General features: G+C 44.1%; 8 protein-coding genes, 2 long non-coding RNA genes, 1 other non-coding gene and 1 pseudogene across 30 annotated transcripts; 6 read left to right on the top strand and 6 right to left on the bottom strand.

The window, feature by feature from the left end:
• The first annotated feature begins 5,080 nt into the window (after positions 1-5,080).
• On the top strand, positions 5,081-14,550 carry SFTPB (surfactant protein B). Of its 5 annotated transcripts, none has more exons than XM_039852536.1 (11): positions 5,081-5,227; positions 5,569-5,696; positions 5,946-6,017; positions 6,412-6,537; positions 7,098-7,250; positions 7,481-7,570; positions 10,963-11,146; positions 11,298-11,458; positions 12,288-12,368; positions 12,899-12,984; positions 14,117-14,550. In XM_039852536.1, the coding sequence occupies exons 1-10, from the start codon at positions 5,164-5,166 to the stop codon at positions 12,959-12,961; spliced, it is 1,122 nt and encodes a 373-aa protein (XP_039708470.1). In that variant the 5' UTR covers positions 5,081-5,163; the 3' UTR covers positions 12,962-12,984; positions 14,117-14,550. The 5 variants fall into 5 exon arrangements, with proteins under 5 accessions (XP_039708470.1, XP_039708471.1, XP_039708466.1 ...); XM_039852537.1 differs by having other exon boundaries at positions 5,095-5,227; positions 5,566-5,696; positions 11,044-11,146; XM_039852532.1 differs by having other exon boundaries at positions 5,095-5,227; positions 5,566-5,696.
• Positions 14,551-24,155: 9,605 nt separating this feature from the next.
• On the bottom strand, positions 24,156-57,805 carry USP39 (ubiquitin specific peptidase 39). 2 transcript variants are annotated; one of them, XM_039852745.1, is made up of 13 exons: positions 57,475-57,805; positions 54,705-54,829; positions 53,495-53,589; positions 52,242-52,378; positions 50,948-51,100; positions 47,972-48,197; positions 46,852-46,929; positions 45,299-45,366; positions 44,035-44,223; positions 31,861-32,003; positions 27,311-27,446; positions 25,517-25,603; positions 24,156-24,676 (listed from the first exon to the last, which is right to left on the bottom strand). In XM_039852745.1, the coding sequence occupies exons 1-13, from the start codon at positions 57,733-57,735 to the stop codon at positions 24,629-24,631; spliced, it is 1,746 nt and encodes a 581-aa protein (XP_039708679.1). In that variant the 5' UTR covers positions 57,736-57,805; the 3' UTR covers positions 24,156-24,628. The 2 variants fall into 2 exon arrangements, with proteins under 2 accessions (XP_039708679.1, XP_039708680.1); XM_039852746.1 differs by having other exon boundaries at positions 54,705-54,774; positions 57,468-57,803.
• Positions 57,806-57,873: 68 nt separating this feature from the next.
• CUNH2orf68 (chromosome unknown C2orf68 homolog) lies at positions 57,874-67,112 on the top strand. 7 transcript variants are annotated; one of them, XR_005650636.1, is made up of 7 exons: positions 57,874-58,035; positions 58,221-58,476; positions 58,685-58,877; positions 59,485-59,603; positions 60,505-60,656; positions 65,421-66,513; positions 67,098-67,112. XR_005650636.1 is itself a non-coding variant. In XM_039852758.1 (7 exons), exons 2-7 carry the CDS (start codon positions 58,431-58,433, stop codon positions 66,099-66,101), a joined length of 711 nt encoding a protein of 236 aa, XP_039708692.1. In that variant the 5' UTR covers positions 57,874-58,035; positions 58,221-58,430; the 3' UTR covers positions 66,102-67,006. The 7 variants fall into 7 exon arrangements, 6 of the variants coding, with proteins under 6 accessions (XP_039708692.1, XP_039708694.1, XP_039708691.1 ...); XM_039852758.1 differs by lacking the exon at positions 67,098-67,112 and having other exon boundaries at positions 65,421-65,501; positions 65,982-67,006; XM_039852760.1 differs by lacking the exon at positions 67,098-67,112 and having other exon boundaries at positions 65,421-65,501; positions 65,751-67,006.
• TMEM150A (transmembrane protein 150A) lies at positions 67,098-70,774 on the top strand. 5 transcript variants are annotated; one of them, XM_039852751.1, is made up of 7 exons: positions 67,098-67,271; positions 67,730-67,777; positions 68,119-68,205; positions 68,856-68,923; positions 69,239-69,366; positions 69,581-69,758; positions 69,999-70,774. In XM_039852751.1, exons 1-7 carry the CDS (start codon positions 67,207-67,209, stop codon positions 70,238-70,240), a joined length of 816 nt encoding a protein of 271 aa, XP_039708685.1. In that variant the 5' UTR covers positions 67,098-67,206; the 3' UTR covers positions 70,241-70,774. The 5 variants fall into 5 exon arrangements, with proteins under 5 accessions (XP_039708685.1, XP_039708683.1, XP_039708684.1 ...); XM_039852749.1 differs by having other exon boundaries at positions 67,127-67,271; positions 69,140-69,366; XM_039852750.1 differs by having other exon boundaries at positions 67,127-67,271; positions 68,095-68,205.
• Positions 70,775-71,401: 627 nt separating this feature from the next.
• RNF181 (ring finger protein 181) lies at positions 71,402-75,298 on the bottom strand. 4 transcript variants are annotated; one of them, XM_039852753.1, is made up of 5 exons: positions 73,055-75,298; positions 72,332-72,462; positions 72,044-72,153; positions 71,797-71,904; positions 71,402-71,570 (listed from the first exon to the last, which is right to left on the bottom strand). In XM_039852753.1, the coding sequence occupies exons 1-5, from the start codon at positions 73,312-73,314 to the stop codon at positions 71,418-71,420; spliced, it is 762 nt and encodes a 253-aa protein (XP_039708687.1). In that variant the 5' UTR covers positions 73,315-75,298; the 3' UTR covers positions 71,402-71,417. The 4 variants fall into 4 exon arrangements, with proteins under 4 accessions (XP_039708687.1, XP_039708689.1, XP_039708688.1 ...); XM_039852755.1 differs by having other exon boundaries at positions 71,402-71,538; XM_039852754.1 differs by having other exon boundaries at positions 71,797-71,871.
• Positions 75,299-75,506: 208 nt separating this feature from the next.
• LOC120594598 (uncharacterized) lies at positions 75,507-81,765 on the bottom strand. Of its 2 annotated transcripts, none has more exons than XR_005650640.1 (4): positions 81,615-81,741; positions 79,258-79,409; positions 76,039-76,176; positions 75,507-75,569 (listed from the first exon to the last, which is right to left on the bottom strand). It is a non-coding gene; the product is annotated as an uncharacterized LOC120594598 (long non-coding RNA). The 2 variants fall into 2 exon arrangements; XR_005650639.1 differs by lacking the exon at positions 75,507-75,569 and adding an exon at positions 75,947-75,958 and having other exon boundaries at positions 79,258-79,386; positions 81,615-81,765.
• Positions 81,766-83,614: 1,849 nt separating this feature from the next.
• VAMP8 (vesicle associated membrane protein 8) lies at positions 83,615-86,963 on the bottom strand. Its single transcript, XM_039852764.1, has 3 exons — positions 86,816-86,963; positions 85,326-85,484; positions 83,615-84,064 (listed from the first exon to the last, which is right to left on the bottom strand). The coding sequence occupies exons 1-3, from the start codon at positions 86,816-86,818 to the stop codon at positions 83,924-83,926; spliced, it is 303 nt and encodes a 100-aa protein (XP_039708698.1). The 5' UTR covers positions 86,819-86,963; the 3' UTR covers positions 83,615-83,923.
• Positions 86,964-95,035: 8,072 nt separating this feature from the next.
• On the top strand, positions 95,036-106,010 carry GGCX (gamma-glutamyl carboxylase). Its single transcript, XM_039852744.1, has 15 exons — positions 95,036-95,194; positions 95,586-95,756; positions 96,875-97,033; positions 97,346-97,511; positions 99,343-99,421; positions 99,890-99,996; positions 100,868-101,031; positions 101,373-101,638; positions 101,786-101,917; positions 102,286-102,437; positions 102,855-103,024; positions 103,236-103,366; positions 103,647-103,794; positions 103,967-104,162; positions 104,584-106,010. Exons 1-15 carry the CDS (start codon positions 95,152-95,154, stop codon positions 104,774-104,776), a joined length of 2,277 nt encoding a protein of 758 aa, XP_039708678.1. The 5' UTR covers positions 95,036-95,151; the 3' UTR covers positions 104,777-106,010.
• On the top strand, positions 98,758-98,876 carry LOC120594682 (5S ribosomal RNA). The gene has a single exon (XR_005650661.1). It is a non-coding gene; the product is annotated as a 5S ribosomal RNA (ribosomal RNA).
• A 638-nt stretch (positions 106,011-106,648) lies between the features above and the next one.
• MAT2A (methionine adenosyltransferase 2A) lies at positions 106,649-113,719 on the bottom strand. The gene is made up of 9 exons (XM_039852747.1): positions 113,499-113,719; positions 111,261-111,338; positions 111,040-111,162; positions 110,297-110,409; positions 110,069-110,212; positions 109,664-109,882; positions 109,254-109,436; positions 108,938-109,071; positions 106,649-108,260 (listed from the first exon to the last, which is right to left on the bottom strand). Exons 1-9 carry the CDS (start codon positions 113,587-113,589, stop codon positions 108,158-108,160), a joined length of 1,188 nt encoding a protein of 395 aa, XP_039708681.1. The 5' UTR covers positions 113,590-113,719; the 3' UTR covers positions 106,649-108,157.
• Positions 113,720-113,855: 136 nt separating this feature from the next.
• On the top strand, positions 113,856-120,619 carry LOC120594599 (uncharacterized). The gene is made up of 3 exons (XR_005650641.1): positions 113,856-113,939; positions 117,849-118,031; positions 119,987-120,619. It is a non-coding gene; the product is annotated as an uncharacterized LOC120594599 (long non-coding RNA).
• Positions 120,620-130,064: 9,445 nt separating this feature from the next.
• On the bottom strand, positions 130,065-130,184 carry LOC120594654 (uncharacterized; annotated as a pseudogene).
• Between the last annotated feature and the right edge of the window lie 9,762 nt (positions 130,185-139,946).

The following is a 139,946-nucleotide window of genomic DNA, read 5'->3' as shown; positions in this document are numbered from 1 at the left end:
TGGGTTCTATTAGTGAAAAAAAAAAAGAGGAAATGGTAATCAGTTAGTTAGGCGACCACCATGCCCCAGCTCCATGCTGGGTCCTGAGAATCAACAATGAACAAATACAGTCACGTTTCTTCCCTGCAAAAGTGTCCAGTTAGAGGAAAGGGCACTCCTGGCAGGGAATAAGCAAAGAGGCTTTAGTCAGAGCCCTGAGGGAAGTGACACCTGACAGATGTTGAGAGAGAACATCCCTGATGTTCTGAAGCCAAATGCCACCAACTGTGGACACTTTGGGAGCCAACTCTGCACTGAGATGTGAAAACCAGATCTTCCCTGGGGCCTTTGCTGTAGTCATTTGTTTTGGTCACAGAACACACACACAACAGCACCAACCAGCACTGTGCTTGCCATGTACGTGACAACTGTTAATTCAGGTTCAGAAACTATGAGCTCAGGCTCCTGGTGTGGAGAAGGGGAAACAGGGTGGGCAGCCGTGTGAGTTTCCCAGGCCTGCCATAACAAATTACCAAAGCGAATGGCCTAAAACCAAAGTTATCTATCCTCTCACAGTTCTGGAGGCTAGAAATCTGAAACCACGGTGGCCTGTAAAGGAGGATTCTTCCTTACCTCAGTCAGCTCTGGGTGGCCACTGCAATGCTCGCTGCTCCTTGGCTTATGGCTGCATCACTTCAATCTCTGCCTCTATCCTCATGTGATGTTCTTTCTGTGTCCACATTTTCCTCATCTTATAAGGACACCAGTCATTGGGTTAGGGCCCATCCTAATCCAGGATGACCTCATCTTAATGTTCCAGTCCAAAGTCCTTGCAACCACCACTTCGAAAGGCCAAAACTCAAAATGTCGGAGTTTGGAGTGAGGAAAGGTTTACTGATGGAAAAGATACCGACCAAGAAGACAGGAGCCCCAGTGGTTCCTCAAATCCATCTTAAGACTGCACGAAGTCCAGGTTTCTTTTATGTCAAAGGAAAAGAAGGTGGGAAGAGCAAAAGGAGATTGACGTCCACAGACATCTGGATGCCAGCAATGATCCGAGGAAGACTGTGTTAATTGCTGTGAGTCCAGTCACAAGGTTCCCACAAATCTTAAATAAACAATAGAAACTTCCCTTATCTCTTCACTCTGCAAGTAGAATTTTTCTAATGATTTGCGTGTCTATATGCAAGACTAAGCAGAAGCTATCAGCCTGAAGGCCATGAGAACAAAGCAGGCTTGAACAAGATGGAATCAGAGAGATCAAGCATTTCACTCTGTTACATTAACTTGATTACACCTGCAAAGACCCTGTTTCGAATATGGTCATATTCATAGAAGCCGGGGATTGGGACTTCAGCATCTCTTTGGGCAGGGTGCAGAGGGGTGCATAATTCAACCCATAACATCAGGATAAAGAAAAAGGGGAAAGGGAATGTGAGGAAGGTCAAAGTCAACATTGCCTTCTCCTCCCATTGGCTGTTTAGTGTCAGAATCTCAGGGAGCTTTGGAGGGGACAGTGGAAAGAAAAGAGAAGGATCCTGGTGCCCACTGATGACCAGGGTGCAGGGCCATGTGGGCTACTCAGGAACAGACCAGGGAGCTGGGGTTTGGGTCTGGCCGGTACTCCCCACTAAGCTCGCCTCCATTCCGAACTGTTTGTGAAGCTGGGCTTCAGTTGCTTCCTCCATCAAACTAGGACAAAATAATCCCTGTCCCAGCCCCTGTCCCATCCTTCTTCCACACCCCCCACCTGGAGCCCTTTCCCAATCCTCTCCCTTTATTTTATGAGGCCAACTTCTACGCTTCCTCCAGTCTCTGTTCAGCCGTCCCACACTCCCTCGAGTCTCCTCTCTCCCACTAGGCTGAGCAGTGCCCCTGCTCTGACTGCTGTGGCCACCAAGAGACTGCAAGTCCAAGAGGACAGTGACCTCTGTGGTCCCATCTCCCAGATCATTATTATTTAGTCAGATGAATGAATGAATGAATGAATGCTCTTTATAAACTAAGTTTCATTGCCCTTCCTCCCCCACCCTCCTAGGGAAAATTCCTTCTTTTGAAAGAAAGAACTGTGCAAGAAAGGCTATCATGAGGCCTCCCAAGGTGGCATTTGCCTTTTATTCCCATGAGTTCTACCCAAAATCCAGAAACCACACTCAAATTCAAATGAAACAGAGGGGTGCAAAATAAAACAGAAACGAACCCATAGACATAGAGAACAAGTTGATGGTTACCGAAGAGGAAGGAGGTGGGAGGGGTAGATGAAAAAAATGATAAAGCAGCCATTTATATATTGATATGGAAAAAAATTACACTATATTAATAAGCTATATGGACAAAAAGGAATGCTATAATAAATCATAAATTTCTAACTGGACAGGTAATGGTTAGTCACACCTCAGGCCTATAGCTTCTTTAGTGTGAAAGATTTTTAAGCCAGCCCTGTCTATTGTTCTTGTGTACCTAGGTTAACACACCTCTGAAATAGCAGAAGCAATACCCCTTGAAGACATAACCACCCTCAAGAGAGCGCATAATCTTGTTAACTAGCCTATAATTCCATCCCCGCCTTGCTTTCTCCCAGCTTCATGTAATCTGCATTAAGTTCCCTCTTTAATGACAAATGCACAAAAGAAACTGCAAAATTGTTATTCTCCAGATTATTTGAGATGTTTCTCCCCAGCATATGCTGTCAGTTTGGGCTCAAATAAACTCATAAAAATTCTCTACAGGTTTGGAAGCTCTTATAGTGACAGATACATGGTAACAAAACAGTACATTTTAATAAAAACACTATTAGGATGTGTGTAGATACACATATGTTTACATTTATACATGGGGCCCCTTTATCACACCCATTAGCACCTCAGCCTAGGAATGCTGAGCAGATGGATAGATGATAGACGATAGATAAATAGATAGATGATAGATGATAGATAGATAGATAGATAGATAGATAGATAGATGATAGATAGATAGATAGATAGATAGATAGATAGATAGATAGATTATAGATAAGTGGGATAGTAGGTAGGTAGGTAGGTAGGTAGGTAGGTAGGTAGATAGATGATAGATGATAGATAGATAGATAAATAGATAGATAGATAGATAGATAGATAGATAGATAGATAGATAGATAGATGATAGATAAATAGACAGAAAGAGTGGGGGTAGGAGAGGGGAAGAGTCATAGGCCCTGATGATTCAGTCCCAGAGCAACATCACAAAAGCCAGATTTGAATCAGAGATTGTGATGAGGATGGCATCAGAGCAAGGGGAAGTGGGGACCCAGCCCAGGGACCATGAGGTGGGATACATTCCCCCGGCCCAGGGCCAGGGCAGCTTGGCCAATGTCTGGCTTTTTGTGTTTCCCTCATTTTATGCACTTGCATGGCAGTTCTCAACAGATACTGATCCTTCCTTGAGTCCTGGAACCACTATCCAGAGAACTCTACATAAACATATAGTCTGTCTTCAGTTTGGAGGATTTGAGACAATGCTCTGTGTCCAAGTCCACTTCCCTTTTCCCCTGAGCACACAGGACATTACATCTGCCAGCATTTCCCATGGTTAAGTGGGAACATGCGACTGAATTCTGGCCAATGAACTGATGGCAGAAATGAAAGACACCACTCCCAGGTCTGGCACTCACAACCCCCCTCACTGTTTTCCACTCTTCTCTCTATGTCCCACCAGCCAGATGCACCGGATCCCGGGGAGGATGCCAGGCCCTGGAGGACAGCACGACAAGCAGCAGGGAGGTGCCTGAGACACTGAATGACTTTGCTGACCAGAGCCGCCCCACCCGAGACCAATCTGCTCTGTACTGTGACATGGGTGACAAATGAATATGTACTGTGGGAAGCCTGTGGACTCCAGGGCTCTTGGTTACAGTAGTTAGGCTACCCTGACCAATACAGTCCTGCAGGCAAGCATCTACCAATCCCCACTCTTCTACTCAGCCTGGCCTGGTTGTATCCAATGTGGATACAGCTTGGCTCACTTGTTTAAACCACAAGCACATTCCAGTCCCACCTTCACAAGCTTGTATGCAACTCAGTGTTCCCAATCTTTGGTCACACATTTACACACACTCTTGGTCAACTCCCGTGATGGCAACTGTATTTGTCATGTTGACAAGGGCTTGAGGCCAACAGAAACTACACAAATCCCTGTGTGGCCTCAAGGGTATCACCTAACCACACTATGTCCAACTATTTTCATCATAGTACTAATTCCTGCCCTGCCTGCACCATGAGTATTGAAGCACTTCCCAGAGTCTAAAGGGCTCCTCGGTAATCAGACAAACTGACCACCTAGGTGGTGGCAATGAGCTGATGCTCTCCTCCTTCCACTGACAATAGCGTCTGCCCCAATGTCAGATGGTACACTTTTCCTGGGTGTGCCCTGCCCAGTGGGGCCTGATCTGAGAGCCTCTACAGCTGCAGAGGACAGTTTCTTTCTCCTAAACCATTAGCTAAACAGAATATGGCAGCATGGCAGCATCCCCTGGGTAGGGCTGTCCAAGAGCCACTCTGGAAATCTCAGCTCCCACATCCCTGTCTCAGACGCTCTAGCATTTTGTTTTCTCTTTGTTTCATGTAAACACTCTTCTGGCTAAGGCCAACCATGTGTCCATAGAAACAGAGGCGTTTTCTAAGGAAAAACATAAGGACAGGGTGGCCTAGGAAGGTCCCTGGTTGGCACCTCCAGTGCTTGCCCTCAGTCAAGAGCCAGGCAGGAAGCTCTTAAGAGCATTGCTCAAGAGCAGAGGAAGCCCAAGAGGCCTTGGGTGAAGTAGGGAGGGAGTCACTCTGACTTCCCTGGCCTTGCCTCAGTTTCCTTCCCATAACCCACAGAAGTGGGCCCGATGTGGAGGCTCAAAATCCCCCTGATTGGCAGGAGCCAGGAGTCCAGTCTAGGCCCATTAGAGTTAGCGCAAGGGGCAAAGAGAGCAGGAACAGGCATCAGGCAGGGAAGTGGGGCAGGTGGCGGCAGGGCCGGGGGCGGGGGGTGAGGGGACGGCTAGGAGTGTCACTGCTGGGAAAAGGTAGGATCAAAGCACCTGGAGGGCTCTCCAGGACAAAGGCAAACACTAAGGTCACTGCTGCTCCCACATGGACCCTCCTCCATACCCCTGCCCGCAGCTATAAGGGCCCCAAACAGCATCCGGGCTGTGGAGGCGTCATGGCCAAGTCGCACCTGCTGCTCTGGCTGCTGCTGCTGTCCACGCTCTGTGGCCCAGGTGCTGGTGAGTCTTCCAACCTCTTCCCACCTCCCTCCCACCTGAGGCTGGTGTGGAGGGGCATCGGGGCCATCTCCACCGTTTACTGAGCTCTGGCTCTATGCCAGGCATTTCCCTAGTCTGTATAGTAGCCTCATTTTAGAGATGAGGAAGGTGAGGTTTAGAGAGGCTCCAGGGCTTGTGCAAGGTCACACAGCTGGTGGCACTAGAGCAGGTGACCCAGAGCTGTCTGACTGTAGTATATTTAACGGCCATGCATTACCAATAAAACTGGGTTTGGCAGTGGGGTAAGGTCAGGGTGCCAGGTGTGGCCTGGATCCCAAGACGGTTCTGGCCCCAAACAGCAGCTGTCGGGACTACCCTGCCCCTGGCCTGTGCCCAGGGCCCTGTGTTTTGGTGCCAAAGCCTGGAGCAAGCACTGCAGTGCAGAAAACTAGGGCACTGCCTGCAGGAGGTCTGGGGACATGCGGGAGCCGTGAGTACCACCCAAAGATGCATTGGCTTGAAGGTCTGGGGTAGAGGGTGCTGGGTAGGCTCTGGGTGGGCCTGAGGGATTGGAGCCCCCATAGAGGAGGGAATGGGGTGGGATGGGATTGGATAGAATGTGATGGTGTGCAGTTACCTGTGCCTTGGAGTGCCCTATCGTCCTCCACACATCTAGAGCCTCACTACCTGAGCTGGGAGCATGCCCCCCTCACATCCCCACACTGTGCCCCCTCCCCAGGATGACCTGTGCCAGGAATGCGAGGACATCACCCAAATCCTCACCAAGATGACCAAGGAGGCCATTTTCCAGGTGACGAGGCCCAGACCCTGGATGGAGCTGGGAGGACAGAGATGGGGGACAGAGCAGGAAGAAGAGGTTAACCCCTTAAAGGGGCCATTTCCAGGATGCGGGTGAGCCCTGGGATTGCTGGGGGACTCCAGGTGCCTCCTGGCTAGGAGAGAGCTCTAGGAAGAAGCTCAGCAGCACAGCTGGAGATGGTTATTCTGGAGGGGGAAGAGGCCCTACTTGTGCCCAGCCACTTAAGTCCTTGGCGCTCACTGAACTCCAGTGCCCCGGGGAAAAGGTGGCTGGTCTGTCAGGTGGTGGCCCGGCATGCAGGGACTTGGGCAGAGGCAGACCTCAGGAAGGCTGTGCTGACTGTCTGTCCCCTGTCCATCCTTGTCAACTCCCACCTGCCTCCCAGAACATGACGCAGAAGTTCCTGGAGCATGAATGTGACCTCCTCCCCTTGAAGCTGCTGGTGCCCCAGTGCCGCCATGTACTCGACCTCTACTTCCCGCTGGTCATCGACTACTTCCAGAGCCAGATCGTGAGGGCCCACCGACCTGCTGCCCACACAACTCCCATGCCCACCCACACCCACAGCACCTGGCCCACCACATGCACACAGACCCTGCCCACAACCAGTCCAGGAAACACAGTGCCCATCAACCAGGGGCCCAGCTCTCAGCCCATCTGCTCAGCTATACACAGCGGGCCTGCACACTCACCAACACCACACACACCCTCACACCCTTCACATGAGCATACACTGTCACACACTCATTCACACTCGATTCCACTGTAACTCACCTGTTACACACTCACACATACATGCATGCACTCTTTCATTCTCACAAATATACATGCTCGCACTCATTCATGCACATTCCCAGACACCTGCCCCAAAATCCTTACACGACCCCATCTCTGCCTTTTTGTCTCCCTCATGTCCACTACAGAGTTCTAAACCACAGCCCCTCCCAGCCTTCTCCCCTATTCCACGCTCAAAGACAGTGGGCCTGGTCCTTGAGTCCTTGAGCCAGCCTAAGCAGAAATGCAGTTCCCTCCCCCACCCTCAGCACCCCCTCACTTTGCATTGTTCCCTAGAACCCCAGGGCTATCTGCAAGTACCTCGGCCTCTGCAGAGCTGGGCATCCTGAGCCAGGGCAGGAGCCAGAGCTGCCGGACCCTCTGCTGGACAAGCTGGTCCTCCCTGTGCTGCCTGAGGCTCTCCAGGCAAGGCCCAGGCCTCAGACACAGGTGAGGGAGGCCCCACGCTGGTGATCCCTCAAACCAGATAGGTGAGGATCCAGAGAGCTAGGACATAGCCGAGGCGCATGAGCACTTGGGCCCTGGGAGGGGCAGAACCAGAAGGGAGAGCAGTAGTTCTAGGCAGGGCCTGAGGCAGGAGGGGAAGAAGGGAAGGCAGAGCCTGGAGGAGGCTTCAGTCAGTGCCCGGCCCAGCTTGCCCTGGTCATTCTCTCCCCCAGGCTCTATCCAAGCAGCAGTTCCCCATCCCTCTCCCCTTCTGCTGGCTCTGCAGGACTTTGATCAAGCGGATCCAAGCCATGATTCCCAAGGTGAGGTTCCCCTCAGCTCCACCTTCCCCCTCCTCCTCACACCCCTGTCAGGGGCCAGCTGGCTGCCAGAAGTTAGAAGGAGAGCCATTTGTGCATTGTCCCCATCCTGAGGACCCTGGAGCTCAGGGTCAGGCCCGGTAGGTGCCAGGTCTAGAGTTCACTCCGCAAACATTAGGCGCCCATTCTATGCCAGGCAGGCACTATGCCAGGTGTCAAAGCACAAAAAGAATGAGACCCAGTCTTGTCCTCCAGCAGCCCAGCACCTGGTGGAGAAGAATCCCCAGTGGTCTCTATAGAAAGGGTGCTTTAATTTTTCAAAAGGAGAACTTCCACAGATGGACTCCCTTCCCTACCTGTACGGAAGTTGGAAACTTCCAGACATGTAGTGACCATCGCCCAGTGCTGCCCTGCTCTGAAACAGGGCCCAAGTGAGCAGAGGCTCTGCCCCATCGGCCCCTCTCAGATGGGCACCCACAGGCCATCTGGTCACTGAGGACTCACAGCAGCAGACGAGGTCCCTGCTTTCCCGAGTTTGCATTGTGGTGGAGAGATTTTTTTCAGATAGTGATAGGTTCAGAGCAGAGAATTAAAACAGAGAGGTGAGCAGTCCTCCACTCTTTGGGCAAGTCCCTGAGCAGATCCAAGCTATATCCCTGGCCACGATGCTCCAAAAATACTCTCACCCTAATCCCAAACAGGCTGCTTACATTTCAGCATCTCTGCTCCAAGGCTCCATAAAGAGTGAGCAACTATGGACAGGCATCCAGGCAGGGGTTGGAGCCAGCTTGAAGGTTTAGGATGTAGGCTGGTGAGAGAGGAGGTGGCAAGTGTCAGGTGCTGGGTGGAAGACTCTGGGACCCAGGCTCTGGGCTGAGGAAGTACCTGCTGGGGCCAACACCCCAATCTACATTAGCAGCTATGGTCAGTCCTTCCAGGAGGGGCTGGGCCCACTGCTGTCCATTGCCACCCTCCTTCAGTCCTCCATAGCTAGGAGCTGTGACAGTGGGTCCACGCTAAGAAAGGAGCCTGTGGAAAGCGACTCCCTGGTCACCACTGAGCTTGTCTTTCCTTATTGCTACATAAGGAGTGCCAGGCCACCTTCTTAAAGACCCACAGTCAGGGCTTGGTGACCTCTCACAGCTGCAGGACTCCAGGACCAAGGAGATCCCTTAGGGAAACCCAGGTCTTCTGGATGACAGCTGGGTCACTCCGGCTGTGGGTGGATAGCTGGGTGAGTGGGTGAAGGCACAGAGAGGGGCACTGGGGACAAAGGAAGGGCAGCTCAGATTGCCCAGTCTAGTCACAAATAAAATCAAAATGAGGTGACGGACGGTGACAGGAGAGTGGGGGTTAGGCTGGTTGGTCAGGGAGAGTCTCTGAGGAAGTGACAATTAAGCTGAGACCTAGAGGTCAACAAAGCCCTGATGGATAAAGATTCTCCATCAAGAACGAGCTTGGCAAGCTTGAGAAACAGAGAGCCAGTGTGGCTCCAGCAGGCAGGCCAGGGGGAGAGTGGTCAGAGAAGAAAGCAGAGAGGTAGTCACAGCGAAGCCATACAGAAAGGTCTAAGCTGAGTTAAGAAACACTGGATTTTATTCTGAAAGTAATTTACAGTTAGTGAAGGGTTTCAAGCAGGGGACACCATGATCTGATTTACACTTTAGAAAGATCGCTCTCCTGCTGTTTAAAGAATGCATCAGGCCGCTGGGAAACAAGATGAAAGCAAGAAAAATAATTAGGAGATTCTGAAGAAATTGAAATGAGAGAGGATAGAGGAGGGAATGGAAACGAGAAGATAGACTGGGGTATGTTTGTGAGGCTGGCAACGGGACTTGGTGATGAATGGGACTTGGGGAGTGAGCACAAGAGAGGAACCAGTGATGACTCTATGGACTTTGGCTCGAGGAACCCCCAGCTGGGGTGGATAAACTTGAGAGGAAACCGGCTTGAGCAGAAAAACAAAGAGTTCTTTCTTACGCGTGTTGTTCGAAATGCCTGTACGATACACAAGAGGGTATGTCAAGCAGACAGCCGAACACCCAGACTTAGGGGACAGGTCAGGTCACAGCAGTAATCTGAGAGTCGCTGGCTACGGAAAAATCCAAATCCAAGGGAATGGGCGGGATCACCCTGGGACATGGTGGGGAAGGCCTGGTCAAGCAAAGGCATGGGCCAGATAAAGAGCCTGAGGAGGAACGGCCAGTGAAATGGGGACAGGGCTGGGGGATGGAGACCCTGGCTTGATGTCACAGAAGCTAAAAGAAGAGAGTATTTAGGGAAGGAGGGAGTGGTGAACTGGGCTGAAGGCTGCTGGAGGATCAAGACAGGACATGACCAGAGGTTGTTGTGACCTTGAGAGCTGTTTGGGTGGAGACAGAAGCCCAAATGGAGCGGGCTCTAAGGAGAAGGGAAGGGAAGAAGTGGAGCAGCAAGTATGGACAAGTCTTTCAAGAAGTCTTTCTGGGAAGGAGAGTAGAGATGGGTGAGGCTTTTTAATGCTGGAATCCATGTTAGCATGTTCATAGGCCAATGAGACTGATCACTGCGCAGAATGAGACTCACTCCCCGAGTCCCATTCATCACTGGGGGAAGTAACTAGGCAAGACCAAGAGGATGATGCAGGGAGAAGCATTTGTGAAGGTGGGGACAGGTTGACCCAGTGCACAAGTGGATGGGCTGGCCTTTGACAGAGCAAGGATCACCTACCTGTCATTGCAGGAGGGGAAGATAAGTGTGGGTTCCCATGGAAGCAGGTGGGTACATTTGGTAAAATGTACTCATTGGAAGGTGTCACATCCCAGAGAATACACTTTCCTGTGCCTACTCCCCACAGGGCCAAGGCCAGCCTGTTGCATGCAGGTCTTTTACATGTATTAGTTGAGTGAATGAAGGGGTGAAGGCATGAGCCAGTATGCTTGCCGCCTCCCTCCCTGCCCTTCAGCTCAGACCTTGTGTTTGGAATTGGGGTGAGTGGGAAACACCTGGCTTCCCCCAGAGCCCCCGAAACCAGGGACATGCTGGGTGCTGGCTCCGGGAGCCACAGACTAATCCTGTGGGTCAGGAGGGAGAAGACACAGATATGGTTCCACCTCCCCCTAGGCTGTCGTGTGACCTTGGCGATGCTCACATCTCTGGGCTAGCTGTGACCCTTTTGGCAATTTCAGTGTTTAGAGTCAGAGCTGGGTCCACAGCCTGGCTCCTGAGCTCCCTTATTGACTCTGAGCAAGTTCCCTGGACTCTATGATGCTCCATGTCCTTATCTGTAAATAGCATAATAATTCTCAGAAGGAAACAAGGGAACGTCTACCAAGTGCCTATCTGATGCCAGCACGGGGTAGACCTTGCAAGGGAAGGTTCCATCCCGCCTTCTCTCGCCGCCCCCCCCACCCCAGGGTGTGCTGGCCGGGGCTGTGGCCCAGGTGTGCCACGTGGTACCCCTGGTGGCGGGCGGCATCTGTCAATGTCTGGCCCAGCGCTACACTGTCATCCTGTTGGACAGTCTGATGGACCACATGCTGCCCCAGCTGGTCTGTGGCCTTGTCCTCCGGTGCTCCAGCGAGAATGGCAATAACCCAGGTGAGCCTGCTGCCCCAGCCCTGACATTGCCCACTCTCATCCCCTCTCCCCCAGCCCTGCAGGACCCCTCCCTCTATGGTCCCCCTGCATGCAGCAGGGAGGACAGGAACTGAGCACCTCGGTAGGGCAACCTTGACTGTTTCCTGTCTAGGCCTCACCGCTCTGGGGTCCCTGCCAGGAGAATGGCTACCGCAAGACTCCCAGTGCCACCTCTGCATGTTCGTGACCACCCAGGCAGGGAACAGCAGTGAGCAGACTGCACCAGAGGCAATGCGCCAGGCCTGCCTCGGCTCTTGGATGGACAGGCAAAAGGTGGGGGCAGGCGATGGGGACTCGGGACCCAGGGTCTGCCCGCTTTGGAGGGTTGAGCCAGGAAAGGCTTCCCAGCCAGAGACACAAAAAGTGGGCCGGAACCCTGCCCTTGAGGAGCTCAGACAGGACATGGGCCAAATAACGGTGAGACCATAATAGGGCAAAACCTACCGCAGTCAGGAGCGGCCCCTGGACGAAGGGCGTGGGCAGTCCTTCCTCATGGATGAAGTGCGAGGCCCGTTATCTGTCAGGAGATAACCGGGGCCAAGTGGAGCAGGAGGAGGCTTGGCCTCTTCTCTGTGGTGCTGGGCCTGTCTCCATCCTGTCCCAGCCCTACCCCTCTTCCCAGTGTGACTCACTAGGGACAAACCCACCTGCAAAAGGAGAGGTCCTAGAGTCACAGTACTAAGAATCGATGACAGTAAACTCCCTTCATAAATAAGATAGATCCCAGGAGGCAGCTTTCTGAACTGGTGCTCCTGGTCAGTAACTTCCAGGGCTCTTCACTGCCCAGCACATCAGGTCTCAAGGACCAGATGAGCTCTAAGATTTCTTCTAGAACTGAAATTTGGGTGGAGGCATGCTGGCAGTTAAGATTCTGGCCCTCTGCCTGGATTTCGGGACCCTCGGTCCAATGTCTCTAGCTAACTCCACAGATACCTATATTTCAGCCCATGGCAGCTGCTCAGGGGGCTGATGCCTGGACCTGCGTGGGGTCAGAGGGAGCCCTGAAATGATCCAAATACATAGAGAGGCCAGGACAGCACAAGGCAGAACAGTCCTGCAACGGGCCTGGGTCCACCCACACCCTGTCTGTCTCCTTCCTCAGTGTGAGCAGTTTGTAGAGCAGCACTTACTGCAGCTGCAGAGCCTGGTGTCCAGGGGCTGGGATGCCCGCACCACCTGCCAGGTAAGCCCTCCTCTATCAGATGGTCCTAGGACTTTCCCCAGCTCCCAGAGACCCCCACCCTCTTTGGCCCATGATCCGCAGAGGCCCCCTCCCTGGGTCCAGGGCAGCTCCCTCCCCCCATTGTTTTAATATAGAAAAGGCAGACTTAGAGGGGTCAAGAAAAAGCCACAAAAGAATGAAAAAGGAAGAATCTGGAAAGGGAAAGGGCAGCTGTAAGGAGTGGGGTTTGATGTGCATTGTGGAACAGGATTGTTCAGAGGTGTGTGTGTGTGTGTGTGTGTGTGTGTGTGCGCGCGCGCGCGCGCGCACGCATGCATCCTGGGCTAAGCAGAGCATCCCACCGCCTCCGGCTGTAAATCCAGAAGGCTGAAAGTCCATGGTTTAGGGCATGGCCTGAGAGGGTCAAGGAAGTCACGTCAACCGGGGGGCAGGTGGAGGGAGAGCTGCCCCTTCTAGGAGGATCCTCCGGTCCCCCTCTGAACAGGGAATAGGGAATGGGGTGCAAAGTCTTAATGCTGTCCCTGTGGCAGGCCCTGGGGGTGTGCGCAACCACGATCAGTCCTCTCCAGTGTGTCCACAGCCCCCACTTCTAATGAGGACTCAAAGCTGCAGCCAGGTGAGTCCAGGCCCCCAACTGGGGGGAAGAGAGGGGACAGGTCCTGCATCCATCGGGAGGGGGCTCCTCTGCTTCCCAAGCAGGGAGAGGCAGCCATGCCGCTGGCTGCCCCATCATCCCCCTCACAGGCCCCAGCTCAAGGATCCTGAGGCTTCCCCACAGCTCGTGCTCTGGATTTCCTGATCTTCACTATTTGATGTGTTCAGACCAAAGCCAACCTTTCCTATAACTCAGGGGAAATCAGACTTTGCTGCCCAAAAATGTCATCCCCTAAGGTGCCAGGAACTGCACCATCATCTGATGCCGCCTTTCCCTCCCTATCATTGTATAAGTTAGAGGTAGCACCTTAGGATGGAGGGTTGGGCCCCCACAGCCTCTGCGATCAGGTGCCTCAGGGCAGGGCAGTGACCCTGAGAGGGACAGATATAACAACAGTGCATCTAAAGTCCCTGGTAAACCAACTTGGTCCAATTTACAATCCTGCTTGGAGCCAGCCCCTAACACGATGGCCATTTATTCATTCTTTCACTCACTTTTTTAAAATGTAGTGAGTGCCTGTGGCCAGGCCACCTTCTAAGGGCAAGGGCTAGAATTCTTAATAAAGCAGTGAGCTCCCTGCCCTCTTGGAGCTCACACCCCAGGGTCCACCTCTTCCATCTGAGAGGGAGCCCAGCCCTGCTCCTCATAACCTCCAGAATCACAAGCCCCTATGGGAGGTGGTGGGGAGGAAATGGAAAGGAAATGTCTGCCCCAATCCAGGCCTGTCCCACAGGGACCAGTTTGATATTATCGCTCCCCCACTGATGACAGCTAGTATGGGGTCCAGGAGCTGCCCAGGAGACTGCAGCAGCCACCTTTCCCCAGCACCAGGAAGAGCTGGGCCTTCTATCCCTGTTGAAACAGAAAGAAGAGTGGGTTGGGACAGGAGGCCTGAGCTCTTGTCCCAACTCTGCCATCAACTGGCCCTTATTCTCCTCGGCTGCGCAGGGGGAGCTGAGTGAGGCCCAGTGAGGCCGTCTCCAGAACTCCAGAGATCTCCCTCATGACAAGCCTCCTCTTCAAGCTCTCTGCCCCCACTGAAGAGAAGCCTTCACACCCATGCTCGCTTTCTCCCTTCTTCTTTCCTCTAAAGGACCTTAAGCTGGTGGACCACGAACCCGCAACTTGTGCCCTGTGTTGTCTTGTCCAGCCTATCTGTAACCACAGTCCCAAACCAGAGCCACTTCTGTCCTCTCTGGGTGTGAGGCGCAGTTGTGTCAGTGTCTTCTGGAGGATGTCTGTGAGAAGGGGCTCCAGCTCGGGACCAGCCTTCTCACCCTACCGGAGCCAGCCCAATTCTCATAGACCCCCCCGGGCTGGGCCAAGGCAAACACATCAGCCGCAGACTCCGTCCCCAGCTCCAAGAGGATGGCGGGGTAAAAGCTGGGCTGCCTTACTCAATCTTATGCAAGACACTAACTTTTGCAATTATTTTGCTAATGCTTTCACAAAATTCAGAATTCAGAAGAATAAAAGATGAGAACATAAAGTACCATAAAAGACAGACGTGAAATCTTTAAGCTTTTTTAAAAAATTCAGGAAATCCCTGGCATGGTTGGAGACTCAAGTGTGGCGGGAAGGTGCAAACTCCCATATTTGAAATGCTCTGCTGCTTAAGAGCTGTTGCTTTGTTAGGAGGTAAAAAGGAATTTTCTTTTTATCTTTTTTGTCAAGTGAACTTCCAACCTTTGTGTGAAATTCCAGGTTGATTCTAGTTCTGCTCTGATTTATCTTCTCAAAGCTGTGTGGAGTTGTGCATGATAAAGATCAGTTCCTATGTGATATAATGCCAGTAACGATGCTAACAAAGTCCAATTCCTTGTGTTAAAGAGAAAAAGACACCGTCCTTTAAGGTGATGCAGAAGCCACAGCCTCACCCCGAGGGTAGCCAAGTGGGGGTCTACCTCACTCCCCTCCTTGACGGAGAAGTAGATGTCCATATTGCCTCTCCCTCTTAAAATTGCTTCCAGGCCGGCCCCCACCTCTTACCCTCCCCTCTCCCAGAGTCCACTCACCATGATGAGGTGGGGTTGTGAGGGTGCTAAGGAATCAAAATATGCAGAAAAGTGAATAAATAAACCTTTAACATTACAGGTGTAAATGCCTGGAAGTGTCCTTTTATTTATAAAATAACTTTTGTCATTATATTTCCCATTATAAAAGAAATTATTGTAAAAAATTCATAAACTGCAAACCAAACAAGAGTGGGTATCACCCACAATCCCACCAATCCCAGGAGAGCCCTATAGCAGGATGGATACTTTGACACGGAGTTACCGACTTTTCGATCGGTTTTCTGCACCCCTCCACCATTCAAGCACAAGGGAGAGCTTACTAGAAACCTGCTCTTGAGGTAGGGACAATGCACACAAATCCTTGGCCTCTGCATTTAAACTTTTCAGTAGATTTTTATACATCTGTAGCAGATTATTGTCTTGAAAACCATTATTTCAATTGCACGACCAAGGTCTCTGAGAGAAGAGTGTTTTAAATTTTTTAAAAAGCTTGGTTGGGAAGATGAAGATCCAAAGTGTGAAGAAGAGGAGGCATTAATAGTCCATCCCACAGGCAAACATGGGGAAGAGCTCCTATTCATGGAAAAGGAAGTTTCACTCAAAAGTACAGGAGCTGACTAGTTGGTAGGAGAGTATTAGCAAGAAGTGGCTACAGCTGAGAGTCAGAGATTCTCTGAGGTGTACCCAGCACCCTGCACCCCAAAGGAAGACAGGGAAGAAGCCCCAGGAGGCATTAGGGCCCAAGAGCAAAAGAGACTTGTTCTTCATTTTCAAGGATGTGGCATGAGGAGAACATGAGTTCCTCAGAGAAGGCTGCCTCCAGCACAACATCAAAGAGTGAAGAGGACGGCCTAAAAGAGGGGCCTAGACAGGCCAGAGGACTTTCTCAGAGGTGCCTCCTGCATGATGCAGGAGAGGCAAACACACCCCACAGCCCAAGAGGCTGTCAGAATTCACTCTGGACAAAATGGTGGGCCCACAAAAAGCCATGATTGAAGACCAAGTGCTGACTGATTTCAAGGACCTTGAGAGGAGCAAAAGTCAGACATGTGTAGCCAATGTGAGCACAAGAAGGTGGAAATCAGGAAAGATGAGTGATTCCTTGGTGGAGGACCAGAGAGAGCATGTCACGGACATCTCTTCTCATGACAGGGCAATCTGTAAGTCATTCCCAGGGAAACGAAAGGAGGACTCAATGGGTAGTTATCTAAAAGGGACTGAGCATTAAACAATATGAAACTGAGTTAGTTTCAAATGGAAATAAGAAGTTTGGGGGCTTCTAAATAAGAGCCAAATAAGAGCCAAAATGAGCTCAGTTATAGAGAAAGAAAGACATTGACATTTATATCTGCCTGTTTAATAACTGAGGTTTAAAATCCACAGAAAAATCATTGTAACATTATACATAATTCTAAACTTTTCTCTGCACATATACAAAAACAGATATAAATTTTTTAAAAAATGGGAACATCCTAGACATGCTGCTTTATAAAATGCTTTGTTCATTTAAAAATAACCTTTCCAATGGAAGAAGATACTTGAAAACAATGCCTTCAATAAGGGGTTAATATCCAAAATATATAAAGAACTCACACAATTGAACAACAACAAAAAACAAACAATTCAATTAAAAAATGGGCAGAGGACCTGAACAGACACTACTCCCAAGAGAACCACAAATAGCCAAGAGACATATGAAAAGATGCTCAACTATTAGGGAAATGCAAGTCAAAACCACAATGAGACACCACCTCACACCTGTCAGAATGGCTGTCATCAACAGGACAAGTGATAACAAGTGTTGGAGAGTTATGGGGGAAAAGGAATCCTCATACACTGCTGGTGGGAATATAAACTGGTACAGCCACTGTAGAAAACAGTATGGAGGTTCCTCAAAAAATTAAGAATAGAATTACTATATGACCCAGCAATCTCTCTTTTGGTTCTCTACTCAAAAAATTTGAAAATTTTTATCCATAAAGGTATATGCACCCCGATGTTCATAGCAGCATTATTCACAGTGGCCAAGACATGGAAATAACTGAAGTGCCCTTCAGTAGATAATTGGATAAAGAAGATGTGGTACATATGTACAAGGGAATATTACTCAGCCATAAGAAAAGATGAAATACTGCCATTTGTGACCATGCTAAGCGAAATAAGTCAGAAAAATCTGAGAACCGTGTGATTTACTTATATGTGGGATATGAAACTGAAAGCAACAAACGAATAAGACAAACAAAAAACTCATACACAGACAACAGTTTAGTTGCTACCTGAGGGAAAGTGGGAAGGAGGAGGTAGATTAGGGTAAAGGGAGTCACATAAATGGTGAAGAAAGGAGATTTGACTTTGGGTGGTGAACACGATACAATATACAGATGATGTATTATCAAATTGTGCACTTGAAACCTATATAATTTTATTAACCAATGTCACCCCGATACATTTAGATACATATACATACATACATAACATACATACATACATATATACATACATACATACATACATACATACATACAAATAATCTTTCCAGGTCAATAAATATAGATACCTGTCATCACTGCTAATTGTCACATAAGATTTTTTTCTTGATACAAACTCATTTTTAAACAACTATTATCAACAAGTTTATGAAGAATAAAATTCCTGGCACATACATCTTTGTTTACTAGTCTGATTGTTTCCTTAGAATCATTTCCAAGATGTGAAGTTTGGGGATGAAAACTGTGAACCTCTTTACTTTTCATATGGGCTGTCACATCAAACTGCCCCTCTGTGTGTATAGTACCAACTTCTTGCCCAATAGTAAATAAGTGCCTCTTTTCCACTCTCACCAACCTGGGTATTAGCAGGCTTTCGAATCTTTGCTAAACGAACTTGCAGGCTGTTCTAATTTTTCATTTCTTTGGTTACCAAGTAAATATTTTGTACATATTTATTGGCCATTTATATTTTATCTTTTGTGAAATGTGGGTGTTTTACCTGATTTGCCATTGGAATGTTCTTTTTATTGTCTTCTCAGTAAAAATATATAAGTATGTTCATTTATTTACTGTCCTATAGGCTGCAAATTTCCCCCTATCTATCATACGTCTTTTAAATTTATGTATCTTTTCCTTTGTGACTTCTGGCTTAGGAAGCATGAATTTCATTTCTTTCTCATTTGTGGTTCAAACTGGCCAGAGCCTGAGGTCTCCAAAAGAAGAAGCGTATGCTGGGATCACAGCTGTTAAGACATGCATGCCAGGCCCCTGGCTCAGACAGTAGTGGTAGAAGCAAGCCATATGTCACCCACAAAGGACCTTAAGCTACTGCACACAGGACATGATAGTCAGCTCTGAGCAGTTGTCCCTAACCTTTCAGACAATAGCATCGACTGTCAACATCTTGAGAGAATATAAAGACCATTTGTGCAAAAGACGGATACAGAGAACACAGGTTTAGCATGATGCCATTTGCTCGATGAACATTAATGATTGACTCCTAAGTGCCAAGCATTTCCTTGGGGCTGGGTACAAAAGAAACAGTTCCTGTCTATCTTTTTGGAACTTAGAGTCTAATTAGAAAGACAGACATTAATCATAGAATCACAGAAAAAAATGGAATATTTTAGTGTGATAAGTGCTTTCAATTACAGATATACATGGTACTGAGTAGGTATGCGAGGTCAGAGAGGTAAAGAGCAAGAATTAAAAGGGAAAGAGAAAGCATCCCTAGCAGAAGCAGCAGATGGCACAAAAGCCTTGTGTCGTCCTGTGGTACATCTGAACAAGGTCATTGAGCCTGGGATCAAGGACAAGAAGAAACTTTCTGAGAGATGAGGCTAGAGAGGCTCAGGATTCCAGTCTTTATCCTAAGAGCCGAAGTAGTGTCTTCAGCAGGGGATCACAGTGTGGGGGAGAAGTGTTTTTGTTAGATTTGTGTTTTAAAAGATTATTCTGGCTAAAGTGTGAATGAATTAAAGGGAGGGGACAAGGGACTATGGAGATAACTTGTTAGGAGACCACTGTAATAAGAAACTGACAATAGCTTAGACCAGAATGATAGTGGCAGAGGGCCTGTGTAGAAGTCACATTGATCTTGGAGAATGACGTCAGACAACCATAAACTTAATCAGATGGTGATTCTAGTTGAAGCTGTTTTCCCAGATGTAGTGCAGTAGAGCCCCTGGCACTCGGCATGCAGCTAAAGCCTTTTTTTCCAGACCAATTTATAAAGATCACTGGAAGTAGTTTGCTTCTACCTGGCATGGCCAGCAGTATATCTTCACAGTGTTGCTTCAGAACAATGTCAGTTCTCCCATTCTCTACCATAATATACAGTTCAAGGGTCCCCAACTCCCAGGCCACGTACCAGTACCGGTCCGTCACCTGTTAGGAACTGGGCTGCACAGCAGGAGGTGAGCAGTGGGCCAGCGAGCGAAGCTTCATCACTATTTGCAGACGCTCCCCAACAATAGCATCCCCACCTCAGCTCCAACTCAGATCAATTAGATTCTCATAGGAGCACCAGTCCCTGGTGCCAAAAAGGTTGGGGACCGCTACTATAGTCCACAGACATCTTGATCATCTTGACAGTCCACAAAACATCAGTCTACCACACTGATGACATTGTGATTGGATCCAATGAGCCGAAAGTACCAAGTACTTTAGATGCCTTAGTAAGACAAGCAAACAAGAGGGTAGAATTTAACCCCCTTCCCCCCAAAATTCAGGGATTTGCCACCTCAGAGAAGTTTTGGTGTTAGGGCGGGGGGTCAATGGTCTAGAGTATGTCAAAATATCCCCTCCACGTTGAAAGACAAGTAACTGTACCTAACACTCCACCACCACCACCACCCCACTACCATCTGCTCAGGCAGGTTTAAAAAATTAAAAAGGCACAATGTTTGGTAGGCTTTTTTGGTTTTTGAAGACAACATATACCACATTTGAGTGTGCTGCTTTGACCGAACTACAGACTCATAGCTGTAAAGCTGCTAGATTCAAGGTGAGACCAGGGCAAGAGTATGTTCAGCAGTACCTTCAAGCTATACGGTAGGCTGCTCTACTACTTAGGCCTTATACTCCAGGACATCCAATTATATTTTGAAGTGTCCATGTCCAACAGGAATGCTGTATAGAGTCCATGGCCAGGACCAACAGGAGAATCATATTGCAGGATTTTGGAGCAAGTCTACACCCTCTTCTTCTGCAGATACCTATTCTCCTTTTGAGAAACAGCTTCTGGCTAGCTACTGGGCCACAGTAGGGATGGAACACCTAACCATGGGACATCAGGTGACCATGCAGCCTGAACCTCCCCTCATAAACTAGCAGTTTCTGACTCAAATAGCCATAATGTTGGGCATATGCAGCTACAATCTACAAAGTGGAACTAGTACATGAGACTAAGCTCAGGCAGGTCCAAAAGGCACAAGTTACATGAGCAGGTGGCTCACGTTCGTTCGACACCAGCTCCTGTTGCATTGTCTCCTGGGGGGTTCCGTAAGACCAGTGTACCAAGGAAGACGAAACACAAGCCTGCTTTATAGATGGATTTGTACGATATGCTGGTACAACCTGCAAGTGGACAGTCGCAGCTCTTCATCCCTACTCAAACTGATGTTGAAGGACAGTTAGTGAAGGAAAATCCTCTAGTGGGCATAACTTCAAGCAGTGTATTTGGTTGTTCGCTATATTGGAGTGTGAGGTGGCCAGAAGTACAAATCTAGACTAATTCATGGGCAGTTGCCAATGGTTCGACTGACGGTCAGGGATTCAGAAGAAACAGGATTACAAGGCCAGTGAAAAGGAAGTCTAGGAAAGAGGTGTATGGATGGACTCCTTGAATGAGTACATACTATGAATTATTTGTATTCCATATGAATGCCCACCAAAAGGCGTCCACCGCGGAGGACTCTTAATAATTAGGAATACACCAGTGACATGCACTGTGGATGTCAGCCAGCAGCCTTTCTCCAGCCACCTCAAGTGCTTGCTCAGTGAGTTTGTGAGCCATGGTTGCAGGGATGGAGGCTATGCATGGGCTCAACAGCATGGACTTCCATTTTCCCTGCCCTCAGTAGTACTTCTGCTGGCATCTATCTAATGTGCCAACAGCAGGGATTAACACCAAGTCCCCAATATGGCACTATTCCTTGTGGGGATTGGCCACCTACCTGGTGACAGGCTGATTACCATCTTCTATTATGGAGGGGGCAGAGAACTGTCCTCAGAGGAATAGACATATATTCTGGATATGGATTTGCCTTCCCTGCCCATAATCTTCCCTGACCAACACCAGCATCTATGGACTCTGAATGCCTTATCACCACCATGGCATTACACACAGTATTGCATCTGATCAAGGAACTCTTTTCACAGTAAAGTAAGTACAGCAATGGGCTCAGGTCCATAGATTTAACCGGTCTTACCACATATACCAACATCTGAAAGCAGCTAGCCTAATTGAATGGTGGAATGACCTACTGAAAACTCAGCTACAGTACCATTTGATATCATTTTACAGAATACAGTTTATACTTTGAATAACAGACCATTGTATGGGTACTCTTGCCTCCACAGCCTAAGTACGTGGGTCTAGAAAATGGGTAGATGTTGGAGTGACTGCTCTATCACACCTCATAACCTTGGAGAATCTTTGCTTCCTGTCCCAGCAACTTAAGGCTCTGCTAGTGTATAGATCTTAGTTCCCACCCAAGGGAAAAATGCTTCCACCAGAAGACACAATGGTTCCATTGAGTTGGAAGATGAGACTACCACCTGGACATTTTGGGCTCTTCATATTACTGACCCAACAAGCAAAAAAAAAAAAAAAAAAAAAAAGGAGGGTGGGAAAGTGTAATCTACTTGCGTGACTCCTCCTGATTACCAAGGGGAAATTGAGTACTCCTACACAATGCAGGCAAGATGGCGTACATCCAATAGTAAAGATTAATGGAAAACTACAGCAACAACAAAAAAGAGGTGGGAGCAGGATAATTAAGGAGTCAGGCCCTTAGAGACTGAAGATTTGGGGCCCTTTACCAGGTAAAGAACCCCAAGCTGATGTTCGAGCTTCAGGCAGAGTAAATATGGAAGGGGCAGTGAAAGAATACATATGTTATAGTGTTGTGACCAATTACAGAAATGAGGGCTGTAACTTTTCCATTTGCTTGTGGTATCTACATGATAATTTATGTATGCTAACCATTTTTTCTCTTCCTGTTTTTATGTAAAATTGTTAGAAATTAACTTTGCAACTTAGTCTTTAGGTAACAGAACATTCAATGGGGCTGTGGCTGGATTTGAGGTGTAACCAAAAGAGCCATCAGCAGATAAATGTTTCTTGGAATTGCACATCTCGTTTTGGACGCTTGAAAACTGGTTCACTTATAAAAAGGGTAGCTGTTTTTGTTAGGCAGAAATAGTTTTGTTTTTATATGGGAGTTCAGTGTGTATAAATGAGTGTCTATGGAAGCTGAGTCATCAAAGGGTGGACTGTCCCAATTACCAATTTAGTGCCTCTCAGCTCCAAATCCACCCCTTTTTGCCTGCTCTGTGAAGGTGGATTTGAGCCCTTTAGGTTTTTCCTTGCCAGCTGCCATTCAAGCTTTGTCAGAGGATGCTGGAGACAAGGTGCAGAAAGAAAGGGCTCTGTCTTCCAGTTCAAGTGTGCTCACTTGAAAGTAACATGTGCAGCTTTCTCCCGCATCATGCTCCCATAATGTTCGCAGATTCCCGTGCCCAGCTCCTGCAGTGCACAGCAGGCGGCAGCACCCAGTACCCAGCAGCTTCACTGGGCACTCCCCTCCTCTCCAGGCAGTTTGGTAGCAAAGTGAGATGCTATCCCGTAAACAGCTTTTCCTAACACACTAGAGAGCATATCTCTGACAGGTTCCAGGGGGAGGATTTTCAGCAAGGCCTTAATCTCAGCCTTGGACACTATGTCAGCCCTAGGGGTAGTAGCTGTACCTTTTATCTGCTATTCCTACATTCTTTAAAATTTTCTTATTACTAGTCAATCTCTGGTTACGCCAATCCCATTATAGTTAATTCCTGAAGTGATATTTTTCCTAATTATTGTATGGTTTCTCTCTCCTGATTAGACCTGGATTAAGCTGACACTAGCTTAGACGAGACAGTTGCAGAGAATGAAAAGTGGGAAAATTCAAAAAACAGAAAATAAAATTGATAGGACTTGGTAACAGATTAGACAAGGGAAGTGAGAGGGAGGGAAAGATAAATGTTCAGTTTATATAACTGGATGAATGGTGGAACCTACACAGAAACCACTGGAAAGGGGCCATGAGTGAGGGGAAAACTCAAGCTCGGTTTTGAACAACGTTGAATCTGAGTTGACTTTGAAGACACCCAAAATATATCACGTAGGCAGTTGGCTCTAAATTCTCAAATTCAGAGAAGTCTGGGATTAAGAATGGAGCCACCTCCCTTAAAGTGATAAGTGAAGCTACAGGCATAGTTGAAATGGCCCAGGGAAAAAGTAAACGGTGAGAAAAGAGGGCCCAGCTTGAGGAATGCCAACTTTTAATAGCTGGATAGAGGAAGATGAGCCTGCAAAGGAAATATTGAAACTGTCAGAGAAGTAGAAGGAAATAAGGACAGTATTGTGTCCCAGAAGTAAAGGGTGGCAGCCAGAGGTGCACGGCTCCCACCCCTCTTTAAGAGAATTTGCTGTAGTTGACTGCCTGCCATGAGCTGTCGTGTCTTCAGCTCTCCCACATCTTCAGATCAACCACAGTGCTCAGGCCAAGGTCACACTTCTCCACGCTGCTCCTAATCAATGACTGAGCTTGACGAAAGCCATTTTGTTTGATTCTTCTGACAGGCAATCTTTGCTCTGGGCTCCCAGTCTCAGCCTGGCTGAGACTCTCAGAATTGCATGCAGTCAGATGCTCTTCCTACCATCCTTCCCTCCCCGCTCACACGGCCCTGCACTACAGGCTGAAACCACATACCTCCAGATTTCTTATTAAGTATCACTGTAATTTATTACCTTTAATCAGATTATTTTGTTAGAGACAAATGCATCCTAACTGACACACCAAGCAGACAGGAAGACACAAGCATGATGTCCACCAGATGACAGATTGTAAACAGTTTGTGAGGCTGGTTTAAAAACAGAAAAATATTTAATTCAATTCCAAGAAAACATCAGGAAGTGAAGAGAACCCAGGAAAACTATCTATCTATGATGGAAGAAGGATATTACTGGTTTCATATTCTTATTCCTGAGGCTCTGATGCTTACAAGAAATTATCTTGTCCTTTGGATACTCCCAGCTGCTCAGAAATGAATTACACATATTTGTAAAAGAGTTCTGGGCCTCTGCTAAAGCTAAAGGGGAGCTAGACAGAAAGGAAAAAGGAACATCGATTTACAATAAACTGATCAAAGAACAGCTGAGTGACAGCACAGAGCCATCCTAGGGTGGGCCCTCTTATGCTCTGCTGTGAACTAAAACCCATAAAAACTAGGCTGGTCCAAGGGATGTGCTAGTCAGCCTATGTTAAGTTATAGCTTCAGTATTCTTATTTATATCTTCAGCCAAAGCCTTGCCAAGCAAAGCCCTAGACTCCTCCTTCAAGCCCCCTGCTGGTTGGTTTCATCATTATCTCGCCTCTTCCAAATCTGTAAGAAATTAATACAATAGATATTTAGGAGACGGCAATCTACAAATATTTATCAAATACCTATTCTAACCTAGGTAATGGACAGCATGTTGCTCTACTTACATATTTACTAAGTCCTCTGAAACTAATAATCTTTCAGAAAATTCCCTTTCATTCAGTTTTCACTTTTCCACCCATCCCCATCTTTCTTACTTCCCATTCCAAACTCCCTTTCTAAAAAGACCTTATTGTCAAGCCTATGACCTTAGACAAAGTTGCTAAGAGTTATCTCCAAGATGAGAAGGGTCTCCCTTTTTTTTTCACAAAGCTATGGCTGTTTCTTAGTCTCCTTCTTTGCCAGGTACAAGGGTAGCTATAAAGAGAACACAGAGACACTTTGGTCCACCAGCTCTCAACCAAATAAAGAAGACACTTAAAATAACACCATTACTGGCGCTCCAATAAAGACATGTAGAAAATGCTGCAGGATCACAAAGAGTGCTAACTTTGCGTAGAAAACTGAGATAAGTTTCAGAGCCAACTCCTAGCTGGTGTCCTGATAATTCCAGGTTCTTCCTCTTTGAAACGAGATCACACGCCTCTGCAAAACTGACCTGGTCATACACATAACCTCTTTGCTCACTCATAAATCGTCCATACTTCCCTACTCTTCTCTTCTCTGAAAATCACTCCTGCACTTTCAAGGCCATAAAATCTCACTCCTCAGTGTATCTCAACAGGCACCCAGCCTAACCAAGGCTCTGACTCAATCCCACTTCCTGCCTCCACACACACCATTCCTCTCACTGACCCCAAAACCCATCTACTCAGTACTGACCCAAGTCTGTGGCCAACCCACCTGAATGTACGCTTCCGACAGCGTGATCATCTGGGGAAGGATGTCAGTCACCTGGAGGTCTTGTAATTCATACCACTTGCCTGTCCCCTGAAAAAAGTATTAAGGGCTGGGTTAGTCTGCTCCCTAAAACCAAAAGGGTAATACAAGGAAGGGATTACAGTCAGAAGTAAGGAAATCAGAAGAGCCACTAGACTATCACCCAACAAGAGTCATAAGTAAGAGGGTGCATGACCTCTGCTAGGCATCACTCAATTCCAAGAGTTTTTAGGGTGTTGATATTGGCAAACACAATTCCTTCTGAGGATTCCTGTAAGTAAAATGGAGTCCAATCACTGCATACCTTTTAAAATTTAGGTAGACAATAAAGAGAAAAAATAAAAAGTCCTCTCTTCACCTAAGATATCTCTTTGCTGCTCAGAACTGACAGACTGTACACAGTCACCTTGGAGGTGCAGTGTTAACTATTAGACTAAAAGTGGACATTCCTACTCCCCCACCCTAGAGAACACAGCGACATTCAGTCAAGAAAAAGTGTCCTTGGTGGACACTGTCCATCGTACTATTCACTCTATTTGGCCTACAAAACCAGTCCAGCAAAATCTACCTCACTTCATGTTTCCATAAACAAGGGGAAAAGAGGTTTCTGGATTACAGTAGAGGCACTTCCAGAACCTCACCTGCCTTACCCATCCAAACTTCTAAGGAATGCCAAAGACAGACACTACAGAATATACATAGTCCAGATACTCCAATAGTTCAGAATATAGGAAACATAATAAAAGCTCAAGATCACATAATCAAGTCCCTGTTCCCAGTTCAAGGTCTGATTAAGAACATGGTGAAACCAAATCTCTGGGTTCAAATCCCAATTCTACTGACTTCAGTAGATAAATTACTCAAATTCAGCCTAAGTTTCTTTATTTGTAAAATGATGGTACTAACACCTGTATTGAAGTTGTGTTTTAAGGATATGGATGAGATGAACACACATTAAACACTTGGCATACTTTCCAGTGCACAGTACAGCGCTGGGTAAACAGAAGCTAGTTATTAAACCCAAAGTCCCAGACGACTAATCAATTAGAATAATCTGTGCTAATAATCTGTGCAATACCAAATATACCTTAAGTACATGTGTCATCCATTTCTAGCTTGAGACAAATTCACAAATTTTTTAGCTAAAAGGGAACTTCCAGACCAATACTCTGTAAACTTTAACTTCATATCAGAGGGTCTGTTAAAATGCAGCTTCCGATTCAGAGATCTGGGTGGAACATTTCTAATAATGTTCTCATGATGTCAGTGCTGCTGGTCTGAGGATCCCACTTTCAGTGTAAGGCTCCAGTCTAGGACAGTGGAATCTCCTGGGGAACTTTAAAACATCAGTGATACCTCAGTCCCATCTCCAGATAATCTAATGCGGTCTCTTAACCCTGACTGATGTTTTAGGCCAGATGATTCTGTTATGCGGGCTGTCTATGCATTATTGTAGGATTTTTAGCAGCATCCCTGGCCTCTACCACAGTTGAAAACCAACAGGCACAAATTACATGGTTCTAATGTAACCAGCCTGGGGTGGTGCCCAGATATCAAGATTTTAAAATCTCCCCAGGCTCCAATGTGCAGCCAAAATTGAGAACCACTACCTTAAAATAACTACTTGACAGCTCTATTACTTGCAGAATCCCAGTCAAGGTAAAGAAAGAGCAAACTGAAGAGAACTGCTCTCTGAAATGCCAAAACAACAACACTTGTTTTGGCTAGTCTGTGCCACGGGACGTCAGCACTACTCACATGATGAAGCACATGGATCCGGTAAGAGCCCTCGGAGGGCTTGCCATCATGTACGATGTTGGCAATCAGGTCGTAGGTGGTGTGCTTATGTACCGCTTGTACTTCCTCAGACAAGTACTCTCTCAGATCCACATTTCTGGTGATGATGAAAATAAAGCCAGAAGATCACACAAAGGCTACCAACTTAGGGAAACTGTCCTACACAAATGGATCACAAAGCTGTTGTACCCTATTTTAAGACTTTGGATCAAGGTAGGCCTGCGGACCCAAGGAAGCCTATATTTGTGTAATCTGACATAAAAATGAGTCAAACTAGAAAGACTGGATCTATGGGGAAAGCACATTTTAAAAGCATGTCTAGCAGTCAAAAGTGCAGGGCCTCGTCATTTGAACTTGAACTAGAATCAGGGCTCGACCACTTCGGAGCTGTGTTTGTTTAAGCAGGTTACTCAGCCTAAGGCTCTTCTATGCTATGAGAGTAAGAGTGATCGTCTCTAAGATGGTGAGGACTGAGACAACAGGTGGAACTGCCACATCCTCTGCCAGGCCTGGGAATCAGCCACAGCAGTGGTGCTCAGGAAACACCTGGTCTCCGGCCTCAGGCTGTGTAAGGCCTGACCACGTGACTGCGTACGCTGCCACTGTGTGTAATCACAGTAACAACTTCAATATAGCGAACCAGGCAGGTCATTCCAATTTATTTTTTTCTTCAATTTTCTAGGGCCTTGCTTCTTTTTTTGATTATCTTTCTTTTAGCCAAGTAGAATAGTTACAAGTAACAGAAACCAACCCAAGGTAGCTTAAGCACAAAAGAGGAATTTATTCAAGGTTTTCAGACTAGGTAATGCAGCTGGAACTAGGCACAGGAAAAGAAACAGGACCTAAGAGAGCTACTTGCCCTCTTCCTTGCTTTTGACATCAGCTTTATTCTTCTCCCTCCTTTTGTAGACCGGCTTTTTCTTTTTTATATGACCCACCTTGGCTACCCCACAGCTTCCAAATTTCTCAGTTCTAGTTGCCAAAAGAAATTACTGACTAGGCTCCTTCAATTGGGACTTAGAAACATCAAATTTATTTTAAATATCTGAACATTCACTTCCAAACACAGAAAAGCATTCTTGCTATACCTGGAATAAAAGCTCTTTTTGTGTTTTATTTATTAAACTCTATCCATCAGTTGAAGTATTAAATGTATACTGGTCATTGCAGAAGAAAGTGCTATAATAAATGCTGTGAAGATCATGCAAAGACGGTTATTAAGAACTTTCAAATAGTTTAAGAGGAAAATAGGCTGACAATTACTATGACTATTAAGAGAATACGTTAACTACATAATGTTAGGAAAAATATATCCTTTTGTAGCCTACAAATATTTATAAAAATTTAAATAACATAAGGTGGAATAAGAGACTATCATACTTCTAATTTCTGTAAACTGTCTGGTGTGCTACCACTCATAACATGACACACAATAATGTTATCCCTGGAAGGATTCACAAGAAATGCTAACAGAGGATACATCCACTGGTCACTTCTAGATATTTATCTCCCTTTGAATATTAGACTGAATATATCACCTGTCTAAAAATACAAATGTTTTCAATGTAAACCTTGTAACAAACAATCCAATTATAAAATGGGATAAGTCATGAACAGTCGTTTCACCAAAGAGGACAAAAATATGCCAAAAAGCACATAAAAAGATGTTCAATATCTTTAGCCATATGAGAAATATAAACAAATATGCAACTTTGTTCTAATTATATTACGTAGCTTTCTATGTGTTATGATAGCTATTTATTTCTATAAAATGACAGTGTCCCATATAGACTGCAGTACATATTCACTGTTAAAGATGGTTGAGATGTGAGTCTTAAGAAATCTATGTGAGCTCTAAATAACCAAACTGCCTGCCGGCTGCTAAGAGCTGGCTTTCCACGTTCTCGTCTCCTTTGCTTCAACAACAGCTGTCGGGACTTGTTTAAATGAGTTCCTTGAGAAATCTTCAGGAGTCTTTACACTCAAGTTTTTGTTGCTGAACCAAAACTGTTTAAGTGGCAAAAGGGAATGAATATACATTACATCATTATGTTTTAGATAACAGCCAAGGGAGCAAATCATACTCATCTCCCAATCAGAACAGTCCAATTTAGAGAATAATTAGCTGGAACTGAAACTTTAAACCTGTGCTCCAAAAACCCTATCTCTAAATGAACAAAGGGCATCTAATTATTGCAAGTCTGATAAATCTCTGGTAAAAACAAGATGTGTTATGAATAAAACACAGGAGAAGAATTAGGTATGAAGAGGGTCCTTTTCAAAAAGTGAGGACTTTGCTAATCTAAAATCAATTTTTCTAAAAGTAATTACAGTACATACAGTAAAGTACAGGTTTCCAGAATTAGTCACACAATTTGATGTTCTCTAAAAGGCTGACTAGTCATGAAGCACAGACAATGTGGAGGTTAGGCATGCTGATCCCCTGCACAACTGAAAATCCACGTATAATTTTTTGACTCCCCAAAAACTTAAATATAATCATCCCTTGGTATCTGCAGGGGACTGGTTCCCTCCTGCAGATACCAAAATCCGGGGATGCTCAAGTCCCTTATATAAAATGGCCTGGAACAATGCATGCGGTAGGCCCTCCGCATTCTTGGATTTCCAACCATAGATTGAAAATACTGTTTTCAATCCAAGGTTCATTAACTCCCAGATGTAAAACTCTGGGATACAAAGAGCAGATTGTATATTTGTTGGAAAAAAAAAAAAAATGCAAGCGTAAGTAGACCTACGCAGTTCAAATCCATGTTGTTTAAAGAGCACCTGTAATCTTTTTCTCAGCTTCTCCAAGGTAAGCCTTCTGAACATTGTCCAGGCCCAATATAAAAGAAACTAATGGGGTAAGTAAATTTCTGTGGTGACTGAGCAGGAACTACTACCCATACACAGTCCTCCTTCCTCTGTTGCTGCCCTGGAGACCAGAGTACCCCTTCCTACCAGGAACAGACTGGAGACTGTGGCAATTCACAACAGTCCAGATCTAAAATAAAACTCTGATATGCAGATTTTCAAAGAAATCTCCTCTGTGGTCCCACTAAAGGTAACAGAAAGCTGGCCTCCACATCCCCAATTTAATTCTACTTGTCACACAAACAAGATGGTAGTGAAGAATAGGAAGAAAAGTGTGGGGAAAGAGAAAGAGAAATTCTTTATTTCTAACTACAAAAGTTTTATATTCTTACCCCTCGCTGTTCTCAGATTCTTGGTAATCATGAAATCAGAAATAACAAAATGTTATACCTGGAAGGACCCCTAGGGCTCATCTAGCTCAAGCCTCTCATTTTATCCATGAGACAATACATCCAGAAAGTATGCAAATAACTTGGCCAACGTCACACAGCCAGGACAGCCCAAAACCCATCTCTTTAAGTTTAGATACTACCCTCTTAAATACCACACAGAGTTAAGAACTGCAACTGTTTCCAAAGGAGAAAATTGGCCGTCCTGGTATAGTTTGGGCAACCAGGTAATGGAAGAGGATAGAGGGAGAAAGAAAAGAGATCAGCATTTGTCCACTACGACTTCCAAACTACTTTGTGAAGTTTTTAAAAAAAATACTATTGAGCTAAGCATCATGTTAATCCTATCATATATCCATCCAAATCCTAAGAAACTGTCTTAGGGCTCTGCTCTTACATTAGCTAAAGGCCAGCAAACAGAGACCTATACTTCTTCCTGCCAACTGTGCCACCAGGTTTCTCCATGTTCTGAGATGTCTTCTTCAGAATGTGAAAAAGATACTCTAAAGAGTGTCTCTTTAGAACTTAAAGCCAACTGCCTACCCCGAAAAGGGTCTTGCAGGAACTTTCTGAATTAGAAGGTGGCAAAGTAAAAGCACCTGGTACAACACCTCCCACTTTCCTTTAAAATACTGATAAATGTTCATTAAAGAAAAACAACGGTATGGTAAACATAAAATAAGACTATACATCAAAATTTATAACTTCCTCATTATTAGGAAGAAATTGGACATATTCCAGACTTCACCCTCTGGAGAAAAAATAAGACAGAAGGACTCCAAGACGAGAAAACAAATCAGTGGTGTCATCCCCACTGTCCATTCCTAACTACAGTGTGCAAGAAGATGCGAGGACCAGCAAATAGACAGACATACTCTAACTGCTCAGGATTATCTTCAAAGCCAGACAGAATCCTACCTGTCCTATCCTACTTTAATCAACCATTCTTCCCTACTACCTGTCCTACCCTACCTTCATCGACTGTTTTTCCCTACATTAAAGGACTACAATTCCCAACAAGCCACAAGAGAAAAGGTAAAAGGATGACTGCCTCCGGGTAAACATTTATCCTTGAGGCCCCTGATATATTTGTAGCCTTCCAATAAAAACCCTTATGTAGTATAGGTAGGCTCTGTTACTTGCAATCTCCAACTAAGTAGTCCAAAATTAATAGTGGTACAAAATACAAAAAGAAATTCAGGCTCACTCCCAAGAGGAAGATAGGGAGGAAGGCAGGGTAATACTCACGTAATAGGGAAGTTGACAATAGTTGGATTCTTCTCCACAAAAAAATTGTTCTTAGTGAATCTCTTAATACAGAAGATTAAATATGGAGGCAGCTTGGTAAGCTGGAAGCGCTTCAGAAAGTTCTCCTTATAAGTCTTATATTCCTAGAAATATAAAATTATCAAATTAGTGCTGGAGTATTGGAGCAAGGGCATGAGTTTTTGTTTTTGTTTTTTAATATAATTTTGCCTTACACTTAGAATTCACAAGACACCTAATCCCAGAAACCACATACAAGGCAGGAATAGCACTTTGGCTAAGGCTAAAATCCTCAACTGTGGGCTGTGTTTCAACCAGCACATGATCATACTATTGAACTCTAACCACAATAATGTGGTATCCATTCCTACAAAGAAAACGAAACTGTCAAATGAAAAAGAGGATTTGTTAAAAGCTGTAGAATTAAAACCAAGAAAGTCTCACTTAAATCAAAATAAGGAAGAACTTCTGACCATTAGATGTGTGCACCCATGGAACAGGTACTTTTGAAGCAGTGAGAAACCCTCATCATTGAGGGTATTTCAGCAGAGGTATCAACACACAGCTCACATTCCTTCCTCCTCAAAGGTCTCAAGAATTGTGGGTCAAGTGCAATATATCAAGCAACATTTACTGAGGACTCATTCAGCATGTTTGAGGAGATGGAGTGATGGAGGACCCAGGACAATCTCCTAAGCCCAAGAGGTTTAAAAGCTAGTGCATATAAATTTATTTTTCCTTAACACAACACAATTTAGTACAGCAAAAGCTAAGTGACAGGAGTAAAAAACTAATAACCAGAGAATAAACGCCAATGAGAACATCTCTCTCCGGAGTAGCTGAGTTCTGGAGGTAACAAGAGATCTCTTTAGGGACTCCCAAGTTTCCCAGGAAAACATTTTAATTTAAAACTAAGATACCAAAAAACTAATTTAGGATACATATACTCCAAAACCATCTGAATGATGACCTTCTAAAATATCAAGTAAGAGTTTCACTTCCAGGATTACAGCATGAGGAGCTCCAAAGAACTGCTCACCAATAAAACTAGTAAAAAGTATTTTAAAAAAAAACCACCACCACCACCACCACCACCATTTAAATTCTCTTGAAATGGTCCTAAGAGCATAAAGCAAATGAAGAAACATTTATTAAAGAAAATGTTTTTTAATTTTTTTCTAAAATGTTAGTAAATCTAATTCAGTAAGAAATATGAGAGTCTATGGTATCTGAACTAAGGCCTGTCTCTTCCTCTCTCTCCTAACTCAGTGAGAGGGAAATTCTCTCCAGACTGGTAAAGCTGACAACACAGGGCTCTCTCCCCTTAGCTCCCAGAGGACTACCTTCCCAAAAGAGGCAGGATGTCAGCATTTCTCATTCCGCCCCCGGCTACCTGTTGCTGAGACTAAGTTTCCAGCGTGTGCCCAAAATACATGAAGCAATGGGAGGTTCAAGATGGCGGCAGCATAGGAGGACACTGAACAAGCTTCCTTGCATCAGTGATTCAAATATACACGTATATTGAGAACAATTACTTTTGGAGACAACTAAGGGCTGAATGAACAGCTTCTGAACAAACTGAAGAGACCTAAGAGGGACAGCTAAGAAACCTTGGGAGTCCTTCAGAAACTGTGGGAACTCTCTAGGCTGGAGGAGCTGGTGAGCACCACTGTTTATGATCCCCTACACTGCGATGGGGTGGCTGAGAGCTCTTTGGGTGCTTTGACCAACCTGCAAGATTATGCAGTGTGTTCCCAACTATCCTGCCCAGGGCCTTTTGCCTCCAAACAAAGGGAGCAAGCAGGAATAACAAGGCCTTGTGGACCTGACATCCCTATTGGAAGCTGCTCCAGCCCAGCAGGCTAGTGCCCCAGGCACTATAAGTGCCTGCCCCAAATCTACCCAGCACATAAAGCCTACACAGAGGTCACTTCTTCACAATACCACTTTTGGTTCAACAAACAAGTCTGTGTACAGAAGGCTGGAATGCTGCAGGAACTCTCTAGGGACTGTGGAATTTTTCCAGGGTCGGAGGTCTGGTGAACGCCATTGCCTACATCCACCTCCACCTTGACACGGTAGACAGGAGCTCTATCCTGGTGCTGTAGCCTACCTGCAAGGTCACCACATTGCATTCCTGGACACATCTCCTAAGCCCACTTCGACCCCACACAAAGGGAGCAAGCAGGATCAACAGGGCATTACTACACACACCTGGCCTTCCTACCCAGACTCACTCCAGCTCAGTAGACCAGTGCCCTGGACACCTTAGGCATCCACTGGGTTCTTACTGGCCTGCCAAAAACACCCAGCACAAACAGCCTACCCACGGGCCATATCTACATAAGGACACTTTTTCAAGACTGGAAGAGATAGCTATTTTGTCTAATTCATATGAACAAATATAGATAGTCAAACAAAAGAATATCTCCAAATGAAGGAACAAGAAAAATCTTCTGAAAAAGACCCTAAGTAAACAAAAATAATTTGCCTCATAAAGAGTTCAAAGAAATGGGCATAAGATGCTCACCAAAGTTGAGAGTGAAACAGAGAAACTTAGGAAGAACTTCAACAAAGAGTTAGAAAGTATAATAGAACCAAGTAGACCTGAAGAACAACCGAAATGAAATTAAAAAAAAACACTTTAGAAGGAGTCAACAACAGATTAGGTAACACAGAAGAACAGATGAGCTACCTGGAAAACATGCTAGTGGAAATCAACCAAACAAGAACAGCAAAAAATAAGAATAATAATAATTTTTAAAAACACGATAATTTATAAGGGATCTCTAGGATAACACCAGCACTCGAACATTTGCATTGCAAGGAAGAAATAGGGAAAGGAAACAGACATCCAAGTCCAGGAAGCACAAAAAGTTCCAAATACAATGAATCCAAAGAGACCCACGCCAAGACGTACTATATTTAAAATGGCAAAAGTTAAAGATGAAAAGACAATCTTGAAGCAAGGAGAAAACAAAAAATAATAGACAAAAGAAACCCGATAAGGCTATCAGTTGATTTCTCAGCAGCAACTTTACAGGACAGAAGGGAGTATAGGACATCTTTAAGTGTTGAAAGGAAAGGAACCTAAAATAATTTACCCAGCAAGGTTATCATTCAGAATTGAAGGAGAGAGAGTCTCCCAGACAAGCAAAAACTATAGAAATTCATCACCACTAAACCAGTTTTACCAAAAAAAAAATGTTAAAAGGTTTCCTTTAAGCAGATAAAGAAAGCCCATTACCGGAAATAAAAAAATATGAGAAAGGAAAAAAACTTCACGCAAAGCCAAATATTTAATAAATACAGTGAATTGGACATTTAAAAAGCTATTGCAAAGGTCAAAAAAAAATATCAAACTCAAACTGTAAGTAGTTAAGAGATACACTATACAAAAAGGTCTAAAACATGACATCAATAACAAAGCATGGAGGGGGAAGTAAAAATGTAGTCTTTATAGAATATATTAGAACTCAAATGTCTGTCAGCTTAAAATAGACTGCTACAGATATAGGATGATATATATAAACCTCATGGTAACAACAAACCAAAAACCTCCAAAAGATATACAAAGAATAAAGAGAAAAGAACGAAGGGAAAATTCTAAAGAAAACCAGCAAACCACAAGAAGTCAAGAGAAGAAAGGAACAGAAGGGAACTAAAAAATAACAAAAAAAAATTAACAAAATGGTAATCAGTACATACTTAACATGTAAATGGGTTAAATGCTCCAATAAAAAGACACAGGCTGGCTGAATGTATTAAAAAACATGACCCATCTATATAGTGCTTACTAGAGACTCACCCTAAATCAAGACATAGAGATTGAAAGTAAAGTGATGGAAAAAGATAGTCCATGCAAATAGAAACAAAAAGAAAGCTGGGGTAGCAATACTCATATCAGACAAAATAAACTTTAAAAACAAAAAATGTAAAAAAAGACAAAAATATAACATAACTATAAAGGGCCAATCCAAGAGGATATATAAATTGTAAACATCTACATACCCAGCCATAGGAGCACCTAAATATTTAAAGCAATTATTAACGGATGTAAAGGAAGAAATGTACAGTAATACAATAATACTAAGGAAGTTTAATACCCCACTCACACCAATGGATAAATCATCCAGACAGAAAATTAATATGGAAATAATGGCCTTAAATGTCACATTAGACCAGATCGACTTAATAGACATTTATAGAACATTCATCCAAAAACTACAGAATACACGTTTTTTCCCCAAGTGCACATGGAACATTTTCCAGGACAGATCACATATTAGGCCACAAAACAAGCTTCAGTAAATTCAAGAAGATTGAAATCATATCAAGCATCCTTTCCGACCACAAGGGTATGAAGCTAGAAATCAACTACAGAAAGACAAATGGAAAAAATTTAAATACGTGGAGACTAAACAACATGCTACTAAACCACCAATGGCTCATAGAACTCAAACAGGAAATCAAAAACTATTTTGAAACAAATGAAAACGCAACTTTTCAAAATGTATGAGATATAGCAAAAACAGTTCTCAGAAGGAAACTCATAGCTATACAGATGTAGTTCAAGAAAAATCACAATCTAACTCTACATCTGAAGGAACTAGAAAAAGGACAAACCCAAAGTAAACAGAAGGAAGGAAATAAATTCAAGGCAGAAATAAACAAAACAGAACTTTAAAAAGCAGAAAAGATCAATGATACTAAGAGCTAGTTCTTTGAAAAGCAAACAAAAATTACAAACCTTTAGCCAAACTCAAGGAAAAAAAGAGAACCCAAATAAATAAAATCATAAATGAAAGAAAAGTTACAACCAACATCACGGAAATACAAAGAATCATTAAAGAATACTACAACTATTATACACCAACAAATTCAAGAATCTAGAAGAAACTAATTGAAGCAGTAATCAAAAGATTCCCAACAAATAACAGTCCAGGACCAGACTGCTTCACAGATGAATTCTACCAAACTTTCAAAGAATGCCTATCCTTACACTATTTCAAAAAAATTAGAGAAAGGAACACTTCCAAAAATCATTCTATAAAGCCAGCATTATCCTCATACCAAAACCAGACAAAAATATTACAAAAAAAGAAAATTCCAGGCCAATTTCCCTGATGAACGTAGACACAAAAATTCTCAACATAATATTAGCAAACTGAATTCAACAATACAGTAAAAGGATTACACACCATGACCAAGTGAGATTCATCCCAGAGGGGCAAAGACAGTCCAACATCCACAAATCAATCAACGATCCACATCACATTCACAAAATAAAAGATTAAAAAATCATATGGTCATCTCAACAGGTGCATAAAAGGCACAAAATGCAACATCTTTTTATGGTTAAAAACTCTCAACAAAGTGGGTATAGAAGGAATATCTCAATGTCATAAAGTATATGACAAACCCACCGCTAATATACTCAGTTAGTGAAAAGTTGAAAGCTTTTCCTTTAAGATCAGGAAAAAGATAAGATGACCATTATCACTTCTATTCAACATAATATTGGAAGTGCTAGCCACAGCAACCAGACAAGAAAAAGAAATAAAAAGCATCCAAATCAGAAAGAAAGAAGTAAAAGTGTCATTACTTGCAGGTGATATGATACTATATAAAACCCTAGAGACTCCATCAAAAAACTATCAGAAAACTATTAGAACTAATAAATGAATTCAGTAAAGTTGCAGGATATAGAATCAATGTACAAAAATCTGTTGAGTTTCTATACACCAACAGCGATCAGAAGGAGAAATTAAGAAAATAATCTATTTACAACAAAAAGCATAAACTAGAAAAAAACTTAACCAAAGAAGTGAAAGACTTATACTCTGAAAACTATAAGACACTGAAGAAAGAAAATGAAGAAGATACAAATAAATGCAAAGATATACCTTGGCTCACGTATTGGAAGGGTAAATCCTGTTAAAATGTCCTTATTACCTAAAAACAGTATATACAAATTCAATGCAATTCCCTATTAAAATACCAAAAGCATTCATCTCAGAATTAGAACTAATCCTAAAATTTATATAGAACCACAAGACCACGAAGAATGGAAGGAGTTTTTAAAAAGAACAAAGTAAGAGGTATCACACTCCCTGATAAACTATACTATCCTGATAAACTATACTATAAAGCTACAATGATCAAAAAAGGATGGTCCTGGCATAAAAAGTTATATAAATCAATGGAATAGAGCACCCAGAAATAAATCTTCGCTTCTATGGTCAATTAATCTATGACAAACGAGGCAAAGATATATAATGGGGTAAAGACAGTCTCTTCAGTAAGTACTGATGGCAAAAAAATGAAATTAGACAACTTTCTTACACCATACAAACAAACCAAAAACAACTCAAAATGGCTTAAACACTTAAATGTTAAGACCTGGAACCACAGGTGAATGTGTGTGTCTCTTTCTCACCCCTCTCTTATGTCACATTCGTGACTCCAGCAGCATGTGCCATGTGAGTCCTGCCTGTGTGTCACCGTGTTTGCACCTGCATGACTCCACAACTTCGTGCCCATGATTCCCCGCACAAGTCCGTCCCCCACATTTGTATGTGGGTGACTCCATCAGTTTGTGCCTTTGCTGGTGTGTAAACTGTGAATATAACTCAGTATATACCCACTGGACCCACTGAGGCACAGTGGCCAGAGCAGGGCCACAGCCTGAGGGACATGGACAGGACCTTATGCTCCTGAGACCACGAGATCCAGTACCAAGACATGAAATCTTGGTAAGTAGCTCAGGAGCTGGGATGGCAGGACTCCTGGCCATCGCTGCCGCCCAGAGCTCAGAGCTGAGTGAAGCTTGGACACCTGAGGATCAGTTCAAGGACCAGCAGTTATGGCTGGAGGCCCGCGGGAAAGAGCTGCCAAAGACAGTGCCAGGGAGTGTAGTGACCTCGGCGGTGTCCTGGGAACCAGACCAAGCCCTGCAGTGACCCAGATGGCCCGCAGGCCCCGGAGGCGCGGAGCCCCAGGAAAGAGCCCGGAGCGGAAGGACACAGAGGTCGGGGTTAGCAAGAAGCCATGGAAGTGCGAGGACTGCGACCACTTGGTGCTCACGCTGCACCACCAGGTGACATACACCGGGAAGAAACCATTTCGCCTGCCCAAAATGCAGCCGAACCTTCGGCCAGCGCATGCGCGCATAGTCAAACAGCCACACACCTACGCCAAGTGCGTAAGGCCTTCAGCCAGGGCTCGGAGCTCACACTGCACCAGAGCACACACACCTGGGTGTGCCCGTACGCGTGCCTCGAGTACAACAAGGCCTTCCACAACCACGCCTACTTGATCCAGCACCACATCGTGCACACCAGCGAACAGCCCTACAAGTGCGGCTGCAGCAGCACGACCTTCAGCTTCTCCTCCACCCTCATTTGGCACCAGAGGGTTGACAAGACGCCCCACAAGCGAGTGTGGCCCGTGCGGGGGCACCCCTGCCCAGCTGACACATCTGACCTGATACCTGAGGTTGTACTGGAAGGAGAAGCCCTTTAATCCCCCTGCTGCCCTGAAAGGGAACCAGGGCTCAGAGAAGCTCCAAGGTCACACAGGGAGGAAGTCATAGGGCCAGGACTGCACCCCACATCTGCTGGACTACCCACCACCACCTCCTTGATCCAAAATTATAAATGTGACCCACCAAAACAGACCCAAAGAAATATCTGAGAGGCTATGGCTGGCCTTGTAATAATTGATTTCATGACTGAGCAGGCATTTGTTCGATAAATTAAATTGGATTAAAAAAAGACCTGGAACCACAAAACAACTAGAAGAAAACACAGGCAATAAACTCTCTGACATCACTCCTAGCAACACCTATTTGGATATGTCTCCTCAGGCAAGGGAAACAAAAGAAAAAATAAATAAATGGGAGTACATCAAATTAAAAAGTTTTTACAAAGTGAAGGAAACCACCAACAAAACAAAAAGACAACCTACTGAATGGGAGAAGATATTTGCCAATGATATATTTGATAAGGGGTGAATATCCAAAATATATAAGGAACTCATACAACTTAACACCAAAAAGATAAATAATCCAATTAAAAAATGGGCAGAGGACCTGAACAGACATTTCCCCAAAGTGGACATACAGATAGCCAAAAGACATATGAAAAGATGCTCAACATCACTAATCATCAGAGAAATGAAAATTAAAACTGCAATGAGAAATCACCTCATCCCTGTCAGAATAGCTATTATCAATAAACCAAAAAATAACAAGTGCTGGTAGTAAAAAGGGAACCCTTGTACACTGTTGGTGGAATTGTAAATTAGCGCAACCACTATGGAAAACAGAATGGAGATTCCTCAAAAAATTAAAAATTGAGCTGCCATATGAGCCAGAAATTCTACTTCTTGGTATTAATTTGAGGAAAAAAACATTAATTCAAAAAAATATATGCAGCTCTATGTTCACTGCAGCATTACTAGTAATAGCTGAAATATGGAAGTAAATTACATGTCCATCAATAGATGATGTGATGTGCACACATACACACACACAGGAATATTATTCAGCAATAAAAAAATGAAATCTTGCCATTTGCGACAACATGGATGGACCTAGAGGATATTATGCTAAGTGATATGTATGGCATCTAAAAACAAAACAAAGCAAAAATGAATAAACAAAACAAAATGGAAACAAATATAGAAAACGTGCTGACGGTTGCCGAAGGGGAAGTGATGTAGGAATGAGACTGAAAAAAAAATACATGAGACAAAAACAAGAGGAAAACAGAAAATTCAATAATAGTGGCTGGAGACTTTAATATCCCACTTTTAACAGTGGACAGAACAACTAGGCAGAAGATCAACAAAGAAAGAAAATTACAATATTATTACAAAATTATAATCAACGAGATCCAACAGCAACACTCCACCAGCAACAGCAAAATGTCCATTCTTCCCAAGGACATGTGGAACACTCTCCAGGACAGACCATATGCTAGCCCATAAAACAAACCTCAACAAATTTAGAAGAGAAATAATAAAGTACATTCTCTATGAAACTAGAAACCAACAACAGAAAGAAAATTGGGAAACTCACAAATATGAGGAAATTAAACGACACACTCCTGAATAACCAATGAATCAAAGAAGAAATTAAGAAAAATTACAAAATAATTTGAGATTAATTAAACAAAGCATACATATAAAAACTTATGGGATGCAGTTAAAGCAGTAATTAAGAGGGAAATTTAAAGCTGTAAATGCCTATACTGAAAAAGAAGATCTCAAATCAATAACATTCTACCTAAAACAGAAAAAAGTGCAAACTAAACCTAAGGCAAGCAGAAAAAAGAAAAAATATTAGAGCAGGAATTAATGAAATAGAGAATAGAAAAGCGATATTTAAGAAATCAATGAAACCAAAAGCTGGTCCTTTAAAGAGACAAGCTTTTAACTAGACTGACCAAAGGAAAAAAAAAAATATTCAACAAGTAAATGAAAAGATGCTTAATATCATTAGTCATCAGGGAAGTACAAATGAAAACCAATGAGATATCACTTCACACCTACTAGGAAACCTATAATCCACAAAACAAATAAGAACAGGTAATGGTGAAGATGTAGAGAAACTGGAAGACACACACTGCTAGTGGAAATACAAAATAGTGCAGGCACTTTGGAAAACAGTCTGGCAGCTCCTCAAATGACTAAATATAAGAGTTACCATATGACTCAGCAATTCCACTCCTTAATGTCCACATAAGAGAAGTGAAAACACAGCTACACAAAATTCGCAGACTAATGTTTATAGCAGCATTATTCGTAATAGCCAAAAGGTGGAAACAATCCCAAAATGCTAATCAACTGATGAACAGATAAAATATGATGTATTCAAACAATGAGATATTATTATGCTGCAAAAGGAATGATATATGCTACAACACAGATGAACCTTCAAAAACATAACACTAAGTGAAAGAAGTCAGTCACAAGAAGACTATATAGTATGAGATTCCATTTATATGAAATGTCTGGAACAGGCAAATCTATAGAGGCAGAAAGTAGATTAGCAGTTCCCTAGGGCTGGGAGAGCTAAGGGAATTGGGATGATAACTAAAGGATAAAAAATGTTGATGATGAAAATGTTCTAAAACTGACTGTGGTGATGGTTGTACCTATCTATGAATACAGTAAAAACCACTGAATTGTAAACTTTAAATTGGTTAATTGTATGATATGTGAATCATCTCTCACTAAACCTGTTACTTTTTAAAAATCAAGTACCCCTGCCACATGACGAGTAAGCCGAGAGCATTAAGCTGAGAGATGTAAAAGCTTTCTTTCTATCTCTAGAACATATACCACAGCCATACCTTCTTACAGGTAAATTTCTTATCATCTAAAGGTATAAGCACTGTTGGGAAAAAAAAGTCTCTGTATTTTTATGAAGTAACTCATCTCTGTGTGGCTGAAATAAAATACTGTATTAAACGAAAAAAAAAAGTCAAGTAAATGCCAAGAGACTTCACTGCCCACATTTGTATCCATGCACAAATTGACATTAGGAAGCACAATTTTTAATTATCTCAGACTAGTGAAGGATGGACACATTTTAACACCTAAATGATGTCACAGCTTAACTTGCAACAGTTTCTCAGGAGTTCATGAAAAAACATGGGATGGTGGCAAGAATTTCACCATAGACATCAGTATCACATTCACAGAGCAAGAAGCAATTTGGTTTTAGCTAAACATCACATTATAACAACAGTATTAATCACTTTAATTGATTTCAAAGTTTTGTTTGTATATAATTTTATACTTGCTTAAAAGTTGTAGGTATAGGAGTTTATATAGCGTTTACATTTATACTAATTTAAGTAATACTATAGTAAAAATAAACTTAAATCAACAGTAAGAGTCCATGGGAATCTTAATATCATTAAGTTTGAACAAAGAGTGGTGATAGGGATCAAATGGCATAGTTGAAAAGTCAGATGAGTTTAGATCCCCAGGTCTGTCACTTCAAACAAGTAAAATAAAGAAACTGAGCTACATGAGCCCCAAGGTCTCTCTTTCATCTCGCAAAAATAAAAGGAGTCTACGAAACAGGTCTTTTATTCTAGGTATCATTGTTACCTATCTCTGTGCTTGTGTGTGTGCACACACATGTGTGTGCAACATAGGCAGCTGCAATTGTCCTTGTTTTTGCTTATTACGCTTGCTAACAGTTCCTGACAACTAACTTAGATGTTAGATGGAAAGAGTAATGGGGGTTAGGAAAGGTGTGTTTTAGAGACTTCTTTGGGTGGCTGCCTAGCTCATAATTCTCCCTTCAAAGTAAGCTCCCTATTCACAGGGTCCTTGAGCAGATCTTTCAACTCCCTCCTGGGAACCTGGAGCAGAGTAGCAGAAGCTGCAGAGTGGAGCAGCTGAGATGAGGTTAATGGCAGCCTTTATAAGGGACAGTCAACAGACTACCACTTCTTGGAACCCCTTTCTCTAGTTCCCATCCTTCCCAAATCCTGCTCAGTTCAAGTCTTCTAAGATCCTAAGAGGTTCTTTCCAATAAAGTTCCTCTTTTACTTTAGTCTTTTGTTGGTATTTAATATCTGAAAACAAGAGCCTTGGTTAATAAAAAGAGCAGAAAAGGTATGGAATGAAGCGTCAAGGTTAAAAAAAAAAGATTCTTCCAGTAAAGAATCAAAAAAGGATAATCTGTCTAAGATGCAGAAGGGACTTAAACCAAGAAACAGTTAACTCGGCAGATAAAAGGAAACATTTAACTTGATACAGTAAGAATAAATTATTTCACTTTATTTAAATATTAGTTGGTTTTTTCCACTTTCATATTGATGTTATATTTTTTAAAAGAGGGGAGTTTTTCCAACTTTTGTGAGTTTCCACTATGCTAAATATCCCTTTTTCCTCCATCTAACCAGAGGCAGAAGGTTTAAAGGATTATGTAAGAGGTGTAAGAGAGGCCACTGTAATTCAAGCTAAGAGTTGAGGGCAATCAGCTAGAAAAAGCATGGAGTCTGGGAGGCTCACTAAAGGCAATACACTTTATAATAAATTCATTACACACATGTGGCAATTTCCAAGTATAAAAAGAAAATGAAAAAGTCAAGGGAGAGAAATATTAGCAGAGCAGGTATACAAATGGGCCACCTTTTCAGTGATGCCATTGAACTTGGCCAGGATATTGAAGAGCGGCACTTGGGGAATGATGAGCTGCTCCTTCTCATCCTTGTAGAGCGGGGCGGTAGGAAGGTCCAGTGTCAGGTACATAAAGGTGGATTCCACCATTGTCTCCTGGTACTCATCATTATGGAGCAGCTGCTCTTTTTCTTCTGCTGGCTAAAAATGAGTGAAAAGAAAAAGGAGGGTGGGAGAAAGGAGTGTGAGCAGCAAGAAACCACCACAGATAGAAACAATGTTTTTATTTACATCTGCTTCCTTTCATATTGAAGTGGAGTCAACAGATTGGGCAGTAGTGCCACCTGATTAGATTAGTGCCGAGGACAGATGAGCTTCCATCTTCAGAGAGATTTTACTTAAATACCAGGCTATTTTAAAAGCTTTTAGGGGGCTTCTGGTTAAAATGGCAGAGTACATAAACGCTGTGCTGACCTCTTCTCACAACCACATCAAAATTACAACTAAACTACATACAGAACAGCCATCATTGGGAGTTGCCTGAAGTCTAGCTGAACAGAAGTCCCACAACTGGGGACATATAAAAGAAGCCCCCTTGAGAACAACATGGATGGACCTAGAAGGAGTAAGTCAGACAGAGAAAGACAAATGCCATATGATTTCATTTACATGTGGAATCTAAAGAACAAAATGAACAAAACAGGAACAAACTCATACAGAGAACATTTTGATGGTTGACAGATGGGAGGGGATTGGGGAAGGTGGGTAAAAAGCGGGAAGGGATTAAGAAGTACAAATTGGTAGCTACAAAATAGTCATGGGGATGTAAAGTACAGAATAGGGAGTAAATAATATTGTAATGACTATGTATGGTGTCGGCTGGGTACTAGATTTATTGGGGTAATCACTTCGTACTATATAAATGTCTAATCACCACGTGGTACACCTGAAACTATGCCAACTGTAATTGAAAAAATTTTTAAACTGTTTAATAAATAAATAAAAGCTTTTAGATGATCTAGAAAGCCTGAGCTTCTGAAAAAACACACCAGCACCACCTAGTGGCCAGGCCACTTAAACCAGCAAATCCTATCCAACTACTAATTCCCAAACTTAAGCACACACTGATGTACTAGGAACCTGAGGGAACTACCACTTGGCAGTTTTTTTGTAGACCCTATTCCTGGGGCAAGAGGACTTTCTAAGCATCTCTTTGTCAACCCTACATCCCCCTAGAAATATAAATCAGTCTGAGACTCAGATTCAACCCACTTACCAGATCAGGATGAGGAAGCTTTTTAGTGAAGATCCTCATGGACCCCTGGAAAACATCAGTCACAATAGCTGTACAAATAGAAATCAGAATGTTCTGTCAGGCTGGAAAGCACTTCCACAATATAGTCCTAACTTCTGGAATAAACCAGCAGCTTCCAGCATAAGACCCAAAACTGTCACTAAACACAGAAGTACCTTTTAATATATACCACCATGGTACCTTTATAACTATCTGTATAAATAATTTTATGCTCATCTTCTCCAGAAAAGGCCCTTTGACCCTCTAGCATAAGGCTTGGCCCTTAAAATTTAAGTGCATTTGAAATGAATGATTTACAGAGCCTGAAGATTTATGAATCACAGAAAATTCACAAGCACAAGATAGAGCTGACCCTTGAACAATATGGGTTTGAACTGCGTGGGTCCATTATATGCAGATGTTTTTAAATAAACACGTAAATGTATTTTATGATTGTCTTAATAACATTTTCTTTCCTCTAGCTTCTTTTATTGTAAGAATACAGAAAATAATACATATAACATACAAACTATGTGTTAATCAACTGTATATATTATTGGTAAGGCTTCCAGTTAACAGCAGGCAATGAGTAGTTGGGGAAGTCAAAAATTACACAGATTTTCAACTGCACAGGAGGTCAGTATCCCAACCCCCATGTTGGTTCAAGGGTCAACTACACATCAAAGGACCCTCCCATGACCACATGCTGCCTGCAAAGGGAGACAATGTTTATCATGCATTGGACATAAAAGGAAAATGGGAAGAAAGAAGCAGAATAGAACCAAAGAACTAAGACAAAAATTACAACAGGGTTCTAGAACCCTCACAGGACACAAGTCAGAGAACTCAGAGGGTGTGTACGGGCTGAAGACACATGGTAGAAGAGCAGGACCACCTAGTAGAAAGGGCACCAGGCCATACTCTCACATCAAGAAAACATCAAGAGCATCACAACACAGAAAGAAGACAGGAAGAAAACTACATTAGGTCTCCAAAATTATTCACCTAGCTCAGCAGTCTCTGAACTAATTGGCATTCATGAAAAATGTGATGCTAAGCCAACATGGATGCTAAGGGACATAGGGACTTAAAGTATGAGAATCTGTGTGGTAGCCAGCCTCATTTCTCCAAGTATAGGCTCGGGGCAAGAAACTAGCTTTTTAGTATGTATTACCAGTCAACTTGTAAGTCAGGCAAGCCATCTACTGAGTCCTCTTCATATTAACTCTTGCACAGCCAGAGGACTAGAAGTCTATAACATGCTGCCCAGTCCTAGTGTTTGAAACTGGGTCAGGGTTTCTAGAGCACAGTTATATCTATTTCCATTTATTAAAAATGCCACTGGCTATAACCATAGACTGATAAAGAAAAATGAAGAGCAGCCTATTCAGGAACAAAATTTAGCCCATGTATCCACAGGTATCACCATAACACAAAAAGATAAACTGTAAATTAGAAAAAGATGGGAAGTACAAACTGTTCTTAAAAGAAAGCAAACAAAAAAGAGCTCCCTTTCACAAAATGACATGACTTACTCTTCTTTTTCTTCTTTGTGCCCCCTAGAGCTGAGTGCAGAGCATTCAGAAACCAAGACAGAAAGTCGACTCCATCCCCTGGAAAAGAAGGGAGGGACGTGTTGAAGTTGAGAGGCAGTATGATAACCCAAACCACACACTGGTTGGCTTGACTCCATGTTCATGACTGCCTCCTTCCTCTGGGGCCACGCCATCCCATCCCCTAGACATCTCCCCTATCCAGCCATTAAATGCTGGCGCTCCTCAAGGTCAAGCTCTCTACTCTCTCCTGAGGTTCTCTGATCCAACCAGGACTTTCAGTCATCATCTCTCCAAACCTTATCTCATCAACCAATAAAAGCCATTATTAAACTTCCCCTCTAAGTCACTCAGCCAGGGTGTTTTTAAACATAACTCTGAAGTCATATCTCTGCTTAAAAGCCTTCATTGACTCCCCATTGTTGTCCTCTCTACCTGGAATGCCCCCAACCTGCTTCCCCCTCTACCTAAAACTCCCTGCTCCATGCTCTCTCCCACACAGCATACTTTGCTTCCTTTATCACAGCACTTAACACCCTATAATCACCTTTTTACATAATTATCTTCTCCACTAGTATGGGGGCTCCTGGAAGAGAAAATTTGTGTTTCTTATCCTTGTAGCTCTAAAGCCTGCAACAACCATGAATAAATGGCAAATAAACTGACAGTGATGCTAGAGGATAAGAGATCCAGGTACGGAGAACTACAAAGTGTCCACTTCACTCGTGGTAATAACTAACTGGGTTTGGAAAGATAAAAACGTCAAAATAGTTCATCAGAATAGTCTGCTACACAACAAAATAAGTAGCAAAGGCGGCAAGTGCTTAATAAGGGCTGATGTCTTTCCTAGCTTCCTGGTTTTCACCTGAATCATACAGATTACTTTACCAAGTAAGACAGACTTGCTAGCCACCTGAAATCTCTTGGGAATCTGAGCAGCACAGGCTGATGAAAAAAGAATGAGGAACCTAACCCCACTACCCATTGGACGGACAAGGACGCTCTGGTTACTCTAAGGTTCAACGTAAAGTGGAAGTAAATTTGTTCATTGAACTAGTTTTATTTCACTAAAGTCAAAAAACATGAATGACTTGCTCCTTACCTTGCTTGGTGATCTGAAAAGTCTTCTTGCTGCAAAGGACAACAGCCTGAAGCATTTCATGAGGAGAGACATGCGCCTTGAAATTTCGAGGGTTCCAGAGCTTTCTCATCAGCTCTCCAAAACGCTGGACCAACAAGAACATGATATCCCCGGGAGGACGCTTGATGTTCTTATAATTATCTTCTTCCAGAAAGTAGTTCCGAAGAGGAGGAACGTTAGACAGAGCCTGGAAGTCAAACACTCCGATTAATCCAAAGCCCCTCTGTAGGACCTCTGGGAGCCAAGCTCTTCCAACTAAAGTTCTTCTAATAGAACTGTGCCTGTGATGGATGGCCTTAAAGAGTCAGAAGTAAACACTCATATTTAGAGTTCACGTTACAACAACATCCCTCCTATAGAGTCTCATACAAAGTCCAGTTCTGCAGACACTTTGTTGACATGGATATGACAAAGGAGTTTTGAAAAAAGGTATTCAAATCCCTGTTGACCGACCAGCTTATTTAATAATTTTCTTTGTTTACTCTAATTAAGCCTGTGACTATGATTGGATTCATAAAGAACTGAAGGCTATAAACTCAAATGCTCTTCATCATCCATTTGGCGTAGGCAGAAGATAACTATCTGGACAGCACAGTGTGCCCATCTCTCAACTACACATTAAAATATGAAAATCACCTTCATAAAATTTGGTGTTTCCCCAAATGTGGTATTGAGAGAGTAGTGATAAAACCACACAACTGTATATAAAAACGAATGTACTCTTTTATGACGGAAAATGATCAAAAGGTTTCGAAAATAAGTTTTAGCTCATTAAGCAAAAAGATACAGACCAGCTATGTTAGTTCAGGAAGGACTACACGCTCATTAGTATGGGCTACAAAACTGGGGGAGAGGAGAGAGGACCATAGAACAGATTCTAAATAAATGTATTCTTCCCCCAAGTCCTTCCTGACAGGTTCATGAGTCCTTGCCCGTGCTGGACTTACTAGGAGCAAAACTTTCTTTGGTAAAGTAATCTATTTAAGGGTTTCTGCTAAATACAATAAATCCAGGTGTCTCTAGGGAAAATAACTCAGGATGCAGAGAGCACCATAACCTAGAAGTGACGAGGAAAGCCCCTACAAGCTTAGCTCAGCCAAAGAAACAAGGACTTGCCGCTTAGAGAGTAATTACTAAAAAAAAGAGTTGCTCTCAAAAGAAGCTGAGTATGGATAAAGTTTATCCTAATTCTCAGTCACCCATGTTCTGGCTTCAGCAACAATACAAGTTAACAATAGGTATCTTCAAAGAGAAATTATCCAGTCTCCAGGTAAAGTACTTGGTCTATTCAATTCTATTTTAGTGGAAACACCATCACAGAGGGTTTGTTCATCTACTTTTAAAAAGAGAACTTCCTGTGGAAACTAAAACCCACTCACAAAGCCAAGACTAACCAACCTGACCATGTTCAAATCTTATCTGTCCATCTGTAACAGTCTTCGCAAAGCCATGAGAGACTATAAGAGGGACAGTCTCCAGTCTCTCTCCACCTAAAAACTTGACCTTTCCAGGTACTAGACAGAACACCAACGTCAGACACCAAAACTAGCAGATTTACTTTTATAATGTTATACAGAGTTCTTCGTGCAAAAACATCATCAACAAAGTTTAAAAGCTAATAAGAACTAGGAGGAAATATCTGCAACATACACAATACAAAAACGCTAACATATTTCTTAATGCTCAGTAAGATGAACCAATAAAAAAGTGAACACATAAAGCTCAACAACTCATGAAAAAAATATAACTAATCAACCTCAGAAGTAAATTTAAAAAGGTAGCTTAAAATAGAGATACCTATAAAAATGGGAAAAAAATTTTCAGTGGTAACAGTGATAGTGAAAAATAAAGAACACTCTTTTGTTTTGCTGGTGGGTTTATATATTGCTATAAAACTCCCTACAGCCTAGAAGCTAGGTCCTGGATGGATTAATACAAGTGAAGGCTAAATAAATTATAACTCATCAACAAAATAGATTAATGTGTAATCATTAAGGATGCTGCATAAGAATATTTATTGATTTCACATTATAACATATAAAAATATACATATACTATGTACTTTACAGATTAAAAATATGTAAGTATGCGTATTTTTAAAATCCAGGAAAGAAATATTACAAAATGTAACTGTCACAAAGTACAAGTCTGTAAATAGAAGGATACTCACTATAACACTGGTAATAGAAAAAAAATATGAGACAAGTCAAATTTTATCTATTAGGGAACAGTAAAACAAATCATGACAGTGCCACATGGCAATATTATTCATGTGTGTAAATGTATTTAGAAAAAGTTTTGGAAGTCTGTATACTGTTAACTGCCCCAGGAGAGAGGTTAAGAAAAGAAAGAAATCAAGCTTTCAATTTATACTTTCCACATCTTCTTTCTCCCCTACAATAAGTGTTTATGTTAATAACTTTTTAATCAATTCTTTTTTGGTGAAGCAATTACTGATAATTTTCATATACTTACCAACATTTTCTAATTGATCTAAAATGTGCACATTACTCATATAATTTTTTAAGTAACAAAACTTAACTACAAATAGGACAACTTTGGATTTCTGCCTTTCCCACTTTGGGGCTTAAGCACAGGGGCAGGACCAAGACATCTGAATGTTTGCACCATAAAAATATGCATCACCTAGCATGTGTGTTTCCTACTGGGTGTAGCCAGGCCACACACACAGACCCTATCCCTCATTCCCTGGCAGCTCCAGAGGCTATAAAAGGTGTCACCATTCAGAAGTAACACCTTGAGCAAAGATATGAATGTTATGCGTGGTGCAGAAGAAATACCCAAGCAGAGTCCTCCGTAAGACTAGGGGTCTGGAGACCATTTGACTGCACTTTACCAGAAGGCAGTCATTGCTCAGCTCAACCCTACAGTGTTCCGGGTTACCCCTCTCCCTCACTGTTCCCATCTTGATCCTACCTGAAGGACAGCATTGGCATAGTCGTTGGCCTTTATGTTATTCAGGCCCACAATACCTGGCAGGTAAGTGGTGCCATCATATGCCCGGGATAATTTGGCTTGCTTGTCCAAGTTTGCAATTTGCTGCTTTGTGAAAGTGGGCTTCAACACATACTGCAAAGCAAAAGAAAATTCTAAGTTGTTTTAGGGCAATTTACAGAGTGTACAAGATGTATTTGGAACAGCAATTTCTGCCAAAAACAAAAAACACTTTGGTCATTAATGTCTCACCACACCCCCAAAGAGCTCCCAACAATAGGTATAAAGACTGAATAACATGGAATAGGCCCTTTCCACATTACTAATATACAAGGAGGTCTCTGTGTTTAATCTAAAATTACTGAATCCCAGGTTCTCCCTCAAACCTCAGGTACAGCCAATCCCATGAAAAACGACTGCCAGAAATTGCAAGACATTCAAGTCCCTGCAGGCAGCAAGGGTCCGAGTCTCATATGGGACCTCGCACCAGGCCAGTACATGAAGCCAGAGCAGGAGCGCCTCCACCCCTGTGTGCAGGACTGAGATCTCATGACTCCCTGTGGTTGGAGGGACAGGATTAAAACCTTCCCAGTCCTAAAGCTACATGGGTCATGTCAAAGGTGGGACAGAGGTCACCACTAACTCCCTTTGAAACCTTGAACTTATTCATTTCTCCTTTTGTAAATACTGTCCACAAACACTTTAACTTCAACTATTAAGGTGTCTATAAAAGTTATAAAAACAGAGCATTCAGCACAATAAATATGCAGCTGCTTGCTGAAGAGGAAAGTAATAATCAAAACTTCTGTCATTAATCAAAGCTCAGAGAGCGAGGACTTCCCAGACTCTATGCTAAAGTACAATGACTCCTGGCACAGGTCACAAACCAGAGCCCAGAGATGAGTTGTGTTAGTCATTCTGGCCACATCATGTCAAAAGTAGCTAGGGGCTGACATGCAGCTGGATATCCACTGTCTTAAGCCAGGTCCAATTCACATCCCTACTCCAAGTGTGGATGGATAATTTATTTCATAAAAACGCTTTCGCCCCAATTAATAAGTAGCCATATTTTCTCGACCCTCAACATTAAAAGCATAAATGATGGCTACATTGCAAACCATAGGCTATAATATGAATCCTGACCTTCTTTCTTGGTTTCCCTGGTTCCTCTCAAAGACGAAGGGATTAAGATTCTCCTCTAGGTGGGGCATATCCCAAGATCCCTGGGATGGCTATAGAGAGAACTGGTTTGAAACCAGCGCTCTGGGACACAAACCGTGATATCCTCCAGGGAGGAATCGATGATCTCATAGTTGTCTGGAAGGCAGTAAAACTTGAGAGTGTGGAGGTTGAGGAAGACGTGGTGGCTAAACTGGACACTGTGAATGTAGGCATGAGACTTCAAACCCCGGCCTGTAGGGAAGGACAGAGGGCTGTAGAGAAGGGCAGACTCCAGAAAGGCACAGATCAAGACTGATTTTCCTTTCATTATTTTGTACTGGAATGTGTTAATATTAGCAAAAACAAAGTACTATGCCATCCAAGAAACGAATCTCTCATATGAACTTTCTCTCATCACAAAAGTTAGCAAAAAAGAATAGCACAGTACTTACTTTATTTCCTAGATGGCATAAGACATCGGTTGGGGAAATTAATTTCATATGCATAAATATGAAATACATGTATATACATGTAAACATACAAATGAGCTAATTTCATATATTATCAGAAATTAATATCTATGTATTATATATAATACATTCACATATTATAGATATGCACATGCACATACATACATATCCTGTGATAGGCCCTCGTCACTCAGTCCTGATTTTCCAACTGCTTACATTCAGGACAATGCTGCGCCTAACATTCCTTTAACCAATTCAAACCCTATACGTCCTGTCAGTTCAAGTCCCACCTCCACCTCCTCCTCCATGAACTCAACAAAACAGTCCAGCTAACAATGATCTTTGCGTATTTCAACTTCTATCGTCCTTATTTATAAGCAGTGCCAAACAGTCTAGCAGCAATCTGCACAGTCTTATAGAGTTTGTTGACTGTTTTATGTGTTAACCTTGACTATTCATAAGATCTTTGTAAGAGCAAGGAATGTAGTTTACATTTCTTTTGAATCTTCCACTATACTGTATACATTTCATTTGTTTGGTCTGAATGAATGAATAAATTTCCAGAAAAGATTGAAAAAGTCCTTAGAGCAAAAGGATTCTCAGAAAAAGATGTAAGTATACAAAACACAAGATTTGAAAACCCAAAATCTTTGAGATTTCCTACACAGTCTTTCACAGGACAAATTCTTTCTCCCTTTCATATGTATTCAGGTTCTGACCAATTAGAGAACCTACTGATTTGCTAAGAGTATTACAATTTGCTGGGAACAGAAATAGGGATTAGACATGACTTCTGAGAGCAGCTTAGTTTCTTAAAAAATATATATGTGTATCTCCAGAGCAGACCGGTGGCTAGCACTGAAAACTTAGCAAGTGTATAATACAAACGTTTATTTACCCTGAAAGTACTTGCCGCACACCAGACAGGCATATGCATTGATATGGGAAAGGGAGATGGAACACAGTTTCTCAAAGTCAAAGTCCAGCACACTCCTAAGAGAACCAAAACAAAACAAAAGCAATTAACAAGGATGGAATTCTAGGAAAGCACGAAAGTGAACCAGTGTTGGCTCCATGTTCCACAATGTCACATAGCATCCTGTAGAGAATGGTACAATAACCACATATAAACCATGGGTAACATCAACTATTCTTCACCTAGACAATTAATATGACGCCTTCACTGCCAAGTCTAAAAGCAATGTCAAGGTATCCCCACCAGACACACAATGCCACTGATTCTCTTTCTTTTTAGTATTTACACCCAGCTAAAGATATTCCATTGCAATCACTTTCTCTAGAGGGAAAGCCACAAGAGGAGCAAAGTAACAGGACCCCAAAAGCATTCCAAATTAAAAGACTAGGGGTTGAAGGACATAAAAAGGTGAATAAATCCTTTTATAAAAGAAAAACTTATTTTTGTCTATAAAAACCAATGTGAAGCCTGAAGAATTTTAGGGAAATACCCACAAATAGATCTGTTCGAAAACAAAGTAATGGTATATGAGTCCTGGGAAGGTAAGAGAAAAAAACTTTATCTCCACTGAATCCACAGGTGACAAAAAAAATTTTTCTCAAATATTAACTCTAATTAATTGGTAACTGTGCTAGTAAAGCTTCACATTAAAGGAACCACTACCCACACTTGACTATTGGCATTTAAATTTAAAATAATTAAAATTAAATAAAATTTAAAACTTAGTTCCTCAAGCCACATTTCAAGTGCTCAACAGCCACAAATGGCTTGTGCCTCTAGAGTATAAATTGAAAAACATCTTGAGATATCATCTGGGATTAGGAAAAAAAAGAGAGTACCAAGACATATTTTTGTGGTTTCTCTGCTAAATCCCAGGCATCTAGAATTGTACCTAGCAGCACATAGTAAGTGCTCAATAAATATTGCTATTGACACTATGTATCCCACTGTTTCATCACACGAATTCAAAATGAGCTACAACATGCCCTCTGACACTTTAAATTGAAGAGCAAAGACTAGTAAACACAGCAAGAAGCACATTTTTTAATATGTTGTTCAAAGAACTTCCAAAGAGCTTCCTGAATAGACTCTGCTGTTCTTTCGCTGCCCTCAGCATCCCTGTCCTACTGACCTATTAATGGTATCCAGGTATGGGCAGTGGCGGCTCCTCCGGTCCTCGGAATCCACACGTCCATTCTTTGCTGAAAGGTAAATCACCACAGGCTGTGAAAATGGGCAACCCACACTCAGGGTCAACTACCAGTACAAAGAAATACAGAAATAGGAAACATTAATTAGGGTGACCACCATACAAGTAGCCTGGCAACACCCAAAAAAAAGCCCACTAATGGAACAAGCCACAAACTGAGAGACTATATTTGAATTACAAATGATTTGTTTGCAGATAACATAAAGAAATCTAGTGAAACAATTAAAAACAAAAAGTTAACCCAACAGAAAATGAGGAATACAGTCACAAACACATAAAAAGATGCTTAACCTCACCAACAATCAAGAAAATGCTAATCTTGTACAACAATATACATTCATAACCGCCGGTGTAAAATATAAAATGGGAAAATTCCAAATGTTGGCAAATATGTGGAGCAATGAGAAATGCTCATGTACTGGTGGTGGGAGTGAGAACTGTTACAACCTCTTGGAAAACAGTACAACAAGATCAAAGCTGAAAATATACAGATCCTTTGACCAAGCAATCTATTTATATATCCTAGAGAAGTTTTTGCACACATACACCAGGAGTACTTTACTAAAAAATATTTACAGCATCAATATTTAAAAGAGCCTAAGCTGGAAACAACCCAAATGTCTAGCACAAATAAAATAAAGAAATATATTTTGGCATATCATTAATGGAACACTAAGGGGCCATGAACATCTACCTGGATGAGCCTCAAAAATATGGCCATCGGTGGGGCGGGGCGGGGGGAGCCGGTGGCAAATCGGAAGACTACATGATTCCATTTACATCAAATACAAAATAAAACACGGTACTACTTTAGGGACACATATGAGGTAAAACTATAAATAAAAGCAGAATTAGGAAAAGATTCAGAATAGCGATTACCTGAGCAAGGAAGGAAGGTAGATACAACTGGGAAGGGGCCTACGGCAGCTTCTAAGGTACTGGTTACATACCACTTCTTAAGCTGAACAGTGTTAGGAAACAATTCTCCATTGGTCTCTTGTGTTTCTGCACATATTGTGACCAGAGACCCTAACTGCATTCAGACTGTCTTGTCAAGAATGTCTGTAAACTGAACGACCTTGGAAGTTAGAGATAGTATCTCCCTACGGAGCAAAGGAGAGGCAAGCTCACAGCCCATTATAAAAGATTCCGGCTCTCTAAGTTAAGAGTATTTTTCCTGTAAGGCCATCCACTAGATCCAATGGGTTCCCTTCATATTGCACTATGTGAACTGACTTGGGGAAATGACTTGGGAAACTAACACCAATGCTACTTTTAGTTACTGTTACTGCTGTAATAAACTGTCAAGTCCAACAGCCCCATGTCTTCCTTCAGCATCCATGAAATTGTGGCAGGCTAACTGAGTAGCTTGCAAATAGAGTAAAATCTCAGACCCTTCACAATTCTTGACCAGTGGCAGATTTAAGGATGTACAGCCACACTCTTCTTTACAATGTACTTCTGCATTACATTCAGTCCATCTTAGTACCTGTGATCTGTTCCATAATAAAAATAAAAGGAAAAAAGACAAGACAGTTAACAGCAACTGGGATCCTAGTGTGTCCCAGGGAAAACAATTTCCATACCACCACTATGCAAAATATCTAAGAAATAATTTCTCTTCCAAAGAAAAGGGAAAACTGAGTCTGACAGTGTTTACGTAAAGGAAATTGGAGAATACCCTGAAATTATTAACTCAATTATGCAAAAAATATTTATCAAGCACTTTGTATGAGTAAGGTGCTATTCTGGACCCTATGAGTAATGCAAAATAAGTCAAACACAGGACTCTGGGCAAGAAATTTAAAAGTTAAGAGTATAATTACATACAGATAACAAAGACCAGAGGCAGAAGTACAAAGTCTTGGAGAATAAGGAATACCTCTCCCCCAAATCCTGCTCCTAACATGTAGCCTAGTTATATGTTCACCTGCTACTTCAATAGGGACCTACTAATTCACCAAAAAGAAAGTATATAGGATCGTGTTCAAACCAGGAGTTCCGAGAAACAAAAGATAAAATTGAGGTAAACAGGAAAAGATTCAGAAGTGGTGAAACCTATTTAATGATAAGATATCCTCATTAAGACGCAATTAGGAGTCGACTGAGTGCAGCGGAGAAAGGCAGAAGGTGCAGTCACAGGGAGGAAAGGACAGACCTCGCTAGCAGTTGCTGGGACTCTTAAAGGTCATGGGTTCCAGGACTAACTTACAGAGGTACATGCACGTGAAACTCACTTTCCCAAACCACAGTGACTCAGTATCACAGGCAGGTTTAGAATCCGTATCTCCTGGCTGCTACGGCCGGGGATAACGGGGTAAGATGGTGCAGATGGCCCAGGGAGTTCAGGCACTCAACGCTCGTCTAACTCCGGAAATTACAGCAAGGCTCAATCCTCAGGTGTCTTGTAAAAACTGAAGGAAATCAAAGCACAACGCCTGGCCCGCGTTAGGCATTCAATGAAGAAAAGCTGCTGCTATTATTGCTGTTAGAAATCTTATAACTATGGTTACTATTAAGGCTAGTACTATCCTCATTAAGACGCAATCGAGTCGGGTCGCGGACACCGGTGAAGTGTGGATTTCCCCCCCAATCTGGGGAGGGAAGGCTGGAAAAAGAAAAACGAGAACGCTCGAGTAAAGCCAGCGCCTACCCCAGCCAGCGCCTACCCCGGCCCCCGCGCACCTCGCACCTCCCGCTCAGGCTCGGAGTCTTCGTCCGCCTCGCGCTCCCGCTTCACCCGCACCGCGGGTAGGACAGGAGCAGCGGCCTCGCGCGCGCTCGCCGGCTCGACCTCTCGCTTCACGCGCACTGGGCTGCCCCGGGAGTTCGGCGCCTCGGTCTCCCGCTCTCGATCTCGCTCCCGCTTGACGCGACCCGAGTTGACCCGTGACTCGGACTCGCGCTTCCCACGGGTGGAAGCACGAGACTCCCGCTTGGACCGACCGGACATCGCCACTACCAGCCGAATCGTCCAGCGCAGGAGCTAGGAACGCTCAAGCTCGCGGCAAGCAGCCAATCAGAAACGGGCTGTTACGGAGCCCAAAGCTCTCTACGAGTCGTCGACGAGGACAAATTACGCCGCAGGAAACCGGAAAGTACTGTGTTTCTTGTGGCCTCTGCGATTGCGTGCGCACCTGAGGACGATCTGCGGGCCTACGGCCCACATACCCGAAATTTTCTTTTTAAAGAGGCAGGAGCCTTCTACTGGCTGAGGAATTTCTGGATAAAAGCAGCTGTCATGGGCCCCCAGGTATCTTCAAGATACTTTGTGCCCCCGGGGCGGAGGGGTTGGGAAGGGGCGTCTCCACAGTCTCCGTGCTACGGAGACCGACTCCCCTGCACAAGAGAACTAGGCGACATCCCCAAATCATCTCCTTCCTGCAACAACCCGGAGTCTCTAATTCCACATTTAGCGGATTGTTCTTGTTTTCACAGGAAAACCCAAACGTTGAACAGAGGGGATTTACAGTGATGCTAATAAAACAGGCTTCCGGGCCTGTAACTTTCGCGACACCTCTTACGACCCAGGACTTTGTACGGTTCTACTGAGGTGTTTTAAAATAAACCGCACGTTTAAGGTGTGCAATTTACTCAATACTGCCCAATGGACGTATATACACTGGGACTATCACCAGGATCAAGATAATGAACCTACCAACCAGGCCCAAAAGTGTCTGCTTTGCCACTACTGGTTAGTTTGCGTTTTCTAAAGTTTTATATACAGAGACGCACACAGTGTGTCCTTTTTGGCACAGCCGTTTTCCCTCGGCGTTCTTAAGGTTCATCCATGCCGTATCAACAGCGCATTCCTTTGGACTGCTCCTCAGTATTCATTCTTTGTGTACCACAGTTTGTCCCTATTGTAATCACGAACTCCTAATTTTGTCTATTTTTTTAAGGCGGACTCGAAAATGGCGCCTGCTCAGACCCCCTAAAAGCCCTGGGTCCTCCCGCGGAGGCAGTTAAGACATCAGGGCCGGTGACCGCAGAGCTCTGGCACTGGGCGGGCAGTGCGGGCCCCGGCGGGAGGCTGCGCAGCCGGGGCACCGCTACGTGCTCTGCCAGAGCACTCACCTCCTCACAACTCCTAAGGTAAGTGCTCTCCGAGTCTCCCTTTACAAATGAGAAAACTGAGGGTTCAGTAGTCACGCAGCTGATGATGGAGTTTCACAGCACCCTATCCCCAGAGAAAGGACGTTCTCACGTCGAACGCTGAGTGGTGTCACGGGTGCCCGAATTGTCTGACGTATCAGCAGTAAGCCTAAATTCTCGTTTCTTCTCCATTATGTCACAAAGAAAAGCCCCGCCCGGGGCGTGGAAGTCGCACACGCCCCACCCCCTCCCGCTCCGGGAACTCAGCGCGCTGCGCCGCTCGGCCCCGCGGCCTTTTAGGGGCGGAAGGTCAGGCGGCTAGGCCGGAAGGCGAGCGGGGGGCGGTACCGAGCTCTCCGGGCGGGAGGGCGGCTGTTGGGGCCGTTGGGGCGGCAGCGGATCCGCGCCCAGGGCTCCAGATGGAAGCGGCCCCGGATCTCGGGCCGGGGCTCTGCTGCAAGCCTGGCGGGCGGCTGGACATGAGCCACGGCTTCGTGCACCACATCCGACGGAACCAACTCGCCCGGTACCGCCCTGCCCCCGCTGCCCCCCTAACCCCCAGCCAACCCTGCCCGGTTGTCCCTGATTCCCGCTCGGCTCCCCGCAGGGACGACTACGACAAGAAGGTGAAGCAGGCAGCCAAGGAAAAGGCGAGGAGGCGGCACACGCCCGCGCCAACGAGACCTCGCAAGCCCGATCGGCAAGTGTATCTGCCGCGACGCCGAGGTGAGGCCGCCCTCCGCGCCTGCCTTCAAGCCAGCCCCGGGCCCTCTGCCAGCCCCGGGCCCTCTGCCTCAACGCAGGCCTCTTCTTTATGTGGAAACAAACCACTTTCTATTCCCTAAGGTTTAGTTAATCTTGTCCCTTTCTGGAACCTCCACCTCGACGCTCCCTAGTCTCCGCTCAGTGATTCTTTCTAGAGAACAGGGAGGGCTCGTGGCCCCCAGTTAAACATCACTATTACAGAACATACCTGGGAGTCAGCAAGAAGTCTGCCGATTTGCCCCATCATACAGTATATTCGTATTGCCACTACCTAACAGAGAAGAGGCTCGGCAGAGCTATAGGCGACGGGAACATAATGTAGAATGAAGCCCAAACCCAGTTAAAAGTCCTTTTTCCCCAGTTTTATTCCTCAGGCCTAGAGATCATAGTTAACATGTGATGTTAGATTTGTTGATCATTACATAAAGTGCTTTTAGGTCATCTGTATATTAAATCATACTGTTTCCATAGGACTCCATAAAATAGGAAGTGCTATGGTTTCTGTTTCAGTGAGTAAAAACAGCCGCAGAGAGGTTAAGTAACTTGCCCAAAAATCTCAGAGCTAGTAAATAACAGAGCCTGGATTTGAACCCAGGCAGAGCTTTATCTACCTTTCCACTATCTTCCAACCCTATTAACTAGAAAATGTGCATTGTATACCTACTGTGTGACAAGACTGCTGGCCCTGGAGAAGGGATACAAAGGTAAATAAAACTCCTGACTGGCAGCACATTTCACACACATACACACACACACATGCACATGCGTGCAAGCGCATGAAAAGATTGGGGATTTTTATATCTTTGAGTAGGGGCTCCAGCAGCCTTCTCCTTTTCCCTCTTACTCTGGTTCATCCTTCCAGATGGCTCTACCCACCCAAGCAACCCAGACTGTGAGGAGTCCGGTGAAAGCAGCAGTAGTGGTGGCTCCGAGCCAGAGCCTTCTGGCCGTCAGCTCTTCTGCTTAGAATATGAGGCAGACAGCGGAGAAGTCACATCAGTTATCGTGTATCAGGTACGCCTGGTGGAAACAGGTACAGCCTGAAGGTCTTGGGACATAGTAGAAATCACTGCCAGATGCTGAGCACTGTTTTCATCAGGGCCAGTGGGAAGTATCTGCTCCACATGAGAGCATAGACTGCTAGGCAATGCTTTTGAGCACAACTCACTCCTGTCACACAGTGATTCTCAGCGGGCAACAGGGAGGTATCATGGCCTGCAGTTGAAAATCACTATCACAGGGGATACCTGGGAAATGACAGGCACTGGCAAGAATTGTGAGTCAGAGTTCTTTAAGAGTGTTGTCTAGGAACAGGGCAGTCGCCTTTCCAGAAGAGGCCAGGCCCTGAGTTTCCTGACTCTTCCTCTACGTAGGACGATGATCCAGGAAGGGTGAGTGAGGAGGTGTCAGCGCACACGCCTCTGGATCCACCCATGCGAGAGGCCCTCAAGTTGCGCATCCAGGAGGAGATTGCAAAGCGCCAGAGCCAACACTGACCAGGGTGAAAGCATTCCCTCCTGGCTGGATTCACTGCCCCGGGAGTTCACCCCTAGTTTGGGGGTGCCAGGACCAGTCTGGGCTGATCTTGAGACACACATTTACATCCCAGAGCTGCCACATCCACAGGAAAAAAGTATTGTAGAGACTGCCTGGCCACCTCCTTTGTAGCCATTCTTTCTTGTATATTGGCCCATTTTACCAGCCTAATATTTTGGAATTTTTAAGAATTTTTTTTGGCTAGCTTGGTATTCTGAAAGCAGAGACTCCAGAGAGAGCCGAGGTCTGTGAAGCCTTGTGCCAACGTGCTGCTTTCTCACCGAGTTCATATCCCTGGGACACCAGGCCACTGCCACTCCAATCAGCTATGTGAGCCATGTTTGTTATTTTCATTCATGTTTTCCAAGATCTTTTTTTCAGCTGTTTCTTTGTTCTTTCCTTTTGTGTGTGTGTGTGTGTGTGTGTGTGTGTGTGTGTGTGTCAGAGTCTAATCAGATCCATCCCACCCCCTACCTCCCAGTGTGACTTTGTACCTCCAGCTGCTCAGGACTCTGGAGGTGTGGGGTTCTGGGGATCTGCGTTTCTAACAAGCTCTCCCAGTAATTCTGATAACCAGTAAAGTGGGAGATCTTCATTTTTAAGGCTGACTTGCAAGCATGTCTCCCCCTTCTATGGCTTTTTCAAGTTTCTGTCATGCCCTACTAATTTGCACTGTCTAGATAAGGAGACCTAGATTTTAAGGATCCTAAATTTTAAGGATTTCTTGCAGCAAAACCTGTTTTGGTTAGGACTATGGAATTCCAGCTTTCAACCTCATCCCTAAAGGGGAATTATCAAATCAAGCTTGAAATTGCCTTTCCAAATATGATTTAACAGTCCTGAACATACATACAAAGAGAAATTCAACATTAGCAATAACCGCCAGTTTCAACCCTAGTTGCAAAGAAAAAAAAAAGGCTGAAAACAACGCCCCAGAGGGAGTAACAAAAACCTCTCATCTGCTCTTTCCCTGCCCCATGCTTTCTTTTCTACCTCCCAAGAGTTTTTAAACTTTAGAATAAAATCCCAGGAATATCACTGCTTTCACCCAAGTGAGCACTTTTCTTAATACAGGGTTAGGCTAAGATTTGAGAAATCCACAAGATATCCTGTGTACTGTAGCTCCAAGCCACTTCATTCTTCCAGCACATAGGCCTAACCTCAATGACTTGAAATTTGGAGTTTATTTGAGCCTGTGAGCACTGAGACTTCTTGAAACAAAAGTCCCCTGCCCCAGGGGTTTCTCCATATCAGGGTGTCAGGATCAGTCTGGGGTCTGTCTTAGCTGCTTTTCTCTTAAAGGATACCTGAGGGCACTCTTAAACTACATCATTAAAATGCCACAAGCCACAACAAGTGACAGTGGAATGCAGGGAGAGTGAGCAAGGTAGACAAGTTTAGAAGGGCCTGATTGTGAAGGCAGCCAGAGATCAGAGTGCTCCTGACCCGTAAAGCTGGCCCAAGGTTAAATGCCTTCAGCATGCCAATCCTGGGCCTAGTTCTACTTTTAAAGGAGAAAGTCTGCCCTTTATTTAGGTGGGCTCAAAGTGCCTTTTGACTTACAATGTAAACTATCCTCCAGAGCCTCCTGGATCTAGGAGGCTGTACCATCCCAATCTCCCTGAAGCTCAGAGGACCAGTCATTTTAGTCTTCCAGCTCTTCAACTCATCTTCTGACTTGGACATAGAATTTCACTGGAGTTCTTAGGCTTCCCAGTCTGGAAATACTTTTGAGGTCCATCTTCTCACAGCTGGATGGCCTCCTTCCTGGATTTACTGCAGATTTTAGAAACAGGACCAGAAGAGGAAGTTGGGGGCACAGCACCTGAAATTTTAGCCTCCATTCCTGTTTTGTGAGAAGGGAAACGTGTACCTATTGTCTTTATGTTTGTCATGTAATCTTCACACACTCAGGTAAGAAACTTATGGGAACTCCTTACACGTAAACTTTTTCGTGAGGCACTTTATCAGGTGCATATATTCTCCACCCAAGAAAGCATTCTAAGTTTTAGCTAATTTATGCAGTATGACTATATAAAGCACTAAGCCTGGTATTTAAATGAGTTGTCTTTCAGAGCAGGCCTATTGGTGGTGAGGCTGCTGTGGTTCCAGGCATGCCTGAAATGTTTCTCTGGTGATGACCCTCAGCCAATTGACCGCCTTGTGGCTCAGGCTCATTGCTATTGCCACTCCTCATCTGGGGTCCAAAATGGTACTATCCAGTTTTTTCACCAGACTTGCCTCCAGACATCTCTCAGCTGTTTTCAAAAATCAGTGCTTTGCCATCAAGGACCATGTCCAGAGCATTTCCCACAGGCTCTGGAGATGTCCCAAAGAGGACTGTCCCATGCTGTGTGGTGCAGTGGCAAGTATTAGACTAGCTGGAGCTTTCCATCAGGTTGCTTCAGATTCAACAGATTCAACACTCACTTGACTAGTCTTGGCTGTCTAAAAAAAAGAAATCTGGTAGCTTGATAGGCATATCTCATGCCCATCCAAAATTAAATGTTCTTCACTCATTGAGGGCAAGCCTTGGGTTTTAAGGTTTTGTGTTTCCTGGGCCACAATGGGTGATGTTACAAATAGAAAGAAGCTAGGGTTTGCTGGGACTTTGGACTGCGCAAGAATAAACATGAAAGCTTGAGTTCCAGCCAGTTGGCAAGCATGGAAATTTTTGACGAACTAAAAGCAAGAAGAGAAAAGAATATAAAGCCTTTTGTATTGAGCGAGAGTAGGATCCTGTGGAGCCTGGCCATCCAGTAGAAAGGACCAGCATGGGCAACACCAAAGCTTCTACCAATGGATGAGCCTCTGAAAGGGACATTCCATCTCCGTAGTCCACCCTGAGGGGCACTGCCTACTAGAGATTAGCTTATGGAGCTGGAAGAAACCCTTTGGGGTAGTGTGTATCCAACCTGCTGTGCATTTGGTGAGATCTGTGGATGGTCAGGCAGTGGATCCCCAGTTGGTTCGCAAATGTAAATGAGGCCTTTACATACAGAAAAGGGAATAAGAACAGATTGTTTTCCTACCTCAGAGCCTTTTGGGAGATTCACCATGGAATGTTGACAATTATTTGAAACATTTTAAGCTCTCTCCTTGAATGCTTGTCCTGTCCCTAAGGAATTAGATGGCTGAGAAGCCATAGGCATCCACCCCAAATTTCCCCAGTAATTGGAGTGATGCTAGAAGTGAAAATCTGAGTGAATGGCTTCTCTGCCTTCTCAGAGCCACCAGAATGACAGATTTGTTGCACTGGTTATGTCGTGGTAAATATATAAAAAGCCATACATTCTTCTGTTTTCTCATTTCAGTGTTTCTGTGTGGATGAATAAAGTGAAGTATGCTAATTATTTGAATATCCTGGAAGGAGAGTACTTTTCAAAGACAGTATTCTTTTTAATCAATAAACTTACTATTTTTACAGCACTGTTTTTGCCAAGAGTTATGAATCACTTGTGTACATAAGGGAAGTGAAGATTAAATGCCTGCCCCAAAGTCATCCAGCACCACAGACCAGCACTTGAAACCTCATCTCTTGCTTTGCCTGACTATTTTAGGAACTGTCCCAGTGGGAGCATAACATCTAGACTTATGCAGCTTTAGAGCTGGAAGAGACTTTTAAAGACATCTGATCCTACTTCTGTCTGATACACAACTCTCTACCAACTACCCATGAAGAACCCTTCTGTCACAGGGAGCTATATCTTGGGGTAATTCTGTTTTAGGGACTACTCAGATTGTCCTATTAAGCCAAAATCTGCCTTCTTGTGAGATCTCTGGAGCACCTGTCTACCCACTTTATGTAAAAACAGCCACTTTAGAAGCAGAGTAGTCCTTTCAGACCTACCCATGATAAAAGTTGGACATGAACGCAAACCCCGATCTAAGAATCACAGTACTAATGAGGCAGGAAATCCTGAGAGTTCACAGCACCATTGGGCAGTTGAGAAAAGGTAGCCCAGTCCAATGGGAACACACCTGCGAAGGAATATGGTGCCTTTCTGAATTGGAAAGAGGGACCCATTTGTCCTAGGGCACAGAGCATGGCCCATTCAGCCAAATGTACAGTGCTTGCTCTGCATAGGCATACTTCTTGGCCTTGCTTTAACTTGTCCTGATATGATCTGGAAAAGGGCTCTCCAACAGTTTTCCTCTTTCTGCTTTTTACCTGCTACTGGATACAGAAATGTTTCTCTTGTCAAGCCATTGTCCAGCTTATCTGCTCCATCTCCCCAACAGGACCGGGCCCTGTTTTACCTTTGCCCCACCAATGCTGTGGAACTTCAGCTCCCTACCTCTTGGCAGCCTGGGCCCCTTCAGGTATGTTGGTGCCAAAAGCTCTCAACAGATGCTGGGCTGTCATTTAAAGTGCCAGGCACTCTTCTGATAGGTGCAAGGAAGTATTCTACCCTTTTAATCAGGAAAGGAACTAGGAGGGTACTCTTGACCTGTAAATTTGGGTGAAGCTGGTGGGTAATTTATTCACACTATCCTGTTTCCTTTTCTCAAATTGCTGGGTCTCTCGACTTCCTCTTGCCTACCAACATCTGGCCATGTGTGTCTCCTTAGAATGGATATCCACTGGTCTCTGAAGCATTGTTTAAGTAAGTGTTGAGCAGTCAGGAAACATGTTTTGGACACTGACTTCTGGACAGCACTCTGTACCTGTACCCTTGAAAGTGCATCCGGTGAAAGCATCCTCCAGAGTTTGCTGAGTCGAGGTTAGCATAAGCCAAGTCCAGGGCGCTTGAATTTAAGGAACAGCCACGGCTTCCTAAGGACCCGTCTCGCCTTGGACAGAGGCAGGCACACGGCGCCACGTTGACGGAGATAACCCGAAGTCTCACTGTCGGCCCGACCAGGCTGCATAAAGTGCCAGAGGTGGAGGGAGTCTTCCTTCAGCCACGTGCACCACGATAATCACAGGTGGTGTTGGAAGACCGTGCAGCCCCCGAGCTTCCCGCTTCCCTAAGCTTCCACCACAGGAACTGGGGCAAAGGGACTAACTACTCGGCATCTCGGAGTCAGAAGCACCCGCCGAGTCTCACGCCTCGGCCATCGCGCCTAGGTCCCCGAAGCTGGAGCACCACCCCCGCTACACAAGGACGCCGCGCGGGACCCCGGGACTTGTAGTCCTAGACGGGGCGCGGGCGCCAGGATCCAGGCGCCGCGGACTCCAGGTCCCAGCGGGCTGCGCGACGCGGCCTGGGGCGCGGGGCGGGGCTGCCGGCCCTTTAAACCTACAGGGCCGCTCGGAGGGCTGCAGCCGGGACGGCGCCACGCGGGAGCGGAATAGTATACAGCGGCGGCGGCGGTGGGGCGCTCCTGGGCGGTGCGTACTGGACCCCTTTCTTTCCCGGAAGAGGCTCGTATCACAGACCCGGGGGCTTGCCGGCTGCGGGCTCCAGGCACCCACGCAGGCGGGGGCCGGGCTGAACTTTACACAGGAGCTCGCCCTTCACTGGGGCGCGGTGGTCGCGTGGCTGCTTGTGTGCAGCCGCCCCAACACCGGGCCCCGACTCTCTCCTCCACCCCCAGCCTTCTTTGGTGTGGCTCCTTGATCGACCTAACTGCGGCGTGATTTCCACCCCAGCTCCCTCAGGCAAGGGAGGTGACTCCCTGTCCAGATCTTATTACCCTTCCATGAGTTCCTGAGCAGGCCCGCGGCATTTGGGTGGGACGCGGAGGCCTTGGGTGAATGCCAGAGGTTGGCCGGCCACGTTCTGGTGTGGGCTCAGGCCAAGGTGTGGGCGCTCCGAGCCCTGGTGGTAGCTTGCAATCAGGCAGTGACCACCTTCCTTTACCTGCCTCCCCCTCCCCCCCCTTCCCCCTTCCCCCTGTCCCCCCACTCCTCCCACCCTGAGCCAGCTTTGGCCACCACTGACCCTAGATCTCTGACCTGTCTCTCCCAACCAGGCTCTGGGCAGTTGAGAGCCATGGCATCTTAAGGTAGCTGGACCGCCCCCTCTTCCCCACATACCTCTGTTGTCCCCCCACACCACCACCACCCTGGCTCCCCTTCCTCATGACCGCCTGGATCCTCCTTCCTGTCAGCCTGTCAGCATTCTCCATCACTGGCCTATGGACTGTGTGAGTAAAGAGAGACGGGTAAGACAACTAGGGAACAAAATGGGCCCAGGCTGAGGAAGGACAGGACCCAGCTAGGACCCAACAGGAGCTTGATGGCACACAAAGTCCCTTGTCCTGTTGCAGGCCCCAGGGTGATACCAGGGTCACTCTGGCTGTCTCCAAAGGCTGGCCTGGTGCCTGGGCACACAGCCCCTTAGGACAAGCTGGCACCACTACTGTCCAACAGGTTGGCCCTGACAGACATACTTCAAGCCATGGCAACTTCCAGAGGTCCCTTAGTTTAGGGCCGTTGCTGTGGGTTCTGGCGTAGCGTCAGGCCTCAGGGCCACCCCAAGTTGAATCCCTAGCAAAGACAGTAAAGCTGAATGGGGCCAGAATCAAGAGAGAAGAGAAGAATCAGTGAGAGAAGGCCGGGCTGGGAAGGTCATGGGTGTGGGGTGACAGTTCTGCTCCCACAGGTATGCCATGGCCGTGATGAACCACCACGTGTGCCCCGTGGAGAACTGGTATGGCGCACTCTGCAGACAGCTTCACTCTAAAGCTCCCTTCATCTCTGTTCCCTCTTGGGCCGGGGCTGCTGCGAGACAGACGGAGACCCTGGGCCTCACTGCTCTTCTCTGACATAGGCACGCCTGCCTCTCCCCAGGCATGGCTTTGTGCCCACTTACCTGCTGCTTACACCATCCCTTTACCCCTTTGGCTTCTGTCTCAGGCAGGCTCTGGGAAGTGGTCTCTTCTGCCCCTGATAAGGGAGGTCTGGGAGAGTGGTCTCTGAGAGGCCTGAGGTACAGGCCAAGGGGTTAGGGGAACCCCTTTCTCCTAGTCTACACTCTGTCCTGCCCACCAGGTCCTACAACGATTCCTGCTCTCCTGACCCTGCTGGGCAAGGGGGCTCCAAGACCTGCTGCACCCTGGACGATGTCCCCCTCATCAGGTAAGGCCTGGAAACTAGGCAGGTCAGAGATACCCAAGGCCCTGATAAACTCCCAGCCAAGCTCCTCAAGTAAAGGCCTGTCCCAAAGGGTCTCACAAGAATAATAATTATATTGAGATCACTTAATAACAGTACTAGTTGCCAATTAGTATGTGCCAGGCACTGCACTGAACATGCATAACTTCATTCAATCCTCCCAGCATTGAGGAAGCTATTGTTTTCACCATTTTATAGTATAGGCAAGGAAACTGAGACTGAGTTATGTCATCCATTCAGGTCACACAGCTATTAAGTGGAGACACCTGGATTTAAGCGCAGGCCCTCTGATCACCCAGCCCAAGTTCTGGCTCAAAGAAAGCTAGACCGGCTACAGGCCTTGACAGTCGCAGGGAGTCCAAGGAGTCTCAGAGTCTGCCAAGCAATCCTGGGCACTCCCTAACCTGTCACACGCATGAGCTCTGCTTTAGTGCCGGGGGAAGGAGGGGGAGGGGCACCAGCCTGGGGCCAGTTGTTTGTGCGAGACACTGGCCATTCTCATAAATCAGTGGCTTAAATCAGGCACAAATAAAGCAAGAGAGCAAATGGGCCAGAGTAGGGGCCCTCTGGTGCTCCTGCTCTCTCTCATTCTGTCCTTGTCCCCCTCCCCTCAGCAAGTGCGGCACATATCCCCCAGAGAGTTGCCTCTTCAGCCTCATTGGCAATGTGGGTGCTTTCATGGGTGAGTTGTATGCTTAGCCTCCCTAGCCAGTCCAGTCCAGCCCACCCCCCTAGAAGGCCCAGGAAGCTCTTGCTTATCACAGCCCACCCTACAAAAGGCAAGAGGGGCCACTTCTCTCCCTGTTCCTTGAAAGCCAAAGGCTGATTCCCATATGGCCACCCTGCTGGCCAAAGCCTGATGAAACCATTCACCGCCCACCCATCTATTTCCCTCTAGCCCTCAGTGTCTGGGGGCGGTGGGAGCTGGCATGTTCCTGGACTGGGCTGGGCCAGAGGAAGGCACCAGTGCTGGCCCCACCGATGCTCTCCTCCCCAGTGGCTCTGATCTGCCTCCTGCTCTACGGGCAGCTCCTGGAGCAGAGTCGTCATTCCTGGATTAACACCACAACATTCATCACAGGCTGCACCAATGCTGCAGGCCTTGTGGTGGTCGGAAACTTCCAGGTATGCCCTCCTACCCATCTTTTGAACTTTCCCTAACAAGGCCTGGCTCTCATGAGGGTTGACCCAGGCTGCAGGGGCAGCCCCTCAAGGTTGTAGGTGGAGGAAGGAGGGCCTAGGATTGAAAAGGGGTAAAGAGAGAAAGAACAGAGAGGAGGTACGAAGTTGAGGTGGAGGGATAGGGCTGCTTCACTGATCAGCCCTTCCCTGGGCCCAGGTGGATCATGCTAAGTCTCTGCACTACATCGGAGCTTGTGTGGCCTTACCCGCCGGGCTGCTGTTTGTCTGCCTGTACTGTGTCCTCTCCTACCACGGTGCCACCGCCCCCCAGGACTTGGCTATGGCCTACTTGCGGATTGTGCTGGCAGCCATCGCCTTTGTCACCCTGATCCTCAGTATCCTTCCAGGATAGGGCAGCCAGGAATTCATCCTCTAGCCCAACCCTTCTCTCACCCAAGATGGGGAAGGGTGGGGGTCACATTCTAGATAACACTGCCCAGTGTGACCTTCTGCTCCCACTCCCCAGAGGTGAGGCCTGGTCCCTTGCCCCATCTTAGTTCTGTATCTGGGAAGGCAAAAAGGGGGTTGCCAGGCTCCCACCCATCCTACTGAACATTTCCTTAGCTGCATTCCAGGTGGGATCTTCTTCATCCATGAGAGTCCTCAGCTGCAACACGGGGCAGCCCTGTGCGAATGGGTGTTTGTCATCGACATTCTCATTTTTTTTGGCACCTTCTGCTATGAGTTTGGGGCAGTCTCCTCAGAGACACTAGTGGCTGCACTGCAACCTGCCCCTGGCAGGGCTTGCAAGTCCTCTGGGAGCAGTAGCACCTCTACTCACCTCAACTGTGCCCCTGAGAACATTGCCATGATCTGAGGTCTGGGAAGGGTGGTTGGCCCAGCCTCCACTGCTCCCCACCCTATGTCTCCTTTGCATTTATTTTGTACCAAAAATTTTTTTGAGAAAATGTTCTGTTGGGATATAGGCTTCCTCGCTCCTGGAGCAGGGGCCATCCCACACCCACCTGTGCCATAGAGGAACAGGCCCTGGCAGCTGCCTGAGCTGCACATGCCCTGCTCCCCACTCTGCAGTGTTATTAATGTTTAAAGGTCACATATCCTCAGTCACCCAGCCAGCCCTTCAGGTGCCTTTTATTCCCCAGTGCCAAGGCCAGGCCACTGGGGTTTCCTGCTGCAGGAATTGGGGGCTGGGAACAGCAAGAGGGATAGAAGCGGGGGGTGAACACTCCTTAGTCTGTGGGAAGGCCCACTTTAGGGCTCACTGAACTGCACTGGGATTCTTCACTCTGCCTCTTTTATTCTTTAGGGCAAATAACACAGCAGAACCACATGGGTATTTTAGTACTTTTTTTATATATACATATATGTCTATTAAAAGAATTCTAATTTGCATGTTTGTAGTATGTTCTGGAGAGTCACAGAAGGCCTGATTCAGGCCAGCTTTCCCTAGGAAGCCCTTGCCCCTAAGGACAGTCCTGAGTGCCCACTGTTCTTTGAGAGCAGGAATGCCAGGAACAAAGGATACCAGATGCTAGCCAAATACGCCTCAAGGGCTTGAAGCTCTTTCTGGGCCTTTAACAAACTGATCTGATCATTTCACACTTCCTTCTCCTCCTACTCAGTCTGGTTTGAATTTTGAGTCCTTAGTATAAGGGATGGGGGGAGGGCATGTAGAAAGCAACTTTAAAATATTGGAAGCAAAAGAAAAGCCCCTGGGGTGCCAAAGTTGACTAAAAATTACAGGGGGAAAGGGATGCAGTCCAGTTTTCTTTACCATCTTTGAATAGCTACTGGGTGCCAGACCATGACATGTTTTGCTTTCCAACCATGAACACACAGGCTCTGGCTGTTTAGTGGCCAGGTTCTTGACCTGGGCTCCACTGCCCTCAGGCCAGCATGCTTGGCAGGGAGGAATACACAGCCTGGCATCTTGTGGTCTAGGCCCACCTTCTCCAATAGCAGTAAGGCCCTAGTGGAGAGAGCCCCTGCCCAGGCCTGTGAGCAATGCAGCCTCAGGGTGGGTAAAGAAATCTTTAATGAGGATTCAAGGTGCAAGAGGAAGATGTGGAAGACCAGCACTCAGCCCCAGCTGCTTCATGTGTACATGGCTCCATGCAGGTTCTCAAGTCGGTGCTTCTGCTGCTGCTTGCGAGCCTGAAGGAAAGGCAGGGGCCATACCTGAAGGCCTATGGGTGAAGGGACAGGGCAGCTATCATGGAGTTGGTTCTTACTATTTTTAGGCTCCTGGCATCTGTGTTGCCAAGGATCTTGCCCCTCACCAAAGTCACTGAGAAGGCAGCCAGAGCCAGGGACCTGAGGCCTACACAGGCCTGATGAAATGGGAGACGAGGGCATCAAGAATGGCCTGAGGGAGCCCCATTATCATGCCCTCCACTTACCACTAGCCCCTACCTTATCTCTTCTGTGTTCCTCATAAGTGTCATCATCAGTGGGCAACTCATGGCGGCACAGGGGACAGGAATTTGTCTGGGAAAAGCAGGGCAGTGTTCCGGCCAAGGTCTGATCATAAATTAATATCCACCCCCTGCTCCCAATTCTCACCTCAACCCTTCTCCCTTCTCTGATCCCCCAACAGTTCATAAAAAGAAAGGGGCTTGAGAACTGGGCAGGGTAATAGCTGGGAAAAAGAAAGCAGTACCTTGCTTAGCCAGGGCAGAATGCAGCTGGAATGGAAGAGGTGATGGCAAGGCATCTCAATGGCAGTCTCCTCCTCTTCAAATTCCAAAAGACACACAGGGCACTTGACCTCTTTAGGAGGGAGTGTTTATCAGGAGAGCTGCTACAGGCTCCACCTCCCAGCTCCCACTCCTAAAAGACACTCTTGCCCCAACTTAGCCTGAAAAACTGAAGGGCCAGTAAACAATCTGGCTTGGGAAGGGGGTGGGTCTGGCAGGCCTGTCACAAAAAGCAGAATTAGTGTTCTCACCAGCCTGAGAGCCTGTGATGACTGTCCTGGGGAGGTTCTCAACCACGGTCTTGGCAGCAGGTGGAGGCAGGTGGTGATCCCAATCTACTACCAACCCCAAGTCTTCAAAGTCCATCCTATTGAAAAGTGACCTGATAATAAAGATGCAAGGTCAGAACCAGAGAAAGCCATACTTTCTCTTTACCCCTACAATTCACTCAGCATTAACATGTAAATACCCTGCCTAGCTAGTAGTAGTAATAGCTACCTCTTCAGCAGAATGAGAAATGGTTTACAGCTGTTACCAGACAACCCCAAGCACTTAGGCTGTTTATTCCCATTTTACACTTGAGATCAGGCTCAGATAAGTTACTCAGGCCACGCAGGAATGATCTACTAAAGCCAGACTCGTGTGTTCGCATGCTTGGTGTTCCCAAAGAATGTACGTGCTTACAACCAAATGGCCCCTACCCCGTCCCCATAATCCGCCTTCTCCTGTACTTCCTAGAGCCCACTGCCCTCTCGCCCCCGACTTCCCCTACTCCAGTCTTTCTCAGACTCTCCTTGCCCCGGAAGCCCACAGGCGATCCAAATTATCGACCTCTCCTCGATTCTAGCCTCCAAACTAACTACAGATCATTCATCCCTCCTCCCCAGAATTTGCTGCCCGATAGTCCGCCTTCCCACCCAGCCCCAACCCCCAAACCTGCTGCCTGGGCCCATCTCTCAGCCCCGCGAACCTACCTCGCGAGCTCCAGCAGCATATTGGTTCGGGCCTCCTGCTCGGGGTCCAACGGCTCGCAGTCGTGTTCATCGAAATAGGACGCCATGGCAGCTGGGTTGTCTGACACAGCAGCCCTCGGACCCGCTGGACTGCGGCCTCGCAGCACTGGCCAATAAATTGGCGAGTTGAGGCTAGATGACCAATCAGAGCATCCGAAAGGCAAATACAGTGGCTTGTTAGACGCACAGAAAGCGGAAGTATTCATTCTGTCACCTCTCATTGGCTCGAATAAGTCAGGTGATCAAAGGCTAAAGCCAATGGCAGGGGCTGGGGCTGGTCAGAAAACTTGTTTTGGAGTCCCAGCCAAGGGTAAGTACGGGAGATTGATGTGTGGGTTGTGTCCCTCAGAGACGGAACCACTGGCCCGGAAGCTCAGGGATCTTCGAGCCTAGGGGGAGAGTCTGGATTCAGGGCGCCTTTCACTGCTATGCCACAGGCCCTCAAGTCCTTCTGCACTCACGGGTACTTCTGAACCACCTCTAGTTGCTTCAGAAGTTGGCGCATGATTTCTCTTTGACTCCCACAAAACAAAAATTGCCTGTTCATTTATTGAGTTAGGCACAAAAGTAAAGGGTGGGACAAACCTTCCTAACCCAGAGAGAGAGAGAGATCCTTGCTGGGGAATCTGAGGCCTTACTATTTGTGACGTGTCGAGCCTATTGCTCGACTTCGCCCCTGGCTCTTGTAGAAGTGGTGGCTTTAATTAAATAGTTTGCAAACCTGGCTACCCATGAATCTCTCCTGGAGAGAGGAGAGGAGGGGTTGCAACTTTAAGGGAAAAAAAAGCCTAATACTTAACCCTCAAAGATTCTGATTTAACTGACCTAGGCCTGGGTGTGGTATTTTTATTGTCAGTTCTACATGAGATTCTAACGGGAGGCAGGGTTGTGAACCACAGCACTACATGATTTGGATGATAGCTACCATTTATTTGACACCTAGAACCTTTACATTGATGGATATTTTACGTACAGTATATATAATCCTCACAGTTGTCCTGGGAGCTAAGTGGCATTATCCCTTTGTACACATGTAAAACCCAAGTCCAGGAAGTGGTTTGCCCAAATTCACATAGTCTCTAAGTGGAAGGCACAAGGTCAAGTGCTCTCCTCCATCTTTCCCAGGAAAGGAAGATGGTAATGAGCCCAGTAGAAGTAACAAGCTTCGTGAGGGGAAAAGGTCCACACAACTCTTGGGTTTGTTCTGGTTTCTCTGTAAGTCGCCCTCTCTCCACCTAACAAGGAGCTGCAACTGTTACACACAACGCTGAATTCCTCTTCCCGCCCCCCGCCTTCTGTTTGAGATGCAGTTAAGTAGCCCAGGCACAGGCCGCCCTGCTTCCATGGTCTTGGTAGGGACTTTTCTCCTTTTTCATGGCCTTTACACAATGATCATTCCTGTGGCACTGAAGGCACTGCCTACTTGGCCCTGTGCAGCCCTGGAGCTTCAAAAAGCCCAAATTATTTCCTATAGGGCAAACTCTGGCCATCTTGCGTGACTGCATTACAGCATGATAGAAGCCCTTCCCGTTTTCACTGCCACCTGTCTCATCTATGATCTAGTGTGGGCAGAGATGTTGGGGAGGAAGTGTTCGGAGGAGAAAAAGTCTATCTGAAGGTGAGAGCCTCGTGATATAAAAACCTCTGAAGTGCTTTCTTCTTGGCCATCCCATCCAGAGTCCCATTGGTCCTCTGAGAATCGCCCAAGACATCAGAAAAATAATAGATTTTATTCTTAGGGAATCAGGCTCAGAGGGTACTGGTTGAAGAGTCTGGTTTAAGAGCTATTTTGTCTTTGCAACTGCACTCCAGAAGGCTCTGTCTGTGTAGGGTTGGATCAAGTAAGGAAGGGAGAGGAAGGGGCCACTTCTCAAGGGTGGAATCCTTGGGATAGTAAGCTTTCTAAACAGCCTCAGGGGTGGCGGCAGAGCAGAATGAACCAACGTAGAGACTTGTGCTGGTGCTCGCTAGCTCTCGCGCTCCCCCGCTCCACACACACACACAAAACCAGCTTTTAACCAAACAGTGGCTTTTAACCAAACAGCAGCTTTTACTGAGCTCCAGGTGGGGCTGGCCTGGCATGGCCAATGCAGCAGGCTGCCCTCCAAGGCCAGTCTGTGGCATGATAGGAACTGCTATGGTGCACATATTGGGGCTGCCCATTGGTGCTCACTGGGGTGGCTCAGATGGGAGCAAACACCAGGGTTCTCTGGAAACCAGAACCAGCCAGTGTGGCCATTTGGCCTCCCCTCCAGACCCAGCTGTGTCAATCCCCAGGCCCCGAGGCAGCACCTGCATCCTGGGCCTGTGAAGCACTGCTGCCCTCGCTTCTCTGTGGGAGAAACATGACCAGCAGCACAATCAAGATGACGAGCAGGCCAATGCCCACCACCAGCCCCAAGTAGATCCGGCAACGGATGTTCTCCCAGCGCTTCTTCTGGGCCAAGGTCTTGGTTGTCTTGGTGAAGGCTGAGCTCTGTGGATACCCCCAGACACAGGATGGGAGTTAGTGGTACCCCCAGAACCCCAGAGCCAGCTCCTCCCAAACCCGCCCCAGCAAGGCATGGTCTCCTTCTGAATCCTTTCCATCTTGTCTGTTCCCTTTCTCCACACAGCCTGCCCGGGACCCTCCCAGCCTGACTACTGGCCTGACACTGGTGTAGCCTTTGACTTTCGGCCCTTCAGGCTCACCTCCAGTTAACAATGCCAGCTCTCAACCTATAGGAAGGCCCGCAGCTTCAAAGCAAGGGCTTCATACTTCACAAAGCCTACCTGCTGCATATCTAGGCTAGGGGTGCCTCAAGAAACCCACAGGCCCCACACTGGCCTTCACACAAGCCTCAGGCCCCACCAAAGGCTGAGACTCTGAACACAGCCTGAGAGATCCCTCTGAAGGCTTCTCCTAGCCTCTCTCTTCCCCCTCCCTATTTCCCCAGGCCTCGCACCATGTCCAGGAGTTGGTCTGAACGCTGCTCCAGCTCTGCCAGTTTCCCATCGCGCTCCAGGACCTTGTCAAAGTTGTTGAGCATGATTTCCGTCACCTCATCCGCCTGCCGCTGGCACCGCTCCAACTCTTTCCCTGCCTAGGCACCAAGCCCAAGGTCAAGGCTGAATGAGGCCCACACCAGGCTTTCATCCAGGCCTGAGACATAGAGGTCTCCTTGCCCCCATAGTGTGTGTGTGTGTGTGTGTGGTATAGTATAGTGTAGTGTAGTGTATGGGTAGGGGAAACAGCATCTTTCATGTAAGGATATGATATGTGTGGAGTAAAGGGCCAGCCCCCGGGTGTGTATGGCTCACCTTTGGTCTCACAGGCCCCATCCCATCAAGGCAGGTCGGCTTCCTCTAAGGTGCCCCAGGATGGGAACTTCCCAGGACCCCATCCTCCCACAAAGCAGATACTTTGCTCACCTGCTCCAGGATGGCCTTTAACCAATGTCTACCTGCCCTATGGCTTCCTACAGCAAAGAATAGAGAACCAAACTACTTGTCTAGAGTCCAAACAGGGAGGAGATCCACCCCCACAGAGCTAGAAAAGTAATTTTGGACCACCACATGTCATAACCTCTGCCTAACCCACAGACACACACAAAGACATGAACTGAGAAGATCAGATCTCCTTCCTTGGGCCTCTGACTGGTCAGGCCAGTTCAGCCTCCTGGCCTGAGCGCTCCTGCATTAATGCTCAAAGTTGATTCCCTGCCTGCCTGGAATCTCAGCCTTCCCTGCTTCTGAACTCCAGCCTCCCAGCTAGCCAGGATCTTCACTGGGGTCCAGGCTCACAAAGATGAGTCTTTGGGCTCCCAGCCAGGGCAGCAGCCTCACCCAACAGAGGAACCCAGCTCATTTCAAAGGACTGGGAAGAGAGGTGCAGGGTCCAAGCTGATGGAGGCTAAGAGGACACAAGGGAGAAAAAAGGCATGAGTCATAAGAAAAAAAAGAACAGGTTTGGACCCATGCATCTGAGAGAGACCCGGGGGCAGGAGGACCTGGGGAAAGTTGGAAGTCCAGGAGCAGTTCCAAGGACAAATCTGGGAAATGAATTCAAGGATTAATGAACCACAGCAAGAACTCCCTCCTCCCAGCCTAGTCCCCCACAGCCCACCCCTCTTCTCATCTCCTCCCCACAGAGCACTGCCCTTTCCTGCCAAACCATATTGCCCATTGTCTGCAGTAGATACTTTGGCACTTGACTGAATTCCACTTAAAACCACAGAAAGGGAAGAGATCTGGTGGTTACAGAGGACTCAGAGAAGAATTTTCATTCAGGATCTTTGCAGCTGCCTTGCACACAACCTCCAAGCATTCCCCAGTACATGAGTCCTATCTCCCCAACTGAGCCACAAGTTCGCAGAGGGAGGGTAGAGCCCAGTGCCCTTCCTTTGTCTACCACCATCCCAGGGGCCTGGGAAGCCAGCACAGTGCTGACCATTGCAAGGATTCAATGAGTGGGTCAGTTGCATTACAGGCTATCCAAAAGCAACTCTTATTCTCAAGAGCTGTTATCCCAGTGTGTTTATCTAGCCTAGCAGGAGTTTCAAGGGGCAGCATCTGAAACCTAAGTAGGTCAATATTTGCCTATGAGCTAGAAAAGCAACCTGCTTCAAGAGGGGGCAGGCAAACCACAAACCATGGAGAGGGGTGTGTTCACAGGTGGGGGGAATAAGGAGGAAGTACAAAGAGAACAGGGAAGCTGTACTCTTCTCTACCTGTTCCTGAGTCAACCATCATCACCACTATTATGATGACTAAATTATTCCACAAGGATCCCATTATTTGGAGCCTCTTATGTTCAAACAGTCCAAAGCAAAAACTTGGGAATGGACAAAGATTTGAAAAAGAATCACTTCTAGAGATTGGTGGGACATTGGGTATTATTTTTTCTACTCTGAATGCTACAGCTGTTGTTATCCTGTTCTCCAACATGGGGTGACACTGGGTCACATTCTCCAAGAGAGCTGGCTGTGCCTCCCACTTCAATTTTTAGCCTTCTTCCCCCACTGGAAGCCAAGCCTGTCTGGAGCCAAGATGGGCCCAGGCCTAAAAGAACATATTCACTCCAAGAAACACAAAAGTCCCAGGCTCGAGTCTCTGGCTCTCCTTGGCTACACTCAATCAGAAGAAAAAGGACACTGCAGGCACAGGCCTCTACTGCCACAGTGAGAACTATGAGATGTAAAAGGAGGTAGCGACCAGAGGGCAAGGCCACGCTGCCTGCTGCCACATTGAGCTCAGCCTAGTGCCTGGCACACGGTGGCCGTGTGGAAAGTATTTTCTGAATGAATTGTGCCTGTTCTTAAGAAGATCACTATAGACTTGGGAAAGAGATATATGCCATACAATTACAGAAAAGAGTTACATTGGGAGTTACAAATAGTGAGTGGTGGAGCTGTCTGCAGAGGGTTAATTCCTGAGAACTGTCATACACAGAGGGGAGTGAGCCCTTGAAGGATGGGGTGGAGCTGGGCATTCCAGACACAGAGAGACAATGACATGCTCGGGACAGAGATGGACTAGGCAAAGGGTAAGAGTGGAGGGGCAGGGTGGGCAGTGAAACTCAAGAAGAGGAAGCTCATTTGGAGGGAGAGACAGAACAAGAGCCAGTGTGGGTTTCTGAGCCAAGGGCAACACCGGAGAGGTACTTCAAGATAATTTGTCTGTTGGTGGTAGACTGGCATGGATGGAAATGAGAAAACTTAGGGCAGAGTGGCCAGCCAGAAGGGGCTGAGAAGTGCCATCAGCAGGGGTTTGAGGAGATGTCCACCAGGCTGAGAGCAGAGTGTAGAGAGAATGGGTGGGTGAAAGAGGCACTTCCAAGCCCTGCAAGGGGTCTGCAGGGCTTGCAGTTGCAAACCATGGGGAGAGGGCAGCAGTGGCATAGTTGGCAAATGGAGGGTGGTAGTTACACAAGAAATGTTCTTGACAGTTACCCTCTGTCCACAATGTTCCTCCTTCGATGCACAAATGTCCCTTTAGGGTTTCCTAGGCCAAATACCCTTTTTTCCTCTGAAAACTAAGCTCTCAAAAACCTCCCTGTCCTAACTCTCCTGTCTCCCCTCCCTCTTGGTTAGTGTCTAAGAAACCCTATTCCGCTGTCATCAATGTGGTCTGATGGACCCGGGCAGAGATCGGGTGTATTAACTCCTTCCTACAGTAGCACTCACCTGAGCTCAGAGACTAGGAGCAGGGCTCTGCATTGCAGCCCTGGGTTTCTTCAAATCCTGCTTCTGCCACTCACCAGCTGAGTGACTGAAGACTGAGGATATAAACTTTCTGATCCACCACTTCCTCATCTGTAAAGCAGTGACAATAATATCTACGGTAATGTTAGCTATGACATACGACATATTATAAAGGACTAGCACAATACTTGACACATACTAGGTGCTCAATACATAACGGCTATTATTATTGATCTAACCCATTTCCTTACTTTTTTTTAGCAGTCAGAGCCCAAGAACTACACAATGTGTGTGGTCAATAAAACCTCTTAGATATTTTTACGAAATACACAGCCGAGCAAGCTCTTCCTTGTGGCAAACTTGTGCCCTTGTTTCTAACCTAAATACAGAACTTTAATAGGCCTTTGAGAACCTGTATCTAGTTTATTTCCATTAGGCTGCTGAGGTTTTACGTCTTGACAGCAATAACATCCACTATTCAATGGGCACATAGTCTGAGCTAAACAATGTGTGCTACTAGCTGTCTGTCCCCTTAATCTCATTTAATCCTCACAACAATCCATTGAGGACAGTACTATTATCCCAGTTTTATAAGAAACTGAGGCTCAGAGGGATTAAATCACCCATGCAATGTCACAGAGCCAATGAGTAGAAGACCCAGGAGCTGAATCAACATAGACTCCAAGGATCACATTCTTAACCCCTTTGCTAATCTGAATGCAGAAAAAAGAAGGTCAAATGCTTTAGCTGGCCGGCTAAAGACTCATCAGACCTTTTGATGCTGCCAACTCAACTTGTGTGCATGTGAAGGAGGACAAAACCCAAATTCTTTGGATAGTACATGAGAGAGGACCATCTACAAGATGAATAAATTGAAGTCATTACTCGTTCAATTCCCATCTTTCCCATCACTATTTTGCTCCTACTCTATCCCCAATACCCATGACCATGTCTGGCACAAAGGAAACGCCCAAGAAATATTTGTTGATTTAGTGAATAAGAAGAAAAGGGAAAGGAAGAAGGACCAGGTAGGGAAGGGGGTTGGAAAGAAAGGGAAAGAGCTGGGGGCAGAGAAAGGGGCAAGAGTTAAAGAATGAGGCTAAGAGATGGGTGGAGGAGAGAGATCGATGAGGTTCTGATCCACTATTTGTCTCAAGTGAGAGTCCCAGAGTTTTCCGGTACCCCCAATAAATTGTCCTGGCCTCAGTCTTCGTTTCAGGAGTTTCTTCTTCTCCCAAGTGCTAAGGACCAGCTGGAAGCCCACCCCTAGCCCTGCCTGATCTCTTGTCCTGTGCACTGGGAAGTGGGCTCTGGGCTGTTCCAGTCTCAAAGCCTCCCTCAGTTTCCTGGCAAAGCCTTAGAGCTCAGCACTACCTTCCTGCCCAGCTTCCTCTGACTGACTCCAGTTTCCTGGAGATGAGGCCATCCAGGCATCTCGACCCCTAGCCGGGCCCTTCCATCACACCTCTGCCAGCTTCTCCACAGCAGAATCTTAAAACACCAAGCCTGCTTCCTGCAGGACCCACCTTCCCAGGGGGAGGGGGCGCACCACCTGTTCCTAACACCTTTGCCTTGAAGGTGGCAAGTAGAGACAGAGGCCAGAGTCTGTAGCAGGAGTGCTGGATGATTCAGTTCAGGAATGTGATCCTAGACAGCGGTTAGGAGGGAGTCAGGCCTATGCCACACTCTGATAACATCAGAGGAATTTTTAAGGTAAACATCTTCCTCTTTCCCCTCCAACAGCCTGCCATGAGCGAGGTCAGCCTCCACCACTCCATCTGTTCAGGTTTCCAACTTCCCCCGCCAACTGTGGCTCCTTAAAGCCCCAGGAAGGGCTGAAGGGATCATCATCACAGTACCTACCACTTCTCAGGTGCAGTCTTTGAGTGCCAGGCAGGACTCTGCCACTGTAACTCCTTTAACCTCCTACGAACCCAGCAGGGAGGTTTTGCTGACTCCACTTCATAGATGCAGAAAAGGAGGCTTAGGAAAGTTAAATGACTTGCCCCCGGGTCATAGAGCCGGTAAGTGGCCACCACCAGGATCTCAGCCTTACTGAGGCTGGAGCTCGTAACCACTTGGCTCAAGGAAATGGAAGCGAATCGCACTCACTCCGCGCGAGGCAGCCGGGACCAGGCTCACACCGCACTTTCCTTCCCAGGCTGCATGGGTCTAGCCCCGGCCCTGCTCCTGGAGCAATCACCTGACGGGGCACCGGCATGTGTCCTGGAGGGTGCCCCCACCCCTGGACTTCGGACTCCTGTCTCGCACCCCCCTCTTGCTCGCTCTCTGCCCGCAACCGGCCGCCCTGCCCCGCCCTGCCCCGCCCGGGCCCTCACCATCGTTGCTGCTGCCTGGCCTGCTCCCGCTCCTCTGCCAGAAGAGCTGCAGGGCCCAGAGCCTGGGAGGAAGCAGAGGGGCGGAGCGGGGGCGGGGTGGAGTGGGGGCACTCTCTCTGAGCAGCGACCGGGCCAAGTTCAAATCGAAAGCAGTCGGCAACAGCGACTGGGGTCCTTAGGGCGCCTCCTCCCGGGCTGCTAGCTACCAGCTTCGCATGGGCTGCTAGCTACCAGCCTTGTGAATTGGGGCTACCACGCCTGAGCAGCCTGGCACCAAGTCTGCATGCCGACCACACCTGGGGGCCCAATCTGTGAAATGGGCACAGTGGAGTGGGCTCTGGAGTGGACTCAGAGAGGCCTCTCTGGGGCTGTGTCCAAGATCAGGTAGATCAGCCTTACCTAAGGAGGCATAATTCATTCATTCGACAAGCAACCAAATGAATGCGTTGTCCAGCACAGCGCTAGGCACTGGAGACACCTTGAACAGCTGGGTCTCTGCCACCTTTGGGAGTGCATCTCACTCACAAGCAAAAACCAACCCCCATAAAGTTTATTCACTCTACACATTGTGAATGCTCTACCTGCCCTGAATTGTATATTTTTAAATGGTCAATTGTAATTATGTGAACTTCACCACAATTAAGAAAGAAAACAAGAGAGTCATGGGAAAGATGCCAGCTCTAGCTTTTCTGTATTTCCCTCTTTCCCAAAGGGCAAGGGCAGACCTGCCCTGATATGACCCTGCTCCTCAGAGGATGGATGAGGCTGGTGTGTCTACTGCCCCTCCAGAGCCTTCCTGAGCTGAATCTGCCCATCTTCATCCTCTCCTCTCACTGCTGCAGAGAAGTCACCTGTTCTCCACCCCACCCCATACCACCAACATCTCAAATGTGGCTCCTCTTGAGGAAGTGGATTGAGGGTTCCCCTCCCTGGCGTTGAGCCCCTGTGAGCACAGACCCCCACCCCCACCATGAAAGGTCTGGGGCCCCAGGAAGAGGTTTCACCCAGTTCCTTGGTCCTAGAGTCCAGGAGTGGACTGAGGAGAGGATAGACATAGTTGTGGCAAACTGCCCAGAGTCTCTTCTGTGCTTTCTTCCTCCCTCCCCAGTTTTTAGAGCATGATTCCAGCACCTGACTTCCCAGTACTAGTCCCAAATCCTGTTTCCCAACGCTGCCCCTCAGCACTCCATCCCCAAAACATGTCGTTTTCAATTCTGGAAAGCTATGGAGTAAATAGGGACAGAGATGGCAAGAACCCTTCCCCCAAACCAAGGCAGACTGGGCACTGGAAAGAGTGACAATGACAGTGAAACCTGGTGGGGAGGAGGGAGGCTCAAAGACAGAGAGTCCCATTGTACATGGAGAGGAAAGAGGGCCATGGGCCCTGTCCTGTGACACTGACTGTGCTCAGCCACGGGACATGGGGAAGAGATGCTCGCCCCTTTAGGACAGCTCAGACCCAGAGGCCCTGCTAAATCCTTGAAGGGCAGAAGCAAACAAAAGACAAATAGAACTTGCAGAAGGAAGAGAAGGAAAAGCAGTCCTGTTCCTCTAACCCCCACCCCCCACTATAGACAACAACAGGGCCACAGAAGAGAAATGGCAATGATGGGAGAGGCTAGAGGCCCTTAACCAGAATTCTGAATGCTCAGTGCAGGTAGGCCCCACGTCTCAGCTAACGCTTCCAGCAGAAAAGTAATAAAGGGATATGGCAAGACCCAAGGGGTACGCTTAGAAGTCTTGCATACCATCCTAAAATGCTGTGAAGGTTTTGAACTTTCCATATGCCAAGACTCCCAGAATTTGTTTTTTCTTGAGACCTGTGACAACGAATGAAAAAAGAGAATAAAGAGAGACAGGAAGGTTATGTCATTCTTAGAACATCTGCTCTCCACCCCTCCAACAACTCGGGCCACAAATGGGAGAATCTCAGTCAGGGGGTGTCTTCAGGGAGAATAGGGCCAAAGGCCAAATGCAAAGGGAGAAAGCACCTCACAAACTTAGGGATACTAAAGAGTCTTTATTGCCTACCAGTCACTATCAGTGTCCCAGAAACATGCTGGGCCCTTTGGGTCTCTCTAGTGAACTCTGAGGACCCATGAAATGTAGCCACAATCCAGCTCTCTCCTTCTAGGAACCAAGGTACTCCCTGGGGCAGACAACATGGCAGAGGGCCTCAGAGTCAGGGGCTGGAGGATCAAGCAGCATTCCCTGTGGGGAAGGACACGAGAGAGAGGGCCCCTCTTGGCACCCACCATGGAGGGCTGCCCTGAGGAAGAGGGCAGGACGGGAGGGGTTCCCTAAGTTACTTAGGGGATGGCACCAGTGGCAAAGAGCACAATGAAGAGGATGATGATAAAAACAATCACGCAGATGAGGACAATCATCTTCACGTTCTTCCACCAGAACTTCCGAGCCACCTTTTGCGAAGTTGTCTTGAAGTGCTCGGACTGTAGAGATAAGGTAGAGAGTGACTCAGTGCCTCCTTCCACTGGAACAAGAGTACAAGCAGAGGCCTACATGCCATATAGCTAAATATTTAAGTGATACATTGAGGTAACAGGCTGTTAAATAAAAAATGTCCTGTCCTCCTACCTTGACAAATATACCTTCATAACCACCTGGTGGGCCAAGTTTAAATTTAGAATTCTTGGGCTTCCTAGAATTCTTGGGCTTCCTTTGGCCCCCTGCCTGGCCCCTTCTCTTCTTACCCCTGTACCGCCATGTACATTGAGGGGCCTTTTACACATGCTCACACCCGGGAGTGCAACACTGGCAGCACAATCCACCCTTGGAAAGGCAGACACTGGGGCCAAAGAAGACAGGCTCCAGGTGGGTATGTCTCCTGGTTCCATGAGTCCTTGCCCTGTGAGGACTGCTAAAGCTGGAGGAGGTGAGGGGAAGTGCTCTTCCTTTCCAAACTGGAGTTGCAGAAACTAAGTTACACTGGGCCATGCTCCCCAGGTTAGGCTGTGGAAAGAAGCATTGAGTCCCAGGGAAACAAAGAAGCTATGCCCAAGATTACATGCAGGATTCAGAAAGCCGCAGCCAGTGTCTCCCTGTGGACATGGAAACTTAAGCTCCAGCCTTTATTGAACTTTAGAGTCACCCCCTCTATGAGCAGCTGGATTCTGCCCCTGGCTGGAAAGAGAAGAATGAGGTCCAGCAAGATATGTGGAAGATACTATTCTAGCCTTCAGCTAGCAGAGGATCCCAACAAAGAATTTCACTGCTCTTCCCAGCATTTTTTAAACCTGATTCAGCAATTCACTAGCAGTTTTACGCCCCCTGCATAATAACTCCTGGAGCAGGCCAAAGACCCTAGGACGATTTTCCAGAGCCAATACTTTGCCCTGGGAAGATCAGGTTCAAATAATTGTAAAGGAGAGACTTCAAAAGGGAAAATCAGTTTCTAGGAGAGAAGCCTAAGAATGCCTGGGTTCACTGTACCATCTTTTTGTCTCAGAAAATGGCTCCATGGGTCAGCCCTCACCTCCCAACCCCTGTCACAAGACCCATTACTGGACCCCAGTATCAGTCAGTGGGGTAGAACAGAATCATAAGTGGGGACTCAGCTCATATTAATTCCCAAAACAGCTGAAGAGGCAGTCTTCCCTTCTGTTCATTTTGCTCCAACACCACCAACCCCCAGATCCCCAAAGATTCTTCCTCCCTCTCTTCCTCTTGCCCCCAGGGGGCTCTCCAACTCACTGTGGCTTCCAGATCCTCTGTCTTGTTGCGGAGATGGTCCAAGTTTTCTCCTCGGGCCAGGATCCGCTCCACATTCTGGGTCATAATATTCTTGACTCCCTCCACCTCGCTCTGCAGGTTCCGCACTCGATCATTTCCTCCACCTCCACTGGCCTCCTCCTGGGCAGCAACGCAGTGGTTAATTAGGCCAAATAGTGAAGGAATTGAAACTCGGCATTGGAGGCCAGAGGAGGGGAAGGTCTAAGATGGACTTCAGCCTTTTGTAATGCTTGAACTGTTTACAAAGAGAATGTTTTCGTGCACTACTCATAATAAAAAATAAATGCATCCTTAAGCCCCTGGTGCTAGACTAGATCAAATATCTTTTCAGGTCCTCAGGGCCCCTGATGAGGAAAAGAAACACCGCTAAAACCCTGCCCACTGCTTCCTTGCTCCTCAAAGAGCCTCAGAGAAGACAGTTGAGCTAGCTTCTCACAACGCAGAACTCCACCACCATTTCCCAATTCCCAGATCCAACAGGGTCCTCATTAAAAATGCCTGTGCTGGCCAGTAGAGCACCCTCACCTGACCTAAGCCTCCCTCTCCCCAAGACGCAGCTGGAGAGCTACTTCTGCCCTGGCCTCCTTAGCAGCCTAATTGCTGTGACCCAGAGCACCAGCAACTAGGCTCCAAGTCCTTCACAAGGCCCCATGAGAGAGAGCCGTTGGGCCACAAACTTCTGCTTTCCTTCCACCATTTAGCACCATGTGCAGACACCAAACCATAGCCACTTAAGCAGATATTAAATAAAACCAGCAGCCTGGGCTTTGGGGGAAGTGGAAGGCAAGTCCTCCCAGCTTAAAGCCTCATCCTGGAGGCTTCATGATAAGGTTTTTGAACAGGGAGGGAAAAACATTATTAAGCTCCTCCCTTCCCTAACCCACTGGATCTCCAGAAATGGGCTCCGGTGTGGGTCCAAACTAAATTATCACGAGGAACCAACTTCTGGTTCTTTTACAAACCCTTAGCTCTTCCTCATGTTTATGGAAAGAGGGCCGATTCCTTGAACTGGGTAGAGAGACAAATTCTTTGGGTTTCTGTACAGGAATAAAGTGAAAGGCGGTGGGGGGAGGTCCAGCCGCTGGGCTAGAATCTACACTGGAACAGCAGAAGCGCTGCCCAGGAATGTCGCAACACCCAGCTGGTCTAGGGGAGAGGACTGGAGGAGGAGATGAAGGGCCACTGGGCAGCTCCATGCCTAGAATTCGGATCCCCCACCCCCACCGAAGCCCTGCTCCAGGCCAGCAAAGAAGTCAAGGGAGGAAGGGAGTAGAGAAGGAGCAGGAACACCAGCTCTGGCAGCTTCGAGCTATCTGCAGCCAGTTGTCGAAGAGAGGCCACTGGCAGCGCTGGCCCAGCCCTCTGACTTGCCACCAACTCCCCTTTCCTGATCCCCGGCCCCCTCTGGCTCGCCTTTAAATCAGCCCCTTTCTAGTTCCCCGCTCTCTCACCATGTCTCGGAAGCTCAGGCCTGTCAGCAGCAGAACTCGCCTAGTCTGTTTCCTCCCAGGGCGGCCGGCGGTTCACTTCCTGCTTGCTCCAACTTTCAGCCCGCCCCCGCCCACCTCGGAATCCCGAGCAGATCCAGCCACACCTCACGCAGGTTTCCCCAGGTAGGCGGGCACTCTCCACTGCCCTTCCAGTCTCCTCCCAAACAAGGGTTTAGGCTTAAAGCAATAGGGCTCCCTGACATCCAAAGTCTTCTAACTCGTCAGAAACCAGAAAAGAAAGAGAAGGCAGCCCTCCCAGGTGTCCTGAGGCTAGACCCTCTGATATAGAAAGGGCAGCTGGCTCCTATTTTTTATGTCCTGAATATCTGACTGCAATTTCTAGAGACTGAGATCAATCGTAAGCAGCCTGCCAGGCCTAGTTCACATGGAAGCAGAAAGGAGGCATGAACATGTCTTGCTGGATGACCCTGGCTCCTATGTCCCAGTGTGGGCAGAAAAGTCTGGAATGCTGTGTGGGAAAGCTCTGGGTGACTCACTGTGTGAACCTCTTCACCTCTCTGGCTCTTGCAGGTGCTAACGAGAGTGGTGGTAAGTAAAAGAGCACAGGCACCATGCCTAGCACAGTGCTTGGAATGGAGGACTATCCCCTGCGTGAATCAGAGTTCAAAACTTGCATTTCCCTTCAATGGCCACCACCAGGGTAGGTGAGCCCAGCCACAAAAGGTTAGAGGCCTTATGGACCAGGGAGGGGGGCCTGGGCTAAAGATTTCTCCACCAACCTGGCGCCAGGCCACAGAAAATCCACTCTTCCCAGATGGTGTTTATCAAGACAGAAGAGTAATAACAGAGACATGTAGAAGGAGAGAAACATTTTGTCCCATCCTAGAAGTAACAGTTCCAAGGGGGAAATGTCAGCTTCTCTAACAAATACTTTTTAAAGGGTCTAATACATTTTGGAACTCTATAGCATCTTGAGACATTTTATTCTATTTATGATGAAATATTATCCCCAAGTAGATAAGATTGTTATATTTTGCAGGCCTGAATTTTTGTGCACTTCCACCCTGCTTTCACAGAGAATGTGGCTGCCCCACTCTCCACCATCCTTAGAAAGGCTACAGTGTGGTCAAGTGGAGGTGGATCAGAAATCTTGATCTACATTCGTGCTGTTTAATACACTGGCTGCTGAGCACTTAAAATGTGGCTAGTCCGAATTGAGATGTGATGTAAGAGTAAAATGCACACTGAGTTTCAAAGACTTACTATGAAAAAAAGGACATAAAAGTCCCATTAGTAACTTTGTTTATTGATGACATGTCGATGAATGTTTTGAATATATTAAGTTAAATAAAAAAATTGATAAAATTAATTTCACCTATTTCCTTTCTCTTAATTTGGCTAGTAGAAAATTTTAAATTGCAAATGTGACTCAAATTACATTTCTATTAGACAAGCTGTTCTAATACCTTAATTTTTTAAAATTTTATTCTATTATTAGTTTCAAATATACAGTACATTGGTTAGACATTTATATAGTTTATAAAACAATCCCCTGATTGCTCTCTCTCCCCTGGCTCTCTACCTAGCCATTACATTACTGCCACTGCATTCCCTATGCCGTGTTCCCCGTCCCCATGACCATCTATCAACTACTAATTTATATTTCTTTAGCCCTTCACCCCTTTCTCCCAGCCCCCCAACCCCTCTCTCCTCCATACCGTAATATTTATGTGACTCTGGAAAAACTTCCGTTACATTGCTAAGTCTTAGTTACCTCATTTTCTGTGCCTAGCACTTAGAAAATCCTCAGTTAATGGTGGCTACGGTGGTTACTATTATTAAGAGTTCTAGATGCTAAGTGAGGTCTTGGATAGGGGAAAGTGAGAGGTGCCAAGAAACAAAAGGCCAGAGTAGGATGTCTGAGGAGAGCAGGAAGCAATGGAGGAAGGTCCCCAGGACGGGAGTCAAGGTTACAATAGTTGAAGGGTTACTGGGGTCTGGTGCACCTCTGACAGACTAAAACATACCTCGGTGTCCTATGGGAACTGACCCTTGGCCTAGACCCAGCAACCATTAGGGAGATTCCAAAGTGCCCACAGTTGGGCCTGTGATCTGTTTACCCTCGTCTTCACCATGCAGAATGCCTATGGGCTTGGCCTTACCTGTGCAAACATTACAATGTTACCTTTTGTCAGAAGACCACCTGGTTAACACCCTCACAAAGTGAGATGTTCCGTAAGGCGACAAACTATAGGCTATGAGCAGAAATGGTACCATGGGCAGGATGCAAGACAAAAAACAAGTCAAGGAATATCTATCCCAGGAAAAATAGAGTGTCAGTGACTTTGTAAGTGGCAGGACTTGCAGCCAAAGAAGCAAGGATGGTGTGATGAACATTGTTCTCAGTCCCTGTGTGATCAGATTTGGGAGTCAGCTGTATTACTGTCTATTCATGTAGTCTTGGGCAGGCTACTTCCCTCTGGGAGCTTTGGAAAATGGAAATAAGAATGAAAGCTGCTTTACAGGGTTATTATTGGTATTAAATGACATGGGTATAATTTCTATATTTCTGCTAAAGCACTCTACAAGTGAAAAAGGAAATGAATAGAGAAAATGGAATAAGGAAATAGGGTAAAAGAAATATTAACAGCCTGCAAAGCGATTGTACAAACTTTGGGGTACACTGGCATATATTCCAGTCTTCTTATTTGTGACCCAAGTGGGCCATTTTCTCCTGTACCTCTTAGGGAAAAGACTAGAAAACAAGGAAAAGGCACATTCAGGAAGCTCAATTGGAATTGCTCCCTGGAGGATCATAGAGCTCTCACCACTACCAAGGCCTCTTTTGTCTCTAAACTCCTTTCGTAAACTGTTTTACACTACCGGCCGCCCCATCAGTGACACAGTCACCCTCATCTCTTCCAATGCTTTCTCTTCCTTTCTGACAGTGCCCTTAGAACCCAAATGTCCTACCCTTGGCCATCTTCTGACTGCACTTTCCTGGAGCAGCAGTTCTCTATAAGGTTGATTTTGCCCTCCAGGGGACACATGACAATGTCTAGAGACATTTTCGGTGACCACAGCTGTTGTGAGTGAAGGGATGGTGTGTGCTACTGGCAAATAGTGACTAGAGGCCAAGAATATTGAACTTCCTACAATGGAAAGGACAACCCCACCCCCCAACAAAGAATTATATAGACTAAACTGTCAATAGTGCTAAGGTTGAGAAACCCTGGTCTTCCTAGGGAAGTGCAATACCTTTACAGTTTTAACAGCCATTGATGTGTCCTCAAATCTGTATCTCTAGCCCTGACCTCTTGGTTGTCATTGCTGCCTCTCCACTGCCCTGGACAGTCCATAGACACTCCCAACAGCCAATCCAATCCCTTTATCTTTTCCCCATGTTCCTCCTCCTGGGTAGTAAGTACTCCCATTCTACCAGTTTCCCAAGTGAGAAATTCCTAAGTCATCCTACAAATTCCTAAGTCATCCTACTATATGCATCCTACATAAGATATCACTAGGTCTTGAATCCATCTTGGTCATGTCTCTCATACTTAGCCCCTCCTTTCCAAATCAGCTCCTGCTTTATTGAGAGCATGAACTCTTCTCTGGACAATTTCACCAACCTCCAAAGTGACCTTTCTTTTCTCATCCATTCCACTTTTTATCTTCCCAAAACACAGATTTGAGTTCACTCCACCCTGCCCCCTCCAGGGTAAAGCCCAAACCCCGAAGCTTGGCATTCTAAGACCCTTCTCAACATGCTTTTCCAAGTTTATCTCCCCTAACACTCATTTTTCAGACCTCAGTCATATCAAATTACACACTCTTCCCCAACACAGACCATCCCCTTTTATATCTTTGCTCAAGTGGACCTTTCTCATGATGAGTGAATATCCTGGTTCACTCATCACTGCCTGTGGAAAGTCTATTCATATTTAAGACATTGCTTCCATGAAGCCTTCCAGATTTCTCCACTGAAGTTAACTTCTTCCTTGTGATCTCCATCACATTTTATCTTTTAGAGAATCTATAATATGCTCTGCCATTAACTGCATACCCATTTGACTCCTCCAAGACTCTAAATTTTGTGAAAGCAGGGTCTGTGTCTTTACTTTAGTACCCTTTGTAGAAAATAACATATACCCTGCACATGGTAGGCACTCACTAAATGTCTAGGGTATTGAATTGAGAGACCTGAAAGAGGGCTTCTTTCTCTGCAGTGCAGACAGAGGGCAAGATAATTTTTATTAGAAAAGACCCATGAAGAAATTTCTTTCCTAAATTTTGAACTACTTTATGGATAAATGAATGCTAAATGCCATGAGTCTTTATATATTCATCCTGAAAGGGTAAACTAGAGATCAACCCCTTGAACAAAAACAGGTTAAAATCATGGGATGAAAGGTGTTCATTTATTAGCTGTATTTCTCTCACCCAGAATGTTCTGTTTACCCGAGACTATTAAAACTTTTGACTTCTTTCTCTTTCAAAATTGTAATCATTCAAAGCCCAGCCCAATTTTTGAAAAAACTTTCCTAATTTCTCCAGTCATAATTCATCTTTCTCGCTTTGAAATTCACTTAATATTTTCTACATTCTATTATTATTCTGTTATTTCTATGTTCTCTTGGTATTGCTTCCTTACCCTTAAACTTCTATAGGACAGAGGCCATAACTTGTTTCCTCCTCTGTAACTTGTCCAGTTCTCGGCACATAACAGACCATAAATGCTGAACTTAATGGAACCATCTGATTTTGAGTGGTCCTAGAAGAGCTAGTTCAAACTTCCAGCTCACACTGAATTCATTTGTACTGGGGTTTGGCTGTGGATTAGGAGATCCATCCCCTAAATAGATCTAAGGATTCCAAAGTGATTTGGCTTGCCTTGCCTGTTAGTATTTTCTAGAAGTGGGCCAGACTCTCAACAGCAGGAACACTGTTAGCCCAGTGATTCCACTTGCCAAACTCATCTGTCTCCAATAATCCTTACTTTTACATCTACCCTTGGCATTCTTTTTAGGATAATGGTTCTCAGCACATGGTCCATGAACAACCTCAAGTCAAGGACAAATCTACTTCTATAATAATACTGAGATGTTACTGCCTTTTTAACTATGTTGACACTTGCACTGATGATGCAAAAGCAATGGTGGGTAAAACTGTTGACAACTTAGCAGAATGAGACAGTGACACCAATTGTAGTAGTAGTCATTGTATTCCTTCCTGCTGTGCACTTGCAATTTTTAAAAATGCCATTTTTGATTAAGAACATTCTTAGTGAAGCAGTACAAATTATTAATTTTATTAACTCAACACTAGAATACACATCTTTTTACTATTTTGTGTGAAGAAATGAGAAATATGTATACAGCTCTTCTGCCTACCCAAGTATGTTGGTTTTCTCACAGTTGTTCTAAGAAAAAGAATTTGTGCAATTAAACTGCAAGCTGAACCAACCTTTGTTTTTAAAGTAACAGACTTTTTGAGGGGGAGTGGTACAGTTCCCATACACCTCTCCATACTCTTCCCATTTCTATTAACATCTTATATTTATTATAATTAGTGAGCTAATATTGACATATTAACAAATTCCATAGTTCACATATTTACACATAAAGTTCACTGTGTTGTACAGTCTATGGGCTTTGACAAACATATAATGTCATATATGTACCATGACACCATAATATTATCATCCAGAATAGTTTCACTTTTCTAAGAATCCCATGCTCCACCTATTCATCCTCCCTCTCCTCAATCCCTGACAACCCCTGATCTTTTTACTATTGTCATAATTCCGCCTTTTCCAAGACATCATACATTTTGGATCATACAATATATAGCCTTTTCAGATTGGTTTCTTGCACTTAGCAATATATATTTAAGATTTCTCCATGTCTTTTAGTGGCTTGATAGCTGTTTTGTGAAAGGACCATGTATGCAAAGCAGCCTCCAAATTCCAAGGGGGCCAATAAGCCAAAGAATGAGGCAAACAGGTCCAGCTTGTTGGTTTAGAGTTTAATAGGGTACTTACATTACATACAGGAAGCAATTTCAGGTGGCAACAAGATGAATGGATACAAGACGAATGGATCCCCACACCTCCCCCGATTCCAAAAGCAGTGAAAATATGTAGATGACCAAAGGGATCAAGGAGCCTTTAGGGAAACATCTAGGGCGCCTGTCTCCAGAAAGAGAATTAAGGGGAGTCTTGTGATCGATCAGCCCGGAGCTCTATGTATGTATTTCAAAGCTCGTCTAGGGGAAGGAAAAGTTGTCATGGGTCTGGGTTCACCCAGATGTCAAGATGGCAGATTAGCTTTAAGATGGAGTCACTTACGTTCTCATAACTTCATTTTATCACTCAATTTTCCATTGTATGGATATGTCACAGTTTATCTATTTACCTACTGAAAGACATCTTGGTTGCTTCCAAGTTTGGACAATTATGATAATGCTACTATACATTTGTGTAGGCATAAATTTTCAACTCATTTGGGTACATACCAATGAGCGTAATTGCTGGATCATGTGGTAAGAGTATGTTTAGCTTTGTAAGGAACTGATCAACTGTCTTCCAAAGTGTCTACCATTTTGTTTTCCCAACAGCAATGAAGGAGCATTTCCGTTGCTCCACATCCTTATCAGCATTTGTTGTCAGTGCTTTGGAGTGCAACCATTCTAACAGGTAGCTCATTGTTTTAATTTGCAATTCCCTAATAAAATAAGATGTCGGGTATCTTCGTTTTTTTTTTTTTTCCTTTTAATAAATGAAGCACTATTTTACTTGAAAGGACATCAGATGACAAACTGTGGTTATTCAAACTGGCACATTAGGCAGATATTTCCCCAAAAGAGGAAAGAAGTGAGCCTGTTCAAGAAACAATAGACAGTATTTGTGTTGCCAATGATAAAATTTGAGTTTTCAAGTGAAAATTAGAATTTTGGAAAACTTGTATCTGCCACTGTGAGCTTGGCAGCACTTAAGAGACTGAGTTTGGAAGAGTTGCGCAACTCAATGAAACAATGTTTTCCAAATGACCCATGCATGATATTACAATATCATGATATTACAATATCATGCATGAGTAAATGTCCATTCGAAGTGCAAGATATACAAATGTTTTTAATGTAATAGAGCATAAAGTTCATTGATATGGTTTCAGATTCCACATCTAACTTTAAAAAACTATCACTTGCAAGTTTAGGTGTGGTATCAAAGAAACATATACACAATTATCTAAAAGGCCATTAAAATGCTTCTCCGTTTCCGACTATGTATCTGTGAGGCCAGATACAAAGATCCAATGCAGAAGCAGATATGAGAATCCAGCTGTCTTCAAACAAGCCAGACAGTAATAAGATTTACAATACATACCACTCTTCATGCATTTTTTTTTTTTGGAAAATATACTTTTACTCATAAAAATCTTATTTAACAATGGGTTGATTACTTTTTACTGAATGTATACATATTTTAAACATTTCTCAACATGGTAAATACGGAAAAATGTAGCCAACATAAATAAAAGCTCTTTAAGGTTCTCAGTAAGATATAGCAGTGCAAAGGAGTCCTGAAATTAAAAAATGAGAACCGCTGTTCTAGGATGCTTTCCTCTTATCCTGCTAGCCAATCTCAGTGCAGAGAATTAAGATAATACAGTCCTGTTCAAAACTCGCCTCCCTAAAAATCTTCCACTCTGCTCACTGCCCCTATTCGGCATCCCCTCTTCAGTCATGTTCTGGTTTCCCCTGCTGTTTTCAAGCCCCTGGTTCTTGACAGGTACTGGGAGAGAGAATAAAGGAACTCACACTCTCTCTACGCCTGGCAGCCCTTCCAGGTGAGTTCTCGATTCGGTGGTCAAACTCTCTGACATAGAGTCTGACATTAGCTCCCGCACAGCTCACTGCAGACACAACAACCTGGAGAGGCCTAATGGGGCGGGGAGGGAAGTCGCGGGAACTCCGAGTCTTGAGAACAAGGTTGAGAGCGGAGGGGGCTCGGGAGTCCTCAATATCTAGATGGTTCCTGCGGCAGAAGGAGGTAGGATCCAGGGGACATCCTCGCGCCTCCTCCGTCACCAGCTGAGACGAAGCCTCCCCACGCCCCTTTGCGCCCGCACCAATCCGTCCCACGGGCCCTCGCTACGTCCTCTGCCGCCAAGCACGGAGCTTGGTGCCGCCGGCTAGGGCCCTTCACGACAGTTCTGGCGCTTTTCGGCCGGCCGCTCCGTGCTGATGTGTCCGGGAGGCGGGGTTTAAGGGATCGGCCCCTCGCGACGGTCCCAGCTCCGACAGTGCGGCTGTGGTTGACTTACCTCCTCAGAGCCATGGCGACGTCTGCCAAGTCCGCGCGGGCCCCGCCCGGCTCAGGTAGGCGCAGAGCCCCGCCTGCAGTGGAGAGAGTGAGGGGGCTCTGGTCTCAGAGGGCCAGGGGTGGGAGGTCTGCCCTGTGGTACCTGGGGTAGGGGCCTCCATTGGGAAGGGGCTTGTACAGAAAGGTTACATTCTGCGGCTTTGGGATGATGGTGACAGTGGATTAGCGATTAGGGGGCTGTAGTCTGATAAAGGTTCTGGGGCATTGGAGGATCCTGGAGGAGGGGCTGCACTGCATGAATGTTCCCAGTAGCCAGTTCAGTGGGAGAACCCAGGTAGAAGCCCTGGGGCCGTTGTGGCTGGGATTTCTGTGATTTGGAGAGGAGCCTGTTTTAAAGTACCATCACACCACACACGCATACACAATTTGTCCATTTATTGGTTGCAGATAAAGTAGAGAAAGACAAGGCTGGACAGACTTCAGAGCCCAGTCAGCCCAGCCGCATGGGGAAACTGTTTGGTTTTGAGTGGACAGATGTGTCCAGCTGGGGGAGGCTGGTGACCCTGCTGAATCGACCAACAGATCCTGCAAGCCTGGCCGTCTTCCGTTTTCTCTTTGGTAAGTCCACTTTCTGAGAGAGGCCAGTGTGGTTCGAGTGGGAGAATGACAACACTTTTGTCTGTTTCTCAGTTACTTTACTTATTTAATGGACTTACCTCCCTTTTTCTCGGAGCTGAAGATATTTATATCCTGGAGTTTAGAATCAAACGCAGCTTTGTCTCCTCTGATTAGGGTTTGGAGACCAGGATGCTTTGATCTGATGCTGTAGGAAATACAGAGGCAGAGGATCAAGGACCCATGTGCCATGAAGTTGCCCAGTAACTATGCTAAGAACTAGACTTAAGAGAAATGGCAGGCGTGACAGGGTCAACATTTTGGCTGTGACTCCCTAATCTAGAGCTTCCTTACTCTTAGGCCACAGCATGTTTGCTTGGAATGGATTACATATGTGCTGAGATATTAATCCCCTTAGCCCAGGAGTTCTCACCTGGGGGCATTTTTGTTTTCCCAGGGGGAGACATTTGGCAATGCCTATCAACAATTTAATTTGTCATAGCTGGGGGGAAGGGTGGCTTCTGGCAGCTATTTAGAAGCTAGAGATACTCACTGACCTATGATGCACAGCACAGCCCCTCCTAGCAAATAATTAACCAGCCCCAAATGTGAATAGTCCTGAGGTTGTGAAACCCTACCTTTATGGGAGCTGGCTTCTTGACCCAAGTAGACCCTTCTGTTTACCCCAGTGTATTGGCCAATTACTGCTGTTTTCTGGGTGTGCCAGGAAGTGGAAAAGGTTGAGAAGCACCACTCTAGAGTACTTTCTGTAGCCTAGTAGGACAGACCTTTATAAATGTAACTATCAAAATCTTAACAGCTTATAACATTTTATATGCTTCTTTCATTTAATTCTCTCGATAACCCTGTAAAATATTATGAGCCCCTTTTTACAAATGGGGAGTTGGCTCAGTGAGATGCAGTGGCTGTTCACACAACTGTCATAATGCCTAGCACAGAGTAGGCACTCAGTTATTTCTGTTGAATGAATGAATAAATGGCACAGCCAGGGTTAGGAAAGAAGTCTGACCCTGGAGCTGGGTGCGCTGGACTGTATTCAGTTACATTTCACTGCTTCCTTTGCTGAGGCCTAACAGCCCCCTCCTCGATTGCTTTCTCAGGGCTGCTGATGGTGCTGGACATTCCCCAGGAGCGGGGGCTCAGCTCCTTGGACCGAAGATACCTGGATGGGCTAGACGTGTGCCGCTTCCCCTTGCTGGATGCCCTGCAGCCCCTGCCACTTGACTGGATGTATCTTGTCTATACCATCATGTTTCTGGGTGAGGCAAACTGTGGGAGAGATGGGAGTATTGATTGGTCTACCTACAACACAGAAATACAAAGCATGCTGGTGAATGAGCAAGGTCTTGGGTTTCTTAATTCACTTCTACTGTGACTCATAATTTCATCCCATGTGTCATCTGAGCTGTGACCCCATAACTCTTTTTAAAAATATTAAAAATAATATTTAATTTTTATTTAGTTTTACTTGAATATGTCTGATGACCTTAATCTCACCCACAGCCTGTCCCAGGGGAGCTGGGTCTGTGGTGACTCTCCGATTTCTTAATCTTCTCCCCCACAAATCCCAGGGGCACTGGGTATGATGCTGGGCCTGTGCTACCGGATAAGCTGTGTGTTATTCCTGCTGCCATACTGGTATGTGTTTCTCCTGGACAAGACATCTTGGAACAACCACTCCTATCTGTATGGTTTGTTGGCCTTTCAGCTGACATTCATGGATGCAAACCGCTACTGGTATGAATCTAGGGGAGAAAAGGGGAGGGGTTAGCTGGGTCAGGAGGGTTACTAGAGATAGGGGCCCATTGAGGTCCTAGAATTTGCCCCAGGAAGCATATTTTCAACCATGATTTGCAAAGTGTGGTTATAAGGTTGCACTTTGATTTGGATAGATTTGGGAAGAAGGGTCAGAGAGATTGAGGTACTTCGGATAACAAAAAGCAAAATGGCTCCATTCCTACCCCTTAATTCTTTCCATATCTCCCCAGGTACCTTGATATATCTACTTCCTGTAATCCTCTTAGAAGAAGAGAAGACTAAAGCCAGACATAGCTGTTTTCAGATACTTCAAGGGTGGTCATGCGAAGAGGGAGCAGACTTTCTCTGTGCGAACCCAGGGGGGCAGAGTTAGAGCCAAGAGTAGAAGTTGCTGTGAGGCAGAGTCATGTCATAAGGAGAGGGCCCACCAGGGCTGCTCAGCAATGCTGTCCTGGGAGGAGGTAATCCTCCCCCACCTCTGGCTTAGGTGACAATCTTTCAGGGGAAATGAAGGACTTTGGAGACAGGGTGGCAAGGCAGATGACCTTTAAGGATTCATCCCATTAAGTGAAAAACAAATATGAGATCTCAGTAAGATGGGTATAGGGAACAAATATTAAATTTTGAATTTGTCATTGATTTATTAGTCATTGTTTCATTCGTTAATACACACAAATACTCATTATGTACATTTTTAAACTCATTCAGAATGGCCAGCTCTGATCATAGAGAATTAAGAGGCAGTTTTGACAGAACATTCCTGAAAAGTTTAATTTTTATGATTTTTACACAATTTGAAAAAATACCTATCACTTACTGAGGGCTTTCCACATGCCAGGCACTATATCACTTTTGATTTTTCCTCATCACAACCCCATGAGGTCCATAGTGCTGTTTCCATTTTGTAAACGAAGACACTAGGCTTAGAAAAGTAAAGGATTTGCCTAAGGTCACAAAGCAGATAAGAGGCACAAGTGAGAATACAGGTTTCCTTAACTGCAGACTCCAGTGCTCTTGATCACAGTGTAAACTGCCCTTGTCTCAACTCTTGGCTCATTCGTTGTCTTAAAACCTGCTTTGCTTCTGTCTCCTCAAAATACTTAGTAGCCTGGGTTTATCAGTTCTTTCCCAAGGTAGGCTGTTATTAGGTATCCTCTGACACTAGATCCTGGCATCCAGGTCTGTGAAATGTCAGTTTGTTTTGGATATTGAAAACAATTTTTTTGTCTATGGCCATGCCACCCTGAACAAGCCCGATCCCGTCTGATCTCGGAAGCTAAGCAGGGTCGGGCCTGGTTCATACTTGGATGGGAGACCACCTAGGAAGACCAGGTGCTGTAGGCGTAAAAAATAAGGGATTGTAAGCTGACAAGGTCCTTGCAATCTGTGAGGTCAACCAAGAGTTGCCTTGCCTAAAAAACAAACAAACAAAAACAATTTTTAAATTCACTATGTATATATATTTACATGCACCTTAAGTTTTTCAAACATTACCTCAGATTCATTCTTTTTCAGATTCATATTCTAGCATTAGAGTCTTTTTCCTGATTTATTCCATTAGGACAAACTAATTTGCTAACTAATGGTAAGCACTGAACTTTTTGTTGTTATACCTCACTAGTAAAATTTCTGTTATGAGTTAAAATAATCACTTACAATTTGCTCATATAATTCTAAAGGGCCTCAGAATAGCTTAGAGGATCAGAGAGGATATCAGAGATGCCCTGGGGTATATAATTAATTTAAAAAGAAAGATAGAAATGCGGCTGAACTAAAAAGTTTTCCTTAATCCTTACCTCCCTTGGTGTAGGTCAGTGGATGGCCTGCTGAACGCTCAGAAGCGGAATGCCCATGTGCCCCTTTGGAACTATGCTGTGCTGCGTGGCCAGGTACAGAATTTTAGAAAAGAGGAAGGTGTTCTTTGACAGCCATTGTCAGCATTAGCCATCCTACTGCCAGACTGTATTGTACTCTGCCTCCCTGGAGCTTCTCTTTTTTTCCCTTTTGCTGGAATGCTAGGCTGGCTTTTCCATTTTTTTCCAGTCCCCTAATCTCTGGGTTCTCTCACCTTGTTATGAAAAGAATAGAGCTTTGTCCCTGCCAAATTAGAATTCTCATGAGAGAGAGAGTAACCGCTACGCTTCATGACATTCTTTGCTGCCTAATACTGCGCCTGGCATTGGTAGGATGTCAATAGATAACTTGTTGGATGAGTGAATATCTGAGATGAGTGAATAGAAGAATGGATCCAATCTTTCTTGGTCCCTGAACTGAGATGAGAACTTGTTTTATTTTTGACTGTAGAAAACAAGGTTCTTTTTTTTGTTGTTTGAATGTTTTATATTTTGTGATTGCAGATCTTTATTGTGTACTTCATTGCGGGTGTGAAAAAGCTGGATGCAGACTGGGTGGGAGGCTATTCCATGGATAACCTGTCCCGGCACTGGCTCTTCAGTCCCTTCAAGTGAGTGGCAGTCAGGGAAGAAGTCTCACTGAGGCACAGGTACAGAGTGGGTGACTCACCTCTCTCAGGTCTGCAATAATGACTGCTGTTCTTACTTTGCGTGAATTTGCAACATGCTTTCCTCTGTTCACTCATCTCTCTATTCAGCAGAATGCAGAATCAGTGATATCAAAAGGTCTAGGGGTAGCTGCCTCTGTGAAACTTATGGATGGGAATGAATGGAAAGGAAATTAAAAAAGGAGAGGAAAGAGCCAGAACTAGGTGACTTGGTGAATAAGGGCCCCCAGCAGTTGCTGCGGATGGTGTCTGTTCTGGGGTTGCCACCCCAGCCTCTCATTAGTTTCCTCAGCCAGTGTACTGAGAAGGTGGACAGGTCAGTGTCCCTGCCATGACGAAACCAGTGTTACCAGCTCTTTGCAAGGCAGAGATTCACCTCTCTGACTTCTCTCTTCCTCCCATTTCTTCTTTCCTTTAGTTTTACTTTGTTCTTTTTCCTTTTCCTTATTATTTCCCAGTTTCTATAGTTTGACTTCGTTATTATGTTAGTCAAGCACTCACCTTTTAAAGTTTCTTCTCATTTATAATCTCCATGAGTAACTTGCCCACTGCCGCACACACAATTCTCAGTCACATTTACCCTAGGAGACTTGCCCTTGCTTATTACATAGGGAATGTTGAAAATAATCGGACACCTAAAGTGTGTGGAAATGTAAAGGGGTTGGAAAACTACTGTGGGATGTCTTTGTGCAGAGTTATTCTACCTACCTGCTGGGGTAGATCCTTTGGCAACGACAGGTAGCAGAGTTACATTGCTGTGAAAGCTGGGTTCCCCAGTGGGCTGGTGCCTGATCTTTGTCCCTGGTGTCCACAGGCTAGTACTGTCTGAGGAGATGACTAGTCTACTAGTAGTGCACTGGTGTGGACTGCTGCTTGACCTGTCAGCTGGTTTCCTGCTCTTCTTCGATGCCTCAAGACCCGTCGGCCTCTTCTTTGTATCCTACTTTCACTGCATGAATTCCCAGCTTTTCAGCATTGGTCAGTACTTGTAGTCTGGTAGGAAATAGGAAACCACAGTTTTTCAAGGAAGGACTAGCCAGAGGCATTGTTTGGGAGTAGGAGATAGTGATGGGAACAGGAGCCAGATATAGTCACTGAGAAATGGAAGTAAACAGGGGGAAATGATTGGGGCTTTAGGGTTCAGCCAGTATGTTGTATAGTAAGGAATCTCTGGGAAGTAAGTATCCTTTGGTTAAGAACTTCTTTCATCATAAGTGGAATACTTGGGAGAAGCTTCCTTAGGGGTAAGGGGTTCAGGGGATTACCCACATTCCCACAACGTAACTCCCGAAATGCTTATTTTCTCCCTGCTTTTTTAGGTATGTTCCCATATGTCATGCTGGCCAGCAGCCCTCTCTTCTGCTGCCCTGAGTGGCCTCGGAAGCTGGTATCTCACTGTCCCAAAAGGCTGCAAGAACTGTTGCCCCTTAAGACTACCCCTCAGCCCAGTGCTTCCTGCATGTATAAGAGGAGCAGGGCCAAAGGTGGCCAGAAGCCAGGGCTGCGCCATCGGCTAGGTGCTGCCTTCACCCTTCTCTACCTTCTGGAGCAGCTCTTCCTGCCCTATTCCCATTTCCTCACCCAGGTATGTATAGGCTGGAATTTAGCTTGGAAAGTGGCAGAGGTGACAGCAGGAGGGAAAGAACAGGGCTGCTTTTGTAGCCCTTTCTCGGTGGAGGATGGGATTGGCGTGAGAACCACTGAGCTGATTTCTTCCGCCCTGCCTCCTTAGGGATATAACAGTTGGACGAATGGGCTATATGGCTATTCCTGGGACATGATGATGCACTCCCGCTCCCACCAGCACGTGAAGATCACCTACCGTGATGGCCGCACTGGCGAACTGGGCTACCTGAACCCTGGGGTGAGATGTCTGATGCTGACAATTTTCTGTTCTTCAGAGAGCTCCCTTGAGCTTTGGGGTCTGATTTGGTCCTAAACACAATTATAAAATAAAATTGGGTCACTCTGCCCCTTCCTTAGGAGCCAGGTTGAACCTTCTTTCATGTGGGTTGAAATAGGGCAATGTCATTCACTTCTACAAAAATCGAGATTAGATTTAAGAAAGGTAAGTACCACCACTAGCCCAGCAATGAAAAATTCTTCCCCAAAGACAAGTTGTTTTATTTCCTTGTCAAAACGTGCAGCAGGCAGGGATCTCTTTGTGCCATTGGCAGTGCATGACTCACCCATATAACAATGAGGTGGGACTAATATGGGGATTTGGGACAGGTATTCACACAGAGCCGGCGATGGAAGGATCATGCAGACATGCTGAAGCAATATGCCATTTGCCTGAGCCGCCTGCTTCCCAAGTACAATGTCACTGAGCCCCAGATCTACTTTGATATTTGGGTCTCCATGAATGACCGCTTCCAGCAGAGGTGGGCAAGGGGAGCAGAGAAGGGGGAAAAATGAAGTCCAGCTCCTTTTGCCAAGATGAATAGCTGTTGCTCCCTAGTGTTGTCTTGCTTGAAGGCTGTCCTCTGGTGCATGTCTCTGTTGACGTGGTTGTGGGCATAGCTGATTGCTTCCAGCAGGGGGCACCATCATCCAGAAGAAAAGGTAATGACTTGTTCTAGAAACTATTAACACAATTCTCAGGTTGCCACTAATCTCATTCTTCGCAGTGCTCCAGAATCTCTTTCCCCTCTCTTTCTGCCCCAGACTGGTAATACCATGCTGACATAGGCCATTTCTTCTATCTGAGAACCCTGTTCCCTCTGAGAATGGTGATAAAAAACAGAACTGGAGATTCTGGTGGGTAGGTGGCCCCTTAAGACATGATTTTCTTTCCTAAGGATTTTTGACCCTCGTGTGGACATTGTGCAGGCTGCCTGGTCCCCCTTCCAGCGTACACCTTGGCTGCAGCCACTGTTGATGGACCTGTCTCCCTGGAGGACCAAGTTACAGGAAATCAAGAGCAGCCTGGACAACCACACTGAGGTGGTCTTCATTGCAGATTTCCCTGGTATGGAGGAAAGCAAGGAGAGGCCTTACCATCTTTCCTCCTGGCTTCCTTGGCCAAGGGCATTGCATGTGGTGGAGGGGGAAGAGGACAATCCTGGTGGGAAGAATGTTTTTGAAATTTGAGGGGTGGTGGTAGGTGTGCTGTCTCTATTCTGGCGGAGTAGGTTCACTCTACCATGGTATGGGTTGGGGAAATTCATTGCACTTGTCAGGGCTGTACCTGGAGAATTTTGTGAGTGAAGACCTGGGCAACACGAGTATCCAGCTACTGCAAGGGGAGGTGACTGTGGAGTTGGTGGCTGAACAGAAGAACTGGACTCTTCAGGAGGGAGAAAAAATGCAGGTATTTTGCTTGAATTAACAATGGCAGAAAAGTTTGGACAAATGGAGTTTATTACAGACTCAAAATGCTTTACCGTAGCAGTAATGCAGTGGGGGCTCAGAAAGCAAGGGCCCCTGGGGCTGTGAATAGCCTCATCCAGGATTCTAGAGGTCACCTTCTTTGGACTCCAAAACACAAGAGGAAAGATGCCTGATTAGTGGGGGAGTGGGTAGTGTAAGTAGCCCATAGGCTGGCTAGAGAGTTTAAAGAATGAAATATATCCACTTCTTCCCCTTGTCAGTTGCCTGCTGGTGAGTACCATAAGGTGTACACGATATCGCCCAGTCCTTCCTGCTACATGTACATCTATGTCAACACTACAGAGCTTGCACTGGAGCAAGACCTGGCATATCTGCAAGAATTAAAAGAGAAAGTGGAGAATGGAAGTGGTGAGTATATAAAGATTTGGGCTTTGGTAGTCCCTGGTTACAAGAAATCAGGATTGTAAACGAGGATCTAGCCATTAAAGAATGAACTTTGAAGCCTCTGGTTGGTGAAAGAGAAGTTCTAAGAGTGAATGATCTTTCTTGGTGATTCCTCTTTTTGTTGTGTTCTGGGCAGAGATGGGGCCTCTACCACCAGAGCTGCAACCTCTGCTGGAAGGGGAAGTAAAAGGGGGCCCTGAGCCAACACCTCTGGTTCAGACCTTTCTTAAACGCCAGCAAAGGCTGCAGGAGATTGAACGCCGGCGAAACACCCCTTTCCATGAGCGATTCTTCCACTTCTTGGTGCGAAAGCTCTATATCTTTCGTCGCAGGTAAGTTTTACAACAGTACTTGTCATGCCATCAGATGTTTGCAAGCGGGGTAACTTTTCTCTAGTGAGGGTAACAGCATGGACTTTTTCTCAGGAAAGGACAATCTAGGGCTAAGTATCTTTTTCCTTCTCCATTTTCCTCTCCCTGATTTAATGGAAGAGTAAATGACCTGTGTCTGTCTTTGCTCTGCTTGAGCTTATCTCCAGCCTCTGTGGGTTATTCTTACCCTACCCTGGAATCCTCTACCAGATTGTATAAGGAGTGGGTTGTCCTTCCAGCTGGAATTGGAGGCGGGGTGGGTCTCTGTGGGGATTCTCATTTATGCCTGGGTGAAAGGAGGTAGGATCAGGTCCCCCAAAGGGCTTTGGCAGGAATTCTTACGTTGAAAGTTTGGACTGGATGGCCTTTTTCCCTTTTTCAGCTTTCTGATGACTTGTATATCACTTCGAAATCTGGCATTAGGCCGCCCTTCGCTGGAGCAGCTGGCCCAAGAGGTGACTTATGCAAACTTGCGACCCTTTGAGCCAGTTAGAGAGTCCAGTCCTTCAAACACAGATTCTTCAGAGCCTAATCCTCCTGAACCAAATTCCAACCCTGTCCACTCAGAGTTCTGAGGAGGCCAGACTGTTGGGTACAGATGTGGGAGCAGCCAAGTCAAAGGATCATCATCTATGCAGCGGAAATTTGAAAAAATTTTCTTCCTTGTCCATAGCTTTTGAATTCAGAGGTGACAACTTAAAGGAGCCAAGGAAGTAAAGTAAGAATAAGATTTATCAATCCAAGGTTGAGGGGCTAAGAGGGTTTAAAAGCAATGTGAAAAATGTCCTAGGATAAAGGAGGAAGAGTCATATTTAAAGCGACTGGCTCCTTGGGAAAAGATTTAATGTACCATGAGTGCTTGCTATATGCAAGGCACTGGGTGAAGCACTGTGCCTACATTACTTAGTCTTTAATCGTCATTAATCTTATATATTTACAGTTAGAGAAACTAAGGCTGAGAGGTAATTTGCTCAGACAGAAACATAAGGAATGAATTGATGGTTTGAACCTAAAGCCTGACTTAAGCCAAATCACTGACAGTAATTCTGAAATAACGTACCTTAAAACTTGTCTTAATCATGACTGGGATGGTGGCCAGGTTCTAAATGTACAGAGAAATTTTCTCTTCACTGTAATTCTTGTTCCTTGTTTCTATTCATACAGCAAAATTTTCACTAGCAGTTATAGAACAGCACAAAGTTAAATAGGAAATTTAGATGATGGGTAGTATTTTAAAAAAAAGCTTAGTATTTAGCATTATTCTAGCCTTTAGTGAGGTGATGTAAGAATTAACTGAACTTAGTGAGGGATTAGGGAATGTTTACAGTCACACTGTTTTGATAAAGTTGACCAAGGAACCTCAATTCCGTGAAAATTCAATGGCCTGGCACTGGGCACGAAGTGAGAATGCAGAGTAAAAGAAAAGTGCTCCATCAGCCTATAAGCACCCACCTTCCCATCCTTAATCACCTTATTTGGCAAACATGGTTATACTTGTCTTTAAGCAGCAACACATTAACATCTAAATGTTTTGAAACATTCTGGAGCTTTTCAGTGTCATGGAATGTTGAATTTCAAGGATCTGAGCAAATTATTAGAGCTCCATTAAAACTGCCAAGTAAGATTTAACCCTGCCTACCCCAGTGTATTTCCAAATTTGTAAGCTTCCAGGCAAACATATGCAGGTTTTAAAGGCTGAATCACCACTTGATTTCATATATGCTGGTGTAAACATGTCCCAGCTGGTTTGTCTATATAGTTCCTATGGTTACAAAAGGATAAAGACTTTGTACAAACTGCCTTTGGAAACTTGTCTTTTGTTTTAATTTCACTGCGGTTCATGTACCTTAATAGATTGGAAGCTGGCCCCTGTTTAAAAAACACTTCAAACTGTGTACTGAACATATATAACCTGCAGCTTTTCACACTTATTTAAACAGATTAGTACTTAAGGTATGTATATTCAACTTTTTCACACTAGCCACGAAGGGGCATGGGTTTAAATTATTCAAGACTGAATATAACCACTCCATGTTATTATACAGGTATCCCCTTATAGCTTTCCAGAAGTTCACTTTAATCCACTTCATCTTTTTACAAGACTTGTTGTTAGTGCCTGTTTTTGCTAACCTAATGGATGACCCAATGGACTATGAAAAAAGCTGTTACAGTAACTTCACTTTATGCCATTTTGGCTTACGAAAGGTTTTGGTAGAGGAAGCCTGTACTCTATTAGTGGTTTTTATGCCTTTAAAGCATGACTGGCAGTACAAGAGTGGCTGCTGCAATGAGACGAGAAATTTTGGTCAACAAAGCCAAGACACTGACAAACCAAGGTTGAAGGTTTAAAGTGATTTCTCTGAACCATGGGTAGAATTATCAGTTAAAAGAAGTATGTTCTCCGATCATATTCCCATCAAACTATTTTTAAAGAATAATGAACACAGTTAAGGTAGAACCTAGCATTTTATTTAGATCTTCATTAAACTGTTGGAATTGAGAACCAGACATACGTAATAAACCTCCAAAAATAGATCCTGAAAGGCACTTTCTGCTTAGGGCAAGCAGTCATGAAATAAGCATGTAAACAAGCTGGCTTCTCTGTACCACACCAGCCAGGTCTGCTTTTTCCATGGCTAGCTGCACCAGCTCTGCCCTCCCTTGTTAACACCAGCCAGACCCCCTGTAGGTCTAACCCAAGGTTTTTCTGTAGGACACCTTGGCCTACCTGGGAACGCTGGAAACATGTTAAAGGAATCATGGTGTTGAAGAAAAAAAAAATCTTTTAAAAGCTGCCATCTGAGGTGATGGCTTCTCTGTACTTACGCCATACCCCAGAATACAATAAATAAGCAATTAGAAAATGTTCAAGTATGAAGGGATTTTCCTCCTCCCCGCCAAAAGCACTGCTGTCTGAAGGAAGCTGGTTTCTCTGTAGCTACACCAGCTGTTCAGAAAGCTCATTGGACCTGGTTTTGAAAATAAAACAAAGTTAAAACCCTGGGAGGAGTTATTGTGCAGTGTGGAATACTTAGTCTTTCTTATAAAGAAAAAAAAAGTTATCTGGTACCAAAGTGTGCAACCTACAGACCCTCAGGTACTGCCCTGTGACTTCTCTGTATGACATCACAAGGGTGCCAAGTGCCTGTTTTTTCTAGAGCTAGGAGTTGGTGGTTTGGCTAGTGCTGAAACCATGCATAGGATTGGTTGACTGAATAAAAACCTTATTACGTACGTCCTCCAAAAGACAGCTGAATAAATGGAGTGATAAGATTTGGTGCTGTTTAAGAGATGGCAATTAAGAGCATAAGCACCAGGGAGATGGTTTAATGGTAACTGCCTTTTTAAAAAAATGTCAGGCTAGAGCTCCAACTGGAACTTGCGTTACATGCAAGAATGATTGAATAGGGAACACTCCCTGACAAAGAGCTACATAATTAGAAATAGATCAAGTTATAGGGAAGATAAGGGAAAGCTTCACATTCATAATAGAGCTTGAGACATTACAAATTCATGCTGACAGGGCTGTGGCATTGCCAGACAGGCTATAATGGAACTACAGGTACTTTACGTGCACATCACAAGGACATTTTCAGCATCTGGTGGGAAAGTCAATGCAATTAGAATTTTAGGGGGTTGGGCGATAGGGCACAAAGGTTCAATTTCAAAGCATTATTTACTACAGTGTTGTTGGTTTGTTTCTAGGCAGTTACATGGATCACCTATGCTCACTAAATTCATTATAATGGTGAACAAAACACCTAGGGACAGAATAGCAAGCCGAACTTACAGTCCCCCACACAAGCTAAAATTCATGTCATTGACTAGAGTGACTGCAACTGATCAGGAGCTGAAAGAGGACAGGAAAAATTTAGGAAGAAGGGCCCTTTCCCTCAGAGCTTGAAGGCTTCTCTGTAGCCTACGCCAACAAGTCTGGGGGAAAAAGGCTAACACTTTCAATATTTAAGCTTTTTGGGCACTTCCCATGGGAAGCTGTCCCTACCAAAGTGGCCATAGGCTGCAGTCCTCTGATAAATTGGCTTCTTCAGATCCAGATCCCTGGAATATACAAGTCCGTAACTTAATATGTAGCATTCAATTAAAATAAAGCAAAACAATCAGCAAGACTCATTTTCAAGACTTCTGGCAAATGAGTTCAGTTCTCTGGGGTATGCTAGGAAAAAAGTTTGTGGCGAAAGTGTTTGTTACTTCCCTGGTGTCCAAACTCCTTGCACAGTCCTTATTAGTAACTACAGTTCTTGTTTTTCCGTCCCTGGCTCAACAAATATGAAAACTTGTCATTATTCTGAGAAATTTCAAGCGTCAAAAGCTCATTTGAGATTACAGAATACTTACCAAGGTCCCATTGCCCACACTCTACACCATGGTTATTTTCTTTATAACAGCCTCGAACATCCCATTTATCTGTACTAATTCCTTTTAAATAAACATTCTCTCATAAGATGAGCAAAAAGCCCATTATCAAATGTGGAAGATTTTCTAGGGTGGTTAAGTCTAAGCCACAGCGTACTATGCTTTTGGATTTTTCCTAATTTAAGCTTTTACTGAAGACAATTTAAAAGATAACACCAACACGTTCTAGGAATTACAATGTTTCCCCACTTGAGGAGTCTTCCTTCACACCCTTTACTTACTCTGATTTGAATATATCTCAAATATATACACACCCCACACCCTCAATATTTGTCACTAGCAATAGGCTTTACCATCTTTACCTGACAATGACCCCAGGGCGGAGGTCAAAATTCTTCTTCACAATCTCTAATAGCTCTCTCTCACTCTTCTGAGAGGTACCATAATGGAAAATGGAGATAGACAATGGATGAGAAACTCCAATAGCATAAGAGACCTAAAAGGATTCAAACATCGTAAGAATCAGACATGGAAAGACCCACATAACACTTGTGTAATACAGTGGTATTAATAAAAAACAAAACAAACAAACAAAAAAAACAAGTAGTTAACTACTAAATGCCCTCTACCTCCCACTAACGTGCCTTTTAATAAGTCATTTTATAAAAGAGTATATACCTGAACAAGAACCCTTCTGCATAGACCTCCTTTAACAAGGGATTTTGCCACCCAACGGGCAGCATAAGCAGCTGAACGGTCCACCTTGGTATAGTCTTTTCCTGAAAAGGCACCTCCTCCATGAGCTCCCCAACCGCCATAAGTGTCCACAATGATTTTCCGGCCAGTCAAACCAGCATCACCCTGAAATTACAGGATTTAGTCACTTTCTGTCTTATCATTTTCAGCAAGTGGTTCTAGATCAAGTTTGTTGTTAAATGCCTATCCTGTATCATTCAGCAAATATCCTCGGATGATTCAGATGTAGGCTTCAAGAAACCTAGAAAAAGAGGTGGTAGTAGCCAAATTTTTGCATGTAACCATCACTGAAAAATCCAAAAAAGAACTGAACTGACATTATAAGGCCTTACCTGAGGCCCACCAATAACAAATCTGCCACTTGGCTGTAGATGATAGATTGTATCCTCATCGAGGTATTTTGCAGGCACAACTGCTTTGATGACTTTCTCCTTTAGGGCATCCCTCATCTCATCAAGACAAACTTCTTCATCATGCTGAACAGATATAACAATTGTGTGGACTCTGATGGGAAGCACAGCGCCTCGATCCTGCATATACTGCACAGTCACCTTGAAGGCAACACAGATAATGAGAACACCATCTACTAAACAATGACTTTGCTCTAGGTCTTCCACCCTAACTTATAATACAAAGGACAAATGCTATTCTTTTTTCAGTTAGCTTTAATCAAACAGCTTCACTAATGCTCTGGACCAATGTAATATGTGTAATCTAGCTTTATGGTCATCACTTACTTGAGTTTTAGAATCTGGGCGTAACCAAGGCAAAGTGCCATTGCGGCGCAGTTCGGCCAGTTTGGCATTGAGCTTGTGTGCTAAGACAATGGTTAAAGGCATACATTCCTCAGTTTCATCAGTGGCATAACCAAACATCAAACCCTAAAAAAGGAAAAATCACCAGTGTGATCAATCCAAGCCTTAGAACTAAGTGTTAGAAGATGCAGATAGTGTCTACAAAAATACCTGGTCTCCTGCACCAATGTCTTCCTCATTCCGGTCAAGATGAACTCCTTGAGCAATATCTGGTGACTGTTGCTCCAAGGCCACCAGTACATTACAAGTCTTGTAGTCAAACCCTGTAACAGAACAATGTCTTATTTAAAAAAAAAAAAAAAAAAAAAAAAAAAAAAAAAAAAAGGCAGCTATAGCAGTACCTTTTTACAACAATTACTGGAATTCTAAATACAGTTCACTCTTGCACAACAAATCTGACACTTGGCTATAGACGATAGATTGTATCCTCAACAAGAAATTTTTCAGATACAATGGCTTTGAACTGTGCTGAACTGTGCGGGTCCCACTTACACACTTAGTATTCCCAAGGTTTTGCATCACTAATTCAACCAACGGCAGACTAGAAAAGTATTTTCAATCCACGGATGTGGAGGGCCAGTCAACTGTATACATTATCCTACTCTATTTTATGTAAGATATTTGAGACTCCTCGGATTCTGGTATGCTAGAGAGGTCCTGGTACCAAGGGATGACTGAGTTTTTGGGGAGTCAAAAATTACATGTGGATTTTCATCTAATATACCTAAAGCTTAATATTTTTAGAGAATGGAATAGGGCTGAAACAAAAGGATAACAAAACTATACAACTGGAATTAAGATTAGCAGGAACCTCCTGGAAAACAGATAGGGAAAGCTTAAGAAACTATCTGGAAAAATGAGAAGCGTAGAAAAGCCAACTCATTAAAACATACCTTTGGAAGAATCATCATATCCAATGTGTTTAATGGTTTCACGAACCACTTTCTGGTAGTCAATAGCAGCTCTGGATGTAATTTCCCCAGCAAGAAGGATCATTCCAGTTTTAGCAACAGTTTCTAATAAAAAGAGAAGTTCACAATCAAATGTCATTTTTATAAAGTAATTTTCATGATGCTACCATTTCATCAGTTGATAAGCACTGTTCTGAACCTACCACAGGCCACTTTGGCATCAGGGTCTTGCTGAAGGTGAGCATCAAGGACAGCATCACTGATCTGGTCACAAATCTTATCTGGAAAAAAATAATTCCTGGCTCAATATCTTTACTGTTAATTAAGTATGTCATGCTCCCTTCCTTTTAACCACAGCTGTAAAGATCTTTGGTAGAGCTTTCTTTTTAAAACTATGGTAAAACCTACATAACAAAATTTACCAATTTAAACATTTTCAAGTATATAATTCAGTCATATTCCAAGTATGGAGATCTTACTGCCATACCTAGCTACTGTATAATTAAAGCACTACTTTGCCAGAAGCCATTTGCCTGAAGAATAAATGCTGGATGTAGTGTTGCGTGTTACTTGAAAACCTGACATCATGGTCTTATTATAGCTGCACCACAAGCACACCAATTCAGATAGGCCAATAGAACACCTGGTATTTAATTAAAAAACATTTAAACTCATTATGGCATATACACTTTATGCCTGACACAGACTTCAATCCCAACTCTAAAGTATTCCAGACATTTTGAAAAATGTTCCCAGGCAAAACTATTTCCATCATTAAATAGAACAGCCACATCACTGAGATCAAGTGAAAGCAGAAACAAAATGGTTTACCTTCGATTCCAAAAGCAATGCTAGGAAATGCTTAGCTTTAGAGTATTGCTTTTCAAATAATAGTACTTAACATTTTATCCCCAAAGTTTGAAGTGTGCATTATAAATCTAACCAACCAGAGAAGTGAACCGTTTTTTGTTTATCTTGTTATCAATTCTCCCTGATCCTGAGGAACACCAATTAGGGCAAAGAGAAATCACGTCAATTCAAGAGTTAAACAACGAAAGCAAGGACACTTTATGAACAAAATGAATAAATGGTGAATCATTTGATTTTGTTATGAGTAATCTTAACAAGACTGGGAAATACCCAAACGTATTCTGAATCCTTGTCAATGTTCTCTCCACTAAATTGTCACCTAATTAAAAGTGGGAGAGGGAGGAACAGAAATACCCCCTATATCACTTTCCTGAATTTTGTATAACCACGCAAAACAATTAAAGCAAAATATTATTGCAGTCAAGCCAAAAGCTCAAGACAATCTACAAACCCTTATAGATGACTGTGACTTAAGTGATTAAGATAAAAGGTAGGTCAACAATGGGGAAAAAACCCAAAACCCCACATCACACCAGAACACCTGATCTTCACTGATCAAGTCTTGGGGGTTGTCCTCTCCTATACCATTAAGTTGCTTGTGGAATTTCATCAAAGGCACAGTAGGCTAGAGAAATGGATCCTTAAGCCATCAGACTAGTTAATTATCTTTGTGGTGGTCAACATAAGGGCAGAAGCAGCTCAGCAAAATAACGATCTTTGCCAGGTGATGTTTCCAGGATGCGATTCAAAGTTTCTAGAAACAGCTTCACTCATTCACGTGTAAACTGATTCCCATAATGGCGGACCAGTGGACAAAGCCCGGAGAAGGAGACGTTAAGTAAAATCCTGCCTCTAACGGTAAGCACCAAAGACTAAAATGCAACGGCAGCTTACGCTTAATTCATGCTTCCCATCCTTTTCACCCATGGCCCAAATAAGGCATGTCTTCTCCAACGCACGCTATATTTAGTTGGAGGTTGTCACTTCGAAGGCCAGGCAATATACCGCCTAAGGGAATGTCCATATTCTGTATTGAGTAGTAATGACTCAAGCCAAGAAATTTATGGGAGAGGAGGCGTCGCGAGGAACCGGCTACCCACTTCGTAAACCCGAGCGCTCCCGCTGCCGGACGGCTCCCGCGGCCCAGATGCCACATGCTGCAGACACGTGGTTGCGGCTGCAATGCGGGGCGCGCGCTCCCGAGGGCCGGGCACGAGCGCTCGAAGCGGGTCGCCCACTCGAGGTTTTTCGGACGCCAGGGCGGAGAGGGGGAAATAGTGCCCTCCCCGGGTAGAGTACGAGATGCCGCAGCTCCCGCCCTTCTCGTTTTCTGGAATCTTCCGTAAGCCGGGGCGCGCGGCCGGATGGGAGGGGAGGAAAGGAAGGGGGAGGGGAGCAGCGGCCACGCGCTGGGCACCGGCGGCGCCACGAGGAAGGCGCGCAGCCGCCGCTCTTCCCACTGCCCAGCAAGCCTGGGTAACCAGAGTGGGCACCGCCGCCAGCGGGTCCCGGGCAGGCCCAACTCTGCCTACGCCCCGCCCCTCGCTTCGCGCCAGGATCCGTCACCTCACCTGGGTGGCCTTCCCCCACAGACTCTGAGGTGAAGAGAAACGTGCCCTCCTCGATGAACGCCTCATGGAAGCCGTTGAGCTGCCCGTTCATGTTGGTGTTGGTGACAGTAGCGGTAAAAGTGGCGTTGAAGAGAAAAGAGCGGTGAGGCGACGACTGCGAAACGCGCAAGCAGAAGACAGCGTTCCACTAAGCTCGGGCTGGCGGCGCGGAATGAACGAGGCGGCGGGCAGCGGGCCCAGTATTTATACACAGCGCTGCGCGCGCCCGGTTCTGGCCCCGCCCCTCGGCCCCGCGCGCCTATGCGCCACTCGCGCGGGGGGAGAAGGGGCGGTTCGCTGAGGGGAGCTCGGGCTAAACCACTCAGCGAGGCACGGGGAGGGAGTGGAGGTAACGCGCCCTTCCAGCGAATACTTAACTATCGTAAGCATTCATAACAAGTGGTAAGTGGAAACGCGAGCGTACGGGGTCGTTGTACCCTTCCGTGTTCGGTGTGGGAGGAAAAGCGATAAGGGCTTAATGCCGCTGTTCCCCTGTGCTGTGACATGGCACCGCCCTTCCGACCGTTGGCCGGGCTATCTGGCCGCGAGGTCGCGTCCCCCAGCGGTGGCAGCGGGAATCGTGAAGGTTTTGTTCTCTGGCTCTTAGGCGTAGGTCTTTCCGGTCGCCCCGCCTTTGGATGCCCGAGTGACAGGGGGCCAGTGGCTGTCAGCCACGTGAAAGTGGCCATCTTGGTTGGTCAGCGAACGATTCTTCGCACCGCAGTATTCATCCCCACCCTGCGCGCTTCTGGCGGCTGGAAATCCTGAGGCGGGCCGCCTATTTGCTAGTAATTTCTTGGTTAAAGCTTCTGTGATGAAAATGGCCGAAAAGCAGAATAATGAGAGTTCTGGCATCGATTTAAACGATTGCCGTCCTCCTTCCACACCCCCCACCATATTCAAAAGTTTCTGAAAGACCTTTTCCTTTGTTGACCCTTCAGCTCCAGCCATTTCTCCATTCAAGAAAGGAGGCTTTTCACAAGGCTGACCTTGCACTTGCTGACTTTTCCTATGTCTGTAAGGAGAAAAAAACGAATCGTTGTTTAGAGAGTCATTTCAATATTCTGTTCAAGAGACAGTCGAATATTTTCTTATAGAAAAGCCCTAGAGCCTTTGTATAAGATTAAGCAGATCTCCTGACAAGGTGAAACTGTCCGTTTCATGAAGCTTTCACTTTAAAAATGTCCACATGCATTTGTGCCAGTTTTGCCCATTAAAGGAATTCTAGGGGAGACGAAAAGAACAAAACTTGAGCCAACAAGGAGTAGAGAATCAGAAACCGAGTTCATGGAGCCCCCGTTTGGAAGGAGCCTACAAATGGAAAGGAGGGCGGATGTCACTGCCTGTTTAAGGGCTGCAGCCTCGGTGCAGGGCTGGCAGGGGCTGCTATGGTGGTGGCCCTGAGCGCATTAACATCGGCTTTAATGATGTTATTAGGAAGGCCTGCTCCTAGGATAGGATAGATGCACTGGGGACGTGAATGAGACCTCAGTAGGAGTCTCCTGCTGCTTATCCTCAGAGAATTAGGTAAATTATGAACAATCCTCTCAACGACCAGCGGGAGGAAAGGTAGGAGTTTGCGGGCTGGGAAACAATGGAAGCATTTGAGCTGTACCAAGGGCTTTGACAAGGACGGTAAAGAAAGGGCTTATCTCTACACCTCATGACCATAGCCATGGTCACTCAAAGCAGGCGATATAAAAAAGAGACAACATCAATGTTAATTTTATTTATTGGCCTTTATTTTTCAAACTATCTTCATGGAAAACTGTTTGACTAATAATTTTGAAGTGTTATTTCGCTTTTCTTTTTTTAAAGCAGAATGCCAATTTATTAACTCACAATGAGTAATAAAATTGCCTACGAATTGCATGTGTAGGCTGGTTGGTGCATTATCTCCTAGCAGAAAAATCTATATGGGAAGCCAGAATATAATTACAAGGTTATTTGATTAATATGGAGTCAGAACAAGGGGATTGGTTGAATTCAATGATTAGCTCATCCTGATACCCTTATGTTACCAGCTCCACTGTGGGCTGGTCCTGCCAAGGAGATTAGAATCAGCTGTTCATACTTGCTTACCGACTTCTCTTTCTTGCTCATAGCATGTATAATATCCTGGTTAAGGGTCGGGGTTTTGGAGTCCAGCGTCTACCACTTATTAAGAGTGTTGAGCAAACAACCTTTCTACATGTCCATGTCATGAGTCTGTAAAAAATTGGGATTAAATGTAATCATGCAAGTAAAGTCTTTAACATAGTATCTAGCACATAATAGGTTTGTTTTTTGTTTTTTTTTTCATGTTAGCTGTAATAATTAAACCTTCAGTGGCTTCCAGTTGCTGTTAAGATAAAAACTAAAATTGCTACATGCTCTGAAAGGCCGGAGTGTGATTTGCCTGCTGCTTCTTCAATCTTATCTTGTGCCACTTTCTTTTCTGTCTTCTACTTTGGATTTCTTTTAATTAGTAACAGTTAAATTTATTAATTGATTAGTATCAAAACAAAATCGGACACATTTTCATTGATTTTATATTTTTTACATTTTCCCTTCCTCTCAAATATTTATGAGCACCTCCTGTTAGACAGACCCACAGACTGGTGATATGACAGTCCTGATCTCTGCCCACCCGGAGGTGTAAATGGAGGGCAATGGCTGGCTAACTCCTCATTCTTCCTACCCTAGCTCAGCTGCCACTTCCTGGATGAAGCCTTCACCAACACAGATTTCTCACAGGGTCCTGTGTTTTCCTATATGGCACTAAGTGCTGTTTGAAATTACAGTTTTGGCAATTAGTGAATGTCTCAACTCCCATCACATTTGTAAGCTCCATGACAATAAGAAGGTGGTTTTTTTGCTAAACTTTGTTGCTGAGTGCCTGACACACAGAAAGTGCTTAAGAATGTTTGAGGAAAGGCAAAGAGGGAAAATAAGGAAGGAGACAAGAGGAAAGAATAATAAATATAAGGGATGGCAGAAGGAGGTGAGGAAATGAGAAACCCTGGAGATCATGTAAAATAAATGAAAAGAGCTACTGCTTTGTTTTAGTCAGAAGCATAATTAATAAAATTAAGAGCTCTTTAATGGGGAAGCTCATCAGCATCCTGTTCTCAAAAGAATGAAATTTCTGATTCTATACATTAGTTCCTTTAGGATAAAATAAACCAGGAAAAGTTACTAGTTTATTTCATGTTTAACATTAATGAGATTTGTGAAATGTTGAAATGTTGTTTGTGAATGTGAAATATTGTAAAGCACATACGACAAATTTAATCACTAAAGGCTCCAGATTTCTCAACCCAAAGAACATTAATGTAGCAATAGTCCTATGAAAGACTATTGGATAAACTAGTATTTGTGACTCCGACAGCAAATATGACAGCTCCACGTCTTATTAGCCATCAAGGATAGAGGTCTAGTAAGAGCATTTGCACTGCAAGAAGCTGTTGATTTGGCAGGAGAAAAGACGAAGATGACACTAGGTATATCAAAGAGTGATAGTGAAGGTCTGGAGATGCTCAGAAGAAAGCTCCTAAGCTGTGAGTCTTAAGAGTACTTTCCTTCCATGTGATAACAGACCAAGAGGAGAGAAATCTAGCCAGATGTCTTTAAAATCAGCCAGTCTTTTAGGGTCTCAGAAGCAACTCAGATGGCCTCGATGCTAGCTAGCTCTAGTGGGATCTGAAACAAGTACTATGTGAATCTCCTCAATTTTAGGCTTTTTGTAATTTGTTTTTGTTTCTGTTAATGATAACAATATAATTTATTGTGACAGGCACTGTTCTAATATTTATACCTCAACAATTCTAATGAGACAGGATTTTCCTTCCTGTTTTACAAATGAAGAAACTAGGATGTAATTCACTAAGTCACAAATCAGATTAGCAGTGGAGCTGGAACTTGGTCCTGGGTCCGAGCTCTAGGTGCAGCTCCTTGTTACATGTCAAACAACAATACTTCATACTTTCTGAGGCAATTAATGATAAAATTGGTTTGTATTCTTCCATGCCTTTTTCTATAAACACATTATGTATATGACGAAAGTGTTATCTTTCTGGATTATGGACATATTTGTGGGAAGCAGTGGTTTCTCGGAGTTTAATGTGCATATGAATCACCTGGGGATCTCATTAAAATTTTTAGCAATATTCTGCATTTCTAACAATCTCAGATGGTATTGATCCTGCTGGACTATGGATTACACTTCGAGTAGCAAGGATGTTGACTAGCAGTCTGCAAACTGGGATAGGGCACTGCGACTACACGAAGCTCTGCAAGGTCATTGATAGTTTTAATTAAATCTATTTCCAGATCCCATCTTTCATATGAACTATTTTCTAAAACTGACCTGCTTGAGTTAGAAGAAGAGGTTCTTATCTCCCAATTACCCTGTCACAGTGTCCCTTCTCTTAAGCGATTAAGGAAAGAAAGCCCTCTCACCCAGCTGAATCTCACTCTGGGATGCTAAACAAAGGAACACACTGAAATATTGGTGTAAGTGTTGAGAAAATGAATGATTCTGATAACTAACAAATCTTTTTTTTGCAAGTTAAATCTTGTCTAATCCTTTTTTTTCTACACAATCGAATGACTTCATGACGTTAGCTGATAGATCATTAAACATAATTTTGGATAGATCACTATGTGGTTTTTTTGTTTGTTTGTTTGTTGTCATTTAACTCAGAAGGAATTAAAAATACTTAGTAAAAGTGCTCTAACAAAACTCTTTCCATAACTAGTTATTTATATGAACAAGGTGCTTACATCTATAAAAATGAAAACTAGGATTAGAATCAATAATGAACTCTTTCTAAAAATAAGTAATATTCCTCCATGGATTTTAAACTAATTAGGGGGGAAAAACCATTCACTTCATAACACACACATGTATGCTGATATAGTTTTCTTTTTTGATTGATAATTGTAAAAAATAATATATTTGTTATTTTGATCAATTCTGTACTGATTATTATATTGATAAGTCAAACCAAAGGAAATTTTTCTCACTCTTAGAGACTTATAATAAACATTTTCTAATATATTTTAATTTATATGCATATTTTGATACAGAATAGATAATAAGGTGATCAATAAAAGACTTTCAAGATAAAATATAAAATAGATTACATTAGTATAAAATTCTATTGGGGAAATAGATTGGAGTTCATAGAGTAAAAGAAATAATACAAATTTTCTCACTGTTGAATTTGTTCATGTATTTTTATTTTTATTTATTTTTTATTCATCTATTTTTTAAATGAGTGATGGTGGGTATTAATTCTCTATGTATTTAGATTTCATTGATGTGTTTAGGAGTGATGGTTTATTATGTTTTACATGCCAACATTTACAATATGCTGAAAGTTATAACCTTTTAACTATACTTATGATGAAAAACTTTAGATGTCCACTTAAAAATATGCTGGTAGCATGTAATTAAAATATATATATTTTTGGAGTTAAAAGCTGCAAAACTTTGAAGACAACCTACCTAGACCAATTAAGAAGAGAAGATACTCCAAGAATTCAACCTCGATCGTTTAGAAATGAATTTCTCTGAGTTTGTGTGAAAGTGATTGTAAAAGAGACAACCCAGGATGGTCCAGGCAGGAACTTCATGTTGAGCAGGTCCAAATAGCATGTGGAAATATTATCAAAAGTGTGATCACTCTCTGGTATAAAATAGTGTGTAGATGCTATTAATCAGATATTTTGCAGAGTTTCTACACCCTCGGCAGTATTGACATTTTGTGCTGGATAATTCTTTGTTATGTGGAGCCGTTTTGTGCATTGTAGGATGTGTAGCAGTATCCCTGGCCTCTACCCACTAGATGCCAGTAGCACCCTACCCCCAACACCCCAAATTGTGACAACAAAAAATATACTCCTTGGTTAAGAACCACTGAGCTGTTAGAAACATTGCAGGGTTATTATTGTTAATGTTGGAGTTCATAAGTCGAGGTCCAAATTGCCTGTACCCTGTCCTGTATGGAAGGCAGCTTCGTTTTCATTCCCTTTGAAGATTGGAATGAAGTTGTAAGTTCCTAAAAGTCTTACTTGATGAAGCTCACGGCCCTGCAGAGTATAAGGCCCCTGTCTGTGGACTACTACAGCTTGAATCTCTGACTCTGATAGATAGTCCCACCTGGTTGGGTTTGCGGACACAGGTGTGGGAGCGACATGGGTGAGGCTTGATGGTGAAGCAGATTTGAGGCTGGCCACTGCCCTCACTTTGCCTGGAGACAAAGCTATAGGTAGTGTGGAGATGGCCTCCCTACTTGAGAACCAAGAATACTAGCTGACCATTATATCACACATATTCGATCTAATTGATCAAATCCAGGAACATAGAAAGTGTTTGTGGCCATGATTTTGTGTCTGTGTGGTGTTTCACCTTTATTTTAAGGACAAAACATACTGGTGAATGTCACTACCTGCTCTCCTTGTAGGTCATCCTGGACATGGACGGAAAATGGCCCTTGCTAGACAAGTACAAGCTCAATAAAATTGCTCAAGACCTGCAAATTCACTACCTGTGGTCCAGAGCCACAGGAAAATGCCAGCTCCCTTTGGTTCAGTGGTTCATAAGCTTTTTTGGGGTTTGAAGAAAGCTATGGATCTCTCCCTAGAAACATGCACCACATACACTCATTCACACATACTTCTATGTATAATTTCTAAAGTTTCAACCATATACTACAAGAATCCTTTCTAGTATCTCTCATAAATTTAAATTCACATTCCCTAGTATTCTGCAGTCCCACCTCTAGAATTCATTCTAAAGAAATAGTAGCATTTGATGTGTAAATGTGTTGTGTGTATTTATATTAGCATTGTTTATAATAGCAAAAATATAAAAACAGCTTAAATTGATACTAATGGGAAATTAAAGCATTATTAATTTAATTGATTCATAATGGACTATTATGCAGCTATTAGAGAATGGGGTAGAACTATCTGTACTGACTGAAAATAGGTCTATGATATTCTGCTGTTTAAAAAACATGCAACAATGTAGAGTAGCATCTTATTTTGTAAAAATTATATATATGTAAATATATATATATTTGGATTCATAGAATAAATTCTAAGAGTCTAAACACCAAACTTTCAGTGGATACCTCTTACACTTTTTCAGTATTCACTCCAGTGTTACTTGAAATTGTAAAAATTTGCAAGAATTATTTCTGTAAGTTAAAAAAACAAAAAAGATTACCAGCAACAACAGAAGTGAGTTATTTCTAAGGTATAGACTGCGGTGGATGAACAGGCTTCAGTCTAGTCAGCTCCCCCAGGAAGATTTGGCATTTCTATGGCACATCTCCCATGGGAAGCTCCCAAATCCAAATGACCTGACTCTGAGGTGCTAGACCCACTGCAGGGCCCTTTGTGAGAAGGACAGCCTTTATGTGCCATCGTGTTGATTCTTCTGAAGTCACTTGTCCCCAGGGAGACCACTGAATTTTAACTCTTTTAAATACATGAACTTTACAAAATTATCTGTCAAAAATAGATCTGTCTCTGTCTCTCTGTCTCTCTGTCTCTCTGTCTCTCTCTCTCTCTCTTTCTCTCTCTCTCTCACACACACACACCCTAGATATTGCCCACATTCCAGCCTAAATTACAGTGCTCTGAGATACCCTATTTCAGAGTACCTATCCCAGAGACACTGCCATAGGCATTCCTTTGGATTGAGAATTTCACTTAGAGATTAGACGACATTCATTGTGTCTGGACTCTGGGCCTTGAGAACCATCTCTTACAAACTATCTTGTGGGTAGTCCTTGTAGGCATGGCCTGATAAGTGCAGACTCTGCCCTCTCCTTGGACCACTGCTATGCCAGGCCTACTGCTGCTACTAGTGATATTGCCAGGCTCTGACCCTCTTCCATTGGCCTCCTGCCATATGTTCATCCTGAAGTTCCTTCAGACACACTTGGAAACACATAAGTGCGGGGAGTGGGTGTTGAAGACTCTTGTATTACACTTCATTTTTCTTATCTAAGCAACCAAAATCACCAAAGACACTTTTTAATAGTAAGTGGATCCTTGTAGTTTTTTTTCTTGGGAACTGAAAAATAAATACAGATATCCCTTTTTTTTTACAGTTATTTTTTTAAAAAACTTATTTCATATACATTTATAAAAGTAATAAAACACATTAAAGAAAGTTTGGAGGAAGAAGAATTTGAGTTCAGAAATAAACCCATACATCTACGGTCAATTGATTTTTAGCAAAGGTGCGAAGACCATTCAATAGGGGCAAGAATCATCTTTTCAACAAATCATGCTGGGACAACTGGATAGCCACATGCAAAAGAATGAAATTAGGCCCTTACCTCACACCATATACAAAAATTAACTCAAAATGGATCAAAAATCTAAACATAAAACTACACAACTTCTGGAATAAAACATAGGAGTAAATCTTCATGATCTTGGACTAGACAATAGTTTTATAGATATGACACCAAAAGCACAATTGGGCAAAGTAAAAATAGGTGAATTGGACTTCACCAAAATTAAAAATTCTTCTGCATTAAAGGAAACTCAACAAAGTGAAAGGACAACTCACAGGATGGGAGAAGATATTTACAAATCATATACGTGACAAGGGTCTAGTATCCAATATATATATAAAGAACTCTACAACTCAACAATAAAAAGACAAGAAATCTAATTTTGAAATGGGTGAAGAATTTGAATAGACATCTCTCTAAAGAAAATATACAAATGTCTAATAAGCACATGAAAAGCTACTCAACATCATTAGTCATTAAAGAAATGCAAATCAAAACCACAGTGAAATACCACTTCACGCCCACTAGCATGGCTACAATAAAAAAGATGGACAATAACAAGCGTTGACAAGGATGTGGAGAAATTGGAACACTTATACATTGCTGGTGGGAATGTAAAATGGTGCAGCTGCTCTGGAAAACAGTTTTGTAGATTCTAGGAAAGTTAAACATAGAGTTGCCATGTGACCCAGCAATTCCACTCCTAGGTACATACCCAAGAGAGTTGAAATATATGTTCACACAAAATCTTGTACTCAAATGTTCATAGCAGTGTTTTCACAACAGCCCAAAGGTGGAAACAAACCAAATATCTATTGATGGATGAATGGATAAACAAATGTAGTATATTCATACAGTGGGCTATTATTTGGCCACGGAAAAGAATGAAGTACTAAATTATACTATGACATGGACAAACCTCAAAAACTTTATGCTATGTGAAAGAAGTCACAAAAGATCACATATTATATGATTCCATTTTTATGAAATGTCCAAAATAGGCAAATCTACAGAGACAGATTAACGGTGGCCAGGGCCTAAGAGGAAAAGGGAGTAGAGAGTAATTGCTAATGGGTAAGGGGTTTCTTTTGGGTATGATGAAGTAAGGAGTGGTCAGCGCATTGGGCCAAGCACCAGTGGGCAGAAAGCTCTAGGAGTAGGCTCTTACTTGAATTTCCAGAGACCACTCAATCTTCTTTGATTGGTTGGGGTTCATACTTGGGCAAAGGTGAAATTCATGGAGTTCTATCAATATATTAAGTTCCCTGGGAAACTAGACAATAGTTCAAATACCCAAACTCATAAACTAATCTCCAAACGGACAGAGGATATGAGCAGTCTATAAGAAACAAAGAGCTAAAAGACGTGAAAAATCTTCAGCATCACTCATAGTTAAAGAAATGCATCACAAAACAATGAAATTTCATTTTTCATCTATCAAATGGACAAACAAATAAAAGTTTGGTAATGCCCAGTAATCACAAGATTATGGGGAAATAGGCACCCTCATAAACTGATCCTGGGAGTGTAAACAGATTCATCTCTCTGGAGAGCAATTTAGCAATGTCTGTCAACATTTTGAATGTTTGTTCTCATTGACTCAGCAATACTACCACTAGGAATTTGCCCTAAGGATATACTAGCAAAATTATGCCAAAATCATGTGCAAATATGATTACTGCAGCATTGTAATAACAAAAACCTGGAAAGTACTTAGCCATACATCAGCAGGGGACCAGTTAAATAGATCTATGTAATGGAAAAGTATGAAATCATTAAAACATGAGGCAGAACTATATGTGTGGACCTGGAAAGATCTTCTAAATGTGTTTTGTTAAAACCAATGTGCACAGCAGTGTAATCTCATTTGTGTTAAATTAAAAAATACATAGGTATATGCAGACTTTTTTTTAGGAATGATACATAAGAGGTGGTAAGTTTTGGAGAGTAGCACTGGAGTTAGGAAAAGATAACTTTTGCTTTTTATTTGATGCTTTTCCTTAATATTTGATTTTTTTTACCATGTAAATATAAGATTTAAAAATATATATTTTAAAAGCAGACGAAGAATGTGGAGGTATAAAGAGAGAAAAGAAAGATCCCTTAGATGGGAGATTATGGTTTGTCCTCTCAGGATAATCTTGTTTTAGCAGTATTAATAAAAGCACTGTGACTGGATCATTTGGGTTTTAGAAAGACCACCAGTGCAGCTGCCTGAGGATGGAAGGGAGATATGAGACCAGAGACAGGGCAGCTGGTCATAAGGTTTTTGCAACAGAGTGGGCCTCAAATTTAGGTGGTAAGGGTGGAGTGGAGAGACTGCCCCTGAGAGGAGAGTTATTAAAAAAGGGAAACTGACAGCCTTGATGCTTGATTAGACGAGGAAGATGATGCCCAGGCATCTGCCTAGGGAAGCTGATTATATAGCAATGCTGCCCAAGGAAACACTGGGAAGGAGAGGTTAGAGAGACCAGAAGAGGGTGAGGAAGAAAATAATGAATTTAATTTTTGAACATGTTGCATTGAGGAGCATGTTGAATGTGATCGTGTTAAATAGACATATAGGTATGGAGCTCAGAGAATTCTGAACTGGAGATGGAACACATCAGATTAGGTTAGATAATCAAAATTGATCATAAGGAAATTGTGTAGACCAAAAAAAAAAAAAAAAAAGGGCCCATTTCAAAGTGGGTCTCTAGAGATCACCTAACCTGTAACTGTTGAGTAGAGGAAGACAAACCTGGAGTGAGACTGAGGAGTGATCAGAAGCATGAGAGGAAAAAGTGAGAGGAGGGGAGAGGAGGGAAGTCTAGGCTCACAGACTATTGTTCTCTGCTCCTGACTAGACACTGTGGCTGATTTTTGAAGCTATTCCCTCACCAATTCCAATTGCTCTGCTTTTGCCACATCTGCCCAGTAAATCCCAACCCTGAATTTTCTATTTATGCTCCTGAAAAAGACCACCCAACCAATGAGAATGGCCCCACTTCAAGTTCATGGTTTATACCTCCTCCGGGCTCTTTTCATACCACCCATCAATTTATTTTTCTTTATCTCTGGTTGGCTCTGGCTTTCATTCCCATTATTCTAAATTATCACCATGTTCACTTCTCACATCTCACTTCCACTCTCATCGGGACAAATGAGGCCCTCTTTCTATTAATGTATCTAAAACTTCTTTCCCAAATATTCAGCCTTGGAGGATGAGGTTCAGCTCCTTTTCAGCTCTAGAATGCCCCCAGGAGGCCTCGCTAACCCTGTTCTGCCCCTGAGCCTTGGTTACTTGCTCCTTCTTCTGTCTTGCTGTATCGCACATTATATGTTTCTCTATAATGGCGTTTACCATGCTGAACTAAAGTTATCTCACTGTTTCCTCCAATTATCTTGATCCCATGCATGATATTTCCCCCCTTAACTTCTTATTGATATGCAACATCCAAGCAATTGCATATTGTAAACGTGTAGCTCACAGAATTTTCACAAACTGAACATATGCATATAATCAGCGCCCAGATTAAGAAACCAAGCATTATAGCACCCAGAACCCTCCTTGTGCTCTCTTATACTATCTCTCTCCCCAGGGAAACCTCTATCCAGTCTTTCAACAGCATAGGTTAGTTTCAGCTGTTTTTGTAAATTTTTAAAAATAGGTCAAAAATAGTATGTAGTCTTGTGTCCAGCTTTTTTGATCATCATCACATTTGTAATGTTACATGCAGTCCCATATTGTTAGTGCAGTCTCAACAGTCTTTTTCCATTGCCACATAATATTCCATTGTGTGAATAGACCACAGTTTATCGATCCATTCAAGTATGATGATAGTAACACTATTTGAGACTATTGCAAATAGCAGGCACTATGTTTCATTCATCTTTTTATCTCTAGCATTTCACACATACCTAGCATAATTGTATGTATGTAAACAGGTAAGAGAATTCAAGGAATACTTTTCCACCATATTCCTGGATGGTCAGATAATACCTGAAATATTAGATTCAATCCTGAATACCATGTTCAAAATGTTTTAAAAGGGCCCTTGATAACTTGAGTTGTCTACAGAAGGCAGCCATGATGGTGTATCTGGAAGCCATGCAGTATCAGGTATGCTGGAAGGCACTGAGACATTTATTATGGAAACAAAAACAAAGGGGATCAGACATAGACCACATTGCTTTTGAAGACAGCACTGGGCCAATGACTAAATATTTGGGGGGAGGCAACTTTCTGCTCAACAATAATCTTGATACTGGCTTATATTTAGAGAGCACTTACCATACACCAGGCCCTGGTATGTGCTTTGGGCTTTGTATCTATCAGTTCAATAGGAGAATGACTTTTTTAATGATGAGACATGAAATGAGCTACCTGGTGAAACTTTGATCACTCCACAGCTGCAGAAACTGGTGGTCCTGGGCCCTGAGAAATTACACTTTAGGTCTGTGGTTTATCTGAAAAGCCCTCCTCTGACTTGGCTTCCTTCCCTTTTCCCTTCCTCATAGAACTGCCTTCTTTCCTGAGCGTGACCTCCTGAAGTGTCTCCCTGGGTCCCACCACAGCAAGCAAATTATGAAGTGTTTCTGTCAAGAGCTTCCTTCCACTCCAGACCCACCTGTCCTGGCCGGGACCCTGTCCTCTCCACTCCAGGATGTCTGTCCAGCATTTCTCTCTCCTTCTAATGACACAAAACTTTCACCTGCATAGATGATGACTCTGGCTGGGGCAGTGGCCATATTAGGCCTGACCCTTTGTGTAGCCAAGAGTTATCCTAAAGTTTGTTTTTTCATTTCTTTGAGACAAAAAGTATGAGGTAGGATCAATGAAATTTAGAAAGTGCTTGGGTGGGGCGGGGGCAGGAGGGGGAGAGGACCTGGAGAAATCCTTCTCTAGATGTATCTAACCAATTTAGGCCTCAGAAAGAAAAGCCCAGACAAATCTGGGTTGCTGAATGCAAAAGGCGTTTGTTAGGAGAAGCAAAATACTGTCATCTTCACAGGATAGGCTGTGTTGCTGGCCCTGAGCCAACATGCTTTATCTCCCCACTGGCGCCTGAGGCCAAGGCCTGGCAGCTGCAGAATCACCAAAAAGACAGTGGCCTGAGTTAGACAAGCAGGTGTTGTAAAGTGCTGGCCCTGTGTCCCCTTTTTGCCCTCCCTCTCACTTTCTCTGCTCCATTCCCTCCCCCAGAACCCTGTTTTCTCCTCATTCTTGTTTCTTGTGACTCATTCATTCATTCATTCATTCGTTTATATTTTTTTAGAAGAGGGCTAGACGGAGTCCAAGATGTAGGAAACTGGTCAACAAATGAGCAGATTGCAGAAGCCTCACTCTGCCCCATTCCAGCAGCCATAATTCATGTCTTCTGTTTCTTCTCTTGTGCTGGACAAAGCCAAACATACACTAACAGTGTTAGCACAATAAATTTTAGCAGTCCTGACCTTTCTCTCTGAGCCCTGGAGTCGCCTTGACTCCCAAGCCGTGACTTGCTTGTGCTTAAAGAGGATTAACACTTACTGGAGGCTGCAGGGCCCTGCACTCAGGATGATGGGAATCAAAATAGAGATTACCTTATTTGACTTAAAATTTTCCACTCGAAAGATAGAATCCCCTAGAGAAATACACTGAGGCTTATACATATACAATTTGAAATTGGATTTTAAAATTAGTTTGCCAGCTGTTTGCTAGGTCATGCCTTAGGTTCTTGTCCTTGATTGATGTTGGGTCCATTTGGGAAACGAGGCCAAGAGGGGACAGAGGGACTGCCAAGGCCGCAGGATCTTGGATGCCTGGGGACTTTCCCAGGATCCCTGGCAGTTGTTGCTATGGGCCTTTAGAAACCCTCTGAACCCAGCACCAAGGTCTGCATCTTGCTCAGAGAAACTGACAGAGCTCAGACTGCCTCCCCAAGACCGCACCTCATCCCTGCACTGCCTCCTCTAGGCCAAGGCCTGAAAAAAAAAACGAACTGTTCCCAGGTAGAAGAGTTTTTCACACTTTGTGTGACTCCATATTTACTTTAGCTCCTGTACCACCTTCAAATGATACATACATGCCCAGAACTCTCATCCCCCTCCTCTATTCCTGCTTGGTGGCTCTTAGTCTCTCAGGTCTCAGTCAGAAAGTCACTTGCTCAGGGAAGCATGAGGGGCCAGAGTGTGGTGCTTAAGAACACGAGTGTGCCAGAGTTTGAATCTTGGCTCAGCTCTTCCTAGCTGTGTGACCTCGGGCTAGTCATTTAACCCCTCTGTGCCTTAGTTTTCTCATCTGTAAAATGGGGATAGTGATAGCACCTATCTCATTAGGGTTATTGTGAGTATTCAGTGAGTGAACATACAGTGTATAGAATATGTAAAGTGCTTAGAACTTGGCCTGGCATGCAATAAGTGTCTGCTCTTAATACTCTCTACAGTACATCTCCCAAGGCTCAGTTGCCTGCTGCTGCCTTGTGCTTCCCTAGCTTCTTGTACTTATGTGTAGCACCTGTCCTCCTTTTCTTTATTGCTTAATTATCTGTCTTCATGAGAGCAGGAACAATGTCTTATCTTGCTCTATACCATCTAAACCTTATAGCCTAAACTGTACTCAGCCTATGAGATACTCAAGAAATGTTTCTGACTACAATAAGTGAAATATTAAAAAGAAGAAATGCTGAAAGACAAATGCAATCCAGAAGACAAAAAAAACATGGGGCTCGGGTCATTTTTCTTCATCTATATTTCCTCTATATACTTGGCCTTTTCATTTTGTTTGTCTGGCTTTTTTTTTTTAATTTTTTTTTTAGGCAAGGCAACCCTTGGTTGACCTCACAGATTGCAAGGACTTTGTCAGGTTACAATCCCTTATTTTTTTATTTTTTACACCTACAGCACCTGGTCTTCCTAAGTGGTCTCCCATCCAAGTACTAACCAGGCTCGACCCTGCTTAGCTTCCGAGATCAGATGTGTCTGACTGTTAAACAAAGAGAATTGATGAATTTCAAGTTCTGGAATTATGAGAATAAGGCTTTGCAGTCGTGTCTTTTGCAGGAGATTTCCAGCCCTACTAGTTTTTCAAAATCTAATTAAATATTAAATACATACAAAAGAATAGATTATATGAGCAAAATACTTTTAAAAATGGACACTCAACTACCTACAACCCTGCTTAAGATATAGGTTATAACCTACACCATTGGATCCCCCTTGTGCATCTGTCCCCATCTCAGCCTCCTCCTAATTTCATTGAGTATTCCTTTGCTTATCTTTATAATTTTACCCTAAAAATACCCACCCCTCAATGATATGCTGGTTTTGCATGCTTTTGAACTTTATACAAAATAAATCATACTGTATATATTTTTGCTTTGCTTTTCTCACCATTCATGGTGTTTGTGGCATTTGTCTATGCTGTGGCATGTAACTGTATAATATTCTACAATGTGAACACTCTGCCATTTTCTTCTCCAGTCTCTCAATGGATGTGTGGGTTGTTTGCAGTTTTTTGGTATTGCTGGCAGTGCTGCTATGAACATTCTTGCATGTGACTATTGGAGCCCACACTCAAGATTTTCTCAGGTTTTTTTTTTTTCCTGAATCCTAAGGTTTATTTATTTTCAACTTGTCCAGATAATGTTAAATTGAATCTTCTGTCTGTGCTATGTTCATCTTCTGGTTCTATCAGATCTGTCAGAAACGGGCTTTGAACTTGCTTTGCCATGACCTCGACTTCTAGGTGCAATAAGGTGACTGGGTGTCTTAGAAAATATCACCTTGTGGCTTGGGTGGGTTCCCTCTGGCTCACAAGCACCACTCAGAGACCCACAGACAGAAGCAAACTCTGCTGACCCAAATCCCAATAAAAAACAGAGATCTGGAAACGGCATTCTGACTATCTCATTTCTTTTCAGGATAATAAAAATTTAAATATTTCTTCAATTAAGTGAAGGGTATTAAAAACGTCAGTTTCCTTGTTGTAGCTTGCCTTTGAACTCACCATTAAAATTCCAGCATGTCTGGATTGTGGTAGGCTGTCGACAAATATCGACTTTATTTTTGGGCATTTGTCACTTCAGTCAGTAGGATTATTTAGGGAACTGTCTGCCAAAGCCAAAAATGTAAATCCTTCCTCCTGTTTTCTCTCTTCAATGGTTTTATGCTGCCCTTATAATAATAATTTAGAAGAAAGATGTAACCTGATGAATCCCTAAGACCTGTTATGACTTTCTCCACGAAACTTTTTTTTTTTTTTTAACGCCTATGGCACCTGGTATTCCTAAGGTGGTCTCCCATCTAAGTACTAACCAGGCTCGACCCTGCTTAGCTTCCGAGATCAGATGAGATCAGGCACATTCAGGGTGTCATGGACATAGATGCCACAAACTCTTTTACATGTTTGGTCACTGTCAGCTCAATAGAGTGTCTTGGCCCAGCTTCTCCGTCTAGTAAGAAGCTCAAAGTTCATTGGTCACTCATAACCTTTTGAGGAGGCACATCAATCCTTCAAGAAAATGATCCTCTGGAAACTAAAATTGGGGCAGATTGTAAGCTAAATCTGTTGTTAAAAGCAGTAAGTTATAGAAATCAGCCAGTATTGTGTATAAATCCAGTCACAACTAGCCTGGGTGAGGTCTCAGTCACTGCAATTCACTCCAGAGTGAATACACTCTTTTTCTCTCATCACATGGCAGCCACAAACTCTTGCCAATTTGTCATTTATAATGTTTCTCCTGCTTATTCCAACAATGTGTTTGGGCCTTTTTCACCTCAGCCTGAACCACAAGGGACTGAAATCATCTTCCTGCTTGAGTTTCTCCTCATTCTAACCATTGCTGGACGAATCTTTAAAAAATAAAAATTGAACAGCAACAAGAATGAAAACCCATACATAATAACTATTTTCCCTGTGATGCCCCTCTTCTGGCCCCCAAACCCATTGGCTTCCACAGAATAAAATCCAGAGCATTCAGTGCCAAAGTATGCAAAGCTCTCCCCAAACTCTTATGACCTCTATGGCCATCTCTGCAGAAGCCTGCACAAACACACCCTATTTTCAGCACAGTTTTAGAGCCCCCGCCCTGCCTTCTCAGCATTATCATCTACTCTACCCCTAAACACACCTCTTTTCCGGCGTGGTCCACACGCCAAGTTCTTCAGATGCAGCCAGGCTGTGTTGGCCTCTACAGCTTTGCTTGGGGCTTCTACCAGCCCAGAAACCACCACTCTGCTCCTGTCTGTCAGGTCCCACCCATCCTTCAGGTCCCCACCTCCTCCAAACCTACCCCTGACTCCCTAAGCCTTCGACCATCATCCCTTCCTCTAGACTTTTGTCCTGATCCACAATATATAGTTTGTTCTGTATAGACAATCCAGCTGGATTTTAAGACCCTAGAGGGCAAAATCATTGCATTTATGTAGGTCAGTACTTTTCGTATTATTCCGTGCCAACAGATGTTGCATTTCATGACATGATAGTGAATATGACATTGCAGGGGATTAAAAAAAACAAACAAATAAAAGAATGTCCCTCTTTCTCTATTCAGATTTGGCCCTCCTCCCCCACCAACCTCCCAAAATTCTGTTATAAAATACTCAGCATAACTCTATCTTATCCTGTATAAAATAAGGAAGCTAAATTCTAGAGAATAGAGAAGTTGAAAAAGCAAACTAACATATGTCTTTAATGACTCAAGTAGCCTAGGAAAGATAAATAAACAATTTAGACCTGAGACAAAAGGGAGGCAATCCAGGTGCTTCTGAGTCTGAATCAAGCCAAACCCTGAGCTGGACAGCCAGAAAGGCTTCGGCTACTGAACCAAGTTGGCAGGATGAGTTGATAATAAAGGAAAGCTGATTGCAAAAGAAAAAAGTGTCAAATTAAACCTCAGTGGTCATCTTTGACAAAACCAGTGGGTTAATATTGTGTATGCTCAAATATTTTTTAAAAACTCATGCATGTGAGCAAACACACACACACATTTGGTAACTAGTGTATGACAAACAGTTGTAAAGATCCAGGACCTTGAGCAGAGACCTCATCTGATTTGAGACCTGCCAGGCCATGGCAGTCACCTCACAGTAATCTTCTTGTTTTGAAGGGTAGATAAACTTCATTTAAAGGGAAAACAAATATTCTAAGAAGGACTTTTCTTTGATAGGAAGTAGAACCATCTGTCCTAATCCATAAGTTATATTGCAAATATTTAGGTTTTTTTAAAAGAGCGAAAATATAATGTCTTTTTTATGTAGTCTCTTCATGGCTTCATCCTGCCCATCTTTGCAAAACCCATCTTCCTAAAAATCTGCTTTTCACCTTTAGGACTCTTTTGCTTAACACTGTAGTGATTTTCTGTTTCCTAATGCATGAAACATAAATGTTATCAAGCCTGGCTCTGAGGCCTCAGCAGTCTGGCCTCTTCCTACCTTCCCGAAGTCATGACCTGACCACAGTCAGCCTCCACCCCACCCCCCAGCCTTGAGTGCACAGGTACCCATGCCCGTCACTTGCCCTCAGACTCCCATGGAGGCTCAGCTCTTTCTTGCAGCCTGCGGCAGATATGACAATACACAGCCAGCTTGAAGCTTCATTGAAACCACACAATTTGGCAATTCTAATCTCTTGAAAGATTTTCTGTGGGTTACATTTAGCTCCCTAGCTAAAGAGTAAAGTCCTTCAAAGCAAGGACTGGTTTTATTCACCGCTGAAAGCATTTCTATGTTTGGACTGCAGCCAGCCTAGAGTTGCAAAAACCTCTTCAATGCTAAGGTAATCAGGACACTTGGCTTTCCTTCTGCCTTGTCTCCTCACTGTCTTCCTCCAACACCTAAGCTATCCCCTTCTCAAATCAGGGCAGCCCTTGTGCCATCACTTATCTTAATTAGGTAAGAATAATCAGAATTGACAGATTTAAAGAAGCCTTTGGGGAGCTATATCCTGATTTCATTATAAGGGACTTACACTGTTAATCTCATATGTAAGTAAGGGAGGCAAATATCACCCACATTCTACAGATCTGATAAAAACACTACAGAGAATGAGTGCTTTGTTTAAGATCACACATGTAGGCTGTGTCAGGACTGGCACTTAATGTCAGGACCAATCTTTTAAGTCCAACAATATCCTTCCTTTTTTCTGCACAGGTTGCTTCTTGGTATCCAATGGTGATAACAAAGCTATTTTTATTTATCAATAATGAAAAAGTATTTTCATATTTATGTTTAGATTTATTCTAGTAAAAAGATAATCATTACTACCCTGATGGGTACAAAACACTGAAAATGTTTTTGTGTTATCTATCTTCCTGATTTGGAGATGGATTTTAGGATTAAAATAGTAATGCCCACCTAATGTGTTTATGTTTATCACAGGAAAATCCAGTTAGCTTTTGGGGTATTCAATAAAAATCCATGTGCATTTTATTTTTTATTTATTTCTCAATTTAATATTATATTAGTTTTAGGTGTACAGTATAGTGGTTGGACATTTGTATAACTTATGAAATGATCCCCTAATAAGTGTAGTAACTCTGTGACACCATACATAGTTATTATATTATTGACTATATTCCCTATGCTGTACTTTACATCCCCATGACTATTTTGTAACTGTCAGTTTGTACTTATTAATTCCTTCACCTTTTTTACCCAGCCCGCAACCCCTGCCCATCTGGCAACCGTCAGTTTATTCTCTGTATCTATGAGTTTATTTCTATTTTGTGTGTTTTTTAGATTCCACGTATAAGTGAAATCATATATTTGTCTTTCTCTGTCAGACTTATTTCATCTAGCGTAATACCCTCTAGGTCCATCCATGTTGTCGCAAATGGTAAGATTTCATTCTTTTTTATGGCCAAATAATATTCCATTGTATATATGTACCACTTATTTATCCAGTTGTCTTTCGTTGAACACTTAGGTTGCTTCTGTATCTTAGCTATTGTAAATAATGCTGCAGTGGATATAGGGGTGCATATACCTTTTCAAATAAGTGTTCTGGATTTCTTTGGATAAACACCCAGAAATGGGATTGCTGGGTCATATGATAGTTCTATTTTTAATTTTTTGAGGAATCTCCATACTATTTTACATAGTGGCTGCACCAATTTACAATCCCACCAACAGTGCCCAAGTGTTCCCTTTTCTTCACATTTTCTCCAACACTTATTGATTATTTATTTATTTTATTTTATTAGTTTCAGATATATAGTACATTGGGTAGACATTTATAGTTTATGAAGTGATCCCCCTGATTACTTTGTCACCCATCTGGCTCTACACATAACCATTACAACACTATTGACTATATTCCCTATGCTGTAGTCCAGAGGTCTTCAACCTTTTTAGCACCAGGAATTGGTGCTCCTATGAGAATCTAATGCCTGATGATCTGAGGTGGAGCTGAGGCAGTGATGCTAGTGCTGAGGAGCAGCTGCAAATACAGATGAAGCTTTACTCCCTTGCCCACCGCTTACCTCCTGCTATGCAGCCTGGTACTTAACAGGCCATGAACCAGTACTGGGTTGGGGACCCCTGCTGTAGTCTACATCTCCGTGACTATTTTGTAACTACTAATTTGTACTTCTTCATCTCTTCACTTTTTTCTCCCAGTCCCCTAACTCCCCTCCTCTCTAGCAGTCACCAGATTGTTCTCCGTATCTGCGAGTCTGTTTTCATTTAGTTTGTTCCTTTTGTTTCTTAAATTCCACATATAAGTGAAATCATATGATATTTATCTTTCTCTGTCTGACTTATTTCACTCAGCATAATAACCTCTAGGTTCATTTATGTTGTTGCAAATGGTAGGATTTCGGTTTTTTTTTTTTTTTTTTTTTAAGGCTGAGTCATATTCCATTGTATATATGAACCATGACTTCTTTATCCACTTGTCTGTAGATGGGCATTTAGGTTGACAGGTGTGAGGTGATATTATTGTGGTTTTAATTTTCTGACGTTTAGTGACATTTAACATCTCGTCATGTCTATTCGCCATCTGTATGTCCTCTTTGGAGAAATATCTATTCAGGTCCTCTGCCCATTTTTTAATCAGACTGTATTTTTGATGTTGAGTTGTATGAGTTCCTTATATATTTTGGATATTAACCCCTTATCAGGTGTGTTGGTGACATATATCTTCTTCCATTCAGTGGGTTGTCTTTTCATTTTGTTGATGGTTTCCTTTGCTATGCAAAAGCTTTTTAGTTTTATGTAGTCCTATTTGTTTATTTTTTCTTTTGTTTCCCTTGCCTGAGGAGTCATATCCAAAAAAATTATTACTAAGAATAATATCAGCAAGTTTACTGCTTATGTTTTCTTCTAGGAGTTTTATGGTTTCAGGTCTTACATTTAAGTCTTTAATCCATTCTGAATTTATTCTTGTATATGGTGCAAGAAAGTAGTCTAATTTAATTTTTTTTTTTCCTATATCTGTCTAGTTTTCCCAACACCATTTATGGAGGAGACTGTCTTTACCCCATTGTATATTCTTGACTCCTTTGTCATGATTAATTGACTATATAGGCATGGGTGTATTTCTGGGCTCTCTATTCTATTCCATTGATCTATGTGTTTGTTTTTATGCCAGCACCATGCTGTTTTGATTACTATAGACTTGTAGTATAGTTTAATATCAGATAGTGTGATACTCTCATCTTTGTTCTTCTTTCTCAAGGTTGCTTTTGGCTATTTGAGATCTTTTGTGGTTCTATATAAATTCTAGGATTATTTGTTCTAGTTCTCTGAAAAATGCCACTGGTATTTTGATAGAGATTGCATTGAATCTATAGATTACTTTGGGTAGTATGGATATTATAATGATGTTAATTCTACCTATCCGTGAACATGGTATATGCTTCCATTTATTTGTATCTTCTTCGACTTTTTTCTCCAATGTCTTATAGTATAGGTCTTTTACCTCCTTGGTTAAAGACCTATAGGTATTTTATTTCCTAGGTATTTTCTTTTTTTAATGCAATTAAAATGGGATTATTTTCTTAATTTCTCTATCTGATAGTTCATTATAGGTATATAAAAATGCAACTGATTTCTGAATATTAATTTTGTATTCTGCTACTTTGCTGAATTCATTTATTAGTTCTAACAGGTTTTTTTGGTAGACTCTGTAGGAGTCTCTCTGTATAGTATCATGTCATCTGTAAATAATGACAGTTTTACTTCTTCCTCTCTGATTTGCATTCCTTTTATTTCTTTTCCTTGCCTGATTGCTGTGGCTAGGACTTCCAATATTATGCTGAATAGAAATGATGAAAATGGACAGCCTCTATTCCCACTTTGCTAAGAGTTTTTATCATAAATGGATGCTGGATTTTGTCAAACACTTTTTCTGCATTTATCAATATGATCATATGATTTTTATCCTTCATTTGGTTTATGTGGTATATCATGTTAATTGATTTGCAGATATTGAAGCAACCTTGCATCCCAGGAATAAATCCAACTTGATCATTGTGTATGATTTTATTAATATATTGCTGAATTTGGGTTGCTAATATTTTGTTGAAGATTTTCACATCTATGTTCATTAGGGGTATTGGCCTATAATTTTCTTTTTTTTGTAATGTCTTTCTCTGGTTTTAGAATCAGGGTAATGGTAGTCTCATAAAATGATCTTATGAACCTTCCCTTCATCTTGAGGTTTTTGGAACAGCTCAAGAAGGATAGATGTTAATTCTTCTTTGAATGTTTGGTAAAATTCACCTGTAAAGCAATCTGGTCCAGAACTTTTATTTGTGGGGAATTTTTTTTTAATTAAGGATTTGATTTTGTTAGTAGTTATCAGTCTGTTCAGATTTTATGTTTCTTCTTGATTCAGTCTTGGAAGATTGTATGTTTCTAGGAATTTTCTATTTCTTCCAGGTTGTCCAATTTGTTAGCATATAATTGTTTGTAGTATTTTCTTACAATTCTTTGTATTTCCATGGTGTCAGTTGCCACTTCTCCTCTTTCATTTCTGATTTTATTTATTTGGGTCTTCTCTCTTTTTTTCTTGATGAGTCTAGTTAAAGGTTTATCAATTTTATTTATCTTTTCAAAAAACCAGATCTCGATTTTATTGATCTTTTGTATTTTTTTTAGACAATATTTCATTTTTTCCACTCTGATTTTATTATTTCCTTTCTTATACTAACTTTGGGTTTTGTTTGTTCTTTTTTTTCTAGTTCCTTTAGATGTTAGTATAGATTGTTGATTTGAGATTTTTCTTGTTTTTTAACGTTGGCTTGTATTGCTATGAATTTCCCTCTTAGAACTGCTCGGACTATGTACCATAGCCCAAGGGTCATTGTGTTTTCATTATCATTTGTCTCAAGGTGTGTTTTGATTTCTTTCTTGACCTTGTTGTTAACTCATTCATTGTTTAGTAGCATGTTGTTTAGCCTCCATGTTTGTGTGTTTTTCTTGTTGATTTCTAGTTTCATACCGTTGTCATCAAAGATGTTTAGTGTGATTTCAATCTTCTTAAATTTATTGAGACTTATTTTGTGGCCTAATATCTGGTCACTCCTGGAAAATGTTCCATGTGTGCTTGAAAAGAATGTATATGCTGCTACTATGGGGTGAAATGTTCTAAAAATATCAATTAAATTCATTTGATCTAATCTGTCATTTAAGACCACTGTTTCCTTGTTGATTTTCTACCTGGATTATCTATCTATTGATGTCAATGAAAGCTGTAACAAAAGACAAAGAAGGACATAACATAATGGTAAAGGGATTAAGCCAATAAGAGGACACCAACATAGGAGCGCCTAAATATGTAAAGCAAATATTGACTGACATAAAGGGAGAGATCGAAAGTAATAAAATCATAGTAGGGGATTTTAACACTCCTTTGACATGGATAGATAGATCATCCAGATAGAAAATCAACAAGGAAACAGTGGTCTTAAATGATACATTAGACCAAATGAGCATTTTTGTAACTGGTATTTTGAACATTGTATCTGGTAGATTATTTGCTTCTATTTCATTTAGTTCTTTTTCTGGAGTTTTGTCCTATTCTTTCATTTGGGATGTATTTCATTGTCTTCTCATTTTGGCTGCCTCTCTGTGTTTGTTTCTACGTATTAGATAGATCTGCTGTATCTCCCAATCTTGGCAAGGTAGCCCTTTGTAGCAGGTGTTCTGTGGGGCCCAGTGGCACAATCTTCCGGGTCACCTGAGCTGAGTGCTCCAGGTGTGTTCCTTGTGGTGGGTTGTGTATGCCCTCCTGTTGTAGCTGAGCCTTGATTGCTTTTGGTGCATCAGTGGGTGGGAATGACCCTCAGATTGACTGGCTGTGAGAACTGTCCATGGTGATAGCAGTTGAGCTGTTGTGTGGGGGCTGACCCCATGGAGTGATATTAGTTATAGCAGGGCTCTGGTGCTTACTGGATCCATCTTTTGGGTGTATTGTTTGTGGAGTGAATTGGGTGGTGCTCTGCTGTGAACTAAAGCTGGCCACCCTGTGTTTGGGTTTTGGGGCCCCTTGGAAGGGGCTCCAGTGCAGGCCCAGGTCAGCCACTGCCTGTGCTTGGCTCAGGGCTACCTGATAGGAGCTACAAAGTGATCCGCAGTTGGTGGGCTTGAATGTGTCTAGGAGAGGCTATGCTTTGAAGAGAGGCCGGCTGCCACTAAAGCCAGGTTGGGGGCTGCTTAGCAAGAGATACAGGACATGCTGAGGCCAGCTGCTGCTAGTATGGAGTTTGTGGATCTCGTAGAGATTTTAATGAAGTCCACAGCCAGGCCGCAGCTGGCCACTTGTAATAGCCACTGAAAGAGGTTCCAGCACTGTGCAAGAATTGGTTGAGGGCAGGTTTTCAGGGAATCACCAGGATTGGGCCAGTTTGATAGAGACTCAGATTTGGTGCCCACCTGCGCCTGCAGGCTGGATTGGGAGAGGGCTCAGCAAAGGCACAGTGGCACAGAGGGTTCCTCCAGCCTTCACTCTAAAGGCAGACAATTCCACTTCTTTCCAGTTTATTTTGTCCATATTAGATGTGGGCTCTCAAAGATGAGGAATGTACTCTTCTTGCCAAAGAGATGGCCCCATAGCACAAGTAACATCTAAGAGGAACCTGAGGAAATCAAGAGAATTAATACCCAACCAGTATGTCCTTGTGAGACATCCTCATTGGCCAGGAAGTTTGTTGAGATCCATACAGGCCACCCTGTTTGAGCACAGAGCAGGATTGACAAGAGTAAGGAGTGGCTCTGAGGTGGATTAAGCAAATTAAAGGTATCCAGTACAGACGTGACCCATGGTTAAACCTCAGACTTTCTGTCTTCTGTTCTTTCCCAAGCTCTTCCCAGAACACTGTGGCTTAGATACGCAGAGTTCTAGCAAAGAAGTCTAGAGAGGATCCCTCGAGAGATCACCTTTAAGCCCACACATCCTTCAGCATTAAACATTAGGCTAGTTTCCTAAAAAATTTACTGTATCAGCCTCTCCATAAGGACACACCAACAATCTATGAGAGCTGCAAATTAGACTGAGTCAGGTAGCTGGCATGGAGGCCCAGACAAGATGGCAGGGCTGGCAGGTTGAGAAAACTTGCACTGAAGCCATCACTGGCTCTTGGCGGAGATATTCTAGAGCCTTTAATGCAGCTACAGTGGGCATTAGCCACAAGGCTGTCAAAGTTTCAAGAAGAAAAGAATCTACTATCTTTAGCATTTGGCAAAGTATCTTGAAAGAAAGACTCTATCTCCCATCATTGTCTATAAAGATATAATTTACGCTTGACTACTCTGGCTTTGTATTTATGTACTGTCCCTGGCATGAAACTCCAGGTTTATGAAAAGGAGTCATCTTCAGCGTTGGAATATTCTACCAACGCTGAGTTCTTTACTTACCTTTATTCTTGGTTCCACGGAGGCGAAAGTCATAAAAGAGTTTAACAACAGCTGACAGTTAAACCCAGGAACTATGAGAGCAATTAATGAGAAATGCCAAACCCAATGTTCTCATAGAAGGGAACTCACCCAGAGGTCATGGAGAAAGAATTCTCAGTTCTTGTCCTAGCAGAATTGTTTCCAGAGAAATGAAGTTATGGTCACATGCCGCTCTTATCTGAGTCGTCATGTTCCTAAAAGAAGCATAACTGCTAATGTGTACAGTGACTTTGCTACAAGTTTAATAAAG

This window comes from Pteropus medius, unplaced genomic scaffold (assembly GCF_902729225.1).
Source record: "Pteropus medius unplaced genomic scaffold, Ma_sr-lr_union100, whole genome shotgun sequence".
NCBI lineage: Eukaryota > Metazoa > Chordata > Mammalia > Chiroptera > Pteropodidae > Pteropus > Pteropus medius.
This window is presented reverse-complemented; position numbering and strand designations above follow the sequence as displayed.

What these genes read in the sequence shown, in the direction of transcription:
- SFTPB (XM_039852532.1), top strand. Translation starts at nt 5,164, where the DNA reads ATGGCCAAGTCGCACCTGCTGCTCTGGCTGCTGCTGCTGTCCACGCTC. An exon ending in GCTCTGTGGCCCAGGTGCTG is followed by an intron (nt 5,228 to 5,565) that starts GTGAGTCTTCCA and finishes GGCCCCAAACAG; the next exon opens with CAGCTGTCGGGACTACCCTG. An exon ending in TCCAAGCCATGATTCCCAAG is followed by an intron (nt 7,571 to 10,962) that starts GTGAGGTTCCCC and finishes CCCCCACCCCAG; the next exon opens with GGTGTGCTGGCCGGGGCTGT.
- USP39 (XM_039852745.1), bottom strand. Translation starts at nt 57,735, where the DNA reads ATGTCCGGTCGGTCCAAGCGGGAGTCTCGTGCTTCCACCCGTGGGAAG. An exon ending in TACCTGGATACCATTAATAG is followed by an intron (nt 53,590 to 54,704) that starts GTCAGTAGGACA and finishes TGGTTCTCTTAG; the next exon opens with GAGTGTGCTGGACTTTGACT. An exon ending in CACAAAGAAGAAAAAGAAGA is followed by an intron (nt 45,367 to 46,851) that starts GTAAGTCATGTC and finishes CTATTTGTACAG; the next exon opens with CTATTGTGACTGATGTTTTC.
- CUNH2orf68 (XM_039852757.1), top strand. Translation starts at nt 58,431, where the DNA reads ATGAACCTACCAACCAGGCCCAAAAGTGTCTGCTTTGCCACTACTG. An exon ending in TGTCTGCTTTGCCACTACTG is followed by an intron (nt 58,477 to 58,684) that starts GTTAGTTTGCGT and finishes TATTTTTTTAAG; the next exon opens with GCGGACTCGAAAATGGCGCC. An exon ending in GTATCTGCCGCGACGCCGAG is followed by an intron (nt 59,604 to 60,504) that starts GTGAGGCCGCCC and finishes TCATCCTTCCAG; the next exon opens with ATGGCTCTACCCACCCAAGC.
- TMEM150A (XM_039852748.1), top strand. Translation starts at nt 67,207, where the DNA reads ATGACCGCCTGGATCCTCCTTCCTGTCAGCCTGTCAGCATTCTCCATC. An exon ending in GACGATGTCCCCCTCATCAG is followed by an intron (nt 68,206 to 68,855) that starts GTAAGGCCTGGA and finishes CCCTCCCCTCAG; the next exon opens with CAAGTGCGGCACATATCCCC. An exon ending in CTTTGTCACCCTGATCCTCA is followed by an intron (nt 69,759 to 69,998) that starts GTATCCTTCCAG and finishes GCTGCATTCCAG; the next exon opens with GTGGGATCTTCTTCATCCAT.
- RNF181 (XM_039852753.1), bottom strand. Translation starts at nt 73,314, where the DNA reads ATGAGAGGTGACAGAATGAATACTTCCGCTTTCTGTGCGTCTAACAAG. An exon ending in ATGCTGCTGGAGCTCGCGAG is followed by an intron (nt 72,463 to 73,054) that starts GTAGGTTCGCGG and finishes CTTTATTATCAG; the next exon opens with GTCACTTTTCAATAGGATGG. An exon ending in CATCACAGGCTCTCAGGCTG is followed by an intron (nt 72,154 to 72,331) that starts GTGAGAACACTA and finishes TCCCTCCTAAAG; the next exon opens with AGGTCAAGTGCCCTGTGTGT.
- VAMP8 (XM_039852764.1), bottom strand. An exon ending in CAGAGGATCTGGAAGCCACA is followed by an intron (nt 84,065 to 85,325) that starts GTGAGTTGGAGA and finishes TTATCTCTACAG; the next exon opens with TCCGAGCACTTCAAGACAAC.
- GGCX (XM_039852744.1), top strand. Translation starts at nt 95,152, where the DNA reads ATGGCGACGTCTGCCAAGTCCGCGCGGGCCCCGCCCGGCTCAG. An exon ending in CTATACCATCATGTTTCTGG is followed by an intron (nt 97,034 to 97,345) that starts GTGAGGCAAACT and finishes CACAAATCCCAG; the next exon opens with GGGCACTGGGTATGATGCTG. An exon ending in TGGGCTACCTGAACCCTGGG is followed by an intron (nt 101,918 to 102,285) that starts GTGAGATGTCTG and finishes GATTTGGGACAG; the next exon opens with GTATTCACACAGAGCCGGCG.
- MAT2A (XM_039852747.1), bottom strand. Translation starts at nt 113,589, where the DNA reads ATGAACGGGCAGCTCAACGGCTTCCATGAGGCGTTCATCGAGGAGGGC. An exon ending in TGATGCCAAAGTGGCCTGTG is followed by an intron (nt 111,163 to 111,260) that starts GTAGGTTCAGAA and finishes TCTTTTTATTAG; the next exon opens with AAACTGTTGCTAAAACTGGA. An exon ending in GCAGAAGGGTTCTTGTTCAG is followed by an intron (nt 109,072 to 109,253) that starts GTATATACTCTT and finishes GAATCCTTTTAG; the next exon opens with GTCTCTTATGCTATTGGAGT.